Source organism: Oryx dammah, unplaced genomic scaffold (assembly GCF_014754425.2).
Source record: "Oryx dammah isolate SB20612 unplaced genomic scaffold, SCBI_Odam_1.1 HiC_scaffold_27, whole genome shotgun sequence".
Classification (NCBI taxonomy): Eukaryota; Metazoa; Chordata; class Mammalia; order Artiodactyla; family Bovidae; genus Oryx; species Oryx dammah.
The window spans coordinates 43,337,385-43,481,563 of record NW_024070211.1 but is presented as its reverse complement, the minus strand read 5'-3'; positions in this window follow the sequence as shown (position 1 = coordinate 43,481,563).

Sequence of the window (144,179 nt, the reverse complement as noted above, 5' to 3'; positions counted from 1 at the left end):
TCCTGGCATGAACACATGTTTTTTTTGGCAGGTGGGGTGTATGTGGGAGGGACCTTCTTGGAGTGTCCTATGGATTTTTCAGTATTTCTCTCAAGGCTCATTAGGGTAGAGGACAGTTGGAAAAAGTGGAAAGCCTCCTGAAACATGGCCATGTCTGACTCTCAGGTCATCCCCCAGCAGTCTGTAGAAATTCAAGGACTGAATGCAAAGAGGTTGCAGTGGGCTCATTCCTCCCAGACTTTTCAAGCAATTCAACAGTTTCTAAAAAAAAAAACCAATAATTTGGAAACATTGGGTAGCTTTTGTTTTGCCAGTTGAGGTTGACTCTTTCAAGATTAAGGGCTGTGACAATAAGGTAGGGGACCACTTGGATTTTAGAAGCCCATCCTTGGGTAGAAATTATCTCTTGGCTTCAGTGACCTTTTGAAGTTGACTCTTCTCTTTTGAATAACTGTTACTCTTCAAGGTGAAGTACATATCCATACACTGACAGGATTATAGTCCATCATCCCAACACCAGCTCTTATGGGGTAGAGGAACTACAATTTACTGGCAATGCATCCTCTGAAATTCCACAAGGAATGAAGTGTAAGGAAGTTTGGAGTCATGGAGCCCTGGGTCTGGGTCTGGCGCCACTACTTGATCTTGAGAATGTTATTTAACTTTTCTGAGCTTGTGTTCTCCTCTATGAAAGGGATAATGCCTACTTCCCATGACTATCGTGAGGATGAAATAAAGCAGCATAAAGGAAATGGTTGGTACAATGCTTTGCACATAGTAAAAGCTCAGTAAATGGATCTTATTTTGTGAAACTATTGAAAGGTGTAATCAGCTTTTGGCAGGAAAAGAGCTCTCTGCAGGATGCCCCTTTGTCTTGCCACCAACCTTAAACCAGGCACCCCTATGCTCTACTATTTTTGGCTCTAACATATCTTTCAAATCTTTTGATCACACAACACCTCGCCTCCTCTCTTGGTTCTTTCCATAGATCAAAGAAGTAGAAATGAAAGTAATTAACAGATGACCAGCTCTCCTCCCTAGCTTCCCCTTCAGTAATCTCATGAACAAACTCACAACAAGTTGACAAATCTGTACTTAGTAGGGGATAGTGATGGCTCTGACCCCCATCTCAATGACTAACTGAGATTAATTCCTAGTTTTCCTTTAAAAGCTTTCATGGTTGAGCAGAATCTTGGGAGATGATTTCTAGGGGACACTGAGTCCACCATCTCCCCAGATTGCTGGCATCCTGATTATAGGCAACTTGCCTTTCTACTAACTTCTCTGAGTATTGAGTTTTTGCAAGTGGTGAGCAGCTAGGGCAATGCTGTCTCTTGACCAGTAGCTGGCAATTGCCTTTGATGATGCCCTCATCTTTAGAATCCTTCACTTTTCCTGGGAAGTGATGGTACTGCATCTTTCACAAGCTCTCCTGGGTTCTTTTTCTTCCCAGTAGGGGTGATGATGCAGACGGTAAGGAGTCTGCCTGCAATGCAGGAGACCCCTGGGTTGGGTTGGGAAGATACACTAGAGAAGGAAATGGCAACCCACTCCAGTATTCTTGCCCGGAGAATCCCAAGGACAGAAGAGGCTGGCGGGCTACAGTCCTTGGGGGTCACAATGAGTCAGACACAACTGAGCAGCTAACACTTTCATACTTTCATAGGGATGAACCCGGCATTCTACTTCCAGTGTCAAGCTTTGGGAAGGATGGGAAGGGGCATAAAATTATAGACTTGAAATAACTTCAAGGAGCCATTCTGCATCTAGAAATATAAAAATCAGTAATAATGGCTACCACTTATGGATTCCTTGTTATGCTTATCAACCTAAGTGCATTAACTCTCACCCAGTCTTCACAACAATGAGGTGAGATGCCTCATTTTACTCCCACTTTATAGGTTAAGAAACTGAGATACAGGGAAGGTCATGGACTCAAACCCAGGTCCATATGAGAGCAGAACTCACTCTCTCAATTGTGATATAAAATTGCTCTCTAGCAATCTAGGTAGCTGTCCATTCCCTCTGGAAATGTCTTTAAGGATGAGAGAGACAGTTTCAGTGTTCAGTCACCTTTGTAATCAAGAAATCTTCTCTATATCTACCTGTGATTTTCTTCCCAACTACTTCATTTATTTTGGTTGGTAGTCTTTGAGACTGAAATTAAAAAAAAAGAAAACATAGCATACTTCTGATAATAGCAACCATTTTCAACTAAGATAAGGTTTAAGTCATCTGTTAGTTCTTTTTCTTACTGGTAAACTTCTCCCGGCTTCCCTGGTGGCTCGATGGCAAAGAGTTGGCCTGCAATGCAGGAGATGCAGGTTTGATCCCTGAGTCAGGATGATCCCCTGGAGAAGGAAATGGCCACCCTCTCCAGTATTTTTGCCTGGGAATTCTCATGGACAGAGGAGGCTGGCGGGCTAAGTCCACGGGGTCACAAAAGTCTGACACAACCTAGCAACTAAACAACAACAAACTTCTCCCCATACTTTAGTTACACATGGAGAAATTCAGGAGACAAGGAGAGTGGGACTTGGAAGGAAAGGAGGCTAAACAAGGGTACACCAGTGACGAAAGTTTCACTGGGTGATTGTGGCTCAATCCTGCAATGGGTCTGGATCAGTGTAGATCACACACTGGTGTTTTATCAGGGACTGGCCAGCTAGCTATGGGTATCTTCAGACCCATCAGTCATTGGTTAAGGGTTATCCTACTGAGGATATGCATTTCCAAGAATTTCATGCTGTCTGTGGAAACAAAGCAGGCACCCTCAACCTAAGGGCATCCTTCAGATAAACAGTTGCAGGTGTTGGCAGCTGGGATGTTGCAGGTGTTGGCAGCAACTTGTATGCTTATAAATGGAAAGAGGCCTGAGGGATTATGGGTAGAGCATAGACAGCACCTGCCATGATGACTACAGAGGGTCTCCAACTTAAGAAGTCTGACTTCAAGATGATGCAAAAGCAATACACATTCAGTAGAAACCATACTTGGAATTTTGATTTTTCCCCCAGACTTGTGATATGCAGCATATGATATAACCATATACCGTCTTGTGATCCTGGGCAGTGGCAACAGCCGCAAGATCACAAGTGTAAACCACTGATCCACTTAAAACCACTCTGTACCCAGACAACCATCTGTTTTTCACTTTCAGTACATTGCATGAGCTTATTCAACACTTTACTATAAAATAGGTGTTATGTTAGATGAGTCGCCAACTGCAGGGTTATTTAAGTGTTCTGAGCATGGTTTAAGGCAAGCTAGGCTAAGCTATGGTGTTCAGTGAGTTCAGTGTATTGAATGTATTTTTGATTTATCATATTTTCAATTATTCAGGACTTTTAACTTAATCAGGGTGTAACCCATTGTTAAGGAGAATGAGAAATACTGAGGAAAGCAAAAGGATCTCTCCCTCGTGTGGGCATTTAACATTCCGTTAATGCTTCCCAGGACCTAATTTACTTTCTCTCCTTTCAAGCAAAGAGAGAGAATCTTTCCTCTATTGGAGAAGCAGCAGAGTAGGATTGAAAGACATAGGTTTGTGGATGAACGGTTGGGTCGAAATCTGGCACTCCCTAGCTGTGCCATCTTGGGCAAGTTGCTCAAAGCCTCCTTAAACCTCATTCTCCTCATCTATTAGTGAGCAATCACTTGCCTTATGGGTGGGTCTCTAAGGATGGGTTGAGGTAATGTCTGTCAGGTGCTTAGCTGAGTGCCTGGCATGCACGAAGTGCAGTGAAAGTGTCAGTCATTCAGCCATGTCCGATTCTTTGTGACCCCATGGACTGGGGCCCACCAGGTTCCTCTGTCCATGGAATTCTCCAGGCTAGAATACTGTAGTGGATAATCCCTTTTCCAGTAGAAATGGTAACAGTTGTATTATTGATATTTCTTTTCCCTTCTCCTCCCCATGAGACCACAAAGACGAGCTGATGGGATGCTTCTTTTAAATAACTGCCAACTTTACCAAATTAGAGAACACCGTTACTGAGACTTCCCACGTGGCACTAGTGGTAAAGAACCCACCTGCAAATGCAGGTTAGGCGTAAGAGACACCGGTTTGATCCCTGGGTTGGGAAGATCCCCTGGAGAAGGGAATGACAGTCCACTCCAGTATTCTTGCCTGGAGATCCCTGTGGACAGAGAAGCCTGGCGGGCTAAGGGGTCCAGGGGGTCGCAGAGCTGGACACGACTGAGTGACTATGCATAGCACACTGTTGAGTCAGCGCCTGCCTGTCCCTGTCAGAATACATTTCATGACATAGAAAAAGAAAGTAACTGCTGGGCACATCTGTGTAACTTTAAAACTATATTGTTTTCTTGAATTGTATCAAGATTGATCATTGAGCTCAGAATTAAAGGCATTTCCAAAAGCTCACTTATATTCCTCAATACTGCAGACTGCTTATATTTGCAGAAGGGTACTTTCTGCAACTCAGGGCTGCAGACTTGTAAGGATGCCTGTCATCAGCTGAGTAACTGCACCCTGCCACGTGCCAGGACCTCCCATAACACAGGTCTGCGCTCGTCATCCTCCAAGCAGGAGCTGCTTTTTCTTTTCCTTGATAGAGCATGGATGTCAAGGCTGTTCACAAAGTGTTTTCTGATTTGAAAATTACAGCATGACCCTCCAATTGTTAGTAGCCTTATTGGTTAACATTGTGTAGAGAAAGCACAAATGAAAATGGTAATTTGCAAGTGCCTGCCATTCTTAGAGGACCTCCCTGGTGGCTTAGACAGTAAAGAATCTGCCTGCAGTGCAGACCAAGGTTCAATCCTGGGCCGGGAAGATCCCTGGAGAAGGGAATGGCTACCCACCCACTCCAGCATTCTTGCCTGGGAAATCCCATGGACAGAGTCCATGGGTTCACAAAGAATTGGACACGACTGAGGGACTAGGCACACATACACACCATGCTTAGAGACGTGCTTAGAGAAGGGAAGGGCTCCTACAGGCTATAGCCATTTTCAGCGGCTGTCACTCAGTGGATCAGATCTTGACCCAGGGATCCATGTGCCTACCTTGGGTAGAATCTAAAGTGCATCCTGTATTCCAACTTACCCCTTCTGGAATAGGTAAATGAGCCTTGCAAGGAACACCTCTGCTTGGTCAAATCCAAGATATTTGGATTAGAACATGTTAATTGCTGTCTTTACTTTTTATACACATGATAAACTTATAATCCTGCAGTGTATGAGAACAAACACCACACACACACACTCTTTTTTTTCACCTCAATGCACATTCATTTTCTCCTTTCTATTTTATATGTGGGTCTTCCCCTGCATTTGTCATATAAGTACATGCACGTGGATAGCGTATAAAAGAGCCCTGCAAAGCAATCTTGGTTTCATTATTTCCTCCATGTACAGAGCCATCAGACTAGCCCCACGTTCTCAGTTCACAAGTTTCCAAGATTATGCTCTAGTACGGCTCACTGTGGGGTCTCGGCGTCTTCCTCCCTGTACACGTGTTTGTCTCATTGACACTAATGAAAGTTTTGCATGTGTGTTTTGGGGCGAAAGAGCCCTCTGGATGCTCTCTCCCACATTCAGATTGAAAGGCTGGGCTGGAAAACAAAATATCGCTTTACTGTTTATTTTTATCACACCGGTTTTTATTAACCAGATCTCCTGTGATGAGGGCCAGGCATCTCGGCAGCATGATTCTGCTGATGGAGAACATGTGTAGTTAATCTCCATGTGCTCTGATCCATAGGCCAGGCTTGGGAAAGCCAGTGTGCCGACAAGGCTTCTAAGCCTTCCACCTCTGCCGTGGATGTGGAATTGTAAAAATCAGGTTTAGATTATTTGGATCACACTGGGATTTGTTCTATAACTGATGAGGATTGTAGAGACTTTTGGCTGGAAAACTGCAAAGGCCTCCAAATGTCCTCAAAAGGCCTCTCTTACTTTCACATCCTGAGAAGGAGTGTTTCCAAAAGAAAAATGGTAAAGTAAATTAATTAACCTTTCTCACTGATTGAATTTTTTAAACAAAAATTCTTTTCACTTTCTTCCCTTTTCTCTCCCTACCCAAAAGCTGAAGTGACTCTCAAACAAGCCAGACTTTTTGTAGTAGAAAATCTGATCCTCAAGATGATCTCAAGGGTATAGATTATTAGCTCATTCATCCAATTAGAGAAAATCAATAACTTCTTGATCTACCTCTAAGGCCCCTGAACACTTACATATCATAATTCTACTATTACTCAAGCTACTAGAGACACTTTGTATATTGCTTTTTGAAGAAGACCTTTAAACAGCTACACATAATATGGAAAGAGATCCCATTATAGTCAGATGGGAGTTATTTGTTTTTCCGTCTCAATGTATGATTAAATATGATTAAAGATATTGTGTTGTAATAAGGTAACCTTGGAAAGCTGCCTTGGGGGAAACCAGAGCTGATGGATTCATTAGTTTAAAGTTGGGAAATGGATGCAGCTGCTAAGCTGAATTCAATGAGTATGGAAACAGAGGGCAGGTGCCGGTCTCCATGGCAGGCTCTGCAGTTGTAGCTGAGCTGAGAGCTATTTGTATAGCAGTTTCTTAGGAAAACTAAGAAAATAGAGTCAAATGCCTAGACTTCATTGATTCAAAGTGATAAGATGGCAGCATTAACTTGACCCTATAGAAACTTGAGAAATAAATTCTACCTAGGAGCTTAGCACAAAGAAGCAGGGACAACATGGTTTCATGAGTCTTAAAATCATCTGCACATAGATATGCTGAAAGAGAGGCAGCTGTGATGTACTAGGAGGCTGGCAGAGCTTGGAGGAGGTCAGGCTTATTCACTCTTCAGCTTGCCCAGCAGAGTGACCGGCATTGGATGTTCTTATCGGCACTTCATACAGGACATTGTGAAGCAGAGTTATGGTCTCGTTAGATAGGAAGTTCTGAGTCAGACCTTGGGATATCTCAAGATGCTAATTAGAGGGAGTCAGAAAACAGAGGAAAGGGTTATCTTGAGAACCAGATTCAGTAGCCAGGTTAAAGAAAGAGATAGTGCGGAGCCCACCTATGGGTTGCAGAAAGGAAGTCACCATTCTCCTTTGCAGGCAAGGGATCGAGGCAAAGTGAAGGAGACCAGCAGATTCAGACAGCAGGGTGTGGCAAATTCTAAATCCGTAGTTTCATCTTGTTTTATGGCTTCGATGCTATACCAATGTCTACAAGTACATACATTGAAGTCAAAACTGTAACCTTGACCTCTCCCTTGCCTGTGTGATTTTTACTTATACCTTGTCTGTGTGATTTTCACTTATACAAAGTATACAGTACAATGCCTAACAGGCATCTCAAGAATTTCCACATCCCAAACTAAACCTTTGATTCCAACAGCCCCCATCTCAAAACCTATTCCTTACTGCTGCTGCTGCTAAATGGCTTCAGTTGTGTCTGACTCTTTGCCGACCCCATGGGCTGCAGCCCACCAGGCTCCTCCATCCATGGGATTTTCCAGGCAAGAGTACTGGAGTGGGGTGCCATCACCTTCTCCGATTCCTTACTATGTCTTTCCAATTTCATTTAATAGCACCAACATCCTCCAAAACTGCTTATGAAATTGGCAGAATCATTAATACTTCTCTTTCTGCATTTCAGTATCAGTGGTTCCTAAACTTGTCTGCACATAGGAATCAGCTGGGGAGCACCAAAATTTGAGAGCTCTATCCTACCCTCAGTATTGTGATCTAATTGATCTAGGGTGTGATCTGAGTTTTGAAGATGCTAAATGATTTGTACCTCAGGAGACTGTAATATAGAGATCAGTTTGGAAAGCTTGATGTCCACCTCAAATCACATATATTACATTGCTTCCTTCCCACCGCTTGGACAGTTGCAGTACCTCCCAATTACTTACTCTACTGTTTTACTCTTTCCCTCCATCATCTACTTTATACAGAGTAACTAGAGTGATCTTTTAAAAGTATAGGTCATATCAAGTCACCTCCTTGTTTAAAAACATCCCAGTGGCTTTCCACTGCAGTTAAGAGTGAGATGAAAACTCTTTACTGAGCCTTCCAGGTCTTTTGTTCCCTTCTGATCACACCACTTTTCACCTTCCTTTCTTTATTCTGTGCTATAGCCGCATTGGCTTTCTTTTTGGATTCTGTAACAGGCAAGCTTCTTCCCATCTCAGAGCTTCCATATTTGTTGTTTCTCCTCCTTTCAGCCTCTTCTCCCAGATTTTTGCACTTCTGGCTTCTTTGTTATTCAGGGCACAGCTTAAATGTCATTTCTTCAGGGAAAACCTAGTATCTTCCACTACAGCTATTCTCATATTGCCTTCTGTTTATTTTCTTTATAGAACCAAAATAATATATTTGTTTGCTCACTATGTGTTTATGTATATGTGCATGTACAGGCATAGTTCTCTCCCTCTTAGATCAGAAGTTTCATGAAAGTGTAGCCCTTGTTTATTTTGTTCACTCCTGTATTGTCAGGATTTAGCTCCTTGACTGCCATGATTACTTATTAAACATATGTTGACTATCTGAATGAGTGAATATCTTATCCAGAGAGAGGTGTGATTAGCAATAGATGGCTTTGTCCAGGAGCTTGTTTCATTCCAGATATGTGATTCAAACAACAGTGCTAGGACTTGATGCTTGAGTCCACCAGTAAAATGCACATTAAACCCTGGTTTCTATATTCTCTTTCCCTTAACTTCTTTTTAAGAAATATATTTAAATCTTTCATGGGCCTCATGTGTGAAACTGAGTAGAAGACACAGTAATAGAAAGTAGTAGAATAAATTAGCCAGGATAGTCTAGTTTGTGCTGAATAACAAGCAGCACCAACAGTTTTAGTGATTTAACATGGAGCAGTAACTTAAGAAGAAGGTTTATTATTCATGTAAAGTCTGCTTTGGGTGTGAGAAACTCGTTTTCTTTCTGTGATGGCTCAGTATTCCAGACTCCATGGTTCTCAAGACCTCTCCCTATCAACATAATCACAAAGGAGAAAACAGAGAATTTTACACAAATTCACGCATTAAGTTAGTCACTCAATTGTGTCCAACTCTATGTGACCCATGGACTGTAGCCCACCAGATCACCTCTGTCCATGGGATTCTCTAGGCAAGAATTCTGGAGTAAGTAGCTATTCCCTTCTCCAGGGGGTCTTCCCGACCCAGGGATCAAACCTGGGTCTCCTGCATTGCATGTAGATTCTTTACTGCCTGAACCACCTTCCAGTAGTCACCTGCTTATGTGAGAGTTGGACCATAAAGAAGGCTGAATACTAAAGACTGATGCTTTTGATCTGTGGAACTGGAGATGACTCTTGAGAGTCCCTTGGACAGAAAGGAGATCAAATCAGTCAGTCCTAAAGGAAATCAATTCTGAATATTCATTGGAAGAACTGATGCTGAAAATGAAGCTCCAATACTTTGCCACCTGAAGCAAAGAGCTGACTCATTGGAAAAGACCCTGATACTGGGAAAGATTGACGCCAAGAGGAAAAGGGGATGACAGAGGATGAGACGGTTGGATGGCATCATTGAATCAATGAACATGAGTTTGAGCAAACTCTAGGAAATAATGAAGGACAGGGAGTCTTGGTGTGCTAAAGTCCATGGGGTCACAGAGAGTTGGACACGACTTAAGGACTGAACAACAACAAGACATCAAGTACTATTCTTAAGTTCACATCCACTGGCCCAAACAAACGTCATGATTTTCTCAGAGAAGAGGAAAATTGTAAACCTTGGTGAGTAGAAGGAATGTCTACTACAGAAGGTACAGGTCAGGGTGGTACAAAGAAAAGAAACAATGAGGAAACATTTTTAATGGATGAGCCTGGCGTTAGGCTACTGTCTCCACTTCTGATAAACTTTAAGAATATAATAGTGAAACTAGATTTCCAAAACCAGATAAATGTAACAGAAACAAGAAACTCCAGCAGAAATAATTTGGTTTGAGAATAAACATCCTACTAATTTCCCCATTATTTATCACACTTTGTGGCAAGAAGAATTGAAACACTAAAGCACTGGGAACTGTATTCATTATCTTTAATAATCTATAATGGAAAAGAATTTAAAAGAAAATACATATGTATAAACATATATATGTATATATCATGAAATCACTTTGCTACACACCTGAAACTAATACAACCATTGTAACTTGATTATACTTTTAGAAAAAAGAAAAAAAAAAAAAGGAAGAATTAAGACACTAAGATCTTAAGTGCTCTATCTTTAGGAGATCCAGTAAGTCATCCTTGTAATGGGAAGATATTTGAAGGCTCCTGACTTAGAAATCCAGTTTGTATCCACTGGGTTACTGTGCCAAGATTTTGCTATACTGTATACTACACAAAGCAGAAGAGCAAACCAAATGGACTCCTGTCAGACCTCTCAAAAAATTCCAGAACTTTGTGGCCTCAAAATTGAATTATGACAATATTTGTTCTCAGGGCCTCTCTTGATCCATCAGAGTGTAGTATGACAGCCTCCTAATTGGTGTGTCTATAGAGGCTGTGTTTGAAGACTGTATTCCCTGTCATCTTGCTTTAGGTGCAATTCAACGGAATAACTTTGATCTTTCAACTTACTCAATTTTGTGGGCTACTTTCTTCTTAGGGTTTCTCTTAAATATGGAAGTAAACAACAACAAAAAAAAAACCTTTCACTGCAAATGCTAACCTGGAAACCCTAGGATGTACTTTAATCCAAACAGATAATATTGGAGTCATGATTTTCAAAAAGAAGTCCAAGTTTTAACCTTTCTCACGGATCGGTACAAAAATCTCTGTTCTCTTAGGCTCATGTAATGACAATATCAGAAAAAAATTCACTTGGTGACTTAATTTAAAGATACTTTGTAGTTCTAGACAAAAAGGGAAGAAAATAATGCCAGGAATGGTTTCCACTCTTTGATAGTATTACTTGTGTTGTGTGCACAGGAATGCCATTTAGTGAATTAATTCAGCCATTCTGTCAAAGCTGTCATGAGGAAGAGCGATTGCTAGCATTCCGCTTTGCCCTACGAACACGTCCCTCACCCAGCAAGATGTGTTCCACCCAATATTTGTGTTGTAACTATAAAAGGTGAGGTTGAGCTATGGTGTCTAGAATATTCTGTTAGACGTCCATATCTACCTGGATGTCTCACAGTCACATTAAATGCTGCATTTCTTATCACTTTTCTATTTCCTGTTGCAGTGAGCTGTGACTCATTCATCCCCAGTACCTCTTGTGCCCAGCACATTGCTCCATGCATGTTTATGGAGTACATGAATACCTATTTGGAGAATATAAAAAACTCTTTGATATGTACAAGTATTTACCTTGCTAATATTAACAGTATTAATGTCATGTGCAGACTGGTAGATCAAGATGGTCAAAAGTTACTTTCCTGGACTGTTTCTCCCAACTCTTGAATATATTTCTATGTGCAATTGTTTGAATGTGTTCTGTCAATGCATAGTAAACATGTATTTCTGTATTTCTCTTACAGCTTCCTACCCCATGAGAAGAAATGTATTTTCTTGATAGAACAGATAAAATTCTCCTACTAGTGTTGTGTTGTGTAAACACAGTAAGCATCAGTACCTGATACATGTTTTTCTGCTGAATGGTATATTTTGAAATGTATTTTTAAAAATACATCTATAAATATTTATAAATATATACTTTCTGGTTTTTAGGTATATATTTACACATTTATTAATATAACTTACCTATTTTAGAAAGTGTATAAGGTCATTGGACAAGATACATGTGTATATTATAATATTCAATTCAATTAAGAATAAATAGCTGAGAAAATCAGGGTAACAGAAAAATAAGGGCAGTCATAAAAAAGATATCCATCAAAGAATTTAGGATACAAAAATATATCATGAGTTCCTACTTACATGCTCTAAGCTCTCTAAATCAGAAAGATATAACTAGGTCTCCGCCATGGCTCAAGTATTCTTGGTACTATAGCCTGAAAAATTGTCACATAGGTCCTTATTGAGAGGACACTGGGTAATGCAATTGATAACCTTAAACAGCAATCTGATAGGAAATACAGTGAGTTCCACAGGAGTGTTTCTGGTAATGTCCCTCATTGTAGGCTGGTGATATTGAAGTCAACGTACAAGCAATTTTATAGAGAAACAGTGTGATGAGGTCCTGGAATACAGCTCTCTGCCATCTAACTGAGTTTCAAGATATATTTTCAGAGGGTCAGGGTCATGGGTGGACATCCATAAATTGTTTCTTGCAATTAAGCCCTGGGTAACTATTGGAACTATATATGTGAGTTCAAGATGATACAGTTATTGATAGTGGAATGGCCCAGGAGCCATGGATTTCTGAGGTCTCAGAAAATGTCATAGAGACTAATCACAGAGATTCTAGGAAACCCACTGGCTCTTGGAGATCCTCCAGCATTGAGTAAAAGCCAAGACTCAAATATAGCTCTAACTTGTTTATGTAAAAAAAAAAAAAATTCAATATAGTTTCCACTTAAAAACTTTTAAACTTTTTATTATTTTTTTTAAATTTATTTATTTATTTTTAATTTTTACTTTACAATTCTGTATTGGTTTTGGCATAGATTGACATGAATCCACCACAGGTGTACATGCGTTCCCAAACATGAGCCCCCCTCCCACCCCCCTCCCCACAACATCTCCCTGGGTCATCCCCGCGCGTCAGCCCCAAGCGTGTCATATCCTGCATCAGACATAGACTGGCATTTCGATTCTTACATGATATTATACATGTTTCAATGCTATTCTCCCAAATCATCACACCCTCTCCCTCTCCCTCTGAGTCCAAAAGTCCGCTATACACATCTGTGTCTTTTAAAATTGTTTAGGGACATGCATCAGTTCAGTTCAGTTCAGTCGCTCAGTCGTGTCTGACTCTTTGTGACCCCATGAATAGCAGCACACCAGGCCTCCCTGTCCATCACCAACTCCTGGAGTTCACTCAAACTCATGTCCATCGAGTCGGTGATGCCATCCAGCCATCTCATCCTTTGTCGTCCCCTTTTCCTCTTGCCCTCAATCCCTCCCAGCATCAGGGTCTTTTCCAATGAGTCAACTCTTTGCATGAGGTGGTCAAAGTACTGGAGTTTCAGCTTTAGCATCATTCTTTCCAAAGGACACCCAGGGCTGATCTCCTTTAAAATGGACTGGTTGGATCTCCTTGCAGTCCAAGGGACTCTCCAGAGTCTTCTCCAACACCACAGTTCAAAAGCATCAATTCTTCGGCGCTCAGCTTTCTTCACAGTCCAACTCTCACATCCATACATGACTACTGGAAAAATCATAGCCTTGATTAGATGGACGTTTGTTGGCAAAGTAATGTCTCTGCTTTTTAATATGCTATCTAGGTTGGTCATAACTTTCCTTCCAAGGAGTATGTCCTAAGAATATGTCCTGAAAATGAAAGGGTAGTAATAAAAAGAAATATCTAAAAATGGAAAACCTGCTTTTTAATAAATGGTAACTTCTTTTAATTAATTCTGAGATCAAAGTTTCTTGCCTGAAAGGTGACTTCAGCATCTATAGATTCACAAGAGAACCCCAAAGAGTCATAAACAGTTAATCTCATCTCTGAAGCAATGTCCCCAAAGAAAAGTGTATTCTATCTTCAGTCAAAATATAGATTTAGAATATACTTACAGGGCAGGTTACATTCATAAGTAAGAGAGAAAAGAATTCTGGAACAGGTACTAGTGGTGTTTGGATGGCTACAAAAAGCTTTCAGCCACCACGACCTGTCCATTGTGTAAGTGGTTGGCTGGGGAAGCAGAGAGAGCAAACGGACAGGGTTCATGTCATTTCTATTGGCCTTGCTGAGTAGACACGAAGCTCTTCCTTAGTACTTGGGATTTTAAAAAGCGTCAGATGGCACCACAGCAGGCTAATGTGGTGGCATGTTCTGGAGACATTCATTTCCCCCCCCCCTTTAAATAGTGGGAAAAAGTGAATTTTATTAATTAACAGGCACTTACCCTTCTTTCGTTGTACTGTGAGCTGCGGTTGGTTTCTGTCTTGCCATTAACATGTCTAATGCATATGTCAAATGGAAGGCTGACATGCTAGTGGCAAACAGAATATTATGTGAAGGCGGCAATGTGTTAAAACAATTGAGCGAACAAGCACTAAAGTTTGCTGCTCAGGCCATATGTTGCAGTGTTTAATTTCCCGTAGTGGAGAAACATGGTTGTCAGAGAAAAAGATGATGAATACATTTACTTTGGGCAACTTATTACAATGAAGAATGACTTTCCAGAGGAAGACAACTGAAGAATTAGGCTTGCATGGAGAGCATATGGGAGGCATTCAGACCTAAGCAAGGGTAACAGGACTGTGTGCTTTCAAATGAAAGACATTTAATCAATGCATGTGGCTGGTGTTGACATATGGAAGTGAGAAATGGGTTTTGATTTGGAAGACAGGAAGAAGGTTAACAGTAGTACAGGTGGTTACAGAATGATTGATAGCTTGAGTAACTACCAGAGAAAGACTATGTAACTCTTTCAGTTGGGCAACAGACTCCAGAGAACAATGTAATTTAGAAAAATACAGAACATGGAATGATCCGGGGCAGGTCACTTGGCTACAAGAGGAGATGACAGACACAAGAAGCTGATGATCGAATGGTAATAAAAAGGGATGCACTGGGGAAGGAGCAGTTGGCAGAGGCTCCATGGGGGCAAACCAGAAATGGCTGAGGCTGGGGATGAACCTTGTCCACACTCAGGAAGGAAGGAGGAGAATAATCTTCCCAGGCTTAAGTTGGTACAGCTCCAATTTGCTCCCTTATAGCTGACTTGGAGACTCAGAAATTCTGCTTAGAGAAAACCATCATCTGCCAATAGGTCTTGCTGTGGGGACATGAAATAACCCCTAAATATTGCTTGTAATTTTTCTCTCCTGAAGCAAGATTTTCTGGGTGAAAAATCCATGTATTCACTTTCTTCTCTTGGTTCCAAAAGTACATAGGAGAGAGCTCTTAAATGACCTTTATCCAAGTTGTATTTAATCCTATCCTTCCAGAGGTGAAAGTTTAGCACCTGAACTTGGTGAAGCAACAGACAATTTAGTGTTTAATTCCTGCAATATCCATTTGTTTTTTGTTACTTGGTTAGGGACATGGCCCTGGAAAGATAATCTTTCGAGAAAAGTCATTTTGAGTGCTGATGATTATTACAAAGAACACATAATGACCAAATCCTATTCAAAATACCATGAATAACTGCACTCTAGAAATACTGTGTTTGCGAAGACATTATATAAATCAGTGCCTCATAATGGTTCATTTAAAGTGTGATTAGGGTAATGGATTTAACAGTCAAAGGCAGCGAGAGCCTTGTTCTTTTCTAAACTGAAAGCACTTGCTAGACACTTGAAGTGTTGATCTGGCTAACAAGATCTTTCTTTTCTTAAAAACTTCCACTTTTCATGGGTCAAAAAAATTAGAAGTCTCCCTTCAGATGTTTCAAGAAGAAGTCATTAAAATAAAGGCTGAATGCAAGCAGCTGCTGTCACACTAGTTAGGTGGAAGAGAGAGGACAAAAGGAATATTGAAAATGGAGGATGGGGATTTTGAAAATCAAAAATTTGAAAATTTCCTCTAAGTCAGAGAGTGACCTGATTCTGCATTTTGCCTGTTTGTGCTCTTTTAGTCCCTACATTTTTTTTTTTTTTTTTTGAAGATTAAGCTTTAGCCAAGGACAGCCTACAAGATGCAGATGGTATTGATTAAATTCTGAGAGGGAGTCTAAATTGATCTAACATAAATTACCCTTGAAACCAAAGAGTAAGAATGAGTGATTAGGGATGGGGCCTGAAATGAAGATAATTAAATTGAACCACCAGTTAGTCCTCTTATGGAGAAGTCCTTACAGTAGTGAACAGTGCCTCAGTTCCCTCTATCAGAAATTGAACAAAACAGTTCCCCTTCTCATCAAGTGCTGTGAGGTTCAATTACTGCCTGAAATCTACTTGGAAATCTTCACACAAAAGGTGCTATGGATGTGAAATGAAATGTTAGTATCCAACAGCACATGGGTCTCACTCTCTTTACACCTTTTCAAGTGTTGACCACTTCTGCCACCACCCCCAGTCCCTTGACTAATTGTCTCATGTCTAACAATTGCAGGTAAGTTGACCACAGACATGGAGCCACCTTCATTATGGTCCTTCAAAATTACCTAAATCATATTTCTATCTGATCATGTGCTGCACTCTTGGGAGTTTGATGAGTGATACAGAAAGTCAAAGGCCAAAACAATAACCAGTAAAATCATCAGAACATGTATGATTTAAAAATTGGCAAGATGAGCTTCACCAATGACATGGGTGGGTCACTGTCATTGTTAAAGGTGCATGGACTATGTACATCCAACGTGAGGAAGGGAAAATCAGAAAGTCTAGTCCCTGCAGATCTGAGGCAGGGGATTAGCCAGGGACCTTGACAAAATGGCAAATTTAGATCGGATTCTTTTTTTCAAGGAAGTCTAGCAACATGGATTTTTATGTAAACTCTCTAACGTTTTAAATGTTGTTGACAATTAAAAAATAACATGGTGTGTCAAGCAAAGTATGGATGGAGGCCATATATGACCTCTAGATCACCAGGGTACCACTTTTGAACTGAAAAATATTCCATGGCACAATAATGTACTTTTCAGATAAATGCTCATTTTTAGAGCAAAAGATTTCCTTTTTTAGTGACTATAGCTGAAATTTCTGCCAGGTATAGAACTATCCTGATCCAGTTCAAAAACAATAATTCCTGGAGATCAACCATGGGTCAAACACGATCAGCCATACAGAATGTGAGCCCCATCCTCAAAGTGCTCACAGAATAGAAGACAAGATCAGACAGACTCACTAATGCCCACAGCATAAGGAGGAGCAAAACAAGAGCCAAAATAGAAGCACCAACCCAGGGCCACAGGTTCCAAGGAGAAAGTAAGCAATGCAGTTGTGGATTCCAAGGAAGGGACTTCAGGAAATATGTGGCCTGAAATAAACCATGGACTGTGTAGCCCGCCAGGCTCTTCCATCCTTGGGATTCTCCAGGCAAGAATTCTGGAATGGGTTGCCATTCCCTTCTCCAGGAGATCTTCCCAACTCAGGGAATCGACCCTGGGTCTCCTGCACTACACACAGATTCTTTACCATCTGAGTCACCAGGGAACCCCTGAAATAAACCATGAGAGTGGATGGGGTTTTGACAGATGGAGATGCTAGAGGAGAGCATTTCCAGCAACAGCTTGAGTGAGGGCATGGATGGGTGAGGCTGAGGAGTGGTTAAGGAAGTATGCACAGCCAAGTTTGGCCAGAGCATACGAGAAGTGGGGGGAGCTTGTGGAGACAAAGGTTGAGCACAGTGGTGGGCTCCATATTGTGGAGAGCATTGAATGTTCAGGTGGGGTATATACACCAATAGTGTGGGTAATAAGGAACAAATGAAGGAGACTGGGGGCTTCCCAGGTAGTGCTAGTGGTAAAGAACCTGCCTGCCCATGCAGGAGACATAAGAGACATGGCTTAGATCCCTGGGCCGGGAAGATAACGTGCAGGAGGGCATGAAAACCCACGCCAGTATTCTTGCTTGGAGAATCCTTTAGACAGAGGAGCCTGGTGGTCTGTGGCCCATAAGGTCGCAAAGAGTCAGGTATGACTGGAGCGACTTAGCACACACACACTTATGAAGGAGACTGAAGACTTCCCAGGTGGCACAGTGGTAAAGGAGGAGACGACCCAGGAGACACAGGTTCGATCCCTGAGTAGGAAGGATCCCCTGGAGTAGGAAATGGCAACCCACTCAAGTATTCTTGCCTGGAAAATTTTATGGACAGAGAAGGCTGGCAGGCTACCATTCATGTGGTCTCAAAGAGTCAGACGTGGCTGAGCATGCATACATAGATATAGAAGGAGATTGAACTGGATAGACTTATAGCTTGTAAGTTTCTGCTTATCCTGAGCCCATCTACCTGCAGATACTGAAAACTCTTTATCCACTAGCACAACTACATTCAAGTCTTGAGCTAATCCTGCCCAGTTGGGCTATGTGATATAAGCCCATTCCCACCAGCGAAAGAGGTCTAAAATTAGTTGACTTTCCTAACTCTATCATTCCTGATGTCCTTTGGGTGTCTATCTTCCCCCAAACACAGATTGAGGTGCTCAGTCATCCATGAGATGGCATTTTCTCCCATGTTCCTGATGTGTACCAAGGACTAGAATTCAGCCTTGAACACTAATGGGCCTGCCTAGAGTTTTAACCAAATCTCTTTGATGTTTGCGGACTTCCATTTTATGATTGAGCGTGAGAAGAAGGCATTGTGCTCCATTTTATCTCAGTAATTACCTGGAAACCATCTCTAATCTGTGGGGGGCTATACCTTACAAAGCAAAAAACCTTCACCATCTGATCGGCATACCTAAGACTCAGAGATTCCCATTATGGGGCCTTTCTGCTTTCAGTTCAATCAGTTCACTTGTTCAGTCATGTCCAACTCTTTGTGACTCCATGGACTGTAGCATGCAAGGCTTCCCTGTCCATCACCAACTCCTGGAGCTTGCTCAAATTCATGTCCATCCAGTCAGTGATGCCATCCAACCATCTCATCCTCTGTTGTCCCCTTCTCCTCCTGCCTTCAATCTTTCCCAGCATCAGGGTCTTTTCCAAGGAGCCAGTTCTTTGAATCAGGTGACCGAAGTATTGGAGTTTCAGCTTCAGCGTCAGTCCTTCCAATGAATATTCAAGGTTGATTTTCTTTAGGATGGACTGGTTTGGTTCTGCTGTTGGTGGCTGCAATTTGGATGGCTGACTACTCTCTTTGGGGCCTTATACCTTGGATTCACATCTTATCTCTCTCCTGCCAGCTTTTCACATTCCAATTAATTTAAATAAAATCAAACTAAAAATACAATTCTCAGTTGCTCTAGTCACACTGGAAGTTCTCAGCAGCCATAGGTGGCTACCAGCTGCTGTATTGGACAGGACCACCAGAAAACCTTCCAGTCATCTCAGAAATTTCTCTTGGACAGCCGTGAAGACACTGCTTTGTATCACTAACCAAATGGGCTCAGTTCTTAAGTATGCCGACGCAATTATAGATGCACACACATTCATGCACGAACACACACGGAGCTTGAATGAGCTTTACTATCATCGGCTCTTATCTGCCTGAATTGGAGTAGGAGGAAAGAAAAAAGAAGGGACTGCTGCTCAAGGAACTGGTATGAACACCCAGAAACAGATATTTGGCTTGAAAAATTAATCAAAATGGAATGTAAACTAATAAAACTAAGAAGAAAATAAAACAGAAAGGAAAGGAATGTAGTGATATGTAGTATAATACTAGAGCATTAATAAAAAGCCATCAATGTAAATCACAGGAAATGATTACAACCCTAGATAAGTTATAAGCAAGGCCCATTTTTGGAATAGAGTTTCAAATTATATTGTATTATACACAATAAAAGATATTATGGAACTTTAAAAAAAAAGGTGCCGTTGAGAGAAACCAAAAATGCCTCCAGCCTGTATATATCTTGTTTGCTCATAAAAATCAAGGATATTGAATTTTTGAACTCTGTACCAATGGAGATTTAATCTGCTTGCACTTGAGAGGATATCATAATGAAGCAACACTTGTTGATATGGGTCCTAGAGTCTTTTTATGCTAACTGGGGACCCCTTGCCCTGACCCCAGATGGAAGAGACCCTGGACGAGAAAGCAGATTTCCTGAAGCAGAGATCTAGTGGGTCCTGTTCTCATGCATCTCCAGGGCCTAGTATAGCACCTCTGACACAGTAGATTGTAAATAAACAATTGTTGAGTGAAAGAAAGAAAGAAGGACAAGTGAGTGTTTGAAGACTCTGGGCAGCTGCATATTAATCTGGAAACCTTAACTTTCATGCTAAGAGTCCTGTTAGCATCCTCAGAATCAAACAGGGGGCTTGCCTAATTTTTCTTTGATTTGAAAGTATAGCTTTTGAAAAAAAAATATATTTGCATGGTTATAAAAATATAAAGAAACAAACTCTTTTATATAGGATGGATAAACCACAAGGTTTTACAGTACGGCACAGGGAACTATATTCAGTACCATGTGATAAGCCATAATGGAAAAGAATATGAAAAAAGAATATGTATATATAGATATATATATATATGTATGTATGTATTGGGCTTCCCAGGTGGGGCTAGTGGTAAGGAACCCATCTGCCAGTGCAGGAGATGTAAGAGACTTGGGTTCAGTCCCTGGGTTGGGAAGACCCTCTGGAGGAGGGCATGGCCATCCACTCCAGTATTCTTGCCTAGAGAATTCCATGGAAAGAGATGCCTGGTGAGCTATAGTCCATGGGGTTGCAAAGAGCTGGGCACAATTGAAGCAACTTATGCACACATATATATGTATAACTGAGTCACTTTGCTCTGTAGAAGAAATTAACACAATATTGTAAATCAATTATATACTTCAATAAAAGTTTTAAAAAATAAATATAAACAGAAATTCTGCTGCTCCTGTACCCCATATTCCTAGTTCCTGTGCTCAGCTCTTATTATCAACTGCTATATTTAGTTCCTTATAAATTTTTCTAGTTACTTTATGTGTATAGTAACAAAATTAAATTTAGGTTCTTATTTCTCCTTTTTTAAATATCAAAAGCGTTTTACCTTACACACTATTCTGCATTTTGCTGGTTTTTATTCAATAAGTTCTCAAAGATCTTTCCATGTTGATCTATTTTTGTACACAGAGTCAGCTTCAAGCATTTTTTTTTTGCTTGTTTCATAGTATTCTATTTATTATTATTATTTTTAATTAGTTGAAAATTGCATCACCATTTTGTGGTTTCAGCCACACAATAGTGTGAATCAGTCATAATTATATACATATATGCCCCTTCCCTCTTGAACCTCCCTCCCCTTCCCCGAATCCCACCCCCCTAGGACATCACAGAGCTCCAGGCTGGGATCCCTGTTAGTTAGCAACATCCCACTACTTCACACATGATAGTGTACATATATCAATGCTACTTTCTCTGTTCCCCACCCTCACCTTCAATTGCTGTTTCCACAAGTACGTTCTCTGCTAGGTTCATCAGTACCATTTTTCTAGAGTCCAGATATATATATATACGTTAATACAATGTGTTATGACAAAGATAAGATACTTGTCTTTCTCTTTCTGACTTACTTCATTTTATATAAAGAGGCTCTAGGTTCATTCACCTCACTACAACTGACTCAAATTTGTTCCTTTCTGTGGCTAAGTAATGTTTCGTTGTATAAATATACCACAGCTCCTTTATCTATTCATCTGTCAATGGACATCTAGGTGGCTCCCGTGTCCTAGCTATTGTAAATATTGCTGCAATGAACTTTGGGGTACATGTGTCTTTTAGAATTGTGGTTTTCCCAGGGGATATTCCTATTACTGGTATTGCTGGGTCATATGGTAGATTTATTCGTAGTATTTTTAAGGAATCTTCATAATGTTTTCCATAATGGCCATATCAGTTTACCTTCCCACCAATAGTGCAGGAGGGTTCCCTTTTCTCCACATCCTCTCTAGCATTATTTGTTTGTATTAATAGATTTTTTGATGATGGCCATTCTGACAGATGTGAGTTGATACCTCATTGTAGCTTTGATTTGTATTTCTCAAATAATGAGCAATGTTGAGCATCTTTTCATGTGTTTATTGGTTATCTGTATGTTTTCTTTGCAGAAATGTTTGTTTAGGTCTTCTGCCCATTTTTTGGATTGGTTTGTTTGTATTTCTGATATTGAGCTGTATGAGCTGCTTATATATTTTGGAGATTAACCCTCTGTCAGTTGCCTTGTTTGCAATTATTTTCTCTCATTCTGAAGGCTGTCTTTTCATCTTGTTTATAGTTTCCTTTGGTATGCAAGAGCTTTTAAGTTTTATTAGATCCCATTTGTTTATTTTTGTTTTTATTTCCATTAATCTAGGAGGTGGGTCAGAGAATCGTGCTTCTATTGTATTTATATATCATGGTTTATTTAAGCAGTTTACTTGATTTAACAATTTAGGTTATTTCATTTTTTTTTGGTCTTACAAATAATACTGTGATAAATATCTTAAACATATGTCCTTTCATTCATTTGCAAGTCCATTTGTAACATAAATTTCCATAAGTGAAATTGATGAGGCAAAAGATAGATGCATTTGTGAACTTTGATGGATTTTGCTAAATTGCTCTCCATATGGGGTTACGCTAACATACACTCCCACAAGCAATGTATGGGAGGGTCTGTTTCCTACAGCCTCATCAATGGGGTACATTATCGAATCTTTGGATTTTTGCCAACCTGATAGGAGAAAAATGGTATCTCAATGTAGTTCTAATTTGCATATCTTTTATCATGAGTGAAGTTGAGCATATTTCCAAATGTTTAAGAGCTATTCATATTTCATTTTCTGTGAACTGTTTATATCTTTTGCCCAGATTTTCCTATCAGCTTGTTGGGCTTTTATTTCTTTATTTATAGAAATTTTTTTATCTATTGGAGAAATTAGCTCTTTGTTTATACATGAGTTGCAATTTTTTTTTGTAATTTGTAGATAGCTTTGGGCTTAGTTTATCTATGTGTGTGTGTTTGTCATATAGAAGCTTTTATTTTTGTATATATTAAGATTTATCAATTTTTTTATGGCTTCTGGATTTTGGATTAGTTTTAAAAAAATCTTTCCATACTATGGATTAAAAATTTTCCAGATTCTTTTAGTAATTTTATAGTTTTATTTCTAACATCAAAATATCTGATCCACTTGGAATTTATCATCACACAGAGTAGGAGGTAAAGACTGAATTTTATTTTTTTCCAGATACCTACCTTTTTGTACCAACATCATTTATTAAATATCCTATCTTTTACCTTTTCTCTGCTGGTCTGAAGTGCCACTTGTAACATACACCAAATTTGAGGAATGCTCATTGTTGGGTGGAATTCCAGGGATGGGGAAGCCTGGTGGGATGCCATCTGTGGGGTCGCACAGAGTCGGGCATGACTGAAGCGACTTAGCAGCAGCAGCAGCATTGCTGGGTGGAGATTCAAGAACACTTGAATATCTTATTTGCTCATTGGGAAATCTATTGGGTTTGACTTATGGGGTGAGGAGGAACTACTCCCAGGTCTCCTAGCCTTGTTACAGATCCCCAGTAGGCCCTCTAATGGCTCCAGGAACACTGAGTAAGGATGGCAGAGTTTTGCTCTCTTGCCATATGAACCCTTAGGATTTCAGATCTCTATAGTCAATGCTACTGGGCTCCAGGCAGAAGCATAGGCTACACCTTCTTAAAGAGATTGCAGGGGCAGTCATTCAGGATGAGAAGAAAGGGGAAGGTATAGAACCTTCACAAAAATCACTTCACCTGAGTTTTTGTCTTTACCTGGGAAAGGATGGAGCTGAAGGAGGTTAACTCCAAGGTGCCTTTAAGCGCTGACATGCCATGAATCACTAGTGAGTAAGAATGGTCTGATGGGAGCATTTCAGCCGTCATGACGAGGGGGCTGGATTGCATTCCACACTCGGTCACTGGCTCCACTACGTAAACTGTGCCCTCCAGTGAGGTCAGTTCCAGGACTCTGTGTAAATCTGAGACCAAGACTGACCACTTGTGAAATGCCTGGCGAATAGGCGAAGGAACATAGAAAGATTTATGACGTAACAAAAGATTTGCAAGACTGAGGGAATGAGAGAAGGCATACTCTCTCTCGTTGTGATCTCTAAGCCTCAAATAATCCATCTGCCTGCAAACTTTTGAACCTGTCCTATTGCCCTCCTAGGGCTTATATGCTTTGACATTTTCAAATATAGTATGAGTTCTTCTAGTGTGAAAGTAAAGACTTGCTCATTGCAAGGGCAAATTTCAAGATGACATGATCAAAGATGGAAGAAGGAGCAAATGTTGGGAGTAGTTATTTACATCATCCTGGATAAAGAGCCCCATGGGTACCATATCAAAGCTCTGTTTGTGACATTCAAAAACCCCAGCCAACTAGCAGCAGGAGGGTATCAGATGAGCTGGCAAACAGTCTTCTTTTTAATGCAGATCCTAAAAGCATCACGTATTTAAATCATAGATCAGAATAACATATCTAAAATGGCTGGAAGGCAAACATATTCGAGTTTAAACGACATGCATTAAAAATACGAATAACCATCTTCCTGTATTAATCATATCAAAATGATTTTGTTTTTCTACCATTTGCAGATGTCTCTCACTAAGCAAAGTAACACATTTCTATTTCAAGGCTATTAACAGTGGAGCAGCTGTACACTACCAGAGAATTTTTAGAAATCATAATGAAATTAAATAGCAGATAGAACAGAAAAAAAAAAGAAGATGGTAACTTTAGAGCTATGCTTGGCTGAGGATATTACCATATTAAATATATATTTCAAGTACATGATACATTTCCATAGAGTGATGCTAGATCAATATATTAGAGTTAATTGGAGCCTTGAGGTTTAAAAAAATCCCACATTCAAGAGAGCAAAATGCTTGTCTCTGAAGGAGTGAGACAACCTTTTATTTATATATTATGACTCTCTACTGAATGTGAAAAGTTGTTCTGTGGGTGAAACTGCAATTGATTCTCTGTGAAGTTCCTGACAGTGTCACCAATAAACAGCATTTGCTGAATATCCATTGTGTGCCAAATGGCATTCAGAATTCAACCCTGGATATTATTTCTGTTTTATCCATTACTTCTAGTAAGGGGGATGAAGCGTTCTTTGTTTTGTTTGGCTTTGTTTTCAGGAGAGAGAATCTTGAGTGTAGTTGTGTCTTATCGTCCTGTGTTCTAAAGTGACTCACTGACCACTGAGTTCTTAGACATTTACTCCATTTTTAGTTGCGCTTATTTCTCTCACCTCTGAGGAAACTCTTGAAGGAGTCAAAAAGTGCATCTATGAAGCTATATCATTACATGACTAGGGGAAAATATCTCAGAGGATACGTTTTTATTAAAGAAAGTTTATATTCTTAATTAAATACTGTATGATAATAATGAGGGTATATGCTAGCAAAATAAATAAAAATGAAAATCACATCACTATCATTACAATTTGTATACACATATATATATGATATCTTAAGAAATAGTTGAATCTGTGAAACATATATACATATACATATACATAGTTTTCATTTTTATTGATTATATAAATATAAACTCAATTTCACAGTTTCAATTATTTTTTAAATTAGAGTTGTATCAGGCATATAAAACCCAAATGAAATAATAGCAAATTTTGATTGTTTTGCCTTTGGAAAGCACTATTTTATGGGAAAAATAGTTTCTTACTTATCATATGCTAATATCACTATCTTTATAATTTATCTTTCAGAAAAGAAGGGCAATGAGTTGCACATTCAAATACTGTAGATGAATTAAAACAGACAAAAAACAAAAATAAAGAAAAAAAGAAAAAATATCGTGTTGGTGGCTATGAGGTTACATGTTATTTCTGTTTGTAATGAAGAAAGACTTTTAACTCTCTTATCCCTACTACCTGTATGTGTCACCATTTTGTTCTTACAAAGCACAGCTGAAAACCTGTTCAAAAGTGTTATGACATGTCATAGAATAATTTGTTATTGTTGGGCTGCTTATGAAAGTGACTTGGACTCCTATGGCAGGAATTTTATTTAAAAAAAATTAGTCTTCTGTTTCACGTACCTGAACTGATCTTAAAATAAACTACTGATTTGCTTCTCTTATGACTATACAACATATTTTGAATATCACTAAAAATATCTCACTGGTGTTGTACACACTAATTTTACACAAAGCAAAAATAAGGTGTGTGTAATGGAGTTGTGTGACAAAGCATACTGTTGGTGAGCTTCCTGGCTTTTGCAAAGTTTTGAAAAAGCCAACCCATAAAGTAGACACTAATCAAAGGATCCAGTCAATAGCCTCTTTCTCTGGTAGGAGTAGAAGAGAACACATCTATATATTACATGCCAGTTTGTCCCCATTCATAAGTTATCCAAATTAAAAGCTAAGTACATAATTAATGGACTTCCCTGGTGTCTCAGTGGTAAAGAAACTGCCTGCAATGCAGGAGACTCAGGTTCGATTTCTGGGTTGGTAAGATCCCCTGGAGAAGGAAGTGGCAACCCACTCCAGTATTCTTGCCTGGGAAATCCCATGGACAGAGGAACCTGGCAGGGCTACAGTCCATGGGGTTGCAAAGAGTCGGACACGACTGGATGACTAAACAACAACGTAGACTGCACCCTTTTTACTTAGGAGGTGCTGGTGTTGAGGACAGGGCCAGTAGGAAGTCATGTGAAGCCACCATTTCAATGTGGGCCCTCCAGGGAAATCAAAACAGGACAGTGTATTTCATTGGATTCCAGATTTGCAAAAGTGTTTTAATTCTCCCAGACATGGTTTTATATTTAAATAAAAAAACCTCAGGTTCCAGTCTTCTTTTCCTGCCTAGTTCCAGAAAACTTCTAAAGAAGCAAAGCAAGAGAGGGTTCCAATTATCTCCAGCACTCTCAGGGAGCCTTTTTAAAGGCAAAATATAATTTGTTTTACAGCAAAGCACCTCCAACACACAGTCTGTAAGAGAACTTAGACGACGTGTGGTGGGTTCTTTTTGCCTATCAGAAATATTCTCTCTTCCTTTTTTCCCTGCAGAGTCAACACACGATATTAAGCAACCCGTCTGCAGTATCTAATTAACAAACTGACTGCAGAAGATCACTTACAATGTAAAATATTAAATCATCCAAAAAAACTAATATTCTCCACACCTCATAAATTAAAATAAGCAAGAGACTGAAATGAAATAAAACCCTGATGCATATCATGCTGGGCCTTTGCCCCCCAAAGAGGTTCTACTCCTTGAAGCATTTAACCATTTCAAAGGGAAAAAAAATACACAGAGACACAAGCATGCCAAGCAATTTTAAAATGCTTTCTACCCCTGGTCTATACTTCATCGTAGAAAGTCCAACTTGAGACCTCAGTCTGTACTTCTCTTGATCTTATGCTTCACAAATCATTTTAAGTTCAGATATGGAACTCATCAGTTATGTGTCTTTTCATTATAATTGCAATGCAGCCTTAGAGCTCAGTTCTGTTCCCATTGGCTCAATGGTCATCATTTATCTGCTTTGTATATTTAGGGCATTATTTAACAGAAGCAGTGATCTGTTTGAAGAATGCAAGGGCTGTTTGATATTAACACAGAGAATGATTAATCAAAGAGCCCTTGGTCCTAAAGCATCAAGAGAGAGCTGAGGTCATTAGCAGGGCAAAACTGAGAAGCAAGCTTTGACTAAGAAAATGAGACAAGCCAATACTTTGAGGATTTTAAAAAATAAATAAATAAGGGTGTTAGGTTTGTTCATTTCCAGAGCTTTCACTTTAAAGTATCACTGTGTTAGGAGATCTGAAGTAATTTTATATTATTTCTAATGCTAGAAATAATTTCTTCTACAGTAAAATATGAAACTATTTGCATCTAGGTAATAGCTTGAACCCTCCAGTGTCTGCAGCAATAATTATTTATAATTCTGGAATATTTAGATTATTTCATGTTTTAAATGAGAAATAGCAACAGATGCAGAACCAGGCTTTGGATAGGAGAGAGAGCTGGACTAATTAAAACTGTTACCCAATTGAGACTTCTTTGGCGTTCCAAGGTAAGTGTTCCTCTGCCAAAGAAACAGAGGTTTAATGTAATTAGCCAGACATTATTCCAAATTAGCTCAATTTTCTACATTGTTTTGGCAGTCAAATCCATGAAGCATTTACCCCCATCATATATCAGGGAAAGTGGGACTGAACACCCCAAGAACAATAAGAAAAGCAATTAACATCTTAAATTTGGGGTTTCCTCAAAGCAAATCCTGAGACAAGGTGGATTAGTTTTCTACTGCTTCTGTGACAAATTACCACAAACTCAGTTGTTTAAACAACAATAATTTATTATCTTATAGTTTCATAGATCACAAGTTCTATATGGATTTCTCTGGGCTAAGACCAAAGCACCATCAGGGTGCATTCCTTTGTGGAGATTTTAGGGAGAATCCATTTCTTTTCCTTTCCTTTTCCAACTTCTACAAGCTGTCTGAATTCCTTGGCTCATGACCCCCTTCCTGAAGCTTTAAATCTTGCAAGATCAAGCTAAGTCCCTCTCACAGTGCCATCTATTTCTTCCAATTGCCTCTTATGCTTTTAAGGATACTTGTGATTAAATTGAACCCACCTGGCTAATCCAGGCTACTCTCCCTACAATACGATCAGCTAATTAACAATCTTCATTTCACTTCCTTAGTTCCTGCTTGCCTTGTATTCGAACATGTTCACAGGTTATAAGGATTAGGAGGTAGACATTTGGGGGGCAGCATGGAGTGGGGTGCCATTGCCTTCTCCATTGTTCTGCCTACTACACAACAATTTGGGTATAAGCATTTTGTTTGGTTATTAAGAGGGAGAAAGGGAGACACAGAAGGGAGAGAAGCAAATAGAAGGAATTTCTGAGCAAGTTACTATTGTGGGAAATTGAGGCTCAATCTACTGGGGACTCTTTAGAGAGTGGGTAGAACATGCCTTGGAATTATATCACTGAATGATGAGAAAGCTAAAACATTTATCCGCCTACTTCCACTGTTTATTGCTTGAGGGTTATTCCAGGGATATTATCCTCTTGTTGTCTGTATCTTTCTCCATGGAGTTAGAAAAGATAGCTGCAGGTAGTTCTAATTTACAGCATTCTCACAGTATTCAATCCCAGGAGACAGTATCCAAATATTTAAATTCATTGGATACTCCTGCACAACTTGGGTCAGGTGGCTCACCTTGAACCAATCCGTGTGGTTCAGGAGGGATAAAATGCTATGATTGGCTATCCCTGAGTGATGTACCATCAAGGATAGGATTGCCAGTTCCACCAGAATTGCAGTGGCTGAAGGAGAAGTACTGTACTAGAAAGAGGGGTCTTGTGCAGAAAAAAAATAGTTGATAGTTTCTGGAAGAATGAAGAGAATCCACAGGGTTCAGAGAGGTGACGATCAAAGGACAGGCATCAGGATTGACCCTCTAGCATCCAGAGGTCCCAGCTCATGACTCCATGTCTACAGAGACGAGGAGCATGGCTGCCAGGAAAGAAGAAAGCAAAACTAACACACCACAACACTCCAGGGCTGAGAGTTTCTGCAGTCCGAAAGGCAGATTGTAGACTTGATGTGCAGCTATAGAGCTGAATCTAGGAGTTTACAGAGAGAGGCTATCCCAAACGGTGGTGGTAGAAAAGAAAGACATGATAAAAAGTTACAAAGATTCATGGAAAAGGGAAAGGAGAATCACAAAAAAAGATGAATAGGTACAGAAATGAAAAGAGTTGAAAACCATGGACATTTACAGCAAATGGGTTTGGAACAATTGTGTTTCTTTTAAGGGAGTAGAGCATGAAATTAAGACAGGTGACATGACTGTTTAGAAGTAAATTAGATAGTTGGGCCCACATTTGCTAGGTCTCTTATCTATATCAATCTATCCTTTCCTTCTATCTAACCTACTGTCTACCTTCTAGGGTTAGGATCTATCTCTGAAAGATAATGCATCTAAAAGAAGAAACGGACTCCTAAGTGCTCTGAAAAAACCTTTTATTTTAAAAACACTTTTTGAAAATTTAAATTAATTGGAGGATAATTGCTCTACAGTATTGTGTTGGTTTCTGCCATACATCAACATGAATTAGCCACAGGTATACATGTCTCACCCCCCATCCCCCACCCGCCCCCTCTACTAGGTTGTCACAGAGCCCTGGATTTGAGCTCCCATTGTCCTACAGCACGTTTTCACTGGCTATCTAATTTTACATATGACAATGCATATGTTTCAGTGCTACTCTCTTAATTTACCCCACCCTCTCCTTCCCTGGCCTGTGTCCACAAATCTGTTCTCTCTGGGTCTCCATTGTTGCCCTGCACACAGGTTTATCACTACCATCTTTCTAGATTCCACATATATGTGTTAATGTGCAATATTTTGTTTTTCTTTAAAGGCTGTAAAGGGACAATTTTAGGATCTAACACACTTAAAAGTTTCCTAAACATCTTCTTTTTATCCTCAAAGTGTCACACTGTCTCAATGTGTCTCTGCCACTTCCCCCTACCACCTGCCCCTCAATTTCCATCCCTTACTGGTCCCCTGGCTCAGGCTTCCCCTTGTTTTCCCATTTTTCAGATTTTTTTTTTCTCTTAAGGGTAGCCCCTTACCTTCAATTAGCTTAGTCAAGCCAGCAGCCAATCAGCAGCATCAAGCATCCTCTCAGGAAGGCAGGGGAGAAAGGCTCTGAATTCTGCCCTTGACTGTTCTTGGCTCTGCTGCTCCTGCATCATCTTGTTTAATTTTGACAGTAGATTCAGGAGGTAGGACTGATGATCATCATTAGATAGATGGGAAAACTGAGATTTCTACTAAGATCTGTCTGATCCTAAAGTTGATGCTCATGAATATACTACACTACCATATATCAATGCTTCTCAGATTTTGGCATGAATTAAGCCACCTGGGGATATTAGTTAACTGTAAGGATCCTAAGGCTATACCCCAAGAGATTGTAACTTAGTAATTTTGCAATGAAGGTCAGATATCTGCTTGTTTAACAAGCACTCAGGTGAATCTAATGCAGGTGATTCTAATACAAGTCAGACCCAGAACATACTTTGAGAAACACTGCTAATAAATCCTTCACTGGGGAGGACTGCTTGGGAAGAAATGTAAGACAGAGCCGTCATATACATACATGAGCGTATATTTCAAAAAAAAAAAAAAAGTACAGCATGTGCTACTTCCCACAGATGCATGGATTTTTTGCTTGAATCCTACCTGACCATTTGCGGTCTCTCTTGGTTCTGTGAACAGTGCACTAATATTACATAATCATTTAAAACCTTGCACAATATAAGAAAAGAATTCAGTCTTTTTGCTATGATTCAGAAATAATGTGCAGACATACCCCGTGGTGTTTCAGGTTTAGAAACCATGCTAAAAAGGCATTTGTGGTCCCTGACAATGCCTTTAATTAAGAGTGCTGCTTCTCTAGTGGAAGCTTTGGGGGAAGGAAGAAAAGAGAAGGAAAGAAAGTTCAGCTAAATGACAACTCTTAGAGCTTAATAGCTCTGAAGAGTTTTGTCTCTAGATTGATATTCCTTTGTGGAAATTCTACATGTTTTGAAAGTAAAGTAGGGTCACCCTCCCTCAAAAGCAGAGTGCGCTGATACAGTGGGTTCTGAGAAGCAGCTGAAGTGCCTGAGGGCAGGAAGATGCCCCACCGTTGCAGAGGTGCAGATTGCTGGAGTAATGAGGCTCTAAACGAAAAGTCTCCCTATTCCAGTTTTGTCTTTTCTGGGCTTTGGGTGGGAGACAATTAGGGCTGCCCACAGGGTCACCTTCCTTTACACCTAAGAGCAGTTCTGCTGGGAAGGTCAGGTTCTTTTTTGTTTCTCTCCAGTCTTTAGAGAATCTCCCCTCATCTCCAAGATGCTGACACTAGTGAAATGTGGTGGGGACACTTTGATGCCAGACATGTGGAATCTTGGCCATGACCTTGACCTACCACGGGACTCGGGCAGGCAGATTTCCATTCGTCCTCTCTAAGCCGAGATGATCAGTCAGTATTTCAGTGTAGGGTGCCCAACATATAGCAAATGGCTCCATGAATGTTAGCTCTCATCAGTTTTATTTATAACATTGAACATTTACTCTATGTCATTAAATGCCATGAAACAGCCAAGTGTGCTCTTTTCGCCTTACTTGGCCCAACAGCGAGCTCATCAGACATGGCGCTGCCCTGGGAAATGACATTCTCAGTCAGCTCAGTTCAGTCACACAGTCATGTCCGACTCTTTGCGACCCCATGGACTGCAGCACGCCAGGCCTCCCTGTCCATCACCAACTCCCGGAGTTTACCCAAACTCCTTTGAGTCGGTGATGCCACCCAACCATCTCATCCTCTGTCGTCCCCTTCTCCTCCCTCCTTCAATCTTTCCCAACATCAGGGTCTTTTCCAATGAGTCAGTTCTTCACATCAGGTGGCCAAAGTATTAGAGTTTCAGCTTCAACATCAGTCCTTCCAATGAACACCCAGGACTGATCTCCTTTAGGATGGACTGGTTGGATCTCCTTGCAGTCCAAGGGACTCTCAAGAACCAGAACCTCAATTCAAAAACATCAATTCTTTGGCACTTAGCTTTCTTCATAGTTCAACTCCCACATCCATACATGACTTCTGGAAAACTCAAAGCTTTGACTAGACGAACCTTTGTTGGCAAAGTAATGTCTCTGCTTTCAAATATGCTGTCTAGGTTGGTCAAAACTTTCCTGCCAAGGAGTAAACGTCTTTTAATTTCATGGCTGCAATCACCCTCTGCAGTGATTTTGGAGCCCCCCAAAAATAAAGTCAGCCATTGTTTCCACTGTCTCCCCATCTATTTGCCATGAAGTGATGGGACCATATGCCATGATCTTTGTTTTCTGAATGTTGAGCTTTAAGCCAACATTTTCACTCTCCTCTTTCACTTTCATCAAGAGGTTCTTTAGTTCCTCTTCACTTTTTGCCATAAGGGTGGTGTCATCTGCATATCTAAGGTTATTGATATTTCTCCTGGCAATCTTGATTCCAGCTTCTGATTCATCCAGAGCAGCATTTCTCATGATGTACTCTGCATATAAGTTAAATAAGCAGGGTGACAATATACAGCCTTGACGTACTCCTTTTCCTATTTGGAACCAGTCTGTTGTTCCATGTCCAGTTCTAACTGTTGCTTCCTGACCTGCATACAGATTTCTCAAGAGGCAGGTCAGGTGGTCTGGTATTCCCATCTCTTTCAAGCTTTTCCACAGTTTATTGTGATCCACACAGTCAAAGGCTTTGGCATAGTCAATAAAGCAGAAATAGATGTTTTTCTGGAACTCTCTTGCTTTTTTGACAATCCAGCAGATGTTGGCAATTTATCTCTGGTTCCTCTGCCTTTTCTAAAACCAGCTTGAACATCTGGAAATTCATGGTTCACATATTGCTGAAGCCTGGCTTGGAGAATTTTGAGCATTACTTTACTAGCATGTGAGATGAGTGCAATTGTGCAGTAGTTTGAGCACTCTTTGGCATTGCCTTTCTTTGGGATTAGAATGAAAACTGACCTTTTCCAGTCCTGTGGCTACTGCTGAGTTTTCCAAATTTGCTGACATATTGAGTGCAGCACTTTCACAGCATCATCTTTTAGGATTAAAAATAGCTCAACTGGAATTCCATCACCTCCACTAGCTTTGTTTGTAGTGATGCTTCCTAAGGCCCACTTGACTTCACATTCTAGGATGTTTGGCTCTAGGTTACTGATAACATCACTGTGATTATCTGGGTCATGAAGATCTTTTTGTATAGTTTTTTGTGTATTCTTGCCACCTCTACTTAGTATCTTTTGCTTCTGTTAGGTCCATACCATTTCTGTCCTTTATCGAGCCCATCTTTGCACGAAATGTTCCCTTGGTATCTCTAATTTTCTTGAAGATATCTCTAGTCTTTCCCATTCTATTGTTTTCCTGTATTTCTTTGCACTGATCACTGAGGAAGGCTTTCTTATCTCTCCTTGCTATTCTCTGGAATGCTGCATTCAAATAGGTATATCTTTCCTTTTCTCCTTTGCTTTTCACTTCTCTTCTTTTCACAGCTATTTGTAAGGCCTCCTCAGACAGCCATTTTGCTTTTTTGCATTTCTTTTTCTTGGGGATGGTCTTGATCCCTACCTCTTGTACAGTGTCACAAACCTCTGTCCATACCTCATCAGGCACTCTATCAGGTCTAATCCCTTGAATCTATTTGTCATTTCCACTGTATAATCATAAGCGATTTGATTTAGGTCATACCTGAATGGTCTAGTGGTTTTCCCTACTTTCTTCAATTTAAGTCTGAATTTGGCAATAAGGAGTTCATGATCTGAGCCACAGTCAGCTCCCGGTCTTGTTTTTGCTAACTGTATAGAGCTTCTCCATCTTTGCTACAAATAATATAATCAATCTGATTTCAGTATCAACCATCTGATGATGTCCATGTGTAGAGTCTTCTCTTGTGTTATTGGAAGAGGGTGTTTGATATGACCAGTGTGTTCTCTTGGGAAAACTCTATTAGCCTTTGCCCTGCTTCATTCCGTATTCCAAGGCCAAATTTGCCTGTTACTTCAGGTGTTTCTTGACTTCTACTTTTGCATTCCAGTCTCCTATAATGAAAAGGACATCTTTTTTGGGTGTTAGTTCTAAGAGGTCTTGTAGATCTTTATAGGACCATTCAACTTCAGCTTCTTCAGCATTATTAGTTGGGGCATAGATGTGGGTTACTGTGATATTGAATGGTTTGCCTTGGAAATGAACAGATATCATTCTGTTGTTTTTGAGATTGCATCCAAGTACTGCAGTTTGGACTCTTGTTGACTACGATGGCTACTCCATTTCTTCCTAGGGATTCTTGACCACAGTAGTAGATATAATGGTCATCTGAGTTAAATTCACCCATTCCAGTCCATTTTAGTTCACTGATTCCTAAAAGGTTGACGTTCATTCTTGCCATCTCCTGTTTGACCATTTCCAATTTGCCTTGATTCATGGACCTGACATTCCAGGTTCCTATGCAATATTGCTCTTTACAGCACTGGACCTTGCTTCTATCACCAGTCACATCCACAGCTGGGTGTTGTTTTTGCTTTGGCTCCATCCCTTCATTCTTTCTGGAGTTATTTCTCCACTGATCTCCAGTAGCATATTGGGTACCTACCAACCTGGGGAGTTCATCTTTCAGTGTCCTATCTTTTTGCCTTTTCATACTGTTCATGGGGTTCTCAAGGGGTTTTCAAGTCATGGGGTTCTCATGACTTTTTCCAGAAGTCATGTATGGATGTGAGAGTTGAACTATAAAGAAAGCTGAGTGCCAAAGAATTGATGGCAAGAATACTGAAGTAGTTTGCCATTCCCTTCTCCAGTGGACCACATTCTGCATTCAAATGGATATATCTTTTCTTTTCTCCTTTGCCTTTCGTGTCTCTTCTATTCGTAGCTATTTGTAAGGCCTCCTCAGACAACCATTTTGGCTTTTTGCATTTATTTTTCTTGGGGATGGTCTTGATCCCTGCCTCCTGTACAGTGTCATGAACCTCCATCCATAGTTCTTCAGGCACCCTGTCTTTCTGATCTAATGCCTTGAATCTATTTCTCACTTCCACTGTATAATTGTAAGGGATTTGATTTAGGTCATACCTGAATGGTCTAGTGGTTTTCCCTACTTTCTCCAATTTAAGTCTGAATTTGGCAATAAGGAGTTCATGGTCTAGAATGACATTCTATGGAGGAAAATAAGACATTGAATTCTGAGCACATTTGGGTAATTCTTATATCTTAGATACGACACTTTGATAAGGTAATTCTTCTGCCAACTGATAAGGAAACAGAAATTCAAAAGCAGTTAGAGAACTTGGCAAAAAGTCAAGACCTGCATGCACCATATTAGAAATTGGAATACGATTCTGCTTTAGTTCCTAGTCCGCACTCCACTCACTGCCATGTGGTTTCAGCACAGATGATTTATCTTTTGTCGATTTTTAACCACCTTCTCACTGAAGGGCCTGATTGCATTCTTCATGCTGTGTGTGTAAGCAGTTTCTAACTGACAGGAAACTTGGATGATTATGATTTATTTAATGTTTGGGAAATGTAGAGGAGTAGAGAAACTTTTAATTCATGGGATTATTTTGTGTGTGACACCCCAAATAAACAAATCAGACTGGGGAAGAGCAAAGGGCTTAAAACACGTATCAGTTATTTTTGGTCATACCTCAGGAAGCTAATTAGTAGAAAACTATAAATAAAGTGCTTGATTCTGAAAAGTACCCATCTCTGAACAGGGGACTATACTATGTAAACATGGCCAAATGTCATAGAATAGATGGAAATGAGCTTTAATATATGTCATGGTTTATGGCTAGATCTGGCAGAGCAAACTCTCACTGAATTGCTAAACCAATGAAAGAAAATATTTATTCAGTTTTCTTAATGTAAGCTTTATAATTGTTTCTGTGGCATGGATAACTTTTGCATATCTAAACAAAATCAGAGGAGAAGCTGACTTCAATATCCATCCCAAATGTGGATGTACAATGAAACCTGAAAATAATGGAAAGATTTTAAACCATACTATTGGTTCAACCTTTTTCAGCATCCAGTGCTTTCTAAGGAAGCTGAGGATTTCTTCTTTCTGTTCCCCATCATCCTCTAGTGATAACATAGAGACCAAAAGTATGGCAGTAAAAAGGAAGTGAGAAGAGAGTAGGAAGAATAGAATCTAACTAGACCAAACGCACCAACTAGATTGAAGTGTAGGAATGAAAACACTTCCATTCACAAAGTCTTTGTGTTTTTATTTTTCTGCTGTCAACTACTATCACTGCAATGAAGAATTTAGCAAAGAGGATCAGAATATAGTAGCCAAATCTATAATTATTATAAAAAATACTAGTCATGAAAACAGAAGCTCATGTTGGGGAAGACTTGGTAAAGGTCAGCTGGACCCATTGGAAGATGCGTTAATTCTTTCCAGGCACCAGAGCAGAGTTAATTGTCACCCTAAAGGGTCACCCAGAGCTTTACCAGGCTCACACCCAGCTCCACATCCCAGACATATGACAAACATCCCTTGATTAGTTAAAATAAATCATTTTAATTTTATATAGATTTTTCTACTTCAATAATAAACTCCTTTTTGGCATTGTTGTTTGTGCAGATAGTGACCCTCTTCAGAGAGGGAGACCCCAAAGGTCATAGGTCTCCCCACTGCCTGTTAAAGTCCCAGAGTAACTCACAGTCAAAAGGACATATTTTGAAGAGGCTATTCATTCTGCATAAATCTTGAGTGCTTTTGGTTTCAGCACTTTTCTGTTTAAAAATAAAATATCTTGACATCTAAATAGGCAATGGTACATTTTAAGTTTTATCTGAATTCCCTCTCCTTCATTGTGGATGGATTGCAGACTTTCTCAGCTTTTTTTTTTTTTTTTTTTTCTTTAGAGAAGCAGTTCTCAATCTGGACTTTATAGATTGGCCTGAGGGATCTGTGAGCATCTACAACTGTGTGTGCACTTAGGTACCTTTTTTTTTTCCCCTGTGAAGTGGATCCGATAACTTTATCAGATTCTTAGAGAGATCTGGGAACAAAATATGATTAAGGGAGCTGGCTTCCCAGTCTCTAATTCTTATCTGCTACCCGGAAGTCCACTTACTGTCATGATCCTTAACCCCTTGGCATCTTCTTTGGTTCTTATAGATCATTACAGTTCTTTTCTGGATTCCTGATCACCATTCAGAAAAATACTTATAAATTATAGGCTAAGAGATCTGCAGAATCTTGCAAGCTTCAGAAAGCTACAAATTAAAATGCTTGACTCTTGGGTTCTGTCCCCATTTCTGATTAAGATGTCTGTGTCATACGTTAAAAAAAAAAAGAAAGATATAAAGCTGCAGGTTTACATCAGCTTGGTGAGCTGCCGTCTATGGGGTCGCACAGAGTCGGACACGACTGAAGCAACTTAGCAGCAGCAGGAGCCACATTCCCTGGTACAAACAAAACTTGCATTGAAGTCAAAGGTTCCTCTCAATGCACTTTAAAAAAATCTTACAGAGAATAAAGCACTGACTGAAGTCCTCCTCTTTCTCCATAAAGCCTCTAGGAACCTCACTATTGCCTGGGAGGACAGCCCAAATGCCCTCTCCTTCCCTGGACGTTGCGGGTGGCAGCCAACCCCCCGAGAAATTCCTTCCTCATCCTGCAGGTGTCAGTAGAGGCTCACACATCTTTCTTCCCTCCCTGCCCCCTCCCTGTCCATTCATAAAGTGGTGGGTGATTTGTGATGGCCTCACTGTGACTGTAGAGGGAAACAGCCATCTTTGCTTGTCTCCATCCTAGATTTGTTTTTCTAATTTCTTTTTACTTGAAGGTTTACCAGCTGCTTTATTACCAGAGTGCTGCTTCCTTGCAGTCTCTTTTCTTCTTCCTCTCCCCCTCTGTTCCCCTCCTTTTTGTTCCTAGAGACAATCAGTGTCTCTGGTCCCAGCTGCCACTGCTGATTTTTCATTACAGTTTAATTTAAAACTGGGATTGGAATGGAAATGTCTTTTTGCCATTTGGGGTTTGCAAGGCCTGTGGTTTTATTGCCAAAGGCACAAATGTTACTTACTACTGTTTTCCAGAGTTTGCAGGGGAGGGTAAGGGGGAGGCTGGGAGAGAAAGACAGACAGACGGACTGAGCAGAGTGGGAGGGAAAGAGAAAATCCCTCTCAGGGGCAACATCATTCTGCATATTACTTTGTTTGATGTTCTGAAGAATATGAGTTGGGTCAGGAGGCAGGGAAAATAGTGTCTCGTCTCCTTAAATGAATGTTTATGTGGGTCAAATATCTGTCAACATCACACACAGGATTTGGGACTTTACAGAAAGCTGTTTTTTTGAAAGAAAGAGTAACATCCCCAGCCCTTCAGTTGACCACAGCTTTAAATGGGAACAATTGTGAAGAGGGACTAAATTGTATACAACCTCAGAGGGAGCAAACTATTTATATACTCTCACTTAAGAGGCAACATCAGCCATCTCTCCACCAGCTTCTGTTTTCTCTCTCCTGTTACACTCTTGGGCTCAAGTCCTAGGCTTTATTTATGAGTCTCCCTGCAGTCATGATACCCAGTTCAGCTACACAATTAATGTTTCCCATAATCTCTCGGCAACTTATGTTTTTGATCAGATTAAAGCCAAACAGTCCTCTACAATTATGCTTTTACCTATCATAGTGTAAAATTAAGAAGGCAGGGTCTTCTTATTTAAGAGTGATCTTGAAGGAGGAAGTGGAGAGAAGCTAGAAACTTTGCATGCCTTCATTTAAATATTTAGCTGGTTTCCCAGATGCGGGGGATCAGGGAAGCAGGAATGTCTTATCTGTCATACTAAAAGCAATTACTGTCTCCCCTCCCAGCAAGAATCCCGCTCCACCTGGAGACTCAAGGCTCAGATGTCAAGCTGAAGGCTCCATTATCTCTGCAGATCATGCGGCCTCCTCCTCCCTGGGTGAACCTTTCCATCTCCTTCCCAAGTGGCCCCAGTTGGCTCCCCGCTTCCATGAACCTGTCCTGGGGTAGTCCCCTCTCACTATCAGGGAGCAGCTCCAAAACTCGCCAGCTGCTTGGGACCCTGCTGCCAGTGTTCTCTGTGTGGTTCACCCTTGGTTAACGGGAACATTATTTTACCCCAAAGTGTAAATTTCTTGTGGCTGGACAGCTCAGCTAGGTGCCCTCTCTTCCTGATTTGCTCCCATTCACTCCTCTCCCACCTGTCCTGTGGCTGTTATTTCCACTTGGAAGGGAGGAGGGACGTGGCAAGGGGGCCCCAGCCCAGCCATCACTCCACAGACAAATTTTCAAGACTCTTGCGGTTGTCTTTGCAGCTCACGGAACATTCCAGTGGTTGGAATTTCCTCACAGAAGCCACTCCACTAACAAAAGTGAGGATCTCATTTCTGCAGTTCAGAGTTCAGGACACACAAAGGGGGAAAGAAAACAATAACAATGGAAACCATGTTTAACCCCAGCAGCTGCCCTGCCTCGACTCCTACAACGACAACAAAAACAATAAGAACAACAAGAAATCTTCTCCCTAACCCGGGCCCTAATGTGGTTAAGGCTAAGCTAACCATTGTAGCCACAGTCACTGGGCCAGAAACCACACACTGCTGAACGAAAATATGTGCAGAGGAAATACCTCCATGACCGCTGAATGAAGTCTGAACCATCAAGGAGCCCGACTGACACTTGGTTCTCTTTGCACTGGGGGCAGTCTTGCCGGATGAAGAAAATTCCACAGTTATCACCTTTGGTTGATCGGCCCTCCCCTCTAGGATGAGTTTGGTACCAGGCAGGAGGCTCGCAGGGCTGGTCCCCTCGTGCTGTGAGGAAACAGACTCTATCTTGCGATGTTTTCCTACTCTGGAGTACCACACAAGGCCCTCAGCTCCTTGCAAAGCAGACACTGCTGCCAGAGTTTCTTCCCGTGTTTACTGAGGTAAATGCAGGGATAACTATGGATTGAACATTCCTTGTCCTGTTTGACAGGAAAAGTGGGCATTTGATCTTGTTTTGGGCTCCAGGAATTTCTTCAGAAATCTCTCGGAAAATCTCATAAAGCTAGGTTAGTGACCACATATGGAATCCATTAACTCCTCATTTCTGCTTGTTCTTAGCAAATTTTTGTCTGGTGACAACACATGAACTTAGGGGGTGTTTTTGTTTTGCTTCACACCACGGAACTCTGACTTGCTTTAGTTTTGAGAAAAATTGGGGGAAAAAAGCAAGCTGTGGTTGGGGTGAAATATAGCTAATTGCAAGTAAAACTGGGTGGGATGTTTGGTTTGTGAGAAAGCAGGAGGACACTCTTCAGATTTCAGGGGGATTCCAGAGTTGCCAGTGTTCTGGGAAGAATGTTCCTTCAATTTCCTGATGAAATTGAATAAGAAATCTGGATTCTCTCGCTCTCTTCACCCACACCTCATGGTATAATGCTGGTTGAATGGATTGTTCGCCCTTACTTTCTAAATTTTTGTTTTCTAAATATAGGAGAAAACAGCAATGTGCCTTTGCAAGACAGCCACATATCTCCAGCTTAAAAGGCATTCATAATTACATCACACCAATATTTGGAACTAAAGTTACTGGTGTATGACTGAAAAAAAAAAAAAAACAAAACCAAGATTGGAGGATGTTAAAGAAGGAAGACGGGCTGAGAAATTTATTTAGAAGATAATTATCTTTCATTTTTCTGTTTAAAGTAATTAATAAACTAAACATAACAATAAGCCTTTTCACCCACAGTCAGCATCAGGGGACTTCAAACATTGCCTTTGAAGTGGGCCCCCAGTTGGGAAGACCCCACTGTTCAGGCTACTTTATAGTGGTAATATACTGCCTGGAAAAAACAGATGCCAAGAAAATGCACAGATTGAATCTCTGAGCATCTGAAAACCTAAAACTTCAGGGGGCCAAGGAAGGTCCTAGTCTTTTGATTTTTTTTTTTTCTTTTAAAGAGGCCCAAAGTATTAAATTGAAACAGGCACTTCATTTCTTTCCTTCATTTCTCCCTTCACCTCAGGAGACCTATGTTAAATTCCACTTAGATCACAGCTAGACGTGGGTTTGATGGTCTCAAGCCACCTTTTAACTGTACGTTCATCCCATAAATAGGAGATGAATAAAGACGTCAAACTTCATCCGTATAGTATTCTGACACACGTGGCTCCCTGTCAAAGAGGAGCCAGGATGAAGGTGGATTGCAGTGGCTTCTAGAGAGTGGAGAACTTCAGCATAACGTGGTCAATCTACACATGTAAACGAGAATGTGTGGGCTAGGAGCCCATAGCAGGTGGGGCTGCAGCTGCCAACATCGTCCTAAATGGATGTTTGTGGAAGGACAGAGATTGTGCTGATAACGGTATGAGTTCGGTGTGGGCCACTCTCCCAAAGCCATCGTTGTCAAACTTTGTGCTTAAATGGCTCTTTTCCAGGCAAGCAAACTAAAGCCTATGCTTGAAGCAAGGTGTCCTGAGACCAGATTCAGTTCTTTATCTTCTCAGTTAAAAAAAAAAAAAAAAAAGATATGGGGATTATGCTACTAAGATTTATTCATCTCTCTGTGTCCTAAATAGGCAAGGAACCAAATCTAACAACCGGAAAGCAAGGAATACACTGCCAAATATTGATAATTCCTTCCCTGGAATACTCAGGGCTATTTTTAGTTTCTTAATGTAAAAAGCCAGTGAGATGAAAAGTGAAGTGATCCGTTTCCAGAAGAAAAACCAGTCGAATCTTCATTAATAATTCCTTGTAGAATGCTCCATGGGCCTTTATCTGACAGCCTGACAAGCTGAACTAAACAACAGAGACTGTAGGAATGTAAAAGACATAATCTTAACACCAAACCTTCTGAAGATGTGGCTGTCATTTTACATTAAAGGCGAGGAGTAAAAAACCTCCATTGAAACAGAAAGAGCTTGCAGCATGATTACAGTGCCAGAATTTACTGGGGGAAGAAAAGACAGGCATCAGAGTTAGCAAAGGGAGGTATGAAGGGTACTGAATAACAAGCTTCCTTTCCACGTTTGGTTTGGGAGTTTTGAGAGCAAAAGATGAGGCAGGTAATGATGAGATGCTGTTTAACTGCTCCTAGGCCTAGTGGCAAATCTTCATTATCAATAAAGACTAGCAAGGATTGGGCTAACCATTGTATAAAAACTAACACAAATCAAGATTCTTCTTATGTTTCTATAGCAATGTACACTTTCCAATGTCTCTTCATATGAAAGAGTCTCACTGGACTGTCAAAACACCATGGGGTAGTCAGGATAAACATTGCTGTCCTATTGTACACCTGAGAAACCCATCATTCAGAAATATTAAGGGACTTGTCCAGGGTTAAGTATTGGGGTTGAGACCAGATCCAGCTTTCCTTGCCTTTATGCCTGTGCTCCCAGTACATTTTTAAGATAAGAAATAAGTGCACACAGCAAACCTTGGGTGATCTGCACAACTTACCAACTGAACAATAACAGCTACTGTCCATCAGAGGCCCAAGGTCTGCAGCAAAGAACTGAAATCAGTGAGAACAGAATAATGTCAGAGAGCAAGGGACTATGGGAACATATAGATGTTGTTGCCTTCCTGCACTGAGGGTCTTATTGCCCATGAATTGAGCAAAATCAAAGTGAGAAATTGTGTTATTGTTGTATGGTTTCTTTCCCCCAGTCATGTTATAATTAGTATTAAAATATAGTAATGCACTCCTATAAAGTAGTTTATGTCAGGCAGTATTCTAAGCTATTTTTATTGATTTGTTAATTTATTCCCTATGAAATCAGTTTTAATGTTATCTCCATTTTACAGGTAAGAAACACATGACTTTTTCAGATGGGTTTTTTTTTAAGATTTTTTTTTTTGAATGTGGATCATTTTTAAAAGTTTTTGTTGAATTTGTTACAATATTTCTTCTGTTTTATATTTTGGTTTTTTGGCCACAAGGCATCTTAGCTCCTCAACCAAGGATTGAACCCATACCCCCTGCATTGGAAAGCAGAGTCTCAGCCACTGTGGCCTGTAGGGAAATCCCCAGAATTCATCCCTGGGAGCAATTCTGCAATTGGATAAGATGCATTTCAAAAGTCTGTTAGAGCCAGACTTTAAAAGAACCCACATTCCCAAACCTACAGAAGAGTGTGCGGGTAGGTGTCCACGGGGCTGGTGTGGGGAGGCGTCTTTCTCTCTCTCCTCATTCTCTCTCTCACTTTATCAATATTTCCTGAGCACACCCTGTCCTGTGCCCCCTTTTGTTAACCACCTTCCAGTGCTCCCGGAGCAAAGGTTGGCTTGCAGCTTTCTCCCCTTCCTGCTGCCTGTCAGGAGAGGAAATCACAATTTTCAGAGGGCCCTGCCCCAGGGAGACTGGATTGCACCAACGGGTCAAGGGTAAGAATGCAGGGGAACAGTGAGAAACCCCTGAGAGCGGCCAGCCGGCGCTCAGCAGGAAGGCCTCCTTCCCATGCGTTTCTCCTGTTTTCTGTCTGGTTCCTGCAGGAAAGAAAACCACAGTGGATTTCACTGTGATGGTGCTCACACACGGCCGTCCACACTGCTGGAGAAATGTTGAGGGCTTCAGCCCCTAGACTGTGGGCTTGCCAATCTCCTGGTTCAAATAAGCTGGGAAATTTAACTGAAATTATGTAGTATTGGTTAAGGAATGGGCCCGTGGTTCAGCAGTTGGGAATCTGCCTGCATTGCAGGGGCCATGGGAGATGCAGGTTTGATCCCTAGGTTGGGAAGATCCCCTTGAGGTAGGCACAGCAACCCATTCCAGTATTCTTGCCTGAAGAATCCCATGGACAGGGAAGCCTGGCAGGCTGCAGTCCATAGAGTCTCAAAGAATTGGACATGACTGAAGTGGCTTAGCATTCACAGCACATGGCCAATTGAATGTGTAATTCATCACCAGGTCCTATTGCGGTAATAACCTAGATGGCTAATCACCCTGTGTGCTAGTAACAACGGTGCATGGCGAAAAGGCTTCATGACAAGGGCACATGGTGAAACCTTCCTGTGAATTCATGAAAAGGATTTTCCCTTCCTTGCATCCGATTCCAGACCAGGCTACTGACACAGTTAAGGATGGGGTACGAGTCTGCCATGAACACCTGGCCTGGATGAGAACACATCTTCCCCATAAAGGTCAGTGTGTCCTGATGTGATCTCCTCTGAGCCCATGCTGCTCAGGGTTAAAGCCTCCCTAGTTAGGAAAGATGACCAGATACAGGCAACGAAATGACACACCAAGAGGTCACGGGTTAAAGGTTTGGGCATCAATTGTTTGGCTAGTGATGTTTCTAATTCCCATTAACTTTCATTGAGAATTATGTGTGTGGAGCAGGAGGAGAAGGCATGCTTATTAACTGAGTCCTTCTCTCTGATGAGCAATAAATGCTGCTATTTATTAATGAAGCTGTGTGTTCCTAAGGCAAGGAATGGTATAAAGATCATCAAATTTTGAACCTAGAATGGGCGTTAGAGATCATTTAGTCTAACTCTTTCATTTTAAAGAAGAGCAAACAGGTCCTGCGAGGCTCATCACTTGCTTGAGGAAGGCCACTTATTGAGAGTCAGGGCTACACACACAGTTTCTTACTCCCATCCCCACCTCTGCCATGCTAACAAATTAGCAAGTATTTAATTGCTCCTAACACCTCAGGAACCAGAGGGTAATGTTAAATCTGTATGGCTTCCAGTGTGTGTGGAACTGAAGGCATATTTAGTGGCCAGAGGCTATGGGCAAGATATCTTTTTAAAATGCAAATTGCTATCCACTAAATAAAATGAGTATAAGTTTGAGGAAGTTAGTTCAGCTGGAGCTAATAGGCAACAGTGTTAATTAGTCCAAGGGCATGGGTCCAATTTCCATAAGGGCCAATTAGCTTCACACAATGGAAAAAAAAAGACTATTTCCTAGAGTTGGTCTAGACCCCAAACTCCACCAGCCGGCCCCTGGGGGAAGCCAGGTGAGAGAGTGAGGATGACACAGCACAATCCTCCCCACCCCAACTCCACGACTGGAAAAACAGCTCAGGGCATTTCTCAGTGGAATCACCTCACTACCTTCAAGGCAGATGTTTTATAAAAAGTTCTATTGAGGTTGAAAGATGAGGATTCCTTGGAGCATATTTTCACATCCGTTCTCTTCACTTCTTTGGATAATGATCACAAAAGGGATTTTTATTCCAGTTTTGCAGATTAGGACCTAAAACCCAGAGAGGTACATTTATCTTAAAATATATATATATTTTTTAACCCAATATCAGGAAATGAAAGAACATTGGATTCAAGTCCTAAACCTAGGTCTCCTGGACTTTGCACTGCAGATATAGATGCCACAGCTTCGTATAAGCCCAGAGCTACTGCTTTGATGATAAAAAGAGAAAAACAAACGTATTTTGAGTTGCATCCATGAGTTAGGTCATTACTCAGTTGGAAAGCCAGCTGCGCTCCATGATTGGGCCAAAGACCAAAAAGAAACATGTAGTTACAATTCAACCGCAATTTTCTTTGGCAAAATATAAACAGGCACCAATGAGAGGACTCCTGTCATCCTACCTGAAAGGCCCCAGCCCTGTTTCACAAGTCAAAATCCAAGACAGGTGGATGAGGACAGAGGCAAGGCAGGAGGGGCCTCAGCTGAGAAAATAAACAAGGGCAGGCACATCACATAACTCATACATGTCTGTGTGGCCCCTGTGGTCCTTTATTGTCTTATTTCAGGCCACGAAAGTTTGGGCAATGATGACCTAGTTAACCGGATAGACTTTGTCCTTTTTAGAAATAACTAAGACGTTGGCAATATCAAGCACAGGCAGAGTCAAAAAGAGGCACTAGGGGGCTGCAGATATGAAATGGAGCCAAGCAATTCAAATAGTAACTTAGACCTCCCAAGGGAATATAGCCAGGCCACCACACACTATCCCCCTCAATGAAACAGATTTTAAGCCAACATAACAGAGAGGGGATCTGATTTTTCACTCCAATGTCTTTTGACAACTTGGGCAAGTCAGCCATTGTTCAAAAAGATTTGTACACATTACTGCTCAATTCAGCCAGCACTTGGATTAAATTCTGTTTAATCCAAGAATTCCTGATGATGATGCAGAGCTTTGGCAGCTTCTCTTTTATTCCTACGTAAGGTATTTTATTAAGTGCTTATGGTTTCCTTGAGACTTATATTCGCAAGTGAACAGAAAGCAGCCAAGACAAGTAGTAACAGCTTCTTGGGGCTTCCCAGGTGGCTCAGTGGTAAAGAATCCGCCTGACTATGCAGGAGACGCAGAGACACAGGTTTGATCCCTGGGTCGGGAAGATCCCCTGGAGGAGGATATGGCAACCCACTCCAGTATTCTTGCCTGGAAAGTCCCACGGACAGAGGAGCCTGGCGGGCTACAGTCCATGGGGTCGCAGAGTCGGACACAACTGAGCAATTGAGCATGCACGTGAGAGCTTCTCAATGGACAGGGTGAGGCAACCTCACCCATTCTTTTTCCCAGTGTCGTACATCCATTTGGATGGGGGTTGTTCTCAGATAGGCTAGCAAGTGTCTCTCTCTGTGCTCATACCAGAGGCCTAGTTGTTCAAGTGCTGAGTTGGTTAAGGTCAGGAATTACAACGAAGAACCTATTGAGAGTCAGGTTTCTGCAATCTGAGCTGAGGGGGAAACAGAAAGGTAAAAATGGTTGAGGGAATTGCAGGTGTCACCTGGTCCAGGCCTTAGTTCTAACCTTCCAGTCTCTCTTCCACATCGCTGACCGTGGGAAATTCATTCCTTCCCGAGGAAGCCCATTCCAGTTGGGCCAGCTCTAGTTGTGATCAAGTTGTTTCTTAAACTGGCGATACATCTGCTTCTTGGGTAATTTTGAAGCACTGGCCCTGGTTCTGCTCTCTAGAGTCAAAAAGAATAAACTTACTCTCTCTCTTACCTATAGCTGTATTGAAAGCCAGCTGTCTTTAATTTACCCATTTACTTCTTAATCCACTCACTCTGCATTTAGAGTCTCTATTGTATCGTACACAGAGTTGAATAGACCTACATTCTCACTTAAGGAATCTTCAGCCCATGTGGACACACCCTTCTTCTTTAATGGGGCTTCCCTTGTGGCTCAGCTGGTAAAGAAACCACCTGCAACGCAGGAGACCTGGGTTCGATCCCTGGATTGGGAAGATCTCCTGGAGAAGGGAAAGGCTACCCACTCCAGTATTCTGGCCTGGAGAATGGACTGCAGTCCATGGGGTCACATAGAGTTGGACATGACTGAGCGACTTTCACTTCTTTAATCTAAAAATCACTCTGTTCTCTCAACTTTTCATAAAACATAGAGGCTTCCACAATGGATATTTCTTCCTCCAGACTTTACAGTGGAAACACTGTTACTGAGAATAGTTGTTGAGGATCTACAATGTCATAGGTTTTGAGCTAGCTCCTGTAATATTCTTAACTACCCTCAAGGTATTATCAATTCTCTATTAGCCGTGAGGAACTGGCTCATAAAGTAACTTACCTTGGTTCATATGGTGAGCCATTATATGGTAGGTAGTATGTTTGACAGAGTCTAACTCCAGTTTGAGGGTGTTCTTTTTATGAGTAGCTCCTAGAATTGAAGACTGTTCTGGTATGTACCTTGTCTATGGCAGAGAAAACCATATCTTCCCTTGTGTGATAGCAAACAGCATAGAGGTCTCCCTTTCTTTGGGAACTTCCTACGGTAAAGAATCCACCTGCAATGCAGGGGACACAGGAGACACCAATTCGATCCCTGGGGTGGGAAGAATCCCTGCAGGAGGGCATGGCACCCCCACTCCAGCATTCTGGCCTGGAAAATCCCATGGACAGAGGAGCCTGGTGGGCTATAGTCCATGGGGTCACAGAGAGCTGGACGTGACTGAGCACACAGGCATACACACACCATATAAACCATAATAAACTACACTGCTAGCCCACATGAAGTGTATTTTTTGTTGCAAAATTTCTGAAGGGATTTAAAAAATCATTTCCTTCTGAAATAAAAATTTTAATCCAAGAGTAGCCCATTTAATTTATGATTGGCAATGATTTCTTGGCAAGCATCAGGCATACTTAGGAATTCTTTTAAAATTAAAGAATCTAACCTACAAATTGTTTTCAAATGTAATGAAGTTTTTATGAACAGTAAATGTAACAAATAATGAAGTTGACATCATATTTCATTTTGTAGATGTTTAATTAAACATTTATTAATTTCAGTTTATCAATTTTGTATTTTGGAAGTAGTAAATCTCTTGAGATCTTAGAGCATTTTTATAGGTGTTTGAAAGAAACAAGGTTATGAGTTCTGTGTTTTTAGTGACTGAATAATGCTGGGTCTTTTACATTATTTGGTGAAGATAGAAGAGCCAATACTACCATGTTTGTGGCAAAATGGCAAGAGCTTCTTTTGGAGACCCCATTGTTGGTTTTTCTAGTCCACTGTGGCTTCTTCTGGTTGCCCTATATGCCTACCTTTTACATGCTAGAAACCAGATAATAAGGTATTCTTTTGGGCAGCTTTGTGTATCTTTCAATTTTCCTTGATTAACTTCATCTTTCTTGGTCTGCACCCTATCCACAGTGTGTTAGTCCTTTCCTCCCAATCTTAGATGAAAAGGGACACTGATGTATTTGGTTTCATGATCTAGTTTCAACTGAGGGGCCAGAAAACACAATCTAAAGTGAGGGGTGTTCACTTGGCTCTTGCCCAATAGGAAACAGGAGAAAGGAAGGAAGCAGATGCTTCTCCCATCCTTTTCCCCTTTTAGCATCCCTCCTAGGGATGTCCTCTTGGCCAAACAGACATGTCTGCTGTGCTTCAAGACTGGTGAAGCAAGGCCAGCATGCATGTGTTGATCTACATGTTTCTTTATCTTATATCTCTTTTACTTTCACTCCCAACATCCTGGGTTTGCACTTTTCTTCTTGTCCCTGGCATCACATTCTAGGGAACCCGGTCAAGGGAGTGCCAAGCCCCAGGTTGTCATCCATGGACCTAGTGCCAAGCAACTTTACTTGATCTGTTCTTTAAACTGTATCCTAGATACCTTTCCAGCTTCTGACTGTTGCGTTTTGTTTTTCTCTTAGGTTTTACTCCCAGTTCAACCTTGAATATCACATTTTGTAGGGTAGACGAAGAAAATATTGAACTTCCTATTGACTAAACGTCAAAGCTAGGTCTCTCTTATCTTGCCTATATACAGTTATTTTGTTTCAGCCCAGTTACAAGACCTTTTATTTTTCCCTGTTAAATCTGATCATTTTAGTCAGCTCATTATTGCTCTCATATGTCAAAAACATTTAGAATCTTGATACAGTCAGGATATTCCATATTCCTCATGATTTTGTGTCATCTGTATTTGAACTCTTTTTTTTTTTTTTTTGCCTTCAACATAGATTATACAATCCATGGTGGATAGAAAAGCCTGTAGATAGGACAACCTGCAGAAAACTTCCTAGCCCTAATCCTCACCATTTAGCATTTGTTTATTCACCTACTAAGTTAATTATCCTTTGCCTTCAGGCAAAGTAACTCATGGAGAAGGCAATGGCACCCCACTCCAGTACTCTTGCCTGGAAAATCCCATGGATGGAGGAACCTGGTAGGCTGCAGTCCATGGGGTTCCTACTAGTCGGACAAGACTGAGCGACTTCACTTTCACTTTTCACTTTCATGCATTGGAGAAGGACATGGCAACCCACTCCAGTGTTCTTGCCTGGAGAATCCCAGGGATGGGGGAGCCTGGTGGGCTGCCATCCATGGGGTCGCACAGAGTTGGACATGACTGAAGCGACTTAGCAGCAGCAGCAGCAGCAGCAAAGTAACTCAATTCCATTTCACAAACATACATTCAATGATTGCCTAATTCGGGCAAACCACAGTGTGGAGTTTTCTTGCTGGGTCACAGAGATAAATAAGAAGCTAGAGAATTTTTATTGGTGGGAATTTCTCTTCTTTAAAGGAAGATAGGGGAATTCCCTAGAGGTCTAGTGGTAAAGACTCAGAACTTCTACTGTCAAGGGTGGGGGTTCAGTCCCTGGTTAGGGAACTAAGATTCCTTAAGTTGTGTGGCCAAAAGAAAAGAAAAAAAAGATAGGCCTGTGATAGAGATATTGCAGAAGAGACCAGCCTTTTTTTGGACACCTCTCAAATCACACAGGATAGTCGCTACCTATTTCTTCTCCATGAATACTGGCTCTGATGAAAGAGAAAAGAAATACAGTTTAATAATGATCTAAGAAACTAGATAAACTAGGAGAATCATTTTCTTCCACTGAAAATTAAGTTTACCAAGAAGGTGTGAATTTAGAAACTAAAATAGCCTCCTTCCTAAGCACCTACCCATGTCGATAAAAACTCTTTGCCAAGTCACAAAGTCCTATCACGGTTGTAAATTCCTCTGTCACAATAATTGTTGCCTGTTAACTTTTAAGGCAAGAGTGAGAGGTTTATTGAATGGCAAGACGAGCATCTGGCATTTCTGGTTTAGTATCTGGAATTTCAGTAAATGTCAAACACACATTTCTGAGAAGGAAAAAGGGAAAAAGTCACTGGGAAAAGAAAACTAAGAGATAGCAAAAGTATTGGAACATTGCATATGAAATTTCAAAAGTATATAAGAACTTAAACTCATCATTACCATTTAAAAATAAGCTTTCACTGTAGTTTGAGGAAGATGCTACTTCAAAGTAATTAGTATAAATGGCCCTAAGGAGTAGAAACAGGAAAACATGGAAATCTCTGAAAATAACCTAATAAAAACCACAGATTGAATAATCTGGATTTTAGTAGTTACCACAGTGAAAGCCATGGAGAGAAACAAGTCAAAACAGAATTCAATATATGAGTCTAACGCTTTCAGAGAAAGCCATTGATAAACCAGAATGTCAACTAAACATGAGGGGAGTAGTACATTATCTTTTGTGACGTTAAGAGCTTGAAACTCAGACAGTACCTTTCTCCCCTTTTACTTGCCTCTTTCCTTTTATTTTAATGGCTTGAAATAAGGCTATTTCATATGGCTAACTGATTCTCATCCTTGTTAGAGAAGGCAAGCAATAACTACATAAACACATACATCGATAATACACACAAACTTGGAAAGGACAGTTCATTAACAATCTGTTAGATATTGAAAGCCCAGACTCCCCTGATGATGTCTAGACTGTGACAGAACTGAGATGGAGAGACAAGCCTACATCGGACACGGGGAAGGTGGTGGGGTATCTGGTCTCGGCTGCTGCCCCCATCACTTCCTGGCAGTGGCCTCATGGGTGGCAGCTAAGCATCGTGTTCCCCCACAGGGAACTGAAGAGGAGGAAAACAGGAAAAATCACGCGGTTTGCAACTCAAATATATCCCTAAGGATTTATGACTTAATCTTCGTGCATCATCGCTGAAAGAAACACAAGCCAGTTAACTGAAAGTAATTTAAAAAGCAATTTTAATCTTTTACTTGTTCTCTCAAGGAACATTAAAGGGGAGCCAATTCATAATCCCCAGCAATACATGGAAAAATCCCCTTTTCTCTTTTCCTTTTACACACACAACACGCTATGCATGGGGTCTCTGGAACTTCTCTTTCCCTAAACCTCTCCCTCTCAGTCTTCTACCCTTCTGACTCCCAGACACACCTGCACAGTCCTTTTCTTTTTCCCTGGGGCCACCCAGACACACCTGTCTGTGGTCTAAGAATGCTGGAGACTGCAATTCCTTGCTGAAGGGAGCTCAAAGACCACCCCACTTCACTGACTCCCCTTCATTGTTCTAGTTCCTTCTGTGGCATTGCCAGATAAAACACAGGACACCCAGTTAAATTAGAAGCTCAGGCCAACAACAAATAATCTTTCAGTGCAGGTCCCATGTAGTATGTGGGGCATATTTACGCTGAAAAAAATGATTTTTCTCCTATCTGATACTCAAGTTCAAATGAGTGCCCTGTGCTTTTATTTTCTAAATCCAGCAATCATATAGTTTTGTAGAGAGTGTGTTACTCATTCAGTCGTATCTGACTCTTCGCAACCCAGTGAAGTATAGCCCCCCAGGCTCCTCTGTCCATGGGATTTTCCAGGCAAGAGTATTGGAGAGTGGAGTGCCATTTCCTCCTCCAAAGGATCCTCCCCACCCAGGGATCGAACCTGGGTCTCCTGCATTGGCAGGTGGATTCTTTACCATTTGAGCTACCAGGGAAGCTTCACCAGAAATTCTTGTTCATGTGAGGGAAACAAACAAAACACCTTTTTAGACACTTTCAGAGCTATTTGAGAGGAAACTGAAGTGGTCTCAAATTTCCACCGAATGTGACAGACAGAACACCCTTTTGTTATCAGAAACATGAGTCACTTTGTCCAGCTTCACCCATAAGAAAATGCGTGGCCAAAATTAATTTACATGTAAAATTTTTTTTTTTCCTACTCTCTATCTAGACACTTAGGATCTGCCTAGCATAGCACTTGGTATACAATAAATGATTCAAAAGATCTTTTGAGCACAATTAAAAGAGTCTTGTGTTACCTAAAAATATTGTGTCCAATGTACATATCAATAGTATTAAATAAATGTGAAATCTCATGAGACTGAATTTGATTTTCATATGAAAGCATTTGATTGCTGATTTGTGAACGTAGACTCTCTTTTGCCAAGGAGTCACCTTGGAAGACGAGGGATTTTCTCTAACAATGTTGCTTCCATGTTGGATCCTCTGTAGGCACTCTTGGTGCCCGTTTCTGGTCCATGCAGAAGAATCACTCTTCTTGTTTTATGTTCTCCCTTTGTTTTGTCCTCAGACCATATTTCCCCAGCTGGTCTCCTGCCTGACCCACACTGCTCGGTTTTAAATGACTTCTGGCTATTTCCAAAAGGTCATAGCTAGCCTCTAAGGATGAAGATTCACAACCACTGGGAGCCCAGTGACACCTCAATTAACAAACCCCCTGGGAGCAAAGCTCTTCTATAATAAAGTGCATGTATTAAAAATGAGATTAACTCCTTGTAAATCAAACACAACAGAGCGCCCTGTGTGTGTACCCTAGACAAAAATGCTTTCTCAAAGAGCTTCAGTTTGTCCCTGTCCTGTTCAAAGCAAAAAGATTGATTCCACTCCAAAAAGCAAGTCAGGGTGGGGGTCATTCTGCCCACTCACTCTTGCAGTTGGATGCCCTCCCCCTCACCCCCTGCCCTAAAAGGGAATCTCCTCCTGACCTCATAACCCATCCCCTAGTTCAGGTCCCCAATACCCTCTCCACACTACCAAGCGTGGAGAATTTACACTGACTCATTCATTGGTTGGTTTTAGGTTTTAGTCACTAAGTCATGTCCGACTCTTTATGATCCCATGGACTATAGCCTGCCAGGCTCCTCTGTCCTTGGGATTCTCCAGGCAAGACTACTGGAGTGGGTTGCCATTTCCTTCTCCAGGGGATCTTCCCAACCCAGGAATTGAACTCCAGTATCCTGCATTGCAGACAGATTCTTTACCAATTGATATATTCATCACTTAATTATATTTCACTGGAAATTCACTTACTCAGAAATATTTATTTAGAGTGAGTTTTAGTTCCTCTAAATGGCACTAAATGTGATTTAGTTCCTAACCACACTAGGACCACAGCCTTGTCTAACTCAATGAAACTAAACCATGCCCTGTGGGGCCACCCAAGATGGGCGGGCATGATGGAGAGGTCTGACACAATACAATCTGGCCCACTGGAGAAGGGAATGGCAAACCACTTCAGTATTCTTGCCTTGAGAACCCCATGAACAGTACGAAAAGGCAAAATGATAGGATACTGAAAGAGGAACTCCCCAGGTCTTTAGGTGCCCAATATGCTACTGGAGATCAGTGGAGAAATAACTCCAGAAAGAATGAAGGGATGGAGCCAAAGCAAAAATAATACCCAGTTGTGGATGTGACTGGTGATAGAAGTGAGGTCCGATGCTGTAAACAGCAATATTGCATAGGAACCTGGAATGTCAGGTCCATAAATCAAGGCAATTTGGAAGTGGTCAAACAGGAGATGGCAAGGGTGAATGTCGACATTCTAGGAATCAGCGAACTAAAATGGACTGGAATGGGTGAATTTAACTCAGATGACCATTATATCCACTACTGTGGGCAGGAATCCCTTAGAAGAAATGGAGTAGCCATCATGGTCAACAAAAGAGTCTGAAATGCAGTACTTGGATGCAATCTCAAAAATGACAGAATGATATCTGTTCATTTCCAAGGCAAACCAGTCAATATCACAGTAATCCAAGTCTATGCCCCAATCAGTAATGCTGAAGAAGCTGAAGTTAAACGGTTCTATGAAGACCTATAAGACCTCTTAGAACTAACACCCAAAAAAGATGTCCTTTTCATTATAGGGGACTGGAATGTAAAAGTAGGAAGTCAAGAAACACCTGGATTAACAGGCAAATTTGGCCTTGGAATATGGAATGAAGCAGGGCAAAGACTAATAGTTTTCCCAAGAGGACACACTGGTCATGGCAAACACCCTCTTCCAACAACACAAGAGAAGACTCAACACATGGACATCACCAGACGGTCAACACCAAAATCAGGTTGATTATATTCTTTGCAGCCAAAGATGGAGAAGCTCTATACAGTCAACAAAAACAAGACCAGGAGCTGACTGTGGCTCAGATCATGAACTCCTTATTGCCAAATTCAGACTTAAATTGAAGAAAGTAGGGAAAACCACTAGACCATTCAGGTATGACCTAAATAAAATCCCTTATGATTATACAGTGGAAGTGAGAAATAGATTTAAGGGACTAGATCTGATAGATAGAATGCCCAATGAACTATGGATGGAGGTTTGTGACATTGTACAGGAGACAGGGATCAAGAACATCCCCATGGAAAAGAAATGCAAAAAAGCAAAATGGCTATCTGAGGAGGCCTTACAAATAGATCTGAAAAGAAGAGAAGCGAAAAGCATAGAAGAAGAGGAAAGATATAAGCATCTGAATGCAGAGTTCCAAAGAATAGCAAGAAGAGATAAGAAAGCCTTCCTCAGCAATCAATGCAAAGAAATAGAGGAAAACAACAGAACAGGAAAGACTAGAGATCTCTTCAAGAAAATTAGAGATACCAAGGGAACTTTTCATGAAAAGATGGGCACAATAAAGGACAGAAATGGTATGGACCTAACAGAAGCAGAAGATATTAAGAAGAGGTGGCAAGAATACACAGAAGTACTATACAAAAAAGATATTCACCACCCAGATAATCACAATGGTGGGATCACTCACCTAGAGCCAGACATCCTAGAATGTGAAGTCAAGTGGGCCTTAGGAAGCATCACTATGAACAAAGCTAGTGGAGGTGATGGAATTCCAGTTGAGCTATTTCAAATCCTGAAAGATGATGCTGTGAAAGTGCTGTACTCAATATGCCAACAAATTTGGATACCTCAGCAGTGGCCACAGGACTGGAAAAGGTCAGTTTTCATTCTAATCCCAAAGAAAGGCAATGCCAAAGAGTGCCCAAACTACCGCACAATTGCACTCATTTCACACGCTAGTAAAGTAATTCTCAAAATTCTCCAAGCCAGGCTTCAGCAATATGTGAACTGTGAACTTCCAGATGTTCAAGCTGGTTTTAGAAAAGGCAGGGGAACCAGAGATCAAATTGCCAACATCTGCTGGATCATTGAAAAAGCAAGAGAGTTCCAGAAAATCATCTATTTCTGCTTTATTGACTATGCCAAAGCCTTTGACTGTGTGGATCACAATAAAATGTGGAAAATCCTGAAAGAGATGGGAATACCAGAACACCTGACCTGCCTCTTGAGAAACCTATATGCAGGTCAGGAAGCAACAGTTAGAACTGGACATGGAACAACAGACTGGTTCCAAATAGGAAAAGGAGTTCGTCAAGGCTGTATATTGTCACCCTACTTATTTAACCTATATGCAGAGTACATCATGAGAACGCTGGGCTGGAAGAAACACAAGCTGGAATCAAGATTGCCAGGAGAAATATCAAAAACCTCAGATATGCAGATGACACCACCTTTATGGCAGAAAGTGAAGAGGAGCTAAAAAGCCTCTTGCTGAAAGTGAAAGTGGAGAGTGAAAAAGTTGGCTTAAAGCTCAACATTCAGAAAACGAAGATCATGGCATCTGGTCCTATCACTTCATGGGAAATAGATGGGGAAACAGTGCAATCAGATTCAGACTTTATTTTTTTGGGCTCCAAAATCACTGCAGATGGTGACTGCAGCCACGAAATTAAAAGATGCTTACTCCTTGGAAGAAAAGTTATGACCAACCTAGATAGCATATTGAAAAGCAGAGACATTACTTTGCCAACAAAGGTCCGTCTAGTCAACACTATGGTTTTTCCAGTGGTCATGTATGGATGTGAGAGTTGGACTGTGAAGAAAGCTGAGCACCAAAGAATTGATGCTTTTGAACTGTGGTGTTGGAGAAGACTCTTGAGAGTCTTTTGGACTGCAAGGAGATCCAACCAGTCCATTCTAAAGGAGATCGGCCCTGGGATTTCTTTGGAGGGAATGATGCTGAAGCTGAAACTCCAGTACTTTGGCCACCTCATGCGAAGAGTTGACTCATTGGAAAAGACTCTGATGCTGGAAGGGATTGGGCGCAGGAGGAGAAGGGGACGACAGAGGATGAGATGGCTGGATGGCATCACTAACTCAATGGACGTGAGTCTGAGTGAACTCTGGGAGTTGGTGATGGACAGGGAGGCCTGGTGTGCTGCGATTCATGGGGTCGGAAAGAGATGGACACCACTGAGCGACTGAACTGGACTGAACTTAGTCAATGTGCATATTTTAACCAGCAACTTGAATGATAATTGGCATTAAAATCTTTGTCCCTATTACAGGAGAGTCAAGAATCATCAGGTAGATATGGATATATTTTAGGAAATGAGAATGCATCTGAAATTACTGCCTGCTCCTGAGTGATCAGCCTGATTGGTGAGGGAGTGGAGAGAGGAATGTAAGTGTTATCTTTGCTAGTCACATGGATCCCTATCTTTTTGTCTTAGAAGGAGGAAGACAGGCTGAGTTTAGATTTCTAAAATCCCTATTTCTCAGAGCAGCCAGGAGTAGTGAGAGAGACTTTATAACTGTCTTTTCTGAGAAACTCCCTTGACACCCTATTGTGTCTGAGGAAACAAATGCCCCAAAGTGTTGGAGGGCAAAATGAGAAAATCGTGTGGATTTTGGTAAAAGCATCTTCTCATTGGTAAGAAGGACAAGACAATAGATGGTCCATCCCAAACCCAGTGAAAGTTCCCTTTTTGCATCACCAGTGACATCATTGTAATTAGGAAAAACTACATGACATCCTAATTTGCATCACTGACATCATTAAAACCAACCATGTAGTCAGCCTTAATATCCTCTAACATATTTACATTCTTAATATTTAACTAAATTTTGGTCAACCATCTGTAAGATTGTACATAATTGCCTTAATTCTTTGTCTTAAAGTAAACTTCTAACTTAGTATATCACTGAGAACATCTAGGATTTAAAGGTTCAGGAAAGTGACATGTGGGGGTGATGGTGAATACTTAATATCATTCATTCTTCTATATTCAGGGAGAAGTGGAGGTGTTCCTCCCCTATTCATCTCTCTCTCTAGACCATAAAAGCAGGAATAAGCAAAATCATGAAGCATCATTATGATGAATAATAATGCAAAATAGCAATACCTGTCGTCAGATTGTGATGGCAATTTCTTAGCCTTTTTGTATGCAGATGAAAAGGTGGGTTTTTGCAGCAAATCTGCCTTCAGCCCAATGCCTTCCTACATCTCACACCCACTCCCAAACACAGACTCACACTTCACTTCGGGGTTGGAAAAGTGACTTTCAAATTAGGATGTCAGAAATGATACAAAGTTGGTTTGTACTCCTCAAAAAGTTATCCTGCTCATTTTAGTTGGACATATTTATATAATTTGTTATTAACAGGCATTTGTCAGCTGTCAAAAATGATCTACACTGACACTGAGGAAAATGTAGACCAAATGGTTGTGACTTATTTCCTGATTAATGTATCTTCCAAAAACTTAATAGAAATGGAAAAAAACACAAGAACAGAACCTATGATGACAATTTTTTTCTATCTAAAGGCAAGAAAGAAATGAAAATGCTTAAATATATCATTATATACAATGGGTTTTCACAGAAACTTAATTTTAATTTAATCCCAAACCACTTGTTAATTCAAGTCTCTTCAGAACCTCTAAAAGATATATTCTGTACTGACTTCTCCAAAAGGTCTCTCAAATTAATGTGTTGAAGTAGTTTGAGGGAGGCTGAGAAAAATATCTTAACCTTTGTAGTCATTGGTTCAAAATTCTTTTCTCTGAGGGTCTTTTCTAAAGAGTTTCTAATTTTTGCTTCTCTGGAATTTGCAATCAACACAAACCATCTCCTTCATGATTTTTATGTTTAGTAAACAGAACACCCTGAAGGTGACTAGGAAATCTCAGCATGTTTGAAAGTTATCATCAAGTAGACAGGATCCACTTTTTTTTTTTTTTGGCTGCACCACTGGGCATGTGGAATCTTAGTTCCCCAACCAGGTTTCAAACCCATCTCCCCTGCAGTGAAAGCCTGGAGTCTTAACCATTCAACAACCATGAGTTCCAGGATCCACTGTTTTGACTCTTAAATTGATGTCTGAGAAAATGAGGGAAAACAATTTATGAACAGACCTATGATTTTTCCAGTAGTCATGAACGCATGTTGAGAGTTGGACCATAAAGAAGGCTAAATGCTCAAGAATTGATGCTTTCAAACTATGGTATTGGCGACGACTCTTGAGAGCCCCTTGGACAGCAAGGAGATCAAACCAGTCAGTCCTAAAGGAAATCAGCCTTGAATACTCATTGGAAGGACTGACACTGAAGTTCCAATATTTTTGCCATCTGATGTGAAGAACTGACTCCTTGGAAAAGACTCTGCTGCTGGGAAAGATTGAGGGCAGGAGGAGAAGGGGATGACAGAGGATGAGATGGTTGGATGGCATCACCGACTCAATGGACATGAGTTTGAGCAAATTCTGGGAGATAGCAGACAGGGAAGCCTGGCGGTGCTGTAGTCTATGGGGTCACAAAGAGTCAGACATGACTGAACAACAGCAACAACACTGGTCATAACTAGTTACATAGCCTGATCCAGAGTCAGTGTGAGACGGCACTTCCAAAGATACAGATCCAGGGAGATATGAGAACTGAGGCCATTGACACATCCACTCTATCTTAGGAAACCATAAGCCTTAGATTCCAAAATGGCCAAATAGAGATGCAGAAACGAGGTTAGTCATTGATCAGAATATCTGATGGTAGTTTGGTTTATCAGAAAAGAAAAATTTCCAGGAAGCTTTTAAGCAGGTGACTGTAAGAATATGAAAGAAATTACTCTTCTAATGAACCAAAGAACTTTGATTTTTCTCTAAAGTGAAAAGTAAAAGTGTTGGTTGCTCAGTCAAGTCTGATTCCTTGGGACCCCATGGACTGTAGCCTGCCAGTCTCCTTTGTCCATGGAATTCTCCAGGCAAGAATACTGGAGTGGGTAGCGATACCCTTTTCCAGGGGATCTTCCCAAACTGGGTCTCCTACATGGCAGGTCGATTCTTTACCCATCTGACCCACCAGGGGAGATTTTATTGATGTGGCTTGTGAGGTCACATCATTCATTTAGTGTTAAGAAATCAAATGTGCATGCAAAGCATAAAGTAAGTGAAGCATTTCAGTTGTTCAACAGAATACAGCCCCTTCTACTCATGGGTGCATGGTCTGAGCATGAGATGGGACATTCTTAGTTGCTTTGTGTCCCTCAGAGTGTAAAATGGCAGCCAACAAAATACAAGCTCACTGAGTTAGCTTATAGCTTATACTAAACCAAAGGGAATGCTTGTACTAACAAAGGGAAAAAACTATGCATATTTGAATGGTAATTTCAAACACGCCCACTTTTGGCTTAACCTCCTGAATTTAGAATCTTGTTTAAAATAAAATTCTATAAAGCACCCTTTATAGAAACAGCAAACTCTCTGGTTGTAGTTTGGAAGCCCTGCAGATGCATCACAGGCTGTCCATCTGATGGGCTAGTTTGGAATCACTAGCTCTCTGGGAACCCTGCCCCACCCATGGAGGAGAAGTCAGGACTTTCAAGCTGAACCTGCGTGTGGGTCTAGGCTGAGCCAGTGGTTCAGTGAGTGACACTGAATGACTTTTCATAAGATTAAAAACAAAAACAAAACCCTACACCAAACTGTTCACCTAGATACTAACTCCAACCTGAATAACTGAACACATTCATCTGGGCTCACTGTCAGAAGTGGCTCAAGAGCAGTATCACAAAGTTCTTCAAACTCTTCTCTTCAAGAACTCGTGTACTGCTCAAGTATTGTTTAGGTGGTACATAAATAGGTCGTTATTTCTCGAGATGCGTGTCTGTCAAGCCTTCTCCGCCAAAAGGTGTAATTCAGGGTGTCACATCCAATTTTAAGGCTGTCAGTTAACAGCCTGTAAAATGTTCCTGGGATAACCCCTCCCAGTAAGAAAAGCATGTCCTGGGCACTGACAAGTGTGACCTTGACCTGGACACACACCCAGACAGCCGCTCAAAGGACGGCAGCCCTTTCTGCTCCTCTCTAAGAGTTCTGAGTGACACCTGTGGTCAGATGAGGGTGGGAAGGGAACAAAAACATGAAACACAATGATTTCCAGTACATCTTGTTCCTTGTCTTCGGGCAAAAAATTTACACCATTATGTCATTTTTGTGAAGTGCTCATCAATGAGCGTGAAAACCTCATTTGTCATCTTTCGGTCTGATAGACAATCAGAGTTAAGGGAATTCAGCTGGGCTGTCAGCTCTTTGCTGTCAAGTAGAGCAACTGAAGGAAGGCAGCAAAAATCACAGGGCCAATGAGGCCGCTGGGCACTGATGCCAAGGCTGATCGTAGAAATCCTCGGGAAGATCTTCTTTTCCTCCGCATTCCCATCCAATTTGCTGGAGCTGTTTATCAAGTTCCCATGCGGACAGGATGTAAATATGCCACTTAAATCTGCAAATACAATAATGAAAACTGATATTTGTAATTGTATCTGTGTGGTCCCACTGCCTCAACAGTAAATGGATTTCCAACCTAATATTGCTAAATGAATCCTTGAAATATGTGAGCTCCATTACAGCGGAAGCGTGGCATCACTTCTCGCATCCTGACATGATGGGGACATCTCCTCATTTCACATGATTGAAATATTTTTATCTGTCTCCTGAAACTGCCTTACCACAGTTTTAACCCCATCTTTTGTGCTGGAGAAGCAGGTGCCACGGAAGCCTTCTCTCCCTTCATTCTAGTCTATGGAATAGCTATGGTGCCGTGACAAAGGAGAAAGTTCCAGATGCTGGAGAGAGACTTCTAGACACTCTATCTCCCATCTGCCTTTCAATCATCCTCCCACAGGTGGCCTCCACAAAGTTCTTATTGTAAAAGGTTTGAAGCCAGATTCTGTCCTTTCCCATCAACGTGTGTAGAGAATGACGAATGTTTGTACCTCCCTGTGGCAACCCACTCCAGTACTCTTGCCCGGCAAATCCCATGGACGGAGGAGCCTGGTGGGCTGCAATCCATGGGGTCGCTAGGAGTCGGACACGACTGAGCGACTTCACTTTCACTTTTCACTGTCATGCATTGGAGAAGGAAATGGCAACCCACTCTACTGTTCTTGCCTGGAGAATCCCAGGGACGGGGGAGCCTGGTGGGCTGCTGTCTCTGGGGTCGCACAGAGTCGGACACGACTGAAGCGACTTAGCAGCAGCAGCAGCAGCAGCCTCCTCCCAGCCCTGCAATCTCAGAAATGTTATTTCAGCAGTAAAAGTCATCAAAGGGTTAAATCTTTACTATGTACTCTCAGATAGGTAGAGGGGAGAATAGGTTCTTTTTTTGTGATGTGAACCATTTTTAACATCTTTATTGAATTTGTTACAATATTGCTTCTGTTTTATATATATAGTTTTGTATTGTTTTGTTTTGCTTTTTGGCCATGAGGCATGTGGGATCTTAGCTTCCCAACCAGGGATGGAACCCACACTCCCTGCAATGGAAGGCAAAGTCCTAAACACTGGACCACCAAGGAAGTGTCGAGAATATGTTCTTAATGAATATCCTCTTCATGTTTACCAGACATTTTTCCTTTCTTTCCCTTTCGATATTTCTATCACAAGATTTCTTTAGCCATTGCAAACTCCTCAGAACTCTTCTGAGTCTCAGTCTCATGGGTTGAGACTGGGTTGAGACTGGGTTGAGACTCACCTCTTTATAGGCAAGTCTCCTATCTTCTTTCCTTTCATGCTCTGCTCTTTATTTGGTAGAAGGTCTTGGCTTCTCACTCCCCAGCCCCCCAGTTCTGTGACACAGAAGACCCTGAATACCCGAGTAAGTGGCAGCTCCTTTCCCCTCAGGCTGAGAGAAGAGGAGGAATGGGAGAGTCACACACATTTTCGACTTCCTTTCTTTTTCTGAAATTTCTATTATACCACCGAGCCTCAGCTTCATCTGTTCAGTGGGTATAACAGCAGAAGGCCATAGTATGAGGCACCCACATAGCTGCTCAGTAAAGGTTATCTTCTTCCCCTGCTGCCCGTGATGTTTCAAAAATGTTCACCTTTTATTACGAAGACTCTTCTCTTGTAGATGCTTTCTTTTTATAGCTGCACTCACTTAGGATTATTTTCTGATGTAGTAACTGTTGTTAAAGCATGGTACAGGCTATACTATTCCCTATTTTTAACCTTTTGAAGCAAAGAATCATTTCGCTTATTTTGCTATCCCCTGTACCGGGCATGCTAAGTCACTTCAGTTGTGTCCGACTCTTTGTGACCCTATAGATAATAGCCTGCCAGGCTCCTCTGTCCATAGGATTCTCCAGGCAAGAATATTGGAGTGGAATGCCATGCCCTCCTCCAGGCGATTGTCCAGACCTAGGGATTGAACCCACATCTCTGATGTCTCTTGCATGCAAGCTCTTTACCACTAGTACCACCTGGGAATTCCTATATCCATTAAAATGCTTTAAATATATTTCAGTTCAGTTCAGTCATTCAGTCGTGTCCGACTCTTTGTGACCCCATGAATCACAGCACGCCAGGCCTCCCTGTCCATCACCAACTCCTGGAGTTCACTCAGACTCATGTCCATCGAGTCAGTGATGTCATCCAGCCATCTCATCCTCGGTCGTCCCCTTTTCCTTCTGCCCCCAATCCCTCCCAGCATCAGAGTCTTTTCCGATGAGTCAACTCTTCGCATGTGGTGGCCAAAGTACTGGAGTTTCAGCTTTAGCATCATTCCTTCCAAGGAAATCCCAGGGCTGATCTCCTTCAGAATGGACTGGTTTAGTGCTCAATAAATATCGGACCCAACTTCACCACTGGGTTAGAGTGTAGACTGAATCTCAGCCCATTTCCAAGGCATACAGGCCACATCTGGCTGGACACAGAGTCACTACAGAAATCCCAGGAAGTGACTAGGTATAGACAGTGCGGAAACTGCTTGAAATGACATCAGAGCCTGTTGATTGAGACTTAGTATCATTCCTTTGAGGAAGAAGATTTCACTTTGGTTATTTTTCTGGCAACTAACGAACCTATTGTGTCAATGCTGTAGTGAACTTGGCAAAACCCTCTGTGAAAACTGATAAAATATAAATTACTCAGACAAGAGGAAACTTTTCATTCCTTTTAGAAGTTTCTATCCAGCAGAGTTACATGTTCCTTTTTGGGAAAGTTAAACTTGGACATTTATTTTACCCATACAGCTCTCTTCTCTCTTCCTGTTAAAGCCTCGCAGTCCCCAGGCGAAAGAGAATCTGATTCCCAAGTCTTGTTTGAGAGTAGCGTAGGCTTTCAGAATTTTGCAAAATGAATTGTTTTAGTGCCCCAATTTATGATGTGGTGGTTTTCCTTTTTCTTTGTGAAAACCTGTGTGTGCTCTGATAAACTTTATCAAAACTTCAATGTATAATTATTCTGTAGTGGTTCTTCTTGTGTCCTTCACCTTCTAACTTCCTCATAGAGGAAAAGTTTTCAATATTCAGAATCTGCCCTACCCTTCTCACTTTCTGTATTTGCAAGCAGTTACTATATAGAGAGGGTTTACCAGGTGGTGCTAGTGGTAAAGAGCCTGCCTGCCAATGCGGGAGACGTAAGAGACACAGGTTAGATCCCTGGGTTGGGTAGATCCCCTGGAGGGCATGGCAACCCACTCTAGTATTCTTGCCTGAAGAATCCCATGAACTGAGGCGCCTGGCAGGCCGCAGTCCACAGGGTTGCACAGAGTCAGACACGACTGGTGATTTCACACGCATGCATTGTATAGAGAAGATATATATCTTGAAGGAATTAAATGGTGAATCCTTAGGACGTGCAACACTGTCACATTTTGGGACTCATATGTAGCCATCACAGGAAAATTCCATTTCCCTGGGGTGATTTTTGCCTCTCTTGTTAGAGAGAGTGCAAGTCTACCAGCAGACAGAGAAATGAAAGGGAAATGACTTGCCACCCTTCCATTCTCCATCTCAGTCAAAGTGACTTTGAAATGGATCAATGGTAAGTCTCTAAAACAAGACGCCAGATGCTTCTAGAAATACAAGTAAGAATTAATTTTCTCATGGACTTTCTCTGCTACTTCACTTACCCATACCAAAAATAGAAGAGAATATTAATACCTCTTGTTTCTATGATAATCTTTCTCTAGAAAAATGATTCATGTAAATGAAACATTATTTAACATCATTGCATTTTTTGATTATATTAGTGATACATGATCAAGATAAAATGATATATGAATACATATAACTAAATCACTTTGCTGTAACCTGAAACTAACACATTGTAAATTAACTTATATTCCAATCTAAAATAAATAGGAAATACAGAAAAAAAATCTTTCAAATTACAGTATCTTTTAATAAAGTCAGTTATTAACTACAACATCTAGCCTTACAAATGGTGTGTGCATGTGTGTACACACATGCCTGTATTTTGCAATCACGCTAACTTGCTTAAATGATCGCTTTAATATAAACAAACGGGAAAACTGCTTGAAATTACATTGCCATTCTCCCCCTACTTCTCCTAACTGTGCTTTAAGAGAAACATTTTTATAAACTGGATGCAAAGTGAGCTTGGAAGGCATATTTTCGGAGAACTAGTAATTTTGGGGCTTCTAACAGCCAGATTTTTTGAATGGTAAGAACCAAAAAAAGCACAGAAGGCAGCAAAGGGTAGAGAAAATGGTTGAACAATCAGCTGTGTTGTTGAAACTGTCAGAGGAGGGAAAGTGTCGACTTATCGCATCTCAGCCTTATTCAAAGAGAAGTGGGCTCCTCGTGATGGGCAGGATGCCAGAATGTGATAATAAAGGAGCTCTGTAGGACTGCAACATGGTACTCTAGAAATACATTTTCCAATTAGTCATAAGTGTTTATTCATCAAGGCATACCACAATGCTTTTGGTAACTGAGTTGTACAAGCAGCTGTAATTGGCAATTGAGAAACATCAATGCAAATGTTTTCATGTCTAATCCTGAAATTGTTCACGCTCCACATTGCCACTGAATGGTTCCTCTGTCCTGGAGTGGTGTGGATAGCATGCCTGTGACGACAGGTTTAGGGCCTTTCTAATCATCAAGCACTAAATTAGACCCTTCTTGCAGATTTAGTCTTTTTTCCTGATTGGTTTGAGGAAGAGAAGCTGAAGTGGATTGAAAAATGTTCTTTCAGCAACATTTGGGGAAATTTTTGTTGTTGTTCAGTTGTGTCCGACTCTTTGCGACCCCATGGACTGCAGCACGCCAGGCTTCCCTATCCTTCACCACCGCCCAGAGTTTGCTCAAACTCATGGTCCATTGAGTTGATGCCATCCAACCATCTCAACCTCTGTTGATGTCTTCTCCTCCTGTCCTCAATCTTTCCCAGCATCATTTTGGTTAAGCCTAAAGGGAAGCTTGAGAGGATGGTCAGCTGAAAGATTTTTTCCAGATCTTTAGAGGATAAGAGTCCATTCCAGAAACCTTCACTCCCTGTAAATTCCAACAATGAACTCAGTTGGACATGCCACAGATACCTGCCGACCCTCCTGAGTGACAGCTCCTGATACCTGTTTGGGCGATGTCTCACTTTTGCCTTCTGGCTGTTAATCTGGAGCAGTTTTTAAACTAGAGAAGAAGCCCTGGTGAAAAGAATCCCACAGGATGTTTCTTGACCTTTAAAAAGAAAACCATCAGGACTGACAGGCTTTCAAATTTAAAAAAATTTCTTTTTGCACTCCTTAGTAGCAGAGAGCTGCAAATGATTACTTAAAAGGCTCTCCTTTGTTTTATTCTCCAAAGTTTTCAGATACTTAGTCTGAGAGGCTTGTGACAATTAAATCAATTTCCACCGGAGTCCCCAGAGGCGGGCCTTATCCCAGCTCCCTCAAGGAGACTTACACTAATAAGGAGCTGGCAACTTACCTGGGAGGAAGGTGCAAAGTAGAAAAATGGAATTTCAGGTCAAAGAAAAACTTTGCCACAGAATACCAGTTCTTGCAGACTGAAAGATCAACCCTATAATAGAAGGTGAGTCTTATTTAAAATGAGAAGAGTGTAACCAAAATTAGGCTTTGAAAATAGCTTTCTGATAATACTATTTGACTCTTGAAAAAAAGAGCTGTTATTAAAAAGAAATTTACTTCACACTCCCTCCAAGTTTAAAATGTACTTTTCGTTTCCAGAGGTAAAATGTAACCCACTGATTTTGGTGCAAATGGCGAGTTATAGGTACAGTAGCCTGAGTGTTCTGTTTATGGTTACAGAAACTGAGAAAATCACCACCTGATTGCCCTTTGCCTATGTTTAGTCCAGGTAATAAAGCATGAAACTGTTTCGAGACCACAAACCACTGTCCTTCTCCTCTTCTTCTTGACATGGCTCGGCACAGCCCAACCAAGGGCCCCAGGGCACACCTTCTTCACCAACAGGCTGCCTAATCTGACAGACAGCCATCCCACCCCTTCTTACAAGCACTTTTGGGCACCTTTTATGTGCCCAAATACACATGCCTATGTGCTTTGCACACACAGCCAGGAAGATTGCCGTGGAAGTAAATAACCAAAGGGTTAGAAAATGCAATGTACATTTTTCCTGGGCCACCTGACCATGCAGCTTATCAGGAAGTACTGCCCAGGTCCCCAGGCTACCCTCCCATGAAGCACCTGTGCAAAATGGGTCACAATGCAAGCTACTGGCTGACTGAGAGCATGCAGGCATCAGAAGCTGTCTGAACATCTAGGGTGGTACAGGATCCATTGGGCAAAGTTGGACGGCGTCAGGAATGGGTTTTAGAAAGCTGAGGACCTAGCAGCCACAGATGGTTCTCAGAGGCTGTTACTCTGAGGACCTCTGAGGATGTTGTAATGCCTTCTTGCTGTTTCCAGCATCTTGCTTGGTTTCCTCCCTCCACGCTGTCTAGTCCCCTACAATTGTCCTTTCTTAAAGTCTCCCACTTGAATGCTGCTGGCTTTCACCTGCCACCAGGGAAGTATGGAGATTTTCTTTGTGTTGCACGTGGGCTTGTCCTATCTCTTCCTCCCTCAGCTGCATACATGCACAGTTCTCAGATCTGCTCTACAATACCTGGGATCCTACCTGACCAGTGCCCCACATCTTCCCTGGCTACCACCTCACCTGCATGAGTGCTCACACAGACAGCTGAAGTTCCCTAAGCTTCTCTTCCCAACTCCAGGTCTTTCCCTTTCATCCTATTCCTTTCCACATCTCAAGCAGCAAGTTCTAGAGTCAATCGTAGCACGTCGGGGTGAAGATAGGCGTCAAGCCAGGAGCTGTGTGATCCCAGGCTGGGTCTGGGGGAGGAAGTAATGTCATCACTCCAGACCTTTCCATCCTTCATCTCCTGGGACCCAGCCTCTAGAACTGTGTATAGAACAATCTTGTACTTTCTAGAGAGGATGCATAAAGATGGGGAAAGAGGAAGATGGGATCTATGGTTTTCTTGGCCCCAGGATCTCTGACCAGACACCTCCTGCCTCCCTCTTTGCAATGATCACTGTTTGTGTTGACCTTTATCTCTCCCATCACAAGGGACCTTCTTTGGCATAGGACCCCTGCCTTGTATTTCTGTATCCCAGCATCCAGCTACACTGCTTGGCTCACAGTACTTGTGTTAATTGTTAAAACACACTTTCCTTCAAGACTTTGAAAGATTAGTTTGGGAGACAGGTGGCCACATTCCTCAAGGGAGCGGGAAGGTCAAAACTGAGAAAGTTGAACAAAGAAAAGGAAGGAATCTAGGACCATCAAACACAGAAATCTAGGACCTGTTTCATTGTTTAGTCCACTTACCTTTGGCTCATTCAAGCAAAAATGCGTAGGGAATTATTAGGCTTTTGACTAGCTCTCCATTTGCATGACATAGAGGGAATACTGCAGACAATGTGTGCTTGAGCGTTTCATCTGTCTGGAGGTCTATGGCTGGTGGCATGGAAACGCAGAAGGGAAATTGCAAGGACTAGCCTATGGGTCAGAAACCCATTTGGTACATCATGATCCAACTTTTTTCTCCTCTTTGAGGTTCGCCTATACAACAAAGATTGTAATACCCACTTTGCACTCTGCCCAGAACTACTGGGACTGTCATATGAGATAATGCAGGGAACTTGACCAACTAAAAAGCAAGAGACAAAGGTGAAGCCCCAGATCAGAGTCTACACCCCAATTTGCTAAAGTCAGGGGAGGGCCAGGCCAGGAGACACATCATCCCCAAAAGATCATGTGTGCAGGGGAGGCAGGTGTGCTGAATTCATTCCAGGAGTTAATTGTGCAGACTCGGGGGGCCCCTGACATTTTCCAGCCCCACTCTGGGGGCAGTGGATTACTAGGGAATTTGTGTTCCTGCCCATGCAGATTCCCTCTTGATCCCCAGGGCTGCTTCTCTCTGTTTTCCCCTCCAAGTAATTACTCACTAATTTCTTTCTCTTTTCACATTGACTTCTGACCAGACCCATGTGTTTGACTCCAGAATGACTCCTATGGACGCAGGCTTGGACTCAGTACATTTGGTTGGAAAGTCACTCAAAGGTTCAACCACGAGGGATTCTTACGATTTCCAAATACATCCTCTTGCGGCCATTACAATATTTTAGGTCAGAACGTTTTCATATTGCAGGTGTGTGTGTGTGTGTGTGTGTGTGTGTGTGTGTGCCCAGTCACTGGTTGTATTTAGGAAAAGAAGGCTCATGGGCCAAATACCCACTTGGGTTTGTTTGGATGACTAAGAAATGATGGGAATTCAGAGTGTACAAGATTATAAATATTACAGAGGCTATTCAAAATCTCATTTACTTTAGTCTGACTGCCTCTTTACTCTACATATTTAAATTCCATTTGCAGCCACCAACCAGACCCTGATACTCTTAAAGAAAATAAAAACAAGCAAACTACTGCTAAGGGAAATGTAAATTGGTTTGTTTGCTCCTTTACACTCCTGGGCAGTGAAAACACAAGCAATCATTATTCCAAGGGTCTCACTGAATATACAAAATCTTTGTCTTTCTTAGGAGTTGCTTTAAAGGTTAACCATTTTCTAAAGAGTTCTTTGTGTCTAGAAACCGATTTTATGCTCCTTTTGTCCAGCCACCAAATTCTTACAAACTTGTTCAAGTTTCCCGCACAAACACATTTGCATTCATTTAGAAAATGGAGAAAACAGTTTGCTTTGGAAAAGCCTGTTTGTTGTTCTTGACATTTACAAAGTCCTTATCGTGCATTGGGAGCTGCATTCAAGCTTCAAGAAGCCAACTGCCCCTGGAGATGTTTGTGCTTGGGGACCAGGGGTCAGGATTCTGAAACACAGGCACCCTGGTCCCTGGCTGGAGCTAGTGCACACACAACAGTGATCAGGGCAGTAGGAGTCTGTGCTCAAGATGTCAGCACATCCATGCTTATCCCACCAATTCCCAGGCCCCAAGGCCCTTCCTTCTTGGATAATTTTTCCCAGAAGCTTGTTGCCTGCATTCAGAAATGTCTCTCCCCATGGGAATTCCTCTTTACCTTCTATTCACTTTTTACTATAAAAGATTATCTCCAAGCCAAGGTGGGGTGTTCTATCTTCTAGTGCTGCCATCCAAGAGAGAAAGTACGATGTCCAATATCCTCAACCTACGTATGTTACCAAAAACAGGGTCGGGCTGCTCACTGCTCAAAAGCCATTAAAGAAGTCATGTTGGTGGAAGGGAAAGTTTGCTTTGTTTTTTGATGCCAGCAACCAGCGGGGGAGGGCAGACATCTGTCCAAAAACCAACTCCCCCACTACCCCACAGCCAGTGGGCAAGAGGGAGGGGGATACGTGCAGAAACAGCACAGTCAGGGCTGATAGTCATCTTGCAATTGGTCATTGGTGGTCTGACCAGCATCATCTTGACTGTTTCAAGTACAGTTAATCTGTAGTTTCAGCATCGGCTTGTTTCCATTTCTTGAGGCCAATTTTCAGAATTCTGGCAGTGTACGTCATAGCTACAGCTCACAGGATATGGCTCAGAATATTTCTATAGCCCTTGAGAAGGAACCAAAGGTCCTTGACTATGCTTATTGAATACATCATTATTATTTGGTCTCCTTTGACAGTTTCCCTTTGTTTCCATAGGTTCTCACTTCTCTGATTAAACTTATTCTTTGGCTAAAGCTCTTCCACAGACAAAAGGCAGGCTGAGGACGTGGGGAAGGGACAAGGACCATAGGCTCCTGCTCTGTTTCACGTGGGGCCGTAAAGGAGCAACATCTTGGCAGTGGAGAGGGTCCCTGCTTGCTCCTGGCCTCAGACAATGTCACACCTAAAATCCAAAACCTAAACTACCAAAATATTCAATATTTTCATATACACAGATTACCCAGTTTTCAAAAGGATTCTTTTAGATGTGGAATCACTCAATGGACATTTAAAATGGGGTTTGATTTACAGAAATGTCATTCAAGAATGAGTGAAGGGAGGTACAATGGTATTGCAATAGTTCAGTTGGTACACAAATCTCATATGAAATAGTCACCAAGCATCTGCCAATCACTGACAGTGGCTGGTAACTCAGTCGGATTTGCCTTCTTAAAATGTTTTTCTCAACAATTCCAAGGGAACACTCCTCTGCCTCACCATATGGAGACTTTTTCTATTTAATAATAATTTAGGCACTTTTCTTTGCCCTAATGATATATCAAACATTTTTTCTCAAGATCCAAAATTAGGGTATTGGGATTTCCTGCTTTTATATATATATATATAACATACTGTATTTGTTCTTAATTTCTCTTAGTTCAGTGATAGACAGCAATTATAATTATAGCCCATATAGGCTATAATTAACAAAAAGGAATTCAGTGAGGTCAAAAGAAAATGTGAAAGCCATTACAGCAAAGCAGGTTGGGCTGGTGGTGCAGTACGAACTTATTGCCTTGCTAATTGCAAGGTACAGATGTGGGTACAGACCCCACGAAGCCCCCTTGGCCTGGGTGAAAGGCAACCTGACATCATTAGCGAGGGATCAGCAAGAGCGGATGGGGCTGGTGCTGCAGCGCCACACGCCATGGCCGGGGAGGTGGCCTGACATCGGCTCCTGGCTCTGCCATGATCCTTGGTCCCATCTGGACTAAAAAGGAAAAAAAAAAAACACCTAAGTATGAAAACCCAGCCAAGGCTTTGGTTCCTAGTAAGGCTTGGGTTCAGTACATTTTTGAATGTGCTGTCTTTCCAAGAAAGGTAGGTGTGTGTCACAAATATTACATCACCAACGCAGTCACTGAAAGAGAAACTTACCAACTGTACAATTTGCTGGCATCAGTGTGCATCGCCATGGCAATATTCTAGCTGCATGTGTTGTGATTCATTTGGCTTCCTTTCAATTCTTAGAACCACAGTTTTAAGCATCAAGTCCTCATGATCCTTTCCACGGGCAAGGAGAAAGTGGGTGTGAGACTCCAAGAACTATTCTCCCAATCTCAGTGGCTAGCATAGGGGCAGATGCCTACCTTTAAACCCACTGCTGGGAAAGAGGAAGAACTTGGTGACAGGCTGCAATCAGCCATTCCTCATTCTGGGTGGCAGGAGAGGGAGAGAAGGGATTCCACTCTTCCAGAAAACATTGCCAGTGCTATCTGAATGCAATTAGGGTTCTAAGTTTTATCCAGTCCCCACAGTATATGAAAGAACAATCACAAGCTACTGAAAACATTGCCTCCTAAATGAAATTGAAGTGATACAGCCTGGTAGATAAATGCTAAATTGGAGAGCTGCTGCTCTGGGTTGCTTTGTCAAATGACTCACTCTCCGCTACGTGTTCTTGGGCAGCTCCCCATGGATCCAGGCCCCAGTGTGCACTTCTATCAAAAAAGAATAGTGCCATTTACCACCTCCTGGTCTCACAGTTGGGTTCTATGATGATTAAAAGGAACCTCATAAGACCTATGAATTTCTCAGATTAAAGTATAAAGTGCTGAGTTTTCTGAGGATGATGCAAATATCAAATCACTGAGCACAAAACCAGCCTCAGCGGGCCTCTCATAGTGGCCTGGAAGGCACAGTCACGACCTATGGCTGGGCACCTCCCCTGACAACTCTGATTTGAACCCCCTCGGGCTCCCACTCTCAGCTTTTCTCTGCTACCTCAGAGCCCACCTCTCCCAGAAGCTAGGAGCACAGGGTGTAACAGGTGATGGTTTAGGGTGAGAGTGGAATGAAAAGAGTTGAAGGAAGAGGAGAAAAGGAGTGCTAAGAAGATCTACTCTAGTTTCCTTCCACTCATTTCAAATCCTGTTCAAGTCCACTATTTTAACACTTAAACTAGACCATTCAATACATTCATGGTGCCCAAGACTGGCATGGTTTGATCCCTTGATGGCAGAGTTTCTTTGTGTGTTTAGGGCACAAGCCAGTAGGCACTGGTTTCCAAAGTCACCCTGACTGATGGTGGTGTGATCCCTGGTACACTGAGGTCCAGATAAGCTGTTCTGTGTATCTAGCACATGCTGGTCCTTTGGGTTTTCTTTGTTTTTTTTTTTTTTGTTTTTTTTTTTTTAAATAATTCTGTTAAAGATGCACTCAGAGAAAATACATTTTTGCTTATATTTATTTTTTACCCTATTCCTCAAACAAATGGAAGTGGTTTACATTTAAAGTACAGGGAGTAAAAGTTTAAAAAATAAGGAGAGCTTCAGTTCAGTTCAGTTGCTCAGTCGTGTCCGACTCTTTGCGACCTCATGAATTGCAGCACACCAGGCCTCCCTGTCCATCACCAACTCCTGGAGTTCACTCAAACTCACGTCCATCGAGTCGGTGATGCCATCTAGCCATCTCATCCTCAGTCGTCCCCTTCTCCTCCTGCCCCCAGTCCCTCCCAGCATTAGAGTCTTTTCCAATGAGTCAACTCTTTGCATGAGGTGGCCAAAGTACTGGAGTTTCAGCTTTAGCATCGTTCCTTCCAAAGAAATCCCAGGGTTGATCTCCTTCAGAATGGACTGGTTGGATCTCCTTGCAGTCCAAGGGACTCTCAAGAGTCTTCTCCAACACCACAGTTCAAAAGCATCAATTCTTCGGTGCTCAGCTTTCTTCATAGTCCAACTCTCACATCCATACATGACCACAGGAAAAACCATAGCCTTGACTAGACGGACCTTTGTTGGCAAAGTAATGTCTCTGCTTTTCAATATGCTATCTAGGTTGGTCATAACTTTCCTTCCAAGGAGTAAGTGTCTTTTAATTTCGTGGCTGCAGTCACCATCTGCAGTGATTTTGGAGCCCAAAAATAAAGTCTGACACTGTTTCTATTGTTTCCCCATCCATTTCCCATGAAGTGATGGGACCAGATGCCATGATCTTAGTTTTCTGAATGTTGAGCTTTAAGGCAACTTTTTCACTCTCCACTTTCACTTTCAGCAAGAGGCTTTTTCGTTCCTCTTCACTTTCTGCCATAAGGGTGGTGTCATCTGCATATCTGAGGTTATTGATATTTCTCCCGGCAATCTTCATTCCAGCTTGTGCTTCTTCCAGCCCAGTGTTTCTCATGATGCACTCTGCATAGAAGTTAAATAAGCAGGGTGACAATACACAACCTTGACGAACTCCTTTTCCTATTTGGAACCGGTCTGTTGTTCCATGTCCAGTTCTAACTGTTGCTTCTTGACCTGTATATAGGTTTCTCAAGAGATAGGTCAGGTTAGAAATAATTTAAAGATGCATCAGATGGTGTTCCAAAATGAAATAGTATAAAATTTTGCTGCTTAAGCCAAAAAGAAAATCTAATGGGTTATGTACTCCTGATTTTCATTTGTTGTTATTCTTGTTTTCTTATTTCCCCTCTCCTTCCCCTCTTTTGCCTCCTTCTCTGTCTCTCTCTCCTCACCTATCTCTATCTCTCTTTTTGAAAAAGAAAAACACTCTTTTGCCTGGAAAGTTAAACTGGTAGCTGTCATTAAATTTAAAAGGAGATTTAATCATGTATATTGTCTTTTTTTTTTTTTCTCCCTAGCACTTGTCCCCCTCTGTCCCCATTTGGCTCCAGCCATATACTGCTGGTCAATAGTCTGACCTTCCTGAGCTGAGCCATGGGGGTGCAAGGGGTGCCCCCCTGCCAGAGGGCAGGGACTGCAACTCAGGAGCTACTTTTTCGGGCCCTTGAGACCTGCTCAGAAGCCAACTGGTAGGATGAATGTTGGCCCTGGGTCACAGCCCGGATTGTCTTAATTATTCTTGGAATTAGATATAGCACTTGATTTACTAGTTGGTTAATCACACTACTTCTTAAAGAAGGGACACTGTAAAACAACCAAGAAGTTTTTTAAATTCTGGTTTGCAGAACATACGATGTTTTCCACATTGATGCTGCTTGAGACCATTTTTCAAAAAGCAGATGGTGCCTCTCTTTGTGACTGAATGAAAATATTTCCATAGGAAGCTGGGCTAAGAGAAAGAACCAACTACTACATTTGAACATGAGGATTCATTTTGCGTTCCTGTTCCTAAATGCTTGTGATCCATCTGGAAAACTCTCTGCTCTGCCTTTGGACCTTCTGTTCCTTAGCTGAATTCTGTGCCTCTCCTTCCTTTGTAAAAGACACCTCTCAGGCCCTTTTGGGCAGGAGGTATCCGCTTTAGTCATGGGGGTGACAGGGCTTATTGGAGAGACTGGAAGCTCTGGAATCAGATGGTGTGGGTTCAAAACCTGCTCCACCACTTAGAAGCAGGAACTTGGGCAGGTTGCTTCACTTCTCTCTGCTTAGGTTCTGTCCTGATAAAACAGCGATCATGTCACTTCCCAGCTTCCCCTGGGGGGCTCTGCGGTAAAGAATCTGCCTGCAATTCAGAAGCCACGGGAGATGTGGGTCCAATCTCTGGGTCAGAAAGATCCCCTGGAGGGTGGAAATGGCAACCCACTCCAGTGTTCTTGCCTGGAGAATCTGCATGGACAGAGGAGCCTGGCAGACTACAGTCCATAGGATTGCAAAGAGTCAGACATGACTTAGCAGCAGTAGCAGTCAATTTCCCAGTACTTTACTGCCTCCTATTCCTCAGCCACCCCACCAAGTCCTATTGATCAGGCCCCCTCAGAAGCCACAGATCTGTTATTATCCTGCCTTACACTTTAAACCATCTCTATACTTACAGTAACTAATACAATATAAATGCTCTATAAATAGTTGTGAATACAATGTAAATGCTATGTAAATACTCACCAGTATTCAGCAAATTCAAGTTTGGCTTTCTGGAACTTTCCTTCCTGCTTATCTCTTAATTCCACCTATCATGGTCTCTCCCTCTCTCAAGCTTTCTCTCGGCTACCCCTGCCTTTCTCCTCCCCCTCCTCCACTGCATTCTCAAAGTGAACTTGCTAACACACAAACCGAATTGTGTTAGTACCAAGTATTCTTTACCTACTTGACTGGCCATTGGCCAGGACAAGGTTCAAACCCCTTCATTTAGATCTCAAGACCCTTCTCAATCTGGCCCTGCTGTCTCTCTCTGGCTTCGCCCACTCATCCCCCCACTTGCTCCCTGACCTAGCTACAGTGAACTAGCTCCTATTCTGGGAATCTGGAATAGGAAGCTTTGTCTCCTAACCAAGCTTGCACAAATTTCTCTCTCTGCTTAGAACCTCCCTTCTTCCTGGGCCCTGCTGACCTCCCTCGAGTCCCCTCCCCTACCTGGATGTCCCTTTCTTCTGCAGAAGTCCCCTCCATTTGCCCACCCCCATGCCCAGCACTGCCCCAAAGCCCAAGGAGAAGGCTTCCCTGCTGTGAGCTTCCTAGGTACCCGGGATTTTCTTCTCTCTCACTAGCCAGGAGCTCCTTGACTGAAGAGACCCTCCTTCCCCATCTTTATATCTTCAGGGCAACAACTCTGTGCTTCACAGAAGATGCTTCATAAATACAAAATACATGAAAACAAGCTAACGAACATGTTTTAAGGTTATCATGTAGACTGTGCTGTGCTCTGCTGCTGCTGCTGCTAAGTCACTTCAGTCGTGTCCGACTCTGTGCAACCCCATAGATGGCAGCCCACCAGGCTCCTCTGTTCCTGGGATTCTCCAGGCAAGAACACTGGAGTGGGTTGCCATTTCCTTCTCCAACGCATGCAGGCATGCTAAGTCGCTTCAGTCATGTCCGACTCTGTGCGACCCTATGGACAGCAGCCCACCAGGCTCATCTGTCCATGGGATTTTCCAGGCAAGGATACTGCAGTGGGTTGTCATTTCCTTCTCCAGGGGATCTTCCCAACCCAGAGTTGGAATGCACATCTCTTCATCTCCTGCTTTCGTAGGTGGATTCTCTACCATTGCACCACCTGTAGATTAAATGAGATAAAATAAGAAAGGCACTGGAAACATCACATGCACTCAATAAAGAGGAATCATTATTGTTATTGCAGTAGTGCTGCTATTGCACGGAATTGTACCACTTTTAAAAATGAATGTGTCCCTTGCCTGGAGAAACCCATGTGCAAATGTCTCAAAGGTTTTCAACATTTTAAACTCCAGAAATGTGATGAAAACTGCTGTAGCTGTCGGCCTTCATATCCATGGGTTCCCCATAGGCATTTTTCAACCAAACAGGGCTGACAAATATTTGGGAAAAGAATTCCAGAAAGTTCCAAAGAGCCAAACTTGAATTTGCTGCATATTGGCAAATATTTACATAGAATTTGTATTGTATTCACAACTATTTACATAGCATTTACATTGTTCTAGTTACTGTAAGTAGAGAGATGGTTTAAAGTAAAAGGCAGGATATGTGCAGATTATATGCAAATACTACACAATTTATACAAGGAACCTGAGTGAGCATCTGCAAATGTTGGTATCTTTTGGGGTCTTGGAACCAACCACTCATGGATACCCAGAGACGCCTGCAGTAATTTTGTTGAGTCTTTGTTAAAATATATCCCTACCACCATCTTCTTTATTTTCTGGTTTGAGTGCCTCTTGCAACCTTTTACAAATAAGTGGGTTTATTCATTCGAACGTGCACTTTCGCCAGTTGGTTCACTTCTCAGTAACCCCTTGCATCCCTATTCAACAGAGGCTAGTAATTACCATAGCAACCGCAGCATGTGGTGCCTATGCACACTCTCAGAAACAAAGCATTTGCTTGGGAAAAAAAAAATCACATGCACACATTAATTTGTAACACGAAATTCTACTTCATGGCATTTATGAAGGCAAATCGTGCCTTCAAGTAAGCAGGCTTACCTGCCTCACTGGCGGAGGGGCTCACGCTGCTATTCTGTCTGCCTCCCACTGCACTCACCAGGCACATATTGATTCATTTTAAAGATGAAATTTTTGGTGCAACGGAAAAAAAAAAAAAAAGATGGGAAGGATTCGGTTTCAGCAGGAAGGTACAAAGGTCATCTAGAGGGTGCAGAGCCCCATAGAGCAGTTGTTCCTGTCTGAGTGATGACTCTACTACCAAGGGGATTTATTAAAATGGAGCCTATCGCTGTTACACTGAATAAGGCTCTCCATAAATTCTGCGTGAGCCTGTCAGTGGCTAAGCCCATATGTAACGCTTCAATACAGCGCCTGCATCTGCCTGCTGGTGTCTCCAACGACCCAGCCTGTGGCCGCCTCCCCAAGCCCCAAAGCATGTGTATACACGCCCCAAACCAATCAAAAACCCAGGGCCTGAGACGCTGTGCGTGCCCAGAAAGGGACACCTCCCATTCTCATGGAGGCTGTGCGTGTGTATGTGTGTTTCCAGCAAGACATTATGGTTTAGACTGACAGAATCAAACGTGACACAACCACGCGTTCTGGGTCTTGACGCCCTGATGGGGGGATGGGAAGGGGGCGAAACGAGTCTGGCTACAGCGATTGCAGCCCGTGCGGCACTGTGACCTCGTCACTCTGTCCGCTTACAAAACAGAAGAGGGGAGATATGTGCCAGGCAGTGTTCAAGGTACAGAGAACTGTCAACGTCATTAGTTATAATCCAAGGGCAGGGGCCAGAGGGTGAACTCTTTCTGGTCTGCCTCCTGAAGTCACCTGAGGAGAGAACACAAACCTGGGGAGAGACTCTGCTTCCCTGAGACCTTTTTTTAGTTGTTGTTTAAACCCAGTCAGCTGGAAGCCTCTTTATGAGTTCTCTCGTTGAAACTCTGATTTTTTTTTTTTTTTAATTGCTTTGGTCTGAAGAAAAAATAATACATTCCAGTCAAAGGCTTTGCAGGGCCCCAGAACAATCTGAACCTTTCACTCTGTTCCGCAGGAATTCGGCTAGACAGGCTTCTATAATAACAGGAGGACGTTCTCTCTTAGAAAACCGAGCTCAAGAAGCGAGGGCAGAGCCATGGGGCGAGGGGTTGGCTGGGTGGAGGGGTAGGGGAAGGGTAGGCAGACATCATCCTCGCATCAGCTTTTATCAAACATCTGATCAAATGCTCTCAATTCGCTCTTTAAATGGGAATTTCTGATTGTTAACTATTATTTCCCTGCTCCGGTGGAGATGATACTGACACAGGCAAAAGATAACTTACAGTCCTCTACTAACACCTTGGAGAGTCCACAGAAGATAAACAATTCCCTGGAGCCACTGCCTTTGGCCTTTATGTCCCGCTGTCTCCAAACCAGGAAAGGGCTAGAAGGCTCCTGTGGGTTTGGGTGGTCAGCTTTGAACCGCTTTACTCCCCTCCAGCGTCCTTGCCGAAGTCACCACTAGAGGGCGCGGGTCACCCAGCGATCGCTTTGAGAGACAGCCCTGTTTCTAAAGCGAGCACATTGAACTGAAAAGCAGAGAAATCAGTGACGAGGGGAATTATCATGCACAGCTCATTTCCTTGTAATTTAACTCTCAGAGTAACAAAAGCATAATGTATAGCCTAGTTTTTGGGTCTGATTTACAACAGTTTAAACTCAAAGATGATTTCCACCTCGCCCCACCCCCTTCCTAATCACTTCTGCTGCTATCAGCAGCTGAGAATTTTGTATTTCATCCCGCCGACCTCCCCTCCCCAAAGCCACACATCCGAGAAGAGGAACATGTAAAACAGGATTCCTATAAGCAAAGCCGGATGCACAGTTTCACTTTCTGCATCAGAGTCTTATTGTCCGTTTTAAAATACGTCACGTTTTTATTGCGGTGGTTTGGTTTGCAGCCCCCACTACTTTTAAATATTGTGAAGTTCAAATGGGCAAAGCACTTCAGTCCTTAAAGGGCTGTGATATCCATTTCAAACCCGGAGGTAAAAGTCTTGTGCCCCAGCCTCCCAGCTCACCCATTCTCCCCCTTCCTGAGCTGATCCCAGCTTCTTTGATCTCTCCTTTCCTCTGGCTCCTTGAGCTCTTACTGACTTCACCAGTGATTTAGCATTTTGTACCTATTGTCTTGTTCTCTAATTGCTTCATCTGTGCACATTTTCTCCCAAAGGAAAGAGAAATAACTTTTTTTTTCCTTTTGAGTCCTCACTTTGTCTCAGGGTCTCTGTTAAGGGTTTCACATGTAATTTTCTTTAATACTTTCAACAACCTTCTGGCTTAGTTGCAACTGACTTCCTTTTACAGATGAGGAAACTGAGTCAGAGAGGTTAAATTACTTACACAAGGTTATACTGGAAATGGGAGGATTCAGACACAGATAATTCTTATTACATCATTCTGAGCCTGCCTCCATGATCAATTGAAATGACCATCTCAGTCCTCCAAACTTTCAGTAACAAACATATAGTGGTAGACTCACATAGGCAGACACGCACAGATGCACACACGCGCTTCTTACAATTTAAGATATGTATGAGTTAGCCCTATACCTTGGTAAGGAAGTTAGAATTATCCCTATTTTAAAAATTAAATAACTTGCTGAATATTAGCCAGATTCCCAGCCTCATCGGACAGAACTCTTTCCACCATACCCTTAATATGTGCATAATAAATATTATTTGTCATAGTCCCATTTCCTTGAATCTGTGTTTTTGCTGTTTTTTAGCTGGGTCTTTCCATTCAAGGGAAGAACTTCATATTACTGCAGAGCTTTATCTACAGAGCCAGAGCCCCTTTTCATGGGGTCCAATCAGCTATGAGTGTCGTGAAGTAACTGGGCCTCATGGGATCCAATCAGCTATGAGAGTCATGGAGTAACTGAGACTCATGGGGTCCAATCAGCTATGAGAGTCGAGCAGGTACTGGGACTCATGTGAATCCAGGGCTCTAACTGCTAGCTCAATGTCTGTTCATTTATTATCTTCTTTCCCATTTATGAGGTTCAATCTGCATAGATTTGGTTTTATCTTAGATTTGAGTGTTTTCAGACCCTAAGTGTGCCCCTAGCCCAAATATTGGAGGGCAGATCAGGAAGGAGGAAGAAAGTGGACTGTTTTCTTGCAAGTGGAGAAAAATAGACTGGCTGGGAATAGGAAGCCAACATTAGGCCCCAAAGCCCTTTAGGTGTGTACCACATCCCATATGTTTGGGATCAAAACAGAGTGGAGGAAGGAGACTGAGTCAAAGTGTGTGTCAATATAGAAGGGAAATTCTTCCCATCTGTCCATTGGGATTGGCAAGTGAGTAACAAAGTGGCATCTGTAAAGCAACAAGAACTTATAGACACATCCTGGGCTCCTCCCAGGACTCTCAGCTCACTGGACCACTGCAAATCCTCCCAAGCGAGTTAAGATAAAGCCACCGAAAGAAGTCAGTGGGTTGTGCCCAGCAGCCAGTGAGCCAGTGGAAACAGCAGTGGTGACTAATGACTGGCAAGGCAGAGGCCAGGGTGCTCCAGATCAGTCTGGGACGGGCACTTGGCAGCAGACGGAAACTGCGAGCCCAGCCATGCTGGTGCCTGAGTGTATAGGTGACACCTCCTGTCCATCCCTCCACCTCCCACCCTGCCGGGCACCACCCACCAACACCTGCCAAGAGGGTGAGACTTTGGAAGTGAGTCGGTAACCCTGCATGTGCTGGTGTGGGCAAGGAACCACAGGGCTGAGAGCACTCTGGTTAATGGAATCTGATTAGTATTCCAAAGCTTCTAGGCTTGGGAGGCTCCGAGGAGGCTTTTAAACACCAAGTGCAGACTAAGTGCTAAATAGTTGTTAGTTTCCTTCCATTTCTTTCTCTTCTCTGCTGCTGCTGCTAAGTCGCTTCAGTCGTGTCCGACTCCGTGCGACCCCATAGACGGCAGCCCACCAGGCTCCGCCGTCCCTGGGATTCTCCAGGCAAGAACACTGGAGTGGGTTGCCATTTCCTTCTCCAATGCATGGAAGTGAAAAGTGAAAGTGAAGTCACTCAGTCATGTCCTAGCAACCCCATGGACTGCAACCTACCAGGCTCCTCTGTCCATGGGATTTTCCAGGCAAGAGTATTGGAGTGGGTTGCCATTGCCTTCTCCTTCTCTAGGAGGCTAATATTTGGGGAACTTATCCTAATGTATCAGTGAAGTTTGAAGAGGATAAGTTCATCTACTATCATTTTTTATAAGCTTTACTAAGCAAAAGTAAAGTATTAAAATTCCCTAAGGTGTCAGTTCAGACAAAATGAATTCTTTCTGATGCTACTTCCCTCCTCTCTGCTCTACACCATCAGGAATCCAAATTGATGAAGTTCTGGGACGTGTACCAGACACACGTCTGTCCCAGAGCTGCTGCACATGCTCTACCCTCAATCTGTGGAAAGAATATTCTAGGTAGTCTGTGTGGCTGCCTGTCTTGTCTTTGCTCAAAGATCACTGCATTTTTTTTGAGATCTTTCTGGCCACCTTAGTTAAAATTGCCGCCACCCACCAGCCCTTTCTTTGTCCCTTCCTGCTTTTATTTTCCCATAGCACTTATCAGCCCAGATACATGTTTTGTTTATAATCTATTAATTGTCTGCCTCCTGCAGTAGAAGGACAGAAACTTTTCCAGTCCTGTTCACCGGTGTATCTGTAGAGCCTGGAGGTGTGCCTGGCACATTGTAGGCCCTCAAATATTTGTGTGAACATCATTAAAATGTCACACCTTTCAGTTAATATTTCTGTCACTCAGTGTTGCTTAGCTTGAAAGCAACCTTTTATTTTCTTAGCATCTTAACTGAGCATTCTTTTTGGTTGCATTTAACTCCGGGGAAAGAAGAAAAGGATGCATAGAGGAATAAGAAAAAAAAAAGCCTTATCAAAAAGCAGATGAGGGCACACAAAGCCTGGCAACAAAGCCAAAGGAAGATAATTCAGCCCTGGAAAGCTACAGTGCTAATATAACAATAACAATAATAATAGTAATAGTGATAGCTGTTAGTGAGTACCACCTGCAGGCTGGGGCTTCATTTTCCAGACATGTAATTAGTATCATAGAATTGTCTTTCAGGAGCTTAGAATTTCCATGACCTGATTGGGGCAGGGGGTGGGGCACCATGAGGAAACTGACAGGAAGATACATAATAACAGGAAGTAGGAGTCACAACAGAAAAGCAGGGAGGGGAGAGAGGAGGAAAGTGGAGGAACCAGCCAACATCCTGGGCCGGCCGCCCGCCCTTGCAGCCACCACTGCTCTGCCCTCCGCTCCACCACCCATGAGGGCTCTGGCAGCATTCTTTGCCCTCAACGTTTCAAATGTTTATAATCACCTGCCGTTTCTCCCTAGAGAATTAGTCACAAATAATCCCAGAGACAGTGGGCCCCCGTCTATGGGGTCACACAGAGTCGGACACGACTGAAGTGACTTAGCAGCAGCAGCAAGGCGTTTTAAAAATTGCTTAAGATACTGTGTTGTAATGCTCTAAAATTGTGAGGACCCCACCTCACCCGTAGTTTGTGAAGCTTCTGAACATCTTGGGATAAAGGAGGTACCGGAATCCTCCACTCTGGGAGGGAGAGCTGTGTCAGTAGGGCTGAAAATCTGGCCCTCAGCTCTTGGCAGGAACATGAGTGGGGAAGGGGGCAGGGTGACTTAGTGTGTTCACAGTGGGCACTCTGGAGCTCACAGCGTCATCCAGTGTCCTCCCTGCATGCAGGCTCAGCTGGAGACATACCCTGGGAATCTAGCCACAACAACTAAAATGCAACCATGGCCGTCCGTTTTGAATCCGAATGAAACAATGGCCAAAATCTGGAGTCGAGAAACCACGGGGATGAATCCAAGCAACGAAGGGAAGCTTTAAAACTTCTGTTTAGGAAGGGTTTCTCCCCAGAGGAGCAAGAGGGCCACTGCTCTCGGTTCAGATGGAGAAATTACGCCGGGAGGGAGGGGCTGTGATTGGCGTCAGACTGCACAGGTGGAGCAGAGTTTTAATAATTACTGGCTGACAGCGATGGTGGCTCTGATTCCATAGCAACCATCAACTTCTGGTCTATTCTGAGTTGATAAAATTATTCAGGCCACAAAGACATTATTTAAAAACCACAGAAAGAATGAAGAGCACCTAGTCTATGGCTGGCAGGCAGTGCTTCTCCCATGTCACCGCGTGACACTGCTGTCAACAGGGTTGCCTATTAAAAAATGCAGATTCTTCAGCCTTAACGTCTAAGATTCCAGATCAGAGTCTTTGATGGGGAAGTTCCAGAAATCTTTATTGTGACCAGCCACACTTTGAGAAGCACTGCATGACACCTGTTGTTAGTTCGAACCCCAGGTCCTCCCAAAGCAACACTCGAGACAGACTAGACCAGGGCCAACTACATGTGACCGCTGAGACCTAGATATGTGGTTGGTCCAAACTGAGATGTGTTCTAAGGGTAAAATACCCTGGATTTCAAAAAAGAGTAGATATATTAAAAACAGTATATATAGTGAAAGCAGATGAGTGTAAGACATCTCACTTAAATATTTTGTACTGATGGTACCTTGAAATAATATTTTGACTATGTTGTCCTTAGTAAAATAGATTATTAAAGTTAATTTTACCTGTTGTTTCTTTGTAAATGTGACTACTAGAAGATCTGAAGTTATATGTGTGACTTGCATTCTGTTTTTTGAGCTGCTCTAAACACATGAGTTCCAGATCATTGAACAGGTCATAGAAACTTTGCAGAGAAGGAGTATTTCCAGTTTTATTCTCTTTCATCTTATCTATACCCCTACAAAGAAATGGAGGTCATTGAAGCTGGTCTAGCTTGTACAGCAAAGGTTGAAAACAGGCAGCTTTTCTGTTCAATCAAATCCACAGATAGGTTCTGTTTCACCTACAAAATATTGGCCCACGTGATGTTTTCTAAAAATATAATGTCACAGAACATAAAAGATAGTTTAGTACATATTTTTATGTCTAGCATCTATTGAAAAAAACTAAAGATCCAGAAGCAGCAGTTTCACCATTCCCCATGGAAAAATCCTGCTGGCCCTTGGCAGTGCCGGTTTCATCAGGAGCAGGAGGCAAGCTTGTCAGTTTGCCACAATCCCAGCTCAAACCAGTCAGTCCCAAAAGAAATCAACCCTGAATATTCTGGGAAGGACTGATGCTGAATCTCCAATACTGTGGCCACCTGATGCAAAGAATTGGCTCACTGGGAAAAAACCCTGATGCTTGGAAAGATTGAAGGCAGGAGGAGAAGTGGGAGGCAGTGGAGTACATTGCTGACTCGATGAACATGAGTTTGAGCAAACTCTGGAAGATGGTGAAGGACAAGGAAGCCTGGCATGCTGCAGTCCATGGGGTTGCAAAGAGTTGGACATGACTGAGCAACTGAACAACAACTGGCTCCTGTGAATCTGGCTGGCAGACAAGGCAAAAAGACAAAGTAAAGATTTGTGTGAGTGACTTTAGGGGAGGTAGGAAAGTGATGTATATCACTCTGGCTTAGCTTCCGTTGACCAGAACTTAGTTATGTGGACCCATCTAATTGCAAGAGAAGCTGGATATGGGCTTCCCTGGTGGCTCAGTGGTAAAGAATCTACCTGCAATGTTGGAGCTGCAGGGAGTTATGGGTTTGATCCCTGGGTCGGGAAGATCCTCTGGAGGAGGGCATGGCAACCTGTTCCAGTATTCTTGACTGGAGAATCCCATAGACTGAGGAACCTGGAAGACTACAGTCCATAGGGTAGCAAAGATTTGGACACTACTGAAATGATTTGGCATGGCAGGTGCATCCAGTGAGAAAAGGAAATGGGTTTTGAACATCCATATCAACATCTTTGCCTGATTCAAGCTTAATAAGGAATGGAATGGAAAGGAAGAATCACAGATATAAACCCAAAGTCCATGGATCTTTCCAACAAGGATCAGATCAATCCAGTTTGGCTTAGGGGCTTCCATAGCCCTCGCCTCTCTGTCTTTCATTCATCCCAAACTTGGATTCATAGGGCTTACAAATTACTTTCTATACCTCTGCAAGGCAGCAAAATGAATTAGTCTCCTTTTTGCAAACACATTTAATACGTAAGAACACAAGGACCTTTCTATTACTCAAAATCCAGTGTTTAGTTCCAGCTAAATGCAACCTGTGCCTCTAAGCATCTGCTCTAGTGATTAATACTTGGGACCCAGAGAAATATTCCTTCAAATCTCTTGCGTTGTGTCCTTGAATCAAAAGGCAGCACCATCCGAATACTGGGAAGGTTTGTGTGTTATTCTGCTGACATCAGAGATGAACTTTCCTTTAAACTCTGGGGAGGATTTGATCCATGAAAGCATTTAAATAAGGGTTAAAAAAAAGTGTCAAATTTTCCTTCTCAGTATCATTGAAATAGAATCCTATGTAATGAAGTAGTCTTCTTAAATTTTTTTGAACATTATCTGCCTCTGCTGTTCCAATCTGTGGTTTCAGAGGTTCTCACAAATTCAGTTCAGTTCAGTCACTCAGGCGTTTCCTACTCTTTGTGACCCCATGAACTGCAGTACGCCAGGCCTCCCTGTCCATCACCAACTCCCAGAGTTCACTCAAACTCACGTCCATCGAGTCGGTGATACCATCCAGCCATCTCATCCTCTGTCATCCCCTTCTCCTCCTGCCCCCAATCCCTCCCAGCATCAGAGTGTTTTCCAACGAGTCAACTCTTCACATGAGGTGGCCAAAGTACTGGAGTTTCAGCTTTAGCATCATTCCTTCTAAAGAAATCCCAGGGCTGATCTCCTTCAGAATGGACTGGTTGGATCTCCTTGCAGTCCAAGGGACTCTCAAGAGTCTTCTCCAACACCACAATTCAAAAGCATCAATTCTTCGGTGCTCAGCTTTCTTCACAGTCCAACTCTCACATCCATACATGACCACTGGAAAAACCATAGCCTTGACTAGACGGACCTTAGTCGGCAAAGTAATGTCTCTGCTTTTGAATATACTATCTAGGTTGGTCATAACTTTCCTTCCAAGGAGTAAGCGTCTTTTAATTTCATGGCTGCAGTCACCATCTGCAGTGATTTTGGAGCCCCCCAAAATAAAAACTCTGACACTGTTTCCACTGTTTCCCCATCTATTTCCCATGAAGTGATGGGACCGGATGGCATGATCTTAGTTTTCTGAATGTTGAGCTTTAAGCCAACATTTTCACTTTCCTCTATCACTTTCATCAAGAGGCTTTTTCGTTCCTCTTCGCTTTCTGCCATAAGGGTGGTGTCATCTGCATGTATGAGGTTATTGATATTTCTCCCAGCAATCTTGATTCTAGCTTGTGTTTCTTCCAGTCCAGCATTTCTCATGATGTACTCTGCATATAAGTTAAATAAGCAGGATGACAATATACAGCCTTGACGTACTCCTTTTCCTATTTGGAACCAGTCTGTTGTTCCATGTCCAGTTCTAACTGTTGCTTCCTGACCTGCATATAGATTTCTCAAGAGGCAGGTTAGGTGGTCTGGTATTCCCACCTCTTTCAGAATTTTCCACAGTTTACTGTGATCCACACAGTCAAAGGCTTTGGCATAGTCAATAAAGCAGAAATAGATGTTTTTCTGGAACTCTCTTGCTTTTTCCATGATCCAGCAGATGTTGGCAATTTGATCTTTGGTTCCTCTGCCTTTTCTAAAACCGGCTTGAACATCAGGGAGTTCACGGTTCATGTATTGCTGAAGCCTGGCTTGGAGAATTTTGAGCATTACTTTACTAGCATGTGAGATGAGTGCAATTGTGCAGTAGTTTGAGCATTCTTTGGCATTGCCTTTCTTTGGAATTGGAATGAAAACTGACCTGTTCCAGTCCTGTGGCCACTGCTGAGTTTTCCAAATTTGCTGGCATATTGAGTGCAGCACTGTACCACTGGAAAAACCATAGCCTTGACTAGATGGACCTTTGTTGGCAAAGTAAATGTCTCTGCTTTTCAATATGCTACCTAGGTTGGTCATAAGTTTCCCTCCAAGGAGTAAGCGTCTTTTAATTTCATGGCTGCAATCACCATCTGCAGTGATTTTAGAGCCCCCCAAAATAAAGTCTGACACTGTTTCTACTGTTTCCCCATCTATTTCCCATGAAGTGATGGGACCAGATGTCATGATCTTAGTTTTCTGAGTGTTGAGCTTTAAGCCAAATTTTTCACTCTCCTCTTTCACTTTCATCAAGAGGCTTTTTAGCTCCTCTTCACTTTCTGCCATAAGGGTGGTGTCATCTGCATATCTGAGGTTATTGATATTAGGTAGTGTTAATGGCAGTGCACGTAGTGTCTGAGGAATAGTTTGTTGTGTTAAACAATTCATATTCCTCTTAATTTGCATATATGTAAATCCAAACATATCACACATGAAAGAATGATGTCAATTCTTTACCTGGATAACTCCATAGACATCATTGCTAGAACAAAACTAAGAATATTAGATTGTAACAGCTTTTTGAAGCTGGAATTCACATGCTGCACAATTCACTCATTCAATGTGTATAATTCAATGGTTTTAGGATATTCACAGAGTAGTGTATTTAACACCACAATCTTAGAACATTTTTATCACCACTGAAAGAAACCTTATTCCAGTACAATACTGTAAAGTAATTAGCCTCCAATTAAAATAAATAAATTTATATAAAAAAAGGAAAAAAAGAATGAATGCAGACCAAAAAAATATTAAATTAAAATAGAATAAATACGTGTATTAAAAAAAGAAACCTTATTCCCCTTAGCTGTCATCCTCAACCCCTTCATCCCTGCCGCTGAGTCCTTGGCAAATACAAACCTACTTTCTGTTTCTTTAGGTTTGCCTATTTTTGACATTTTATATAAATGTAATCATACATCATATGGTAATTGGTGACTGACTTTTTCACTAAGTATAATGGCTTCGGGGTTCACCCATGGTGTAGCATGGATCAGCACTTCATTCTTTTTTATTGCCTAATAATATTCAGTGAAATAGATACCAATGATATTTTGTTTTTCCGTTCATTAATTGGTGGACATTTAATTTGCTTACACTTTTTGGCTATTATGGTTATTGCTGCTATGAATATTTGGGTACAAGGGTTTTTTTTGTGGATATGTTTTCATTTCTCTTATGTATGTACATAGGCATGGAATTGTTAGTAAGATTTAATTAAATTTTCAAAAATTTGAAATAAAAATATCAGCCATATTTAAATAATTTTGACTTAAATTTTTGATATTCACTCATTATAATTTGAATTTATCTTTTATTCTCCATAGATAATTTAAAGTACCATGGAAAAAATAACATTTTGGAAATATGAAGAAGTACATTTTTAAGTTTCTTCTTAATGAAAACACATTTAAATTGTATTTGGTTTGAATCCAATGCACTTTTTTAATCCTTTAGATCATTACTGTTATTAGATTATAAGTTATGTGAAAATCTTGATTATATTAACATAGTGATTTTGCTTTAAAAAAGGGGGCAAAATTATGTAGAATAAATGTATCATTGTTTTTGAATTGTATATGGATCTTATTACTCAAACTGTCAGCCCATAAATAGAACATATAACCACGAGCAAAATATTTAAATTCTGTCTTTTAAAATCCATTCATATAAAAATCATAGATTTATTTGCATCTTCCCATTTTGTTGTCATTGTCCTATTTGCTTTTATGAAAGTACATTTGTCAAGAGGGGAGGATAAGAACCTATGTTATTTTGTAGTTTGTTAGCTTGATTTATAACTTTAAATATTAAGTCATATCTTATATGGACCTTAATTTGTACTCTTGGCATAGGCTCTGTAGGATTTAAGGCCAGAGTTTAAGGCTAGGGTGGGAAACCTATATGAGGATCACTGAATGCTTGTTGACTGATTGGTCTAGTATTGGAGCAAGGACAAGAGGACTTTTTTTTCAAGTGATGTTTAAGAATTTTACATTTCCTTACATCCCATGCTCATGGGGGGACATTTGAGTTCCATGAGCCTGACTGGGGTGGACAGGTGCAGCTTATCAGTGGTGACCGTGCATGACACCTAATTCACACTAGCAAAAGGCATGTAATTAAATCCTCCATGTCAAACTTCTCTAGTTAGGGTCTCACTGTCGATCCTATGGAATTTTGCCTGCCACTGTAAGAAGTAAATTACTTACTTGAGCATTACTAATTATTTTATGTTCTACATTCATGAATTTAGGAAGCTCCCTGGTCTTGTTGACTCAAGAAAATGACAAAGTTTGTTTTGTATTTTTTATCTTTCTCTGTATAAATTGCAATCAGAAACTCTGTACTCATTAGCTAACAAAAATATATTGAATGAATGAATATTCTGTGTTGAATGCTACACAGGCTTTATGTGAAGAATTGAAAAGTAGGTAATACAATAAGATAGGAGATGAAACACAATGAATATTTGACATTTTGGAGCATCTTATAACCCTTCCTATTTGGGAAAAGTCCGTTTCATCAAACCATTCAGTGGCATACAGCAAATGCATTAATACTCATCATTGCCATCATTCTGTGACTCAGGGCAGCCCCATCCTGACTGTGGGACTGGGAGTCAGCTGGGGGCGCTCAGCTCCATGGTTGCTCATTCTGGGATACAGGCCACTTCTCATGGCATGTTCTTCTTATGGCGATAGCAGCATCATAGAGAGTGAGTCCCACAGTGTAGAGTATTTCAGGCCTTTTGCTCATGTAACTCCTGCTAACATCCCATTGGCCAAAAATGTTGCACGGCAGAACCCACAGGAAGGAAAGAAAAGTCAATATTTGTAGAACAAAAATCAAGCCATCACAACCCCCTAGGGTGAAGATTGGTGGACGCTGTCCATTCCACCTCCCACCTCAGAAGCTTAAAGAGGCAAGACATCCCCTTGTCTTGTGGCTCTGCCACAAGATAATCCAGAGGGAATAACTCAAAGGACAAGGAACAGGAGGAGAGACCACTCACTCAGCAATGGTGCAGCCAAGTGACCAGGGGCAGTCATGTCCTCAGTAGCTTTCTCACCGGATTATTCTAGGGGCAAGGACCTGGGCTACGTGTCTCCTTTGTCCAAACTTCCTTCAGTACTTCCGGTTTTCTGACCTTGGCTCTGCAGGCTTTCAGATGACTCTGTAGGTGATCCAGCTAACAACTTTCTAGTTTTAGAGATAGTTTTGGTTGTTTGCTAACTGGTAACAGTAGGCACAGTATTTTGCCCTTGAAAAATATTCCATAGTTTGAGGAAACAATGTTCTCAAAGAAAATTTTTGGACAGAATCGTACATGTATCATATGATATTCTAGGAGTCAAGAGTATTAAGTGTAGGGCCTAATAACAATGATTTCAAATCTCAACTCTGGCACGTCCTTGCTGTGTAACCTTGTATATATGCCTTAACTTCTCTAAACTTTGGTTTCCTCATCTGTAAATAGGAGTAATACTTACTTCAATAGGCCTTTGCAAGGGTAAAGCAATAATAGATGTTTAATCTCCAAACACAGTATCTAGTATGCAGTAGACATTTAATAGCTAGTATGTAGTTATTACTTTTACTATGACAAGGTGCTATTCAGAGTGGGTTAAGCTTTCTGAAGGAAGGGAGCTTTGAGGAAAGTCTTAAAGAAAATTGGAGGCATAGAGAAAGGGCAATAGAGAAACATTCCAGGAAAAGTTATATGAAAAAGTCAAAGTGCAGGGGCAAGATTTGGCAAGATATATGTGAGACATATGGAGGAGATTGGCATGGCTATTTAGAGGGGGTGTATCTTCACAGAAAGGAAAAGAAAGTTATAAAGCAAGAAAGAATCTGATTCTAGATAGAGTCCTTGAATTATATACAAGGTTTAAATGTGATGAGTTGGTAACAGGGAGCCCTTACAGACTTTTCAGCTGATGGAGAAAACATGTATGTGCAGGAGAAGCTATCTTAAGAATATGGGGGCGGGGGGCTTACATATGGGATAGTTTATGATGGAAATGGTGTCCAGTTAGACAGCAATTGATGTAATTTCAGTATAGGGTGATCAAAGTCTGGACTATGGTGATGGCTATGGGATCAGAATCCTAGGAAAGAAACCCTTCTGAAGAACTCAGTGGGCTCGGTGGTGATTTATATGTACCAGTAAATAGGAGTGTGGGGTCACTGCTGCATTTGGAAAGAAACGGAACGTATAAAGCTAGGATAATTAACTGCTTCTTTTTATTGACATATAATTCACATCCAGTAGTAGTCAGGGTTCTATAATGACACAGAACCAATAGGATTGATTGACTTATGATTGATTGGCTCACATGGAGGCTGAGAAGTTCTACCGTCTCTTGTCTGTAAGCTGGAGACTCAGAAATGTGCTGGTATATATTTCTGTCCAAGGGTTGGAGAAGACTGATGTCCCAGCTCAGACAGGCAAGTACGAAAGGAGTGAATCTTTCCTTCCACCACTCTTTGCTCTATTCAAGCCCTTAAAGGATTGGATGATGTCACCCGTATTGGGGAGGGCAAACTGGTAAACTGAGTCCACTCATTCAAATGTGAATGTCCTCTGGAAGTGTCCTCACAGACACAATCAGAAATGTTTACTCTGGGCACCCCATGGCCCAGTCAAGTTGACACATAAAATTTACCCTCCTCACGTATACCGTTCAGTTGTTTCTAGTATATGCACAAGGTTATGCAACAGTCACTATTATCTAATTCCAGAACATTTTCATTAAACCAGAAAGGATCTCATACCTATAAGCAGTCACTGCCTTTCGCCTTTCCCTGCAGCCGTGGCAACCACTAATCTACTATCTCTCTCTATCAGTTTGCCTATTCTGAACATTTCATATAAATGGAATCATATAATATGTGGCCCTTTATGTCGGGCATCTTAACTTAGCAGAACGTTTCCAAGATTTACCCATATTATATTATTTCATTCTTTTTTATGGCTGAATACTATTTCATCATCTGGATATACCACATTTTATTCATCTATTCACCAGTTAATTTGGGTTCCCATTTTTTATAGTTGTACACAAACATTCATAGCAATATTATTCACAAGTTTTTGTATATGTACAAGTTTTGCTCATATGGTTTTAATTCCCTTGGGTATATACGTTGGAGTGAAATTGCTGGACCATATGGCAACTATGTTTAACCATATGAGCAACTGCCAAACTGTTTTTCACAGTAGCTACATCATTTTACATTTCTACCAGCGATGTATGAAGGCTCCAGTTAGCCCACATTACACCAACACTTGTAAGCTTTTTTATTTTATAGCCATCTTAGTGGGTGTGATGGAGAAGGAAATGGCAACCCAATCCAGTATTCTTGCCTGGAGAATCCTATGGACAGAGGAGCCTGGCAGGCTACAGCCCAAAGGGTTGCAAAGAGTCAGACACGACTGAAGCAACTTAGTATATAGCAGTGGGTGTGAAGTGATACCTTATTATGTATGTGTTGTATTGCCTTAGTGACTAATGTTGAACATCTTATGTGTTTATTGGCCACTTATATCCTTTGGAGAAATGTCTGTTCAAATCCTTTGCCTATAATGAAATTTTTGCCATGTCTCATGACCCACTCTAAGACCAGCTCCACCAAATACCATGTTTGATAGCTCTTTAGGGTATACTCTGACCTAGGTAAATTTAAAAAAATTCTGAGGTTTCCAAGTTTTTTATGGAGCTACTGTGATGCCTCTTTCATTTTATTTGGTCTATAAATATGTGATCAAGAAATTTAAACTGCACTGGGGAACTATTTCTATAATTGTTCCTTCTTCCTCATTATTGTTATTGATATTAACACTCTGGGTTTATTTTTTTAACCTTCCTTCATCTGATACCAAGGACAAACCAAGTAGAATTCTTTACAGAAGTTAATTAATTTAACTTTCTTTGAACCCTCTCCCAAATGGAGGTTAGTACTTTCAAATGAATGGCATACTACAATGAGTATGAGAAACAAACTGCACAAAGATTTTTAAAGTAGCTTTAAAATAAAGGACTTGAACTACTTTTTCTCAAACTTTTCTTTCACCTTTAACTTTCTATGATTCTAAAACAGTTGGTTGTTAACTGAGGTGGAATGGGAACCCAGGAATTCTAATTTAAAGCTCCTTTCCCTGGTCAAGATGCCATTCTTATTTGATGAAGTAACATTTGCAAAGTCTTAACTGGTCCCTTGGAGGCTGAAAAGTCTGGAAACATAAGAAATAGGTCATAGAAGGAAAGGTTCAGAAACTAATGTATGTAATTAAGAAAGTGGTCATAGTAATTATTTGGTGGGTGAACTGTACTTATAGATAAAAGTCACAGTTTAAAAATGCAAAACAGATGGCTCTTAGGCAGTGGAGTGAAATTCTTCCTTGGGACCCAGTGGGATTTGGAATGACACATTTTTGAAAAGCCCAAAATGTTAACAGAAACCTTGACATTAGACTTTTTTAAGTGTGGAAAGTATTATCCAGTTGCAATCTGCTTCCATCCAGCTATTAGCATGAGATCAAATAAACCTGAAAATAGAATCAGGAGGAAATGGATGCTAATATAATGCTGTGAATTGGAGGTAAAACAGGTTTAAGAACCATGGAAAAGTTTGGGTGCCTTAAATGCTATGTGGCTCTGTTGTCCAGACATGATCTGATTTTCGCCTGACCTGTTTGAGAGACAAGGGCTGAAGACAGTGAGGACTCCGAATTTGAATTGATTGGGTGTATTTTGTGCTAAAAGACTTTTCTAGAATTCTTGGACTATTTGAGCCCTAGACCAAAGGGACTTGAAATCTTATCCCTACATGGAACCCTTGAACTAGTGGAATAAGACAGGATATGATTGAATGTTAAGTGATATATTATTTGAATTATATGCTAGAGGAAGTCAGAGTACAGAGATTGATCTAGGTCAGAGTAATCAGGCTCAGGAAGAGCATTCAGGACACAGTGACCTCGGACTGAACTTGATTTAGTGAGTGGAATTCAGTCAAGAGAAGCAGAGAGAAGAGTGTCTTCTATCAAATGAATGAAGACTCTAATGAGTGAATATTGTAAGGAGTGAAGATTTGGTATTGGAGATGGGCCTGTATGTTCAGGAGGTAGAGAGCAGTCTTCTGTCCCTGGGGTGGAATAGCTTATTAGATGTGAGAAAGCTATAGAGCTGGTTATTTCACATGGGTCTCTGTGTGAGATGTGAAAACTCTTGTTAGTAAAAGACAGGAGCAGGAAGCTGGTTGCCGGATGCCCACTCTAAAAGTGTCAAAGGCTGTAGTATCAAAAGAGAAAATGTTACCTAGGAAGAATCAGCATTAACATTTCATTTTTTAAATGCAATTTCAAATCTTGCCTTCATCTAATCTCTTGGTAGATCTGTGTTGTCACAACATAGAATCATAGAATTGTATGGCAGAATGTAAAACTTAAAACAACATTTAAAATGATCTAATTCATTCTTGTTATATGTCAGAGACCTAGGAGTTCCAAGGAAACAAGTGACTTGCTCAAAGTAGCCCCTGGGACATGGTAGGAGCCCCCTCTCTCAGACCCTGCCTTCTGTACAACAAAAAATACATTGCTTAAGCTTCAATCCTGATTTGCTGACATCCTCATGTTTCATCCTACATTTAAATTAGCCAAGTATATGCTTCACTGCTTCCTAGTATCTTTGTGGATAAAATATCATTTTATATAAAGCAGCCTAGAGTCATGTCCCTCAAGGTTTGGTTCGTAAATCAATGGCATCAGAACATTCCTAAATCCCATCTCGAAATTATCCCCATTGGGATTTCTATGGTTAGGTTCTCAGAATCTGCATTTTAATTAAGAATATAGGTAACTCTGTCTTTCCTGGTGGCTCAGTTGGTAAAGAGTCTGCTTGCAATGTGGGAGAACTGGGTTCAATCCCTGGGTCCAGAAGATCCCCTGGAGAAGGAAATGGCTGTCCACTCCAGTATTCTTGCCTGGAGAATTCCATGGGTTGGCTGCAGTCCATTGGGTCACAAAGACTTGGATAGAACTGAGTGACTATCATACCCCATACCCATGGGTAACTTTATACATTGTTCTGAGAGTCACTGCTCTAAAGCAAAATAGAACTCATTCAGAATATTTTTATTTTATTTTTGAGCTTCAGGTGAGTTGTATGACAAAAACAAATTCAGTTCAGTTCATTGCCCAGTTGTGTCTGACTCTTTGCGACCCCATGGACTGTAGCACTCCAGGCTTCCCTGTCCATCACCAACTCCTGGAGCTTACTCAAATATGTACATCGAGTCAGTGATGCCATCCAACCATCTCATCCTCTGTCATCTCCTTCTCCTCCCGCCTTCAATCTTTCCCAGTATCAGAGTCTTTTCAAATGGGTCACTTCTTCCCATCAGGTGGCCAAAGTACTGGAGTTTCAGCTTTAGCATCAGTCCTTCCAATGAATATGCAGGACTGATTTCCTTTAGGATGGACTGGTTGGATCTCTTTGGGAGTTTCAAGAGTCTTCTCCAACACCACAGTTCAAAAGCATCAATTCTTTGGTGCTCAGCTTTCTTTATAGTCCAACTCTCACATCCAAACATGACTACTGGAAAAACCACAGCTTTGACTAGATGGACCTTTGTTGGCAAAATGATGTCTCTTGCTTTTTAATATGCTGTCTAAGTTGGCCATAACTTTTCTTCCAAGGAGCAAGCGTCTTTTAATTTCATGGCTGCAGTCACCATCTGCAGTGATTTTTGAGCCCCCCCCAAATAGTCTCTCACTGTTTCCATTGTTTCCCCATCTATTTGCCATGAAGTGACAGGACTGGATGCCATGATCTTAGTTTTCTGAATGTTGAGTTTTAAGCCTTTTTCACTCTCCTCTTTTACTTTTATCAAGAGGCTCTTTAATTTGAAGAACAATTTAAATAATTGCTAATTTGTTATATATGAGTTCAAGAACTGTGGATTATTCATTTTAATGTAAACATACATATTCATATATTCAATCACTGGAATCTTATGGGGAAAAACATAAAAATATGAATTGTTGTTGTTGCTCAGTCACTAAGTCCTGTCCAGCTGTTTGCAACCCCATGGAATGCTGCATGCTAGGCTTCCCTGTCCTTCACTATTTCCTGGAGTTTTCTCAGACTATGTTCACTGAGTCAATGATGCCATCCAATCATCTCATCATCAGTTGCCCCTTTTTCCTCCTGCCTTCAATCTCTCTTCATCAGGGTCTTTTCCAGTGAATTGGCTCATCAGGTAACAGAGTACTGGAGCTTAGCTTCAGCATCAGTCCTTTCAGTGAATATTCAGAGTTGCTTTCCTTTAGGATTGACTGGTTTGATCTCCTTGCTGTCCAAGCTCTTCTCCAGCACCACAAAACTGTAAATAAATTTCTACTAACATAGCTGCAAGATGCTATCTCCAATCTATCCTATAAGGTATTCAGAACATAAAAATATCTATAACACCTTATAAAAAGTTTGTTAAACTCCTTTAAAAATATTTGGTTTAAAGGGATATCTCATGAATAGGTTGAGATGATTTATCATTGTGGTTAATTCTCTCCTAATGAATGTATAAATTCAAAAAATTCAAAAAACAAAGTTCATGGCATCCTTCATTGCAAATAGATGGGGGAAAAGTGGAAACAGTAACAGATTTTATTTTCTTAGGCTCCAAAAATCACTGTGGATGGTGACTGCTGCCATAAAATTAAAAGACACTTAGTCCTTAGAAGGAAAGCTATAACAAACCTAGACAGCATATTAAAAAGCAGAGACATCACTTTGCCAAACAAAGTTCATATAGTCAAAGCTATGGTTTTTCCAGTAAGACTTCGGCCATAAAGAAGGCTGAGCCCTGAAGAATTGATGGTTTTGAACTGTGATGATGGAATAGACTCCTGAGAGTCCCCTGGACTGCAAGGAGATCAAACCAGTCAATCCTAAAGGAAATCAATCCTGAATACTCTTTGGAAGGACTGACGCTGAAGCTGAATTTCCAGTACTCTGGCCATGTGATGTGAAGAGCAGACTTACTGGAAAAGACACTTATGCTGGGAAAGATTGAGGGCAGGAGGAAAAGGAGGCAACAGAGGATGAGATGGTTGGATGGTATCATTAACTCAATGGAAATGAGTTTGAGCCAACTCTGGAAGATAGTGGACAGGGAATCCTGGCATGCTGCAGTCCATGGAGTCACAAAGCTTTGGACATGACTCAGTGACTGAACAACAACAGCAACAAGGATATATATCAGATTCATTGGATTGGATACTTGTATGGCGGAAGGAGGAAAACAGAAGTATGGAAATTTAGAAAGGGGAGGGGGAGTAAAATTACTACAATAAAATTTGCTAAAGAACCTTTCACCAACTAAGGACAATACTCCCTTAACCTAAGAGTGGAATAAGCTTTATGAAACTAGATTTAAGAAACAACATAGTAACAAACTTTTAGCCGAATTTTTTAATAATGAGATTAGTGATGTTCATAAAATACACCTTTATTTTTAAAAATTGATCATCCTTCTCTGTATATTTACAGATTTTGTCTTCTTTTGTGTATCTTTCTTAGCTCAGTCAGAAAGCTGTGTTTATGGGCATTTTGGAGGAATTGAAGGTTGAGAGGGTTTTGCTCTACTGTTGCTCAGAATGTCATGTCTGACCGAGCTATCTGCTTGGCTATCAGCAACATTAGTCCTTCCATTCTGTGAATCAGAATTCTACAGGATGTGGATTAGCATTTAAATGTAATAGGATCATACCGAATAGTGCTGTGGATGAGATGCTGAATTTATTTATTCCCTTAGTAACCAGCTTAGACTTGTATCAAAATAACCGAGAATTTGTTTTTATTCCTAATGATTCCAGCAGGGTGCTAGGAACACATTAGATGTTGTTGTTGTTGTTGTTGTTTTTCAAATGTTGAAATATACTAGCTCAATGAGTAAAAGCAAAACAAAACAAATCAGGCTCTTGCCTCAAATAAGATTTGAAAAGTTATCACTAAACCATACAATAACTGCAAACCTTGGAAAACTTGAAAAAGAGATGTAATAAACAAATCTTCCCTTTCTTAGATTAAGAAAACTTTCTTTGCCCTATGGGGGTTCATTCGTCTCCTTGTCTGGGGGCTTCTGAGGTGGCTCAATGGTAAATAATCTGCCTGCAATGCAGGAGACATGAATACTAACCCTGGGTCAGGAAGATCCCCTGGAGGAGGAAAAGGCAACCCATTCCAATATCCTTGCTGGGAAAATCCCATGGACAGAGGAGTCTGGGGTCTACAGTCCATGGGGTTGCAAAGAGTTGGACACCACTGAGTAACTGAGCATGCACGCCCTCATCTCCCTGTTTAGTGACTGGAAATGCATCAGATGATGGCTTAAGCATAAGTTCAGGGGCTGAAATTGTTAGACTAAGAGATCTCAGCTAATCCAAAGACAAAATGGCAAGGGACTAGGGGAAGAGTCACGAGCAAACAAAGATTGGAAAAGTTCTGTGAAGTCTGTTGAACAAGAGGGGAGCTGGCCTGGCCACCGACCTCATAGCAGAAGGCAGCTGCTCCTTCCCAGGATAGAAGGTCAAATGAAACTTGGGCCAATAGAACCAGCATTTTTGAGAAAATCTCTAAACTAAGTCTTTCTTAGCTGTTATCTTCTTTAATCCTTACAACCTTATGAGGTGGCCAGGGCAGCTATTTCAGGCTTCATTTCAGATGGGATAGCTGAACGCTCAGAGATCTGAAGTATCTTGCTAAGGTCAGATCAACAGTAGAAGCAGAATATGAACTCACATTTTTTTTTTTTTTTACCTCCAAAGCATGGGCTATCTCTATAATACCACAGTCTACTCTTTAGCCTAAACTGAGAGTGAAGGCAGACCAAGGAGAAAATATAAAGTGTTAAGATCCAGAGGAGAAAAATTTGAGTTCAGATGATCCTGAAAATAGTCAGAAGTGATGATGCCTTAAGTAATTCTTATTTTCCAAACTGGACTAACCTTGACATTATGTCTATGCATGTACCTGGAGCTGTTTAATTGGGTGTAATATTTAACATTTACAAGTCAAGAAAAACTTTCATAGTGTGTATTATGTATAGGGTACTCTGCTAGTTACTGAGCTAGAGGTGGGGTAAGGGTTCAAAGAAACATTCCTCACTCAAGAAGTCTGGAAAGTAATGAGAAAGACAGGACAGATAAAAAAGTGGGTAATATAAGACTTAACGTGGAACCAACAAGTGTTATCAGAATACAGAAGCAAAGATAAGAACTATAGAGTGGTTTAGGAAGGGAAAATTTCAAGGAGGTACTGAGATTTAAGAGAGGACATAAAAATGAGAAGGGTTTAGATCAGTGGTTCTCAAAGTGTGGTCCCAGACAGCTTTTCAATAAGTTTGCAAGCATAAATCTGTTTTTATACCAATATAAGACTTTGCCTTCTTTGCTGAGCTGATTGTAGTATTGATAATGCCAAAAAAAAAAAAAGCTGGTAAAACTGCAGTGGCCCCAAACTGTAGTTAGTAGTATATAGATACTCTCTTACTGTTACACTCATGATTTAAACAGATTGCCAATTCCACTTAAGGATATTCTCGATGAAACAACAAAATAATTTTTTAACTCTCAACTCTTTTGAGTGTAAGTTTTTTTCATATGCTGTGTGATAAAATGGGAAGGATACAAAAAGCACTTTTGCTGTGTTTTGAAGGATGAGTGTCTTTTTAAAAAGTACTTTATGATTGAGCTGCAACTTGAAATAGCTGCTTTTTCTTCACAGGATAACATTTTTTCTTGAAGGGATGACAAACAGATAAAGTATGGCTATTCAGGCCTAGATATTTGGCAGACATTTTCTTGAAACTGAAGGAAGTGAGCCTGTCACTTCGAGGAAAACAACTGACAGTATTTGTTGGCAAAAATAAAATGAGATTTCAAGTGAAAAATTAGAATTTTGGCAAACCATATCCACCACCATAAGCTTGACAGCTTCCCAAGACTTGATGAGTTTTCTGATGAGATAGGTGATGAAATTAATGAATGCGATATATATACATCATATATCATATACATTATATATAAATACAATGATGAAATGGGCCAAAATTTGAAAGATCTGCATAACTTATTATTTTTTAAATGCATTCAATATGTAAGATACACCAACAGTTTTTAATGTAACAGATTATGGAAAGTTTCATGGTATGATTTTAGATTTCATATTGCAACTATCTTAGGGGAAAAAAGCTACTGCTTGAAGAATTTTGGTGCAGCATCAAAGAAGAATAGCTTGAATTATCTGAGAAATATCAAAATACTTTTTCCTTTTCTAATTATATAGTTGCACGAAGTAGGATTTTCTTCATGTACTCCAACCAAAACAAAATACAGCAATAGACTGAACGCAGACATGAGAATTCCAATATCTTCTATGAAATCATACATCAGAGATATTTGTGAAAGTATAAAACAGTGCCACTACTTTCACTAATTTTGTTGTTTTTGAAAATAGTTATTTTTCATAAAAGTATACTGGTCTTACTAATATGTAATGAGGTTACTATTTGGATGAGATTACTATTTGGTTACAGTTAAGGATGGCTTTCTCACCATTAGCTTCTAATACAATAAATATTAATAGATATAACCCATATAAAAATGAACTGTCTGGGCTTTTTGATAATTTTTGAGAGTGTAAAGGAATCCTGAAACCAAACTCCTTGAGAACCACAGGCTTATATATATGTGTGTGTGTGTGTGTGTGTTTCATGTCATCTTTCTTTTCATTAAAGTCAGGTTTAACTTACACAGAATAAAATGCACCCATTTTTGTGTACCATTGAACCTTTACAAATGCAGCATAGAATCATGGATTCACCACCATATTCAAATCACAGAACATTTTCACCATCTCAAAGTTCTCTTGTGCCCTACAGTATGTTGTAATCTACTGAGATTGCAAAAGCATTATGCTAAAAAAAAATAAATGAGTAGTTACCTAATTAAAAACACTTATTTGCTGAAAAATGCTCATTATCTGAGTCTTCAGTGAGTTGCAGTAGTGACATCAAAGATCACTGTCCACAGATCACCGTACTATATAGCTTTTGAGTCTGGTTTCTTTCACTTGGCATGATGCATTTGAAATTCATTCACATTGTGGGTTGTTCCTTTGTATTGCTGTGTATTGCTGTAACTACTGTTCATTGTATGGACCGCAGTTGGCTTATCCTTTCATCATTTAAGTACATTAGGGTTGTTTCCAGCTTTGGGCAATTATGAATAAACATTCATATACAAGTCTTTGTGTGAAGGTGAGTTTTCATTTCTTTTGGGTAAATACCTGTAAGATTTTAACTTTATAAGATGCTTTAGATATTTGAAGACACAAAGAACATTTTAGATAGAGGCAAAGTGTGGGCTAGTTCCCCTGAGTTTGGCCCCATTTATTCTCTTTTGTGGATATTTCACAGCTGAAATATCATCTCTGTCTCTTTAACAAGTGCCCACCATTTATTAAGTTCACCTGTACGAGATGTCACAGCTACATTGCTGCCTGGCCTATAAATATAAGATTCTACATGTACTTCTCAGATATGGTAAATAGACCAGTTTAATTGTTGCAAAAGACTTGTGGAGTCCTGGGAGAAAATCCTGCGAAGATAATTTGTAGCCAGCTTGTAAAGAGCACTAGAAATAACTTTTTCCTAGTAATGGGTGAGACATAAAGACCCTTGGGATAGAATAAGTACTTCATACTCCTATTAAGCAAGCAGCTTTCAAAGACAGAAGTTTGGGCATATAAGGTCTTATGGAAATTACTAGGTGATGGGTAAGAAATCTGTTCTTCTAGGATACATAAAGCACATGTTAAGAGCTCCCTTAGACTTCTCTGTGTCACTGGCCCCAGACCCTCAGCTGCTTGCTCCTTCTCAGCTGTCATCTCTAGCCGACAGAAGGCATCTGGGTCTGGGTCATTATTGCTGCTTATGGCTAAATACTCACTTGCCTGAGAATCAAGAAAAAAGCAGTAAGTTTGGAAGCATTAAAGCTAGTTTCTTTTAATTTTTTTTCATGGAATTATCTTTTTAAAACATAAAAGTAATTCATGATTATTATAGAAAGTTTGGAAATTTAGAGTTTAAAAATCCTTTACCTAAATGCAATTACTGTTCACCTTTGGGTTATTTTCATCCTAAATTTTTCTATCCTTATTTCTAAATAATTATGATCACATCCTCCATATTATTTTGTACCTCATTTCTTTGTACTTCTATCATAATTATTTTCTCCTTGTAAAACTATATATAAAAATGATTTCAGTGCATGTTGTTGTATCATACAGCTCCAGCATCATTTACTTGGTCATTTATTTATGAGAACTGCTTTGTTTCTATTTCATCACCAGTAAAAGTAATGCTATAGTAACCATCTTTATAAAAACTTTAAAATTTTGATTTGGGCCATGTTGGGTCTTCCCCGCTGCACAGGCTTTTCTCTAGTTGTGGCAAGCAGGGGATACTCTTCATTGCGGTGCACAAGTTTCTCATTGCCGTGGCTTCTCTTGCTGTGGAGCTCTAGGGCAGCCTTCAGTAGCTGCAGCACATGTGGTCAGTAGTTGCGGCTCTCTGGCTCTAGAGCACGGGTTCGAGCTATGGGCTTAGCTGATTCACGGCATGTGGGATTTTCCTGGACCAGGAATCAAAACCTTATATCCTGCATTGGCAGGCAGATTCTTTACTGCTGAACTTCCAGGGAAGCCACCTATAAAAACTTTTTTTAAAAAAATCAAATATTTCTTTATATTCCCAATATCAAAATCACATGAATGATATTAAAACTTAAAAAAAAAAAGTATAAAGAGAAACATCTTGAATGACCCTGGGAAAAGTTTAATTTTTTTCTTTCTCCCCCCAAATCTGTCAGCATTGGATGCCTGCCATCTGCTGATACCTGGACTAGGCGTAGAAAGAAAGAGCTTAAAAGAATTGTAGTTTGAGGTTCAGATTTTGAGTATCCAATTCAGTTAAGCAAATACTGGCTGCCAACTGCTCTCAGCATTGTGCTGGGTGTCGGAATGTTATGCATCATTATGAAACGGCAACTTGTTTCTTCCATTTGGCTTCTAATAAGGAGCTAGGCCTTCCCAGTGCTATCAGAGATCACCTCACTTCATCGTCACACCAGTCCATGATGCTCAGAGTGTTATTAACCCTACTCTATGCCTGAGGAAGTAGAGGTACAGAGATGAACTGACTTGTCTAAGCCATACAGCTCTTAAGAGTCAGAACCAGGATTTGAACCTGTGTGACCCAGAGCCATTACCCCTTACACTACATTCTTCCTACATGAGAACTTGTGGCTAGAGGAAAAAAAGAGTCCACAGCATATGATATTCCAGAGATCTCTTTCCTGCCTATGTTTATGTTCCAAGAGCAGTTCTGTGGAGGAATAAGATACAAATGGTCCCAGGACTCCAGATGCTAACAGGGAAAGAAGGTCAGCATTCATTACGCCATCAGGTTCATCTACCTGCTGCTGCTGCTGCTGCTAAGTCACTTCAGTCATGTCCGACTCCGTGCAACCCCATAGACAGCAGCCCACCAGCCTCCCCCATCCCTGGGATTCTCCAGGCAAGAACACTGGAGTGGATTGACATTTCCTTTTCCAATGCGTGAAAGCGAAAGGGAAGTCACTCAGTCATGTCCGACCCTCAGCAACCCCATGGACCGCAGCTTTCCAGGCTCTTCCGTCCATGGCATTTTCCAGGCAAGAACACTGGAGTGGGGTGCCATTGCCTTCTCTGTCATCTACCTAGAGTATATTAAACAATTCCAGGCCACTGGAATGTTCTGCTGCTAATGACTAATGGCAAGTTTTGAAATGTACTTACGTTAAAAAAAAAATGTACAAGGAAGCAACAAAGTTTGAATTGCAGACAAAAAGTTGATGTCCCCTAGTGGTCCAGTGGTTAGACTCCACACTTCCAAGGCAGGGTGCTCAGGTTTGATCACTTGTTGAGGAAATAAGATCCTGCATGCTATGCAGCATGGCCCCAAAATTCAAAAACAAAATCTCAAACACCAAGTCTGGATATGTCCCGAAATTGATAAATCTCCAGCTGATCTAGTCAGAGAAAAACTGAATTCTTAGGGGGAAAAAGTTCTGACTGGATGAAACGAACACTTCCCAAATGGTTTTATGGGAAAGTAAAAGAGTTGTGTCTTGGCCAAGTTTCAGTTCAGTTCAGTTCAGTTCAGTCGCTCAGTCGTGTCCGACTTTTTGTGACCCCATGAATCGCAGCACGCCAGGCCTCCCTGTCCATCACCAACTCCCAGAGTTCACTGAGACTCGTGTCCATCGAGTCAGTGATGCCATCCAGCCATCTCATCCTCGGTCGTCCCCTTCTCCTCCTGCCCCCAATTCCTCCCAGCATCAGAGTCTTCCAATGAGTCAACTCTTCTCACGAGGTGGCCAAAGTACTGGAGTTTCAGCTTTAGCATCATTCCTTCCAAAGAAATCCCAGGGCTGATCTCCTTCAGAATGGACTGGTTGGATCTCCTTGCAGTCCAAGGGACTCTCAAGAGTCTTCTCCAACACCACAGTTCAAAAGCATCAATTCTTCGGCGCTCAGCCTTCTTCACAGTCCAACTCTCACATCCATACGCCAAGTTTAGGACATGCTATTGTTTTTATCTTTCTTTTAAAGATGGATTAGGCAAAGGAGGGAATTTAAGATTCTGGGAAGTAGTACTACAGTGAAGGAACCAGTTTCAATTCATTTAATTCTAAATTTCCAAGACATTTCTGCCCAGAACACTTCTCTCAGGTGACCTCTATTTGCATCACCTACACTTGAGGAATGGGCTTCCCTGGTGGCTCAGTGGTAAAGAATCTGCCTGCTGACACAGGAGATGCGGTTGATTCCTGGGTCAGGAAGATGCCCTGGAGGAAATGGCAACCCATTCTGATATCCTTGTCTAGGAGGACAGAAGAGCCTGGTGGGCTACAGTCCATGTGGTTGCAAAGAGTCAGACATGACTGAACAGCTGAGCAGGCACATACACTTTAGAAAATGGTGGACTGGATTTCTGCTAACTGAGCAGTAATATTCTCCTTAGGTTGCTTCTGAGAGCAGGATCCAAGCACCATTCATCAGCGGGGTCCTAGAAGTGGCCGAGGGGGCCAGCTGGGCTCTGGTGGCCATGTTTTTTCTCTTTCATCACATCTCACCAATGGGATAAAACGGAGCAGCTAAACATGACAATTCTCACCGAACAGGCCAATTTTCCCGTTCTCACTCATTTCCCTTATGCTTTTGAAAACTCCGGCGGCCAAAGGGAGCCAGGCTTCCAAAGCGGAGGAAGGCCCCTTCTCCGTGTGATGCCTTGCTCAAGCGTGTCACCTTTACAGGGAGCACCTGCTGCCCATCCTGAGGCCCAGCAGCCCTGCCAGCTTGCCCAGCTGGTACCCACCACCCCCCTCCCACCACCCCCAGCACATGAACGTTCAGGGGAGTGTGATGAAGATTGGGATCAGCCTCAAGACTGCCTCCTACCCTCCTCCCAACCAACTTTGGCTATTGTTTGGATGGAGGTGGTGATTGAATTAACAAAGCTGTTAAAAGCAGCAATGGAGCACACAGAAAAGGATTCAGAGCCCGAAAAAGGCAGCTTCCTTTGCTCTCCGCTCTGGAGCAAAAATTGCAAGCTGTACTTAAGTGGTACCTGGTGATTATAGTATTAGGGGAGATTTGCTCCTCAATGCCTGTCACTCACTGCTGAAAAGGGGCCTCAACTGGGGAGCCAGATGAGTGGCTGGGACAATGCACAGCTCTGTAATTATGACGCTAATTCCCCAAAGGTCAGAACTCCTTAATCAAACATTAATCAAACCGTTTTGTAAATGATGATGATTTCCATCCAGGGTGGGAGGAAGAACAGTCAGAGGCTGAGCCCTGAGTCCTCTTGAACTAGAATGGAGTTTGAGGATAAGTGCTGGTAAAAGCAAATATCTTTACTCAGAAAGAACAAATCAGTAGTAGGCTTGTGCTGTTGTTAAAGATTTTTACATTTGAAACAATAACACCTTTTATGTCTTTTTACCTTGAATAAGCATGTCGAGGATTAGTTAAGTTATGAGTATCCAAATATGCAGACTGCCCCCCATCCTTTCTAAGCCCATTCGACTGTAACAGTGCTTCGATTTGCAAAGCCCACTTTGATTCTCAAAGCCCGCTTCGATGTATGAAACCACACATCTGCATTGTCTTGTCTGCTCCTTGCAACAACTTTAACAGCCAGGCTTAATTCATGACAGAGGTGAGAAAACTGAGACTTAGATTCAGCAGCTTTCCTTTAGCTGCTCAGTAGCAGAAGGAAGACGCAAACCTAAACCTTTGGTTCCAAAATGCAGTGCTTTTTGGACATAAATAGCTTCTGTTAGGGGAGCTCTTGGGTTCTTGTATTCCAAGCCATCTGGACCCCTTATTGAGTAACCAGGGTTCCTGTCAACCCTCCCCCAAATAAGAATTCAGGAGCTGATTTTAATGGCTAGGACTCTTCACTGAAAATCACCCAGCTACAAGTAAATAAGCTATACAAATGAACAAAACACCCTGTACCCTTTCCAATTTCCGAGTCTGCAGAAATACACTTAAAACACATATACACACGCACAGATTTTCTTTCATATTGAAAAGTACACATATTTGTAGATTGGCTGCATGAAAAAGCATCATCTTATTCACTAGGTCACTTATGTCTCATTACACTTTTTTTAAAGCTTTAACTTTGGCCCCTATCAATTTTTTAAGCATTGCTAATCAGTCGAGGTCAAGCTAGTGGTCAGTTTCTAGAAGGCCTCCTTATGCAATTGGTCTTGGTTATCCACCTGGGTAAAGTGGGTTTCTCTGTGGTGCTGCGTTGTGTACACCAGTCTGCAAACTCTAGGCAGAACACGTTGGCTAACAGCCTCCTCTTCCAATCCTCATTTTCTCTCCTTCTCGGGGTGTGAGCTCCCCAAAGTGTGATTAATCCATCTATTGATCGCCTCCTGCCATACTGAGGGTGAGATATGGCTAGCAGTTGGTGCCAGGCCGGAGATGTGACTGGACTGCCAAGGCGAGGTGAGAACAGGCAAGTGCTAGCAGGGGCTTTCCAACCCTGCAGACAGAGAAGGCGACAGTCGCCGTGCTTCCCACAAGCCTCGTGAAATGACCCCTCTCATCAAAATGCAGCTGATTCTTTTTTGAATGAATTATAATGTCTATTCCCTGCTATCTCTATTGGCTTCACAAAGGTCTAATAAAAGTGTATGGGTAAAGGGGAAGAAGATTAAAAAAAAAGTAACCAGACAGAAACCTTCTGGATATAGAGCCGAACAAACGTGCTGCTTTGATTGAAGCAGTCCAGGCAGAGGTAATGGATGACCATGTGCATGCCAACCAAAGGGATTAGAAAAATAGGAAGGTATTTATCTAATATCCAGAGGCACTGCAGATGGGGGAAGGTAGGTGCGGATAAGCCCAGGGGATAGGTAAAGACTCAGAAAAATCTACCTGAAAATGGAGAGGGTGAAGTGAAAAACATGGGCACTTAACTCATTCCCAAGGGGAGTTTGGGTCAGTAAAATGAGGCAAGACAACTTGTCAGAAAAATGTCAGAAAAGCTCCCCTCCCGCATTTCTGCCCGCGAGAAATCAAATATGCCTGTCCTCAGCCTGAGATGCCACACTGCCTTTCCTTCTGCTTCCTATGTTTGGAAGAAACACTGGTCCACATAGCCCCACACTTCAGTTCAGCAAGTCCTATCTGAAGCAGGAAGTCACCTGGGATGCTGCAGCAACTTCCGTTTCCTGTGGAATTGATCTTCAATACATCCAAGCCAAAAACAAGTAAGTAGAAAAGTTCATCAGTGGTTTAAAACCTAGTGGCCCATTCTGGGTCAGGGAGAGTAACAGCATAAGTCTTAAGAAACCAGAAGTAGCTCTCCTGTCTCTGACTAATGTTGGCTTTCCTTCTTGTCTGTCACAAAGGATACATACAGACATCTGGGAGAGACAACCAGATTTGACTAAGGACGAAAGAAATGGCCATGAGTGTAAAAATGGCCAAAATTAAACCAGGAACAGAAAATAAGTTAATTATAGAAAATTTTAATAAAAACAAATTAATTCTGACATATGTAGTATATCTATGTAAATTAGATATAAAGAATCTAAAAATTTTTAAGTACCTGCCTGTTAGTTTCTTGCTTGGGGCTGAATGTTACACAGTGATCAAGGTATGAATTTTGCACTGAAAGAATTTGTACCTTGTGGGAGAACTGACCCTTAGACTACAGGGCCAAAATTGTATAGGATGGTTTTCAGCACAGGGTGAGATGGGAATCTAACCCAGTCACTGATCTGAGTCTTGGTGATTTTTTCTTAGGGTTCCTGGAGGAAATGATGTATGAACTGAAACCCAAAAAAATGGATAGGAGTTTGCCTTATTATAGAAGAGGCAGATAGAAGAGAGGCAAGACAGTGGGTGGAGAAAAATAAGATCATTCTAGACTGAAGGACCATCATCACACAGGCCTGGAGGTGAGAGATCAGGGCACTAAGCTACTACACACGACCAGAGTGTAGTGTGTTAGGTTGGAGAGTCAGATCACGGCCCTGTGGGAAGTTGTAAAGGATTCAAACTTAATTCTGAGGGCAATCACAGAGCCACAGACGGATTTAAATAGAATAGTGATCTGAGCGGGGCTGACAGTGTAGGGAATGGGTTGGAAAGGACAACACTAGCAAGTAGGTACCAGTTAGGAGAGAACTGCTCTCCCTCTAGCAGGTGGCCTGATCCCAGGTATGGACAAGGGGATTGGGTGGAGAAGAGGGAGGAAACAAGGTGAGTTTTAGGAAGAAACTGTGTCCATTGAGAATGTACCTGAAAAAATATCTTTCTTATTATAAATGGGCTCTAGGAAGACCTTAACATGGCTTAGATGACCAATAAATGTTAACAAAAATGAAAATGAACATTTGCTCTTTGCAGTGGGCTCAGTTCAGTTCAGTCACCCAGTTGTGTCCGACTCTGGGACCCCATGGGCTGCAGCATGCCAGGCTTCCCTGTCCATCACCATCTCCCGGAGCTTGCTCAAACTCAAGTCCATCAAGTTGGTGATGCCATCCAACCATCTCATCTTCTGTCATCCCCTTCTCCCACCTTCAATCTTTCCCAGCATCAGGGTCCTTTCCAATGAGTCAGTTCTTCACATTAGGTGGCCAAAGTATTGGAGCTTAAGCTTCAGCATCAGTCTTTCCAATGAATATTCATGACTGATTTCCTTTAGGATTGATTGGTTTGATCTCTTTGCAGTCCAAGGGACTCTCAAGAGTCTTCTCCAACACCACAGTTCAAAAGCATCAATTCTTCGGTGCTCAGCTTTCTTTATGGTCCAACTCTCACATCCATATGTGACTACTGGAAAAACCATAGCTTTGACTAGATGGACCTTTGTTGGCAAAGTAATATCTCTGCTTTTCAATATGCTCTCTAGGTTTGTCAGCTTTTCTTTCAAGGAGCAAGTGTCTTTTGCAGTGGGTTGAGTGGGACCAATTCCAGGAGACAATACACTTTTAGGTTTATATTCTACTGGTAGAACAGTTTCACAGTATAAAAGAAATCTATGCAGAATTCAAAAGGAAAATGGAGTCACAGGCCACATGTGAAGACCTAGCCATGCCACACTGACTCAAAGTCACTCTGGGCAATTGTGCTGTCTACCACCAGCTGGTGAAGACAAAGTTGCATGTGTTGGAGATGAGCAAACCATTTCCCACAAAATCAGTGTCTCAATATATTTCTTGGCACCAACATTACACTGGACTAGAGAAGAATGAGGTTTGGAAATAGGCTAAGATTTAATAAATGCAACAGTCTGTGAGAAACACCACTGTTTCCAAATACAAAGCATAGTCTCTGATAGAAATATTATTTCTTAGTATCTTTATTAATAAATTGAAAAGAGGGATTCTCTTATTGATGCAAATCACAGATGCTTCTGAATTAGGCAGCTCTGTCAACACCCAGCAGATCACAATGTCCCCAAAGAGGTTAGAAATGAGGGACAGGAAATAATAAAACAAGGTTAAATTTGGCTACATGGAAACTACATCTGGGGAAAGATAATTCAAAAAGCAGATATTCACTGGGCCAAGGAAATCTGGACCACACTGGTGCCAAAGGAGACCCAGGTGCTATACCGGATGGCAGATGAGGAGGGGGTTTAAAATATGCAATGGCAGCCCAAAACCCATTTGGTCCTGGCCTGTCTCATCTGATCAAGACAACTGATTTAAAAAAAAACAAAAAACTCCTCTGCCTTACCCGTCTATGCTTGTAGGCCATTCACAAAGAAAATTCTGTCCATTCACTGCTTTGGTTTTTTCTAAGATAAAGCAAAAATCATCTACTAGAACTATAAAGCCTCTACCATTATCTCAAGTTCATGGCCAGTGCTTTTCAGTTAAAGACATAAAGTGAAAGTGAAGTCGCTCAGTCGTGTCCGACTCTTTGCGACCCCACGGACTGGAGCCTACGGGACTTCTCCGTCCATGGGATTCTTCAGGCAAGAATACTGGAGTGGGTTACCATTTCCTTCTCCAGGGGATCTTCCTGACCCAGGGATCGAACCCGAGTCTGCCACATTGGAGGCAGACGCTTTAACCTCTGAGCCACCAGGGAAGCCCCAAAGAAGCCATGGTACTTTGCATACAGTAACTTCATTCATAGTAACTCAAGATGCACTGCTAGTATTCTTTCATTATTCTCCATTATTGTCTCTTTGTAACAGGTAAGTGGCTAGTCACTCATATGCTCCATCCCTGCTTTCCATATTCAGTAGCTGAGGCATGGTTGCCAAGGGTATTCAAGAATGCCAGTTATTGGTTTCTTAGTCTGGTGCTTTGTCCATTACAGGGACATGATCTTTCTAAACAATTTAGGGTTTAAGAGTCTTGAAATGGAAAGGGAAAGTTGTCATCAAAACCACCACCAACTCAAAGGGGCATTATTGGATGATTCAAGGAGAAAGTAAATTACATGGCTTAAGGCACTAAATTTTTAAAGTTAATTGATGCATAACTTTCAAATCGTCTTCATGCTAAAATTCAGAACTTTGGATACTCCTTAGTCTAAGCTTTATTATTAATCTACTTTGAATTATGGAAAGAAATATAGATAGGGAATTATCATAATAATTTCAGTGCTAAAGATTTCTTAAGGTCAATATCCAGTTTGGCTAGAAACCCTGACAGAAAGAAAGGCAGGAAATGGAAGTAAACACTATAACTGCAAAGAAAATTATTTCATTATTTCCTTAATTTACTTTCATGACTTATTGATCACACTGAGAGGATGTAAATGTTCTGGGAGCAAAAGCATATGATTTCATCCAGTTGTCAGGACTCAAATTTAAACAAACCCATTGGCCATGGACATGTGTGGGCAGAGTCCCACGGCTATTTCTGATGTGCATGCTCAAAAGATCTCCCCAGAATTAAAATTGCATTTTGACCTTGACTGGAATCTGGGCACTGTGGCTTTAGAGTTTTGTTTGTAGTCAGATTCATTTCAGTCATATTGTCTAAGTGGTGACTCATTATTGCAATTCAAGTAAGGGATCGTTTGTGGCTTGGGTTTTAGTGAAAGATAGTAAATTTTATAGCATATATAATTTGGAACACGTCTGTGTTCAGCCCATATGTGGAGATCTGCCCGGGTGCTTATTATTATGCTTATCTGCAAACGACCAGATGGCCTTGGCCAAATGTAGAGAACCATTTAGTGCCATTTTAAACCATTAAGGCTATTAACTCTGACTTGAGATAATCCTTTGCCCAAAGGGAACTAGTTTTGCTGTCCCTGAAAGTCATCAAATGTAATTAAATGCCATATTGAGGCATAGACTTTAATGGATTAAGGAAAAAGCACTGTCAACCAGTCCTGGGTCAACCAAAGCAGAGAGAATGTAGAATAGATCAAAAAGATGGTGTATTAGGTAGGGTACTGGCTTAGCTGCTGTAACAAAGAATCCCTAAAAATACAATGACTCAGAAAAGATAATCTGTCTCTTTTGAAGCAAAAGTTAGAGGTAGGTGGGTGGTCTAAGACATGCAGCTCATCTCTTAAGATCATCTAGAGACCCATATTTCTTCTAGCTCATTTTTCTGACATCTATTATGGCATTTTCCTTACCTACATGGTTGAACCTATCTCACCAATGCAACTACATTTCAGTGCAGCTATGTGGGGAAAAGAGAAAAAGAGGGAGCAAACGATTTTGTCTGAAGAAATTAATGGTGAAAATGCATATATCATTTCTGTTTATAATTCCACTGGTATGAACTTAGCTATTTCATCACCACCCATTGTAAGGAAGACTGGAAAATGTAGTCCTCAACTGGATGGCCCTGGGTTCTGCAAAAACTCAGTGGGGTAGAAAGTTTTACTTCAAAAATGAAAAATAGAAGAATGGGTACTGAAGCTGTAGACTCTTCTAAAGATGGCTTTGTTCTAGAAGATACAAAATCCAGTGATAAGTATTGGACAACTACCATTATAAAGAGTAAAGAACTATGAGGAAGCCCACAGCTAAGAAAGGGTGGTGTCTGGCTAGTGAATATGAGGAGGACAAGAAGTTATACTATGTTCTAACAATTGCAAGTTTGTGTACATCAGATCATTTAAGTATCACAGCAACTCTATGAAATAGTGTGTTGGCCTACAGCCTCCAAGAAGAAGATACCAAGACAAAATTAAACATGGAAGACTTTTATTAGGGGAAATGGGCTTGAGAGAAAATGAGAAAAGAGGGGAGGGTAAGAGAGCCTATCTGACACTGAGCGAATGAGAGAAGGAAGCAAAGACGGTTGGGTTGACACCTTTAAACTGCAGTACAGTTGTAAGGAAAGTTTGAAAAGTTGGTCGAGTTCTTGTGTCAAATTTGGTCATCAAAGGGGATTCATGTCTTCCATGTCTTGTTTTAGACCTATGTCAACCACGTCTCGGAGAAGGCAATGGCACCCCACTCCAGTACTCTTACATGGCAAATCCCATGGACGGAGGAGCCTGGTAGGCTGCAGTCCATGGGGTCATGAAGAGTCGGACACAACTAAGTGACTTCACTTTCACTTTTCACTTTCATGCATTGGAGAAGGAAATGGCAACCCACTCCAGTGTTCTTCCCTGGAGAATCCCAGGGACGGGGGAGCCTGGTGGGCTGCCATCTATGGGGTCGCACAGAGTTGGACACGACTGAAGCGACTTAGTAGCAGCAGCAGCAGCAGCAGCAACCATGTCTTGGGCTTCCCTGATGGCTCAAATGGTAAAGCATCCACCTTCAATGCAGAAGACCCTGGTTCCATCCCTGGGTCGGGAAGAACCCCTGGGGGTTGGGGAGTGGGGGCATAGCAACCAACTCCAGTATTCTTGCCTGGAAAATCCAATGGACAGGGGAGCCTGGAGGGCTACAGTCCATGGGGTCACAAAGAGTGGGACATGACTGAGCGACTAAGCACAGCATACAACCACGACTTGCTCTGCTCAGTCACTGGTTGGGAGAAGCCCGTGTGAAGTGTGGCTTTGATTGAAGGTGGTGACTTCAGAGAGGAGGAGCTGGGGCCATAGGTCAATTTTAGTCCCTGAGATCTGAAAGGCACATTTTTTGTGTCTGCCATGAAGTGAAGTGAAGTGAAGTCACTCAGTTGTGTCCAACTCTTTGTGACCCCATGGACTGTAGCCTACCAGGCTCCTTGGTCCTTGGGATTTTCCAGGTAAGAGTACTGGAGTGGGTTGCCTTTTCCTTCTCCAGGAGATCTTCCTGACCCAGGGATCGAACCTGGGTCTCCCACATTCTAGACAGCTTTACCGTCTGCATCTGCCATGAGACATACTGTTTTATTTTCTTGCCCCTGCCCCCCGCCCACCGCTTTTTTTAAGCACAGCAAGGTTAAGATATGCAACCAGATGTGATAGCTGATATATGGCTTAGATGAAATTGAGTGCAGAGCCTGTCTTTAAACTAGTCAGTGCACTTTCTGCCTTCTGAGCATATTGGGAGTACATAGTGATTAGTTTGCAGATGTCGTATCTGGTCATTTTGACTTGGGCTGTCTACTGGTGGAGAAACCAAGGCCCATGAAATGGCAAGTGAGGGTGGGAATGCTTCACAGAGGAGTTTGTTCTTTACACAAGAAGATTTTGGAGACAAACCCATAGTCACACAGCTAAGCCCTGAGCCTTTGGCTCAATCTCATATCCTCTCTAGGCTCCCACTGCACCCTGAATCTTTCCTAAAATGAATTCCTTGGTCTTTAAACACTAGATAGTGAAAAGCTTCAGCAGAAATGTAGATTAGTTCTTTAACTCAAATGAAGATTAATTCTTTAACTCAAATAATCCAGCCTGTGCCATGTGAAATGGATAAAGGCACCCCCCCACCCTGGGGTGGGGGAGGGATGTGCAGATACAGAAGCTCCAAGGTGAATGGCTTGTGTAAGCAGAGGGCAGGCTGAGTTTCAACTTCTATGTATCCCCCGCACCAAGATATGTAGGGCATAACTATACATAGTAACCCTGCTTAGCGCCCTGTGATCTGTCAGGCTTGGAGGAAAATAGAAACCCCCAGACTCTTAACATGGAAATGAATCCTGGGAACTTTCAGGGTCAGAGTGTCCATGGTAAGCTTCTCCATGTGCCTGATAATCCCACCTCTGGTTCTCCCAGCAGGTGAAGCCTGTTTCCTTCATGCTTTGCAGCCATCTGGGCTCCCCTCTCCTAACCCCTAACTCTTCAGTCCCGTCTCTGCTTCGTGGCTGGCTAATGACTGGCCTCTTCTGCTCGTCCATGAGCACATTTGCAATATCTTCATTTAACAGGTTTTAATTGAGCAATAACCAGGTGCTGGAAATATAGAGGTGAAGAAAATTCCGACCTTGCTCTCAAGAACTCAGTCTAGTGAGAGATCTGCTGTCTCAGAGGTCTGCTTGCACAGGTGGTATAGAGAAGGGATGATGTCATTGTGCCCAAGGGAGTCATGGGAGGTCCCAGTGAAAGATGAAAATGGAAAACTAGGTGAAGAAATGAGAAAGATCATTCTTGGGAGAACAGCATGTGCAAAGGCTCAGAAATACACAAAGCTGTGTGGGTAGAAACTCAGGAAGCAAGGGAGATGGAAGATAAAGCTGGAGATGTGGAGAGAAAAGAGCAAGATCCTGAAGGGATTTGATAAGGAATTTGGACCTTATTCTAGGGGTGCTGGGTGGTCATTGAAGGGCTCTAAGCAGGGAAAGAGTATGTCAAAACTGTGCAAGAAAGACAGCTCTGCTTTGTCGTCTTTGGCTGAATCCTTTGCTGCTTGGACCACCTGGTCTCCCTAGCACACCTAGGGAGAAAAGTTTATCAGGCTGGAACAAGGGTAGAAGCCTAACAGTCTCAAACCTGAAGAAAGATTGCCTGTCCCTGAATATCTCAAATTTTGATAGAGCAGATCTGTAGGTTGTTTATAACCTGAGTGCAAGTAATGTTGGAGCCATTGCTAGAAGTCACCTTTTACTCTCATTGCTTTTAAATGACGCCCATTGAATCTCTCAGTTTCAAAAAAGCCTTGTCCATCTCTATGATGTCAGACCAAGATGACTTTAATTTGCATAGATTTTTATTATATCTGAATAGAATATAATCCCTATAATTATATTGTGATAATATTAGCTAATACTATATTAGTAACTACTGTACCACTGTGCTGCCACTCTCAGTTCAGTCGCTAGGTCATGTCCAACTCTCTGGGACCCCATGGACCATAGCATGCCAGGCTTCCCTGTCCATCACCAACCCCCAGAGCTTGCTCAAACTCCTGTCCATCGAGTCGGTGATGCCATCCAACCATCTCATCCTCTGTTGTCCCCTTCTCCTCCTGCTTTCAATCTTTCCCAGCATCAGAGTCTTTTCCAATGAGTCGGTTCTTCGCATCAGGTGGCCAAAGTATTGGAGTTTCCGCTTCAGCATCAGTCCTTCCAGTGAACATTCAGGACTGATTTCCTTTAGGATTGATTGGTTGGATCTCCTTGCAGTCCAAGGGACTCTCAAGAGTCTTCTCCAACACCACAGTTCAGAAGATACCACTCTAGGAGTAGTTAATATTACGTACTCCCATTTGACAGATAAGGAAAGCAAGAAAAATAGGTTAAATATTCTGTCCCAAGGTTCAGTTTAGCTCAGTCACTCAATCGTGTCTGACTCTGCAACACCAGTGACTGCAGCACTCCAGGCCGCCCTGTCCGTCACCAGCTCCCGGAGTTTACTCAGACTCAAACTCGTGTCCATTGAGTCGGTGATACCATTCGACCATCTCATCCTCTGTCGTCCCCTTCTCCTCCTGCCTTCAATCTTTCCCAGCCTCAAGGTCTTTGCAAATGAGTCAGTTCTTCACATCAGGTGGCCAAAATATTGGAGTTTCAGCTTTAGCATCAGTCCTTCCAATAAATATTCAAGGTTGATTTCCTTTAGTATGGACTGGTTGGATCTCCTTGCAGTCTAAGGGACTCTCAAGAATCTTCTCCAACACCACAGTTCAAAAACATCAATTCATCAGCACTCAGCTTTCTTTATAGTCCAACTCTCACATCATACATGACTACTGGAAAAACCACAGCGTTGACTAGACGGACCTTTGTTGGCAAAGTAATGTCCCAAGGTTAGAAAGTAATGTCCCAAGGTTAGAGATTAGTAAAAGAACTAGTTTCAAACAAAAACTTGAAAATAGATCTTTTAATTCTAAATGTTTTGCCATATGAGTTACCCAGGGTTTTTCAGGGAAACAGAAACAATATGACATATAAAGACATATTTAAGAGGACAATTATTATAGGAATTGGTTCATACGGTTACGGAAGCCATGATCTGCCATCTGCAAGCTGAAGAACCAGGAAAGCTGGGGATATAGTTCAGTCTGAGTGTGAATGCCCCAAAACCAGGAGTTCTGATGTCCAAGGGCAGGAGAAGACGCACATTTCAACTCAAGGAGAGAAAATCAGTCCTTCCCTAGCTTATTTGTTCTGTTCCAGTCCTCCAACCCACAAAATGGCTAAGGCTCACCCTCACTGGTGAGAGCAGATCTTCTTCACTCAGTCTACTAAATCAAACGCTAATCTCTTCTGGAAACACCTTTGCAGATGTACCCAGAAATAATGTTTTGCCAGCTATCTGGGAATCCCATAGACCAGACAAGTTGAGGCATTAAATTAGCCATCACAACATTAGAGAATGCTGTCTATAAAACTGTTTATTTATATTCTAATTCATTCTGCTTTGGACTTAAAGCTTTCTTTAAAATTGTTTTCAATAGAACAAAAAACTACAAAAGACAAGGGAATAAATAGAAAATAGATATAAGAAAAGTTAAAATGCTAAATAGCTGTAGATTTCTACATAGTAACTGAAACTAGTCTACAAATTGAGCTCTGAGCTTCCAGGCCACCTAAGCAAAAAGGAAAATAAGATTTATGTTGCCTGTAAGGAAAAGACATGCTATATCTTGAAGAAAGAAAAACTCTTTTGGCACTCAGATAAGAGAGAACTTTATCTTTTAGGTTCTTCATGTTTAAGATATTGAGTGATATGATTTATAAATTTTTCAAAAACATTCCCCCCAAGAGGGCAGAAATAGGGCTGTATGCTTATTTCTTATAGATGCTCTCAATGAACATGAAAAACAAAAGCTAACCCTGTTTTTAATAATCTTGCTCATTTGTGACATTTTTTACAGCAATAGGTGTGCTGATGTTGTTTTTCAAAGATGAATATGTAAGAAAATGATCTCATAAGATTGTTTTGGAAAAAGGAAAATTTCTTCCTACTGCAGTCTATATATAGGAGGTCAGTGAAGTTTCTCTCCTTGGAAAAAATCTGGAAACTTGGCTTCAATCTTTCAAAGCTGCCCTTCACTAACTCCCTCTTGGGGTGTGGACATAAGGCAAAACTCAATACCAAAGAAATCTATGCTCTGCCATTAACCACTTTACCTGGAAAGATGAAGACAACACATTTTATTAAGACAAGTTTCCATTGCAAGTTTTGTCAGAAAGAGTGCAGACAACTTTCCTTCACAAAACTATCTCTTGGCTGCAGCTGCAATATTTGATACATAATTTATTTTTCTCAAGCTTTATGTGGAATAAGTCAGTTTGATGGGTCTTGGCCGGTCCAGAAAGGGAGCCTACACTTGTTCAAAAAGCTACCAGAGAAGATAATAGGGAAAAGAAGAAGATTCACTATGTCATTACTGTTGCTTTTCCCTCTCAGAACTAAGACCCTTTCTACCAGCTTATTTAACTTATATGCAGAGTACATCATGTGAATTGTCAGGCTAGATGAGTTATAAGCTGGAATCAAGATTGCCGGGAGAAATATCAACAACTCAGATATGTAGATGATACCACTCTGATGGCAGAAAGCAAAGAGGAAGTAAAGAGCCTCTTGAAGAGAGTGGAGAAACCTGGCTTAAAATTCAACATTTAGAAAACTAAGATAATGGCATCTGGTCCTGTCACTTCATAGCAAACAGACAAGGAAAAATTGGAAACAGTGACAGATTTTATTTTCTTGGGCTCCAAAATCACTATGGATGATGATTGCAGCCATTAAATTAAAAGATGCTTATGGAAGAAAAGCTATGATAAACCTAGACAACCTATTAAAAAGCAGAGACATCACTTTGCTGACAAAGGTCCATATAAACAAAGCTATGGTTTTTCCAGTAGTCATGTATGGATGTGAGAGTTGGACCATAAAGAAGCTGAGTGGTAAAGAATTGATGCTTTCAAATTGTGGTACCAGAGAAGACTCTTGAGAGTCCCTTGGACAGCAAGGAGATCAAACCAGTCAGTCCTGAGGAAATCAACCTTGAATACTCACTGGAAAGACTAATGCTGATGCTGAAGCTCCAATACTTTGGCCACCTGATGAAAAGAGATAAAAAACCCTGGTGCTGGGAAAGATTGAGGGAAGGAGGAGAAGGGGGTGACAGAGGATGAGATGGTTGGATGGCAACACTGACTTAATGGACATGAATTTATGCAAACTCAGGAAGATAGTAAAGGACAGGGAAGACTGGTGGGCTGCAGTTCAGGGGTTGCAAAGAGCCAGACATGACTTAATGACTGAACAACGACAACCTCATTTCCACAAAGCCATAGGCTCAGCTCTGCCCTAACTCTGCTTGGTTCAGAGGACTCTGGTCTCCATTCATACTCCTTTTACTCCTAGCTTCCATCTTTACAGACAATATCCTCAATGGGAGCAGAGTCTCCAAGCCCTCCTCCTGGATGGCTATGACAATAGAGCTTGATGATTTAATCATGTGTTTTTCAGGCTGCCTAGGAGACAGCTGGCTAGGGCTAGGATGCAATCTGTGACTATGGAACCAAGCCAAGTAAACCAGGGTTGAAACTATGACCTCGGCCTCCTGGGAATCAACTCTAAATCAGTTGTACTAACTGGCCAAAATTATGGCAAGACTGTTAGTAATAATAATGATACATACTTGCATCTGTAGAGTACTTACTATGTGTAGACTCTTACTAAATGTCTTTACCAGGATTATCTCCTAGGTGTCTCTCAATTCCTTGTGCAGTAAGGATGCTTGTCATCATTTCCATTTTACATGTGAGGGGATAGAAGCTTAAAAAGTATATATAAATTTCCTAAGGGCCTAAAGCTAAGGAGCAGTGAAAGTAAGAGTCAAGCCCAGGCAATATGATTCTAGAATTAAAACCATTCCTATAAGATTCTCCATAAGATTCTCACAGGGCAACAGAGACAGAGAAGCTGTGCCATACTAATAAATTAGCCAGATAGTGGGAGCCTCCAGATTTTCAATATAAGACTCTACTCATCCAGCTTCCCTGGTGGCTCAGAGGTAAAAGCGTCTGCCTCCAATGTGGGAGACCTGGCTTCAATCCCTGGGTTGGGAAGATCCCCTGGAGAAGGAAATGGCAGCCCACTCCAGTACTCTTGCCTGGAGAATCCCATGGACGGAGGAGCCTGGTAGGCTACAGTCCATGGGGTCGCAAAGAGTTGGACACGACTGAGCGACTTCACCTCCACTCATCCAGCTTAGAATTTTTGAACTTGTAAGCTGTGGTATTATTGTTTGTAATGTCTCAGAATCCCACTTTTGGTGCTGGTTAATGGCAGCCCCAAGAGGGAAAGGGAGACACTAACCAGGCCCACTCTGACCAATATTCTCAAGAAGTATTTTATGAAAACCTTGGTTTCTGAAGAGCAGCTATTCAATCATTGCTGCATTATGTACACACAGCTAGTAGGATTATAAATTGTCTGGAAGATGGCTTGGTAATAATGTTTCAAAAGTCTTAACAGGGGATACACACTTGGCCCTAGAATTCACTTTGGCAAACTTATCCGAAGGAAAGAAGGTTGAGGAAAACATGAAGAAGATCCCCTGGAGGAGGGCATGGCAACCCACTCCAGTATTCCTGCCTGGAGAATCCCATGGACAGAGGAACCTGGCGGGCTATAGTCCGTAGGGTCACAAAGAGTTGGACACAACTGAAGCAGCTTAGCAGATGTGCATGCATATACTCAGTTTATTAAAGGTATATCGGATTTTGCAGTCAGACAAATGGGCTTTTGATCCTGGTTTCTTCTCTGTCTTACTATATGGCCACAAGCACATTACTGTAACCCTTGGGGCTTCAGTTTTTATGAGATACAATTCTTATTTATACTGGAGGTTACTGTAAGAGATTTTGTATAAGAAAATTTTGTATACAATAACTCTCAGAGTTATTATAAGAAATTTTAAGATATAGCATAAAAGAAGTGCTTAAGCTGACTCATAGAAAGTTCTTCATGAGCAGTAATTATGATGTAAATAAATTGGAGTTCAGAAAGGATACATCCCAGAATGTTAACAGTAGTAATTTCTTATGGGGATTAATTATCAAAGGTAGGTTTTACTTGCTTTTAAATTTATTTGTATATTTTATAAAAATTCTAACCACATAAATATTACTTTTAAATCGGGAAAAGAAACAAAGTCATTTCTATTTGGGGAAAGAACAACAAAGCTTATTAGATTTTGCATCCCCTTGATACTTAAACTCATATATGAATAAGCCAGACACTGTAGATTAAATTATCCACACAACTCAATAAAAAAAACTTCTCTCTTAGTGCTCTCCTTCCTCCCTCCACATTTTTCCATGTGCAGAATTTGTGTTGGCTTCCCTGACATTTTTCAGTGCCAGAGCCACAATATGCTGACAAACACTTAAGAAAAGCAGCATTTCTTAAATGTCCACAGTGCAAAGCGTGATGCATGGCATCCTTCGAAAGATGAGCTGCTTGTGTGCAGAGATTTGCTGTCTCAACACAGTGATGCAGAAGTTCTGTCAGAAGTGGGATTTGGCGGAGGGAGAGAGACAGCAAGGTCAAAACCCAAAGGTTTAGGTCAGATCTGAAATTTTCTGATGCATGTGTCATACTTGAATGTCCATTTTTAAGGTAGGTGCTGTTTGAGAAAGGAAATGACTTACCAGGAAATATGTATTAAAATTTTCTTTTCACGTTGAAAGTGGTAGATAGCAAATTTTTAAAAATATAGAACACGCACACACACGTACATACATGCATGTCCCCATCAGCATATGCAGTGCCTGTGTGTGAAATAGAAAAAGACATTCCTCTTTGGGAATCGAATTTTAAAAACATGGCTCCAACTGGGCAGGTGCAGCCCCTTTAGATGCCTGCTTTGGCAAGTAGGGAGTACTCTTACACAAATTAGAAAAAGGACGTCCTTTCTTTTGGCCTAAGGCATTCTCTTACCAGGATGTAACCACCCTATCTGGGGACAACTGGTACACCTGCATGCGGTGGCCCTGAAAATGAAGGTATATGGCATATACAGTTGTGAGTGTTTTATTATGTGATATTTGATACCTACAAAACAATACATGCATCTTATAAAACTGCAGGTTATAAACACTTGAAAAATGGACCTATTAACCAACTGAAGAATCGAATCATTACCAATTCCATTGACTTTCCCGCTATGGTCTTCACTCTCTCAATTCTGGCTTTTTTCCCCCCAGAGGAGGAAACTGCTATGTTGAGTTTTGTGTTTATTATTGCCTTGATTTAGCATCTCTCTGTCTATTTCTCTATCTACCTATGTCACATCAGGCTGAATGTAGCCAATCATGTACGTTTTGCTGTTTTAACTCACACTGTTTTATTGCCTAGTTTATCACTTAAGAAACAACTTTTAGGCCATAAAATTCTATTCTATACTACTGTGTACACTACAAAGTAGACCATTATGTATTGGGGCCAATATTTAGCTAATTGTTACTATGCTAAATTAGTTATGTTAATTTAGCATAATTAGTATTTAACAAAAGGCAGATTTTTATGTTATTTCCAGTGTTGCTATAAAACTCTTCATGATAGTCTAACTTTCATCTAAAGGAAATCTTGGACAATGTCCTTAATTATTTTCTTACAATAAATCCCTAGACATATAATTGGCACGTCAATAGTATGCTGACTATAAGGCTTTTGCTGTATATTAATACTGGTGATACTAAGGTGAGGAAGAAGCTATGTAATGGACAAGTGATACCTAAACCAAGGAAGTTCAGGATGAATAAAAACATGTACATACTTTCCAGACCTACTGACTTCAGAAACTCCAGTGGACAGCAAACCCCACAGGCTAAATAATGGTGTCAGTGTTGGGGTGCTCATTTGGGGGTGAGTTCTTCAATAGGAACTGATGAGCATAAAGAATCACAAAACCAATCCAGGGAAACTTCACATTGGATCCAAGTGAACAATAGCAGAAGGTAAAAGCATCACTCCATGTTGTAGTCAAGATAAAGGCAATCCAGGAAGAGGGATTTGTAGAGATATTAGAACCTGCCTAGAAAACTAGACAGGAGTCGTCTGAATAACCTGTCATCACCAGCGGTAAAGAACCTGCCTGCCAATGCACGGGCACTATGATGGCATCCCACAGGAAGGCTTGCCCTCAGTGAGTAAAGAGGCAGAGACTCCAGAAAGGTGGGAGCACCAACTTTTGCTTCATGCCTAGGAAAGGAAGACAAATTAGTCTTTTCCAAGAGCAGAAGAACCTGATTAGAAAGGCTGGTAAGGTACACATGGAGAGACCATCCTCAGGTGAAAATGGTTAAATCAGTCATTGGCTACCTTGGCCTTGACAGGTATTTTACAAAGGAAATAGTGTTTAAATATTAAGTATATTTGTTGCTCTGAAAAAACAATTTTAAAAACTTTTTTTTTTCCCAGAAAGCATTTCTACTTTTCTAACTGATTAAATTATTCGAATACTATGCCTAAAATCTTTATGATGGAAATGAGCACAGCTTCCTTTCTTATGTCTGGAGATCAGAAATTAAATTTGTGTGTTAAGTAGATTGTCAATAATGCGTTTCAAAAGGTCATAATGTCTGGACTTAAGCAAAATTGTGTTTTTATATAAGGAAATGTTTTTTGGTCAAAAGACATGCCAGTAGTCTCTTTCTGTTTCAGTCTGAGGCATTAGCTCATTTTGCCATGTGATGAAATAGTGTTTGCTATGAACAAGCAAACAATAGTAGCAGTTACTACTGTCTAAGCATTTATTACAGCTCAGGCACGAGTTAAAGCCTTTGTATGTATAAAGCAGTTTCATCCTTTTAACAACCGTTCAAGAAAGCTGTTGATGTTTAACCAAGGAGCAAGCTGAGGTTTAGTGAGGTCACCTAATGGGTCTACAGAATCATAGTACGGAGGCAGTGACTCAACGCCCACACCATCCATCTATAACCCTCACCAGCTGGGGACAAGGTAGGGAGAGCATTAGCTGGATTCACACATGGGGTGGGGACAGGAATAAGGAGATGGTGGGGCCTGCATTGTGAGTTGAATAGGGAGGAATCATTAAAAAGGCTCTACCCTTAGATTCCTTCTCTATACATCTGTGAGGGCTGATCCCCGCTGTTTTCCCTAAGTTTTTTTTTTTTCCTTTAGTCATAGCCTTAACATTGCCATGTTGACATACCAGGTTTCCAATTTGTATTTAAAATTAACAATTATCTTTAGAGAACGTATGTAAAGGAAACGATTCCTCCCTTCACCACTGCTTCAGCTTTCAGTTAGAATTATGACCCAGGTTAGAAATAAAATCAAACACTTCCTGAGCTCTAGATTGGAACCTTGAAGAATATGTCTATGAAAAGTTTTTACCTATAGGACTCACTATAAATTGAATTTATGGACTCGCTAAGCTCTGTCAAGGTAGCTCTACCTTCATGAGTATTTCATTTTGAATCTACAAAGAACGCTTGAACATCCACTATATGCCAGGAACTGCTGCAGTTGCTGGGAGGACCGGATAAGATGGATAAGGCAGTGTCCTTGCTTGTGAGAAGCGAGGAGAAATACAAAGATTATGAGAAAGTAGAGGCTCTGACTGTCTATTAGAATCATATGGAGAAATTTCTAAAAATACCATGAATGGTTTAATTGATCTTGGGGGGACCCAGTCATTTTTACAAGCTTTCCAAATGATTCTAAGGTACAGCTAGGATTCACAATTCCTGGAATTGAGGCATGTAAAAGGACATCCTGGAGAGGTGATCTTGAAGTTTCTCAGGAGTTAACATCCAGGCAGATTTAAAAGTATGGATGAAAGGTATGAGGCATTCCAGGACAGAGTTGTGGAAGTGTGTGGTGGGAAAATGGAAGAGCACAGATCAGACTTCAGCACACAATGGGGAAGGTGACTTGGGAAGTGGCTGGAACACCAAGTGGGTCAGAGCTCTTGGTGAAAGATAAGGTTAAAATGCTGAAGTGAGCAGATGGAGGGGATGGTGCAGGGAGGGATCAGGAGAAAAGGACTGCATGCCACGATGAGGAGATAAAACTCTACTTTAGAGGTGATAAGTGTCCATCAACAGTTTCACACAAATTCCAGTTGCAGTGTGGGGTGTGTGGGGGTGGGGGTGGGGGGTTAGCGGAGAAGGTCCCTGAAGTGAGTGAGCCTGGTGATACACAGAAAGAAACCTGACAGTAGCTTTTTACCATCCTTCTGGTGAGATCTTGTATAAGACGAAGATAAAAACAAATATTTGAGTTAGTTGGCCAAAAGGTTTGTATTTGGGTTTTTCCATAACATTGTACAGAAAAACCCAAACCAATATTTTGGCCAACCCAATAATACATAATCTTTTGATTGTTTCCTTGGGATTACTGGCCAGAAATTGCAATTTATTAAAACAAGCATTTGTGTTTTTTTGTGTGTGTGTGTTTTAGAACATAGAGATATTGAGTGAGGTACTGGAGAGACAGAGGTGAATAAGATAGACACTGCTATCATGTTTTTTAACTGGCTAGAGTTAAGATTATAGGTGGTGGGTTTTCTAAAGACATTCTTGAAGGAAAAATTTTAGCAAGTGAAGCAGGTTGAAAATATACACAAACTCAAGAGGATTTGGATAAGTGTACATTGTCACCCTGCTTATTTAACTTATATGCAGAGTACATCATGAGAAATGCTGGGCTGGAAGAAGCACAAGCTGGAATCAAGATTGCCGAGAGAAATATCAATAACCTCAGATATGCAGATGACACCACCCTTATGGCAGAAAGTGAAGAGGAACTAAAAAGTCTCTTGATGAAAGTGAAAGAGGAGAGTGAAAAAGTTGGCTTAAAGCTCAACATTCAGAAAACGAAGATCATGGCATCTAGTCCCATCACTTCATGGGAAATAGATGGGGAAACAATGGAAACTGTCAGACTTTATTTCTTTGGGCTCCAAAATCACTGCAGATGGTGACTGCAGCCATGAAATTAAAAGACGCTTACTCCTTGGAAGGAAAGTTATGACCAACCTAGATAGCATATTCAAAAGCAGAGACATTACTTTGCCAACAAAGGTCCATCTAGTCAAGGCTATGGTTTTTCCAGTGGTCATGTATGGATGTGAGATTTGGACTGTGAAGAAAGCTGAGTGCCAAAGAATTGATGCTTTTGAACTGTGGCACTGGAGAAGACTCTTGCGAGTCTCTTGGATTGCAAGGAGATCCAACCAGTCCATCCTAAAGGAGACCAGTCCTGGGTGTTCATTGGAAGAACTGATGCTGAGGCTGAAACTCCAGTACTTTGGTCACCTCATGCAAAGAGTTGACTCATTCGAAAATACCCTGATGCTGGGAGGGATTGGGGGCAGGAGGAGAAGGGGACGACAGAGGATGAGATGGCTGGATGGCATCACTGACTTGATGCACGTGAGTTTGTGTGAACTCCGGGAGTTGGTGATAGACAGGGAGGCCTGGCATGCTGTGATTCATAGGGTCGCAAAGAGTCGGACACGACTGAGCGACTGGACTGAAATGAACTGAACTGAATGTGAGGCTATTCTTGGATTTTTAAAGAGAAGTTAAAGACATTTGTTACACTTAAAAAAAAAAAACAACACCTTTTTATAATTGGTATAGTGCAGGTCAACCATGATCTCCCAGAAGACACTGCCTATTGCCCATATCAGAGACAGGATTCTTTAAATAGACTGTTAGATACATTCTAGCATGAAATTTCATATGATTTAACCATTTTACTTTGATAAATGTGGCATATGCCATATAAGAGACAAGTTAACTGGAATTGTCCCAATTGCCATAATTAGAAGGAATTTGTTAATTTTTTAGCCTAATGACCATTGCAAGTGTGCACATGAAAGCATTTGAATACTGTACACAGCTATTTCCAGCATCCTACAGCCTAACAGAAATATTATCCCTTAAGTGAACTAAACTATGCATGAGACCTCTTACCCTCAAGTATTGTGAAATTGATCTTGAGTAATAAGAATGGGGGTGATAGGTTTATTACGATTTACTAACAAATATAACTTAAAAATCCACTCACAAATATCCATTTGTATGCAAAATTGTTGTTCATTATAGTAAATAATTTTTTGACATTAAATTAAATTAGTAGAAGATTGGGAGGAATATGGATTCAATCAGCAATTCCTTGTCTTTTTTTATTTTTTTTTACATGCAAGCTCTAAAAGTTGATGAGGTGTTTTAATTATTTGTTTCACATGTGGAAAGAATAAATCTAAAGGAAATAGCTCAGGATTCTTTCCAAGTTTGAATTACAAATTACCCCAGGACCCTGGAGAGAAGCAACAGCAAACAAGATTTTAGGCGGTTCTTTGTCAGGTCAGCCTTTCGATCAATACTGAAAGCTATTTGGAGGACCTAATTTTTTCCTTGTGCTGTTTCCCAGAGTTAAGAGAAGTTTAATCTTTCTCCTCATAGGTCTCTGATATGGGTTGTTATTATGTGGCTGGTGTCCCAGGCCTATATCCTGTGAAATCTGCTTCATATGGAGGCTTCCACCTTGGCTAAGTCCTATGGAATGAAAGCCCCATTGGCCCTTAAACTTGAAGCCTGACCTAGAGACAGGTGATGCTGACTGTCCTTTTGTCCTGTCCATTGACCATCTGGATCTCCACCCACAGGAAGGAGTAAGCAGGCTTGTCTGCAGTGCTCAGAGCAGAGCTGGCTTACAGGCCATCCAGAGTGGGACTCCCATATCAGAGAGAAGATTCCCTGATAATCCCCTTTCCCCACACTCCCTCTGGACCAGCTGTGTCTTAAAGAAGAGATCTATGTGATGAGAATAGACCACTTGGAACAGAAGTGCTCTAGGAAAGAGAGTCTCAATCTGATTTTATTTTCCATCTCTCTAATTCTCTCTTATAAGCACCCACCCCCATCTACAATGACCGATTTGATCGTCCTGAATAATCCTTCTCTTTGATTCATATCCTTAAATGCAGACTTGAAGGGCAACCTTGACCATTTCACAGGAATGAAAAATGCGCCACTAACCATAATTGAAACCTGGTTCCAAAAATCACAACTTCTATTCTAGATGAGAAAAAAAAAAAGCACAAAAGGTAAAAGAGTACTTAAACATTGTTTAAGTAGCATTTGCCCCGAGTAAAAGACATTGGGAAACACAGAGCATCTCATAGACAGACTTGGTGAACCCTTAGGAATCTTGTGCTTGAGAGAAAAGTAAACTCAACAAGGATTTAGAGTTTGACTGAAGCTTGATCTAATTTCCATCCTCTTCACCAGTCAGCAGGAGAGGTGTGTTTTCTTGGTGCTGGTTTTCTAAAAATCTTTCGCTGAGAGGATTTTTCCCCCCATTTGCCCTGATTTCTCTTGACTCTAGACTTGCAGCTCGGGACCTGAGCAATCTCCTCAGGCATTTAAACTGCAAAGGGGAAAGTCCCAGGCATCGAGCACATTGCGTGGTCACCCTGATATGCCTGGAGCAGCCCTGCCTCCTGGAGCACCTGTAAGCTCTTTTCTCTCTTTCTCTTTCTCTCTGCCTGAGGGACACTTCCCTTTGGCATCAACATAGACATTTTTTTTCCCTCTGGTGCAATGCAGCTTCCACATGAATTGATGCCGGGAGCATTCTGCTGAGAAACAGGAGTAGAAGAAAAATCAGCAGCCAAGTGACTGCATCATTTTTTAACACACTAATTGACCTTGTCAGGACAATCACTGCAGAGTGGGAGACACCAATTCTCTGGCAGGTTAGATGGAAAACTTACTGATTCTGGGGAGAATAGACTAAGAAAAAAGTTTGCAGCGTTGAATGAGAAGCCTCAGGCTCTTTTAAAGGCACATACTTCTTATTCAGAGATCACGAAGCTGAGGGGCACAGACTTGCTTTAAATGTGGAAGAAAAATTAGACTCGTGAGATTGTGTTTTGTCTCACAACCTCAAAGTACTCTATGGTCGTAAATTTCTCCTTGGAAGACAGTAGTTTTATTCTCTACTTATCCCAGCTCAGTGATTCAGTTTAAAGTACTGTATTAGATTCTACATGCAATGCAAAGATGAACTACATACAGTGCCTGCCTTCAAGTAGCTTATACCACCATACGGGAGGTATTATAAATATAATACAAAACAGAAAATTCTATGATGTCTGAAAGTCAGTTAGAAATGTTAAGTTAAAATTTGGAAAGGGTCATTCATACCTGAAAATAACTTTGGAAACACTGAACCAACCATTATATTGGAAATCTTGGATACATTCATCAATATTTTTCAAGGAACTCTAATCTATTTTTTTAAAAAATCTAATGCAAACTATGAGGATTAGGTTAAGGTACAATTGCCCAGAAACTGCATCATCAAAATAAAATAGTTGCATTGGTCTTAAGCTGTCAGATTACTTGGTCATCAAGTCAACATTGATTTATATGCTTAATGTTCACCCCAGCACTAGTCAAGCCCCAGACTGGAGAGAGGTCATTAGGTTAATTTCATCGATGGTTTGGATTCCTTAAAGGAAAGCCTCTCTTGAAATCTTTGATTTTTTTTTTAACTTTTTATTTTATATCAGGGTATACCAATTAACAATTTGGTGATAGTTTCAGGTGGACAACAAATGATTCAGCTGTACATATACATGTATCCATTCTCCCCCAAGCTATTCAATAGTTATCATAAATTAGTCAAGGATGTAGGTGACATACTGGTGATAGCAGACCAGCAGATAAATCTAGGAGAGATATTTATTGTGCTCAATGACAGAAAAAAGGCTCCCACACAAGCTCGACCATCTATAATGGGTTTGTTATAAAAGAATGAAATGTAATAGCAAAAAGAGCCTATATTTGAGTCCAAAGATTAAGTGAATGTGTATAAATGGCAGAAATGTGGCTGGAAGGACAGCAGGTATGGCCATGACCAACTTGGGAACCATCATTTCTTATAAGCTTAGTACAAACCAACCATGTAAGAAGGCAATCCACAAACTCTAGTACACACTTAGTCTGCATTAATAAAGGAGGAATATTTCAACAAAGGGGTACTGAGGCTCTGACCAGTCTAGGCTGGTCAGAAAGTATACTTGGTGTATTTTTTTGCCACACTTGCAGAAGATTGTTGGTAAACTATAGATCATCAGGGTTGGTGAAGGGAGTTGAAAGCCATGGTACGCAAGGAATGTGTGAATGGATATGACATGTTGAGTCTAGAGAAGAGGGTCAATAGTGGGAAATATATACATAGGGATTATCTTACAGTAAAGGAGCAACTGCCAAGTAGAAAAAAAACATTCAAGGTAACTCTGGTGGGCAAAATGAGACCAATGAAGGGAGTCATAGAGAACTTCTAGCTCAATATAAGAAAGAATTCTGCAACAAGCAGAGCCAGAGTAAAGTAGTGTTTGGTGGTCTTCAGATATAGTGGTCTCTTTGCACTGAAAGCATTCACAGAGCATGTTTAAAGGGGGTGATAAGTATGAGATTGTGTATCAGGAAAATGGGATGATGACTGTTGATATCCTTGATAAATCAGGGGTTTTCTGAGTTTACATACATGGGCCTGGAGCATTATCCTCTGTCTGTATTATCTAAACATCTACTTTCAATCGCAGTATTGCTCTTACCAACAAAAATAATAGACCTATTTATTTGTCAAGAAGTCCAGAATCTAAGACCTACCTTGTCCCCATGACTCCTACATAGCTGATCAACTAGTATTTGTTGAATGAATGAACTTGACTTGTAATATCAAACAATTGAGAATGAAACACTGAGCTTTATGAGTAATGCAATATTGGAGTAGGTGAATTAGATGCTCCTCGCCACAGTTTGTATTTGTCTGCTTCTTAGAAAAGGAGCAAAAATGATAAAAATTTTAGTTTCTTCCACTTATCTTTCTTGACCTTTTTTCCCCTTACTTGACATCATCTCCCATTCCTTTCTCTAGGGATTCTACTCAAAACCCTTATGTTCCAAACAAGCTTCCCCCAAACTGAAAAGAATTTTCTCTCCATCACTTAACCTTGCTGATGGAGAGACTAATCAGGGTGAACGACATTCAGTCACTGTGTCACTTAGCCAGGCCTGTCTTCCTCTACAATTGTGGCACAAAAGCTCCAGAAAGTAAGCTCAGATCTCAGCAAGCAGGAGGGGGAGGGAGGCAAAAGCTTAGGGAGAGTGTTGGGGTAAATCAGACCCTCCCCTGTGAATTTTCCACTGTGGTAGAAAACTTCTAAACAATGGGATCCATCACTACTGATATACCACAAAAAGTAAATCAATTCAACTACAGAAATAATAACCGAAAAGTACAATTGTTTTAGTACAGTCAAAAATACTTCAACATTAAAAAATTAAATCACATGTTTCTTTTTTTCAAGATGGAAAGACTACCCAGGGGAGCCTCTCTTCTTAACAAAGACCTACTACTGTTATACATCCCAGTAAACTGTCTTACCCCTCCCCCAAATTACTTTTTTGAAGGGGGAATTGGGTATTGTCTGTGTGCGTGCACATGAGTATCTGTCATTTAAACCTTGGAAAATAGGGATGGGAGCAGCAGAGGAAGAGAGAGAGAGCCCTTGTCAGTCAGCAAAGCTGACCCTGAGGGTCAAGCTAATTCTATCCTTTGCACAGAGCTCAGAATGCATTTCACCTGCTCTTCCTGCCTCCCTGGGTAGGATGGGTCGGTGTTTGGGTGAGTCGTAGCTGCTGGAAGCCTCTTTTCAGCTGTCAGGCTTGCACACATGTCTGTTTGATGCCCGCTGGCACAATCTAGCTCTGGCCTTTCTGCTCTCAAGCGTTTCCTCCCCTTTGGTGAGGTCTCTGCTTTCCAAGCCCTCCAGTCATTTCCCCTATCCTTTTCTTACCATGCTGAGCACTCCCCTCTCCCAACTTGAATCAATCCTCTTCCCTTCCCTACCTTTGACCCAAGAGATTCAGATGTATGTTTTACATTTCCAGCTCATTTGTTGCTAGCTTAGCTAATTTATTGTTAAAGCTCCCTCTTTCTGACATCCTAAATGCCTCCATGTGTCTCTCTGTGACTTCTACTTCTGCTCACATGGTTTCTGTATCAGAGAGGATATTGTAAGGCATGCTCTGAAATTAATTGAGGTTTCTCTCTATCAATACTAGCCCCATCCTTAGACCGTCCAGGATTTCATAGGTCCAAGAGAGAGAAATAACACCGCAGTGCATTTTACAAACAACATTTTATAAATTCAAAACATTAACACCAGGGCACATCTGACCTTGGCAACCCCCTAGCCTTTGCCACTGGGGAACAACTGCTTTAAAGCAGGAGTCATATTTTGCAGGCACATAGAGACCCAGAGGTAGCCAAGTCCGTGCCAGGTCTGGTGAGCATGAAGATTTACCCTCTGGTTTCAGGATAAACCTTTCTTCATGTCTAGGGCTGCCTTACTGTAGTGATGCTTATTGCACCTGCCATTGGAGGGAGGAAGATGAGTGGAAATGAGAACATCAAGTGTAGAAGAGTGTCCGCAACAGCCCTCCCAGCTGTGAGATGGGCGGGGCAGGTACTTACTCTCTTGACCTGGATACTTAAATCTAGGAACACCGACTGATACCTAGAGCTGGCATCAGGGAAAAGAACAGAAAATCATGTGAAACTCTAGACTAGAAAAACAGAAGCAGGAGGATGCTGATGGAGGCATTTCCTAGGTAGGTGGTCTCTACTCCATGCTATGGGTTCTCTTTGATCGTGATATTTTGATGACTGACTTTTAGGAGCCAAGGCCACCTGTGAAATTGCTGACAGAGAATGAATAGCTGAAGAAGCAGAGAGGAAAATTTGTTTCAGTGGAAATGGAGTCATATTCAATAATTCCTGCCTGGGGTTCCATATGGCCTCGGCAGAGGCACTGTTAATCCCACAGCAAAAATCAGGTTTCTACTAAGGGATGAGACAGCTGCCATTCATATAGGGCCTCAGGACTATGCTCTCCAAAGAGGGCGTGACCTCCTTAGAGCTTTGCGAACTCCTTTTTATCGACTCCAACCATAAACCTCTTTTGATATCCAACCAGAGTTTTCTCTAAACTTAAGCTGCCATGAGGTCTCACACCATAATATATTTTGAGAAGGCTTTTGGGTTTGGGTGTCTGTCTGAGCCTTTTGTTCTCACATGAAGCCTGCAAAGGAAGCTCTGATTTCAGGTTCTTACCTCAAGGGACAGCATTCTAGCTACAGACTCTCTGCTGGAGAAGGAATAGGGATGGAAGGATGGATGGGCAAGATCCATGATCCGCATCCCTCACTGCTTTCCCAGGTGGTGAGAATCCTCTTTATTTTTGCTGTAGCTGTGGAGAACTGGTCACCAACATTTATTCTCTCAGCCTATTTCCTTTCGTTTTTCCTTCCAGCTAAAATTCCTTTGGAGTCATGTCTGAGTTCGTGAGCCATTATTATCAAAGATGTCAAGAGAAAAGCTGCTGGGCTTGTGTGTTACCCAGAGGTGTGCCTCTAAGGCAGAGTCTAGCATCCATTAAGACATGGGAAACCCACCCTCTTCTACCTCCAGCTGTGAAGAAATGAGTCTTGTAGTGGCTTTATCCCACATGTGAAGAAACAGGGGTTCCACACTGGATAGTGAAAGAGTGGTAGTCACAAAACAATTGTGTAGTAACAATTATGTTTTGAAGCATTGATAATTATAATGCTTTGTAATTTTCTTCTGTGCCTTATTTCTTACAACTCTCCTGTCATCGTTCTGTCAGTCATTCATGTCTGACTCTGCGACCCCATGGACTGCAACACACCAGGCTTCCCTGTCCTTCACCATCTCCCGGAGCTTGCTCAAACTCACGTCCATTGAGTCAGTGATGCCATCCAACCATCTCATCCTCTGTCACCCCCTTCTCCTGCCTTCAATCTTTCCCAGCTTTAGGGTCCTTTCCAATGAGTCGGCTCTTCGTATCTCCTGCCTCTATATTCTAAAAGTTGGGATGGTGAGGCCTCCTTCCCAGAAAGGTTGGTGGATTAAATCCCAAACCTGAATCACTCACTGGGATTTTCTGTCAGTCCTCCTGGAAACTGGCCAGATTGCCTCCTTCTAAGGCAAATGCAGGCCCTCTGGAAACGGTCCACAAATGACTGTCACATTAGCTGCAATTTCCCGGTAGCCATAAAGAGGATCAGTGTCCCAGTATCAGAAACAATGGCGTTAGAGCCAAACCATGCATTTTTCTGTTCCTCCCTCCTGGGTACCCTCACTCCACCTGAGCCTTTGAATTATAAAGCTTGGGATCCATCATCTATAATGAGACTGGTTAGCTATTTGGAAGAAATGTGTGTGGCCAATTTACCCGATAATAAGGATACTATTACAAATGATAATAATAATAACAGCAACAACATTAATTGAGCTCTTACTCTGTACCAGGCAGCATTCAAACCACTTCCATGCATTAACTCATGCAATCCTCTTAATGGTTTATAGGTACAAAGACACCCCTCTCTGGATGAGATTTTTGGCATGTGCCTTTGTAGGTTTGCGCAGAAATAGACCATGGTAACTAATGTTGAATTTTTCTGAGAGGAAGGTTTCTTATGGAACACATTATATTTGATCAACTTTATTTCTCCATCTTAAAAAAAAAAAAAACTTGAAGAACAACCCTATTACGGTGAAAAAAGGGTCGATTAGTCAGTCCTTTACTACCCAGACACAGCGCTAAATACTTCCATACACATCTCATTAAATTCTCTCAAAAATTCTACAAAACAGGTATCCTCCCATTCATTTTATAGCTAAGCTAGTGGAGGTTCAGGGAGATTAATTATCTTGGCAAAGATGGCTCAATGGTAAGATCCTGCGTGAGGAGTCAGGTCTAGCTCTGTTTAAATCTAAGCTTCATGCTTTTCTCCATGATACCATTGTTACTTTCTTCTCTTGAGCAGAGTCAAATCCTGCCAGACCATTTCTCCTTTACCCTGACATACTTTTCCTCTTTCATCTCCTCTCCTCTTCCTTGGGGCTTCCTTCATAACTCAGTTGTTGAAGAATATTCCTGCAACACAGGAGACTGGGTTCAATTCCTGGGTCACGAAGATCCCCTGGAGAAGGAAATGGCAATCCACTCCAGTATTCTTGCCTGGAAAATCCCATGGACTGAGGAGCCTGGCGGGCTACATGGGGTCGCAAGAGTTGGACAAGACTTAGCAACTAAACCACCAAACCACCATCATCTCTTCCTTGATCCCACACCCAGAGGGATTAACAGGAATGATAATGATAAACAGAGGATTAAGTCAACAGTAACATGCTGCAGAGGTTCATGGGGTCGCAAAGAGTCAGACACGACTGAGCAACTGAACTGAACTGAACATGCTGCGGTCCGTGAGGTTGCAAAGAGTTGGACACGACTGGGTGACTGAACACCACCAACATGATACCATTTCAATGCCTTTCCACTTCTGGCCCTTTAGAGAGTAGAGTGGCCAAGCCATGCTTTCAGCAGGTAACAGAGATACTGAAGGTAAGGACAAGAAACAAAAGCCAAGGGGCTTATGTTTCTGGAAACCAATCATGGTCCAGGATTGTAGCTTAATTTCTGACTTTTGGGATCCATCTATATTCTTTTCATTCCCAATTCTTTTTATTCATATATCTCTCATGTTAGTTGTTTCTTTCCAGGGTGCATCCTCTGTGAGAAGCTGGGAATAGTACAAAAAGTATGGAAACATAGCACAGGCTCTCAGAGCTTGATACAGATTGTTAGGGAGATGAGATGCACACAAGAACTCTCATGGACCACATATACCTTGAGAACAGGAGCATGTCATCCTCATCTTCACATCCTGTTGGTGATGGATAGGGAGGCCTGGCATGCTGCAGTTCATGGGGTCGCAAAGTGTCAGACACGACTGAGCGACTGAACTGAACTGAACTGACGCTTGGACAGACCATCTCCCCTACCAAAATTCAGAAAGACTTTTGTGTTGACATTATTCTCCCCTCGGCTCTTCCAGCCATTTAGCTCACTTTGATCTCCTTTGGACTTCTAGTTCCACTCTCAGAGTAGTCCAGTTTGGTCTAAGTCTCAATCTAATCTGAGAATTATCTGAATCAGCTCTAGCTGGTCCTTCCCCCCGCATTTTCCAGGTTTGTTTGGGCTAATGATGACTGAAAGAGAAAACAGATGTGACTTTGATAAACTTGATTCAAGCACTTACCACTGTGTTTTGCAATTACTGTTTTCACACCCATCTCTGAGATTTCATGCACACACAGAGGTTATACACACAGACTGGACTATTCATTCTTGTAGGGACCTTGACCTTCAGGCGTGTGTCTTCAGCACAGTGTAAAAACACTGTGCTAGACAAAATGTATTTTGATAACTGATGTCTATACTGCAAAATGCTCATTTTTAATCTCTTTTTTCTTCTGTGCTCTGTCTTCCTAAGTAAAAGTGCATTCTCTCCATGCTTATTGTTGTTGGTCTGGGTTGGGGTGTGTATTCTGTTTTAGAAAGGCTGGCATCATGGCCATTTGGAAAAGTCACAATAAGCATTTGCCTCACTGTGGGGATTCCCCATCTTTTCCAATCACATTTGTACATAGTTGGCCCACCCTTGTGTATGAAATGTTCATTTGTGTTTTGCACTCCTGTATGTTTACTATATCACCATCAAAATGGCTCCTTTTATTTCCACCCACTTCCCTTATTTGCCAAGTTGATGTATAATTTTGGTCCTCAATATCATCATTTCTTCCCGTTTGTAAGCCCTTGCAAGTTTAAGGAGCATTTATGGAGAGGGTGTGAGCTCTGGTCTGGCCCTTTGTTCTCTGTCCTTCCTGCACTTGGAAACATAAGAGGTGGCTGATCACATGTACCCTTCATCTGGTCAGTGTTATGTATCAGCAGCAACTGGTACATTAGACATCTACTTGGCAAACAAGGGAAGTGGCTGGAAATAAAAAGGAGCCATTCTGATGGTGATATCATAAACATACAGGAGTACATGGTGATACAGTAAATACCCAGGAGTACATGGTGGGATGTATGAGCTGGGATGACTAGTCATTATGTTACCTGCTGTGGAACTAGAACAGCCAGATAACATGGCTTATGAAACTATATGAGGAACCCATGCAGGCTTTCCAAGTGATACTGCTTGTAGCAGAAGAGCTTGGTGAGCCCTCCCTCTGAACCGCCTATGTCCTGACAATCCCTCCTTCTGACCCAGCAGAATTCCAACACCCCTCCTGTGAGTGACTGAGAAGAATTAAGAAGCTGTGCTCCCTGATCAGACCCCATCTTAGTATCTTTCAACCTGTATCTGTTTGGCTATTAAATGCATGCTTCGTTAGCTGGGGATGCATCCTTTGAGATTATGGTCAAGAACTGTAATGTTTATAGGAGGAAGTATGTGCTCAAATGCTTTTCTTTCTACGAATCTCCAAATATATCTTTTGTAGACAGTTTCTGACTATGGACTCAGCAAGGCTAATGTAATCATCATTGCCACCCCAACATCTAAATGTTACCTTATGGTTTTCAGAATAATTCTATGCACTGTGGTAGACTGTTCAAAATTCTTCCTTCCCTCCCATCCAGGTGATGGCTTTTCTATGACCTGAGACTACTTCATTATTCCGTCAACACTGGGCCTGACTATGTGACTTGCTTTGATCAGTGGAATGTGAGCTAAAAAGTGAGTATCACTGCCAAGTTTATCTTTAACAGCCAAAGTCAGGTTCCACTGGCTCTCTTGCATCACAGCCAGTGGCCAGGAGAAGAGTATAACCTAAATCACTGTGACACCTGCAACCTGGGTCATAGAAAGAAAGGCACCGAAGGAGACTGAAACCCAAACCTAGCCAAGATCACCTGAGCCACAGCTGCCCTAAAAATCCCCAAAGGAGACATAGTATTGTTATAAACCACTAAAATTGTGGGTTTGTTATGTAGCATTATTATTGCAAAACCCGAACATCCATTTCTATATGTCTGTATTATCTCATTTTTCTCAAACTAGCTCTAAAAGTGAATAGGAAAGGGGTCATTATTCCTACTTTACATAGGATGCAACTGAAGCTTCAAAAGATTTTGAGACTCATCAAATATTATGAAACTAATCATTCTGAGAGGCTATGGTTAAACCCAGATGACCTGATGCCATGAGAAGTTTCTTTTTCCATCTCATATGCTGCCTCAATAAAGCCCCTCTCTATGGAAAACCTCTAACCCATCAATAATCGTTTTCTCTTTCAGTCTTCCAGCTAACTAAGCACATACCTAATAGCCATGCAGTTATGAGGTAGGAAGATTCTCTGATAGAAAAATGAAAATTTCAATTTGGTTAAATTTTATAGGAAACACATTGTAGAAGTGTTATAAATTATTGAATATTTCCCATCTCAATTGATTCTCACAGTGCACTGCATTTTTCTTCATGTTCTTTTGTAGTTGTTGTTAGAAATGGAAGGATTAGCTTTTCAAATGCTGCCTGGGAAACTCTATTCCTAGTCGTTTCCTTCAATCTATTTGCTGGACAATTGCATCTCCCTGCTGGGCACTGGGCAGCATTACAAGAGCTTCCTGAGCTGTAGCAGCTGCAGTCATCTCTTAGCAAAGATCGGACTGGGTACCAACTGGCCTGAGTCCAAATGCCCCACTGACCACGTTAAATAGCTACCTAGGCAGGGAGGGTATAAACACAATGCCATTTCCTCAAGATGTGTCTTATTATTACAGTTATTGACATGTATTAAGCACTTAGCATGCCCAAGTGCTTAATGCATGTTAATAACAGACGACCCCCCACACGTGTGATTCAGTTTGGCTTCTACGCCCTTTCTCCTCCTCTGCTGTTTTATCCACATGAGTTCTTTGGGTCTGCTGAACCTGACTTCAGCTTTTATCTGGGAGATGGAGAATGATGACCCAAAAAACTCTACTTTGGACTGGAGTTGAAGGATGAGACACCCAACTCTTTGCACCTGTCAGTGACAGTGAACTGGAGAAAATGGGGTCACCAGCACTTTGTGAAACCGAAAATCAGTTGAAGGGATTGGAACCAAATGAAATGAAAGACAGGAAGGGCAGTGTCTCAAAATCTGGGCAGCAGGTGAATAAGGCAGACAAAAGGTATGAAGAAGGCTCACAGGACTTTGAGGGGAACCAGGCAGTAATACTGACTGAAGCAGAGAAAGGAGAGACTCTGAGATTTCCATTCCCTACTGAGGACCTCTGATCAGCATACTGTGACCACGACAAACGAATTATTTTAAAAATAGCAATTATTTATTGAGTTCTTTGTACCAAGCTCAGTGCAGAGCAATATTTGTATAAAATGGTGACTAAAACATTGGCATATTTGCTTGACTGGATGTTACACCGTGGAAAAGGTTCTCACTAACTATTAAACATACCTTTAAAGAAATGTTAACATCAACTATCTGGTTCACCAAGAGATATAAAACCCAAATCTATGAAGTGCTGGTTTCAGAATAAGAAAAAAAAAAATGAGCTTCAAGAACAGGAGAGATTTAAGGTCTTTGTAACAATGGCTGATTAACACTGGAAAGAGTTGGAGAAGAGGTCAGTGTCAATGCTGATTCAGTTTGGGATTCTATAGGACTGGGTCTGGGCCTGAGAATTCACATTTCTAACAAGTTCCCAAGTGATGCTGATGGACTTGAGGTCACATTTGAAGAGCCACTGGTTTGAATTTGTTTGCTTGATTTCCCTATTGAGGGCTTCTCAAGTGGCACAATGATAAAGAATCCACCTGCCAATGCAGGAGGCTCAAGAGACACGGGTTCGATCTCTGGGTCAGAAAGATCCCCTTGGTATAGGAAAAGGCAACCGGCTCCAGTATTCTTGCCTATAAAATTCCATGGAAAGAGGAGTCTGGCAGGCTACAATCTATGGGGTTGCAAGGAGTTGGATACAAAAAAATGATTGAGCACACACAGAAACACACACACACCCAAGAATCACTTACAAATGTGGAGTTGGGGCACTCTTCCTTTATCTCTGTAGGCAAAGTGGAGTCCCTCTTGGTTTACAGCTTTCATCTCCTCCTTTGGAATTGAAGCCAGGTCCAACAGCCCCAGAGCAGCAGTGTGTTTAAAATGACAGAGAGGAAGATGCTGATTAAACATCCAATTTCCTAGGCCCTTCCTCTGGATGCAGTAGAACTAGAGTAGAGTCCAGAAATCAGCATTAGTCTCAAGCACTTCAAGAGATGCTTATGATCAGGTACATCCGAGACCCAGTAGTAGATAAACTCTAGTTTCCCTCCCATTATCTTACGAAGCGTGACTGCCGGTTATGCAGTATGACAGAGAGAAGTACTGGTTTCTGCATATTTTGCAACTTACGGTAGTAAGAAGATAAATGGGCTTGGAATCAGAAAACTAGATGATATTTGACATTCTTAGCTCTGTGACTGTGGGAAAATCACTCCAAACATCAGGGACAGCTATAAAACACAGTGCTATCTGTAAAAGAAGGCTAATAACACTCATCTTTACCTGTAGCTCCTCCCATGGCTAAGATGGATGTGGTCCCTACCCTCATAGAGCAATAATCTAGGCAAGCAGAATGTGAAAGAAGTGATCTCAATGAATGTGATGAGGTGCCCTGCCTTGTTCATGGGAATCTGTGAGGTTTGAGGAGATAGCAAACGTAAAGCACAGCCAGCATAGAGGAGTTTACTTGTTCACCGTCATCCTTGTTATTAGCAGGGAAGACAATTCCATTAATGATCAAGGAGGAAAAAAAGAAAGAGGGACCAAGAAATGGACAGCCTAATTTGAAAGTGTTGACAAAAAAATGAACATGTAAGAGGTGAGGAGACAGAAAGTCTCACATGATAAAAGCTGGGAGAGTTTCTAAAAATTTCAGGAGAGGTTGGTCATATGTTCTAGATGCTGCAGAGAAACCAAGGAGAGTGAGGATTGAGAAAAGGCATTTAGGAGGCTGAGTTGGGCCATTGGTCTCTTGGCAGCTGCAGGCAGATGGTAAAACAAAACAGATGATTTTCTATCAGTTTTATTGAGCCGGACACTGAGCAATAGAGAGATCCCTCCAGGTAAGTCATTGGCAGAAATCAGATCAGAACACTCCGCCTTCCCAAAGGTCAAGTTCTTTCATCATAAATTAGAGTCCCAGTTACTTGTCTGCCCTCTCCAAGGACTGATGCCAGCCTGAGCTGTCCTGGGAGACTGTGCAGGCAAAATGACTCTTTTTGCAGGTGGCTTCTTATAGGTTCAGGTGGCTTTGCTGGGTGCAGAGTCCAGGTGGCCTGATTCTTCATTATGCATCTGTAAGGTACTTTGAGGTTTAGGAGGCTGGTACACTATAATTTGTTTTATCATTAATAACAAAGCATGCTCTGCAAGAAACCTGTATTGCAGACATGAGAGGTTCAGTGAAAAAGCTATCAACCACAGGGTGAATTTCCTAGAAGGTAGTGAAGAGACTAATTCAGGGAGGCAGTTATCTGAAATGCTGTTTCCTATGCTATAGTCTTCATTTTGTCCCAAATAAAACTCATGTTATGCATTTTATTTTCAAGTCAACATGTTAAATGTCTCTCCTCAAAAAACTCATCTAGCTTCTCATTGCCAGGAACATCCACATTCTTGAGGGTTTTCCTAAGAAGTATCCAGCAGAGAACCTGGGCATGGTAGGCACTCAGGTATTTGTTGCTGGAGAACTAATAATAAGACCACAAAGCATGTTTTAGTTTGGAAACTGTTTTCCTCAAAAGCACTTGAAATTTTTTATTTAAATACTTAAATTTAAAAAAATTAGAAAAATTCAAATGGAGTCCAGTGCCTGGAATTTGGTGTCTCTGCCCTAATACTAAATTTGCTGGCTTTTAATTGTTTCAGATACAATTTCACAGAAAACTTCAAATGTATTAAAAATAAATAGAATCCAATATTGAACCTCTCTATACCCATTACCCTACTTAAGCAATCAGCATTCTGCTATTTTTGTACCATCTATATATCTACCTACTCCCTATCTCTCACTTGATTATTATCATTGTCATTTTGCTGGGATTTGTGTATGTTGAAATGCACAAATCTTAGCTGTACATTTTTAGTGACTGGATATATTCATGCAACCCTTACCCCTATTATAAGTCTAATATTTTGATCTATCCTGAAAGTTCCCTTGTGACACTTCTAAGACATCTTCAATGATTTTTGTGTGTTTTAAAACATCATATAAATGGAATAATACAATATGCATTTTGTGTAACTTTTTTTTCACTTTGCATATTTAGGGGATATATCTGTATTCTTGTGTGCATATGTAGTTCACTACTTTTTTTCCACCGAGTATTATTTCATTGTATAAATATATCACAGTTGGTTTATCGATTTTTCTCTTGCTGGACCCTTGGACTATTTCCAGCTATCAGCTATTGCGGAAAAAAAAAAAAAAGCTGCAATAATCATTCTTATACATGTCTTTTGGGGGACATTTGATTTACTTTCAGTTGTGCAAATAAGGGAGAATGAAATTGGAGAATTAAAAAATAGATACACATTTAGCTTCATAAAAAAACTACCAGATAGTTTTCCAAAGTGGTTATACAATTCTACATTCACACCAGGAGGAGTTAAACATCTACCATGTGTTGTTGTTTCAAAAAACACATATATTTAGGGTATGGGAAGGAAAATCTGTCTCTAGGCTAGCTCTTCTAATACTGCGGGGCTGTTCACAACCTGAGGCATATTTACTGAAAAAGTCTGACGCCAACAAAATGTAGATGAGCCGCGGGAACAGACATGAGGCCACAGTGGCAGATCAAAGTGAGGCTGGGAGGGAACAGGCTCCGCTGAATAAGACCAGGCATTACCATAATGAATTTTGTGAGTAAGCAACTCCCTTTAAAAATCGTTCCTTTTGATCTGTTAAGAAGATGTTTACTGTAATCAGGCGAGGGTTTACTTGGCCAAGTGAAGAACAGAGAAAGGGGAAGCCAGAGAGACAGTTTTCGATCTGGTTTTAAAACAATTTTCTTCCCTCTCTGCTGTCTAAACCCTCCTGCCAGATTCTTCCCTTCTTATTCCCTCAACCTTCTTAGAAAAGGTGAGTTCATTTTAACTAAAGTATTTGGGGCTGTCATGGGGGGAAGGAGAGGAGCAGAGATAGAAAAAGGACAAAATCAAAGACATCTTACTTTAAAAAGCTAATGATTGTTTCAAAACAAATGAAACTACACAAGACATAATGGCTGATACAATGTGAAAAAGATGAAACGTGTTAGTTCAGTTCAGTTCAGTTGCTC